At 42.5% G+C, this 140,138-nt stretch overlaps 15 protein-coding genes and 3 pseudogenes across 20 annotated transcripts; 9 read left to right on the plus strand and 9 right to left on the minus strand.

The window, feature by feature from the left end:
* Positions 14,089-18,629, minus strand: LOC8080812 (haloacid dehalogenase-like hydrolase domain-containing protein 3). Its single transcript, XM_002467796.2, has 6 exons — positions 18,124-18,629; positions 17,689-17,795; positions 15,832-15,940; positions 15,582-15,743; positions 15,190-15,363; positions 14,089-14,411 (listed from the first exon to the last, which is right to left on the minus strand). The coding sequence occupies exons 1-6, from the start codon at positions 18,409-18,411 to the stop codon at positions 14,367-14,369; spliced, it is 885 nt and encodes a 294-aa protein (XP_002467841.2). The 5' UTR covers positions 18,412-18,629; the 3' UTR covers positions 14,089-14,366.
* LOC8080813 (mitochondrial fission 1 protein A) lies at positions 21,478-24,924 on the plus strand. Its single transcript, XM_002465210.2, has 5 exons — positions 21,478-21,719; positions 22,790-22,919; positions 23,530-23,651; positions 23,800-23,863; positions 24,547-24,924. The coding sequence occupies exons 1-5, from the start codon at positions 21,627-21,629 to the stop codon at positions 24,648-24,650; spliced, it is 513 nt and encodes a 170-aa protein (XP_002465255.1). The 5' UTR covers positions 21,478-21,626; the 3' UTR covers positions 24,651-24,924.
* Positions 24,910-26,658, minus strand: LOC8082635 (annexin D3). 3 transcript variants are annotated; one of them, XM_021451793.1, is made up of 5 exons: positions 26,385-26,634; positions 25,918-26,300; positions 25,613-25,828; positions 25,422-25,511; positions 24,910-25,316 (listed from the first exon to the last, which is right to left on the minus strand). In XM_021451793.1, exons 1-5 carry the CDS (start codon positions 26,467-26,469, stop codon positions 25,113-25,115), a joined length of 978 nt encoding a protein of 325 aa, XP_021307468.1. In that variant the 5' UTR covers positions 26,470-26,634; the 3' UTR covers positions 24,910-25,112. The 3 variants fall into 3 exon arrangements, with proteins under 3 accessions (XP_021307468.1, XP_021307470.1, XP_021307471.1); XM_021451795.1 differs by having other exon boundaries at positions 24,929-25,294; positions 26,385-26,655; XM_021451796.1 differs by having other exon boundaries at positions 25,128-25,294; positions 25,387-25,511; positions 26,385-26,658.
* LOC8080814 (annexin D4) lies at positions 27,163-28,781 on the plus strand. Its single transcript, XM_002465211.2, has 4 exons — positions 27,163-27,389; positions 27,490-27,902; positions 28,023-28,247; positions 28,360-28,781. Exons 1-4 carry the CDS (start codon positions 27,191-27,193, stop codon positions 28,633-28,635), a joined length of 1,113 nt encoding a protein of 370 aa, XP_002465256.1. The 5' UTR covers positions 27,163-27,190; the 3' UTR covers positions 28,636-28,781.
* Positions 28,720-36,456, minus strand: LOC8082636 (protein DGS1, mitochondrial). Its single transcript, XM_002467798.2, has 14 exons — positions 36,110-36,456; positions 35,554-35,668; positions 35,256-35,459; positions 34,868-34,996; positions 34,627-34,791; positions 33,866-34,060; positions 32,524-32,624; positions 31,301-31,390; positions 30,532-30,604; positions 30,425-30,453; positions 30,195-30,318; positions 29,888-29,998; positions 29,399-29,499; positions 28,720-29,317 (listed from the first exon to the last, which is right to left on the minus strand). Exons 1-14 carry the CDS (start codon positions 36,364-36,366, stop codon positions 29,185-29,187), a joined length of 1,827 nt encoding a protein of 608 aa, XP_002467843.1. The 5' UTR covers positions 36,367-36,456; the 3' UTR covers positions 28,720-29,184.
* On the minus strand, positions 57,608-61,234 carry LOC8080815. Its single transcript, XM_002467799.2, has 5 exons — positions 61,039-61,234; positions 59,458-60,859; positions 58,307-59,379; positions 58,148-58,222; positions 57,608-58,061 (listed from the first exon to the last, which is right to left on the minus strand). Exons 1-2 carry the CDS (start codon positions 61,082-61,084, stop codon positions 59,874-59,876), a joined length of 1,032 nt encoding a protein of 343 aa, XP_002467844.2. The 5' UTR covers positions 61,085-61,234; the 3' UTR covers positions 57,608-58,061; positions 58,148-58,222; positions 58,307-59,379; positions 59,458-59,873.
* On the plus strand, positions 62,956-66,454 carry LOC8080816 (E3 ubiquitin-protein ligase SINAT3). Of its 2 annotated transcripts, none has more exons than XM_021460492.1 (4): positions 62,956-63,157; positions 64,050-64,276; positions 64,596-64,982; positions 65,784-66,454. In XM_021460492.1, the coding sequence occupies exons 2-4, from the start codon at positions 64,076-64,078 to the stop codon at positions 66,102-66,104; spliced, it is 909 nt and encodes a 302-aa protein (XP_021316167.1). In that variant the 5' UTR covers positions 62,956-63,157; positions 64,050-64,075; the 3' UTR covers positions 66,105-66,454. The 2 variants fall into 2 exon arrangements, with proteins under 2 accessions (XP_021316167.1, XP_002465257.1); XM_002465212.2 differs by having other exon boundaries at positions 62,957-63,157; positions 64,053-64,276.
* On the plus strand, positions 68,207-69,461 carry LOC8082638 (annotated as a pseudogene).
* LOC8082639 (uncharacterized protein At5g39865) lies at positions 69,597-71,094 on the minus strand. The gene has a single exon (XM_002467800.2). The coding sequence runs from the start codon at positions 70,780-70,782 to the stop codon at positions 70,171-70,173; it is 612 nt and encodes a 203-aa protein (XP_002467845.1). The 5' UTR covers positions 70,783-71,094; the 3' UTR covers positions 69,597-70,170.
* Positions 71,690-74,756, plus strand: LOC8080817 (50S ribosomal protein L6, chloroplastic). The gene is made up of 3 exons (XM_002465215.2): positions 71,690-71,859; positions 72,964-73,272; positions 74,281-74,756. Exons 1-3 carry the CDS (start codon positions 71,825-71,827, stop codon positions 74,615-74,617), a joined length of 681 nt encoding a protein of 226 aa, XP_002465260.1. The 5' UTR covers positions 71,690-71,824; the 3' UTR covers positions 74,618-74,756.
* Positions 75,268-79,391, plus strand: LOC8082640 (sanguinarine reductase). The gene is made up of 9 exons (XM_002465216.2): positions 75,268-75,777; positions 76,049-76,161; positions 76,292-76,345; positions 76,449-76,533; positions 76,952-77,057; positions 77,323-77,409; positions 77,492-77,589; positions 77,677-77,786; positions 79,095-79,391. Exons 1-9 carry the CDS (start codon positions 75,477-75,479, stop codon positions 79,152-79,154), a joined length of 1,014 nt encoding a protein of 337 aa, XP_002465261.1. The 5' UTR covers positions 75,268-75,476; the 3' UTR covers positions 79,155-79,391.
* Positions 79,635-80,788, plus strand: LOC8082641. The gene is made up of 2 exons (XM_021451091.1): positions 79,635-80,190; positions 80,337-80,788. Exons 1-2 carry the CDS (start codon positions 79,872-79,874, stop codon positions 80,408-80,410), a joined length of 393 nt encoding a protein of 130 aa, XP_021306766.1. The 5' UTR covers positions 79,635-79,871; the 3' UTR covers positions 80,411-80,788.
* LOC8082642 (probable diphthine methyl ester synthase) lies at positions 81,053-83,818 on the plus strand. The gene is made up of 6 exons (XM_002465218.2): positions 81,053-81,462; positions 81,575-81,699; positions 82,112-82,341; positions 82,768-82,807; positions 83,045-83,136; positions 83,346-83,818. Exons 1-6 carry the CDS (start codon positions 81,313-81,315, stop codon positions 83,528-83,530), a joined length of 822 nt encoding a protein of 273 aa, XP_002465263.1. The 5' UTR covers positions 81,053-81,312; the 3' UTR covers positions 83,531-83,818.
* On the minus strand, positions 83,906-87,376 carry LOC8082643 (protein IQ-DOMAIN 14). Of its 3 annotated transcripts, XM_021451089.1 has the most exons (6): positions 86,997-87,375; positions 86,785-86,917; positions 86,495-86,681; positions 86,040-86,366; positions 85,632-85,868; positions 83,906-85,004 (listed from the first exon to the last, which is right to left on the minus strand). In XM_021451089.1, the coding sequence occupies exons 3-6, from the start codon at positions 86,594-86,596 to the stop codon at positions 84,171-84,173; spliced, it is 1,500 nt and encodes a 499-aa protein (XP_021306764.1). In that variant the 5' UTR covers positions 86,597-86,681; positions 86,785-86,917; positions 86,997-87,375; the 3' UTR covers positions 83,906-84,170. The 3 variants fall into 3 exon arrangements, with proteins under 3 accessions (XP_021306764.1, XP_021306765.1, XP_002467846.1); XM_021451090.1 differs by lacking the exon at positions 86,785-86,917 and having other exon boundaries at positions 86,040-86,363; positions 86,997-87,376; XM_002467801.2 differs by lacking the exon at positions 86,785-86,917 and having other exon boundaries at positions 86,997-87,374.
* LOC8155720 (beta-adaptin-like protein C) lies at positions 95,306-102,675 on the plus strand. The gene is made up of 15 exons (XM_021465597.1): positions 95,306-95,606; positions 97,365-97,562; positions 97,677-97,790; positions 97,884-98,134; positions 98,281-98,416; positions 99,061-99,240; positions 99,312-99,404; positions 99,702-99,913; positions 100,044-100,107; positions 100,200-100,379; positions 100,699-100,791; positions 100,871-101,265; positions 101,380-101,569; positions 101,656-101,859; positions 102,039-102,675. Exons 1-15 carry the CDS (start codon positions 95,520-95,522, stop codon positions 102,333-102,335), a joined length of 2,694 nt encoding a protein of 897 aa, XP_021321272.1. The 5' UTR covers positions 95,306-95,519; the 3' UTR covers positions 102,336-102,675.
* LOC8155614 lies at positions 103,027-104,668 on the minus strand. Its single transcript, XM_002488951.2, has one exon. The coding sequence runs from the start codon at positions 104,199-104,201 to the stop codon at positions 103,293-103,295; it is 909 nt and encodes a 302-aa protein (XP_002488996.2). The 5' UTR covers positions 104,202-104,668; the 3' UTR covers positions 103,027-103,292.
* On the minus strand, positions 110,446-119,028 carry LOC8082644 (annotated as a pseudogene).
* LOC8082160 overlaps positions 139,788-140,138 on the minus strand; it is a 1,671-nt pseudogene continuing 1,320 nt past the window's right edge.

Raw genomic sequence — 140,138 nt, forward strand, 5'->3', positions numbered from 1 at the left:
CATTAATAAGAAATACACTACAATTCATAATACACTACAATTCAAAACACTACAATTCATAATATACTAGAATAACATACTAAAAAGTCTTTTAAGCCAAGTAATATACTAGAATAATATACTAAAATATAATACTAAAAAATAATACTAAAATAATAGTATATAAACTAATACACACTTGCACATAGAATAATGTACTAAAAAATTAATAATACTACAAAATGATACAAGAATAATATATAAGTGCATATATATACATAATAATACAAAATAATAGTATATAAACTATTCGGTATGAAATATAAGTGCATATATAATGATACAAAATAATAGTACATAATTAAGTGCATATAAAATAATAGTATATATACATAATGATACAAAATATATTAATAATATAAAATAATGATACAAGAACAAAATGATACAAGAATAATAGTATATATATATATACATACATACACACATATATATATATATATATATATCTTATATATATATAAGAGATATATATATATATATATATATAAACTGTTGGTATTCATATATATATATATATAAACTGTTGGTATTCATATATATCTATACAATTCATATATACAATTTTAGTCTATACATATAAACTGTTTTGACATTCATCCATATATATACACACGAGCGATCGATACACATGAAGAAATATACGTAGATCTGTGGAGAGCCGCTGCAGCGACGCTGGAGACGAACGGCGGCGCTGTAGATGGCGGCGGCGGCGCTGTAGACGGCGGCGGCGGCGCTGGAGACGAACGGCGGCGCTGGGAGACGAATGGGCGGCGCTGGACGACGGCGGCGCGGAGATCTCTGCTCGACGAAGACGAAGACGAAGGGAACTGCCCAGATCCAGGGCTCCTGCACACATTTATAGGGGTGGACCCTTTAGCACCGGTCCGTGGCTGGAACCGGTGCTAAAGGGTCTTTAACACCGGCTGGTAACACGAGCCGGTGTTAAAGGGTCACCCTTTAGCACCGGCTCGTGTTACCAGCCGGTGCTAAAGGGACCCTTTAGCACCGGTTCCAGCCACGGACCGGTGCTAAAGGGTCCTAGGCGGGCTCGGGCGGGGTCCTGAAATTTTCAGGACCCTTTAGCACCGGTTCCCACTATGGGCCGGTGCTAAAGGCCCATTTTTTTAGTTTAGGGTTTTTCAATTGTTTTATATATACAGTTTATATTATAAATTGTATAGTAAATTAAATATTTTGCATAATGTTTTTTAAATAGTGACATATATTGTAATTTGTTTTAATGTACACATGAAAATTTTTAAACTTAAATATCTTATTGTATTTTTATAATTTACAATGATTTTGTAAGAAATGTTTAGTATTTTGTTAATGCAAAAATATATTTTTCCAATAAATTTACAAAAACTATATCCAATGAACTGGAAATTTATTTTCACATCATATTGACGTAAAACTTTTTATTTTTGTTATTTATTACTAGGAATGCTACTTGGGTATAATTTTCATCAAATAAAAAATCATATAAAAATATATATCTTGATGAACACACCCTTTCATCAAAATATACATTTCATATATAGACCATTTTGAAGATCTTGAAGATATCTAACAACTTGGTATTCAAAATATTTTCATTTGAAGTAATTTAGTTTGTCATTTGACCAAGTTTGACCGAAACCCGTCTTGGATTTTATAGAAATGTAACTAGAATTGGCTCAAAATTATCCAAATGGAAAAATGGACAATATATAAAATATAGATTTTGATGATCTCTAACAACTTTGTATTCAAACTTTTTTCATTTCAAGTCATCAAATGGGCTATTTGACCAAGTTTGACCAAAGTCAAAGCATTGGTTTTTACAAACACACCCTTTGACCGAACCCTAGATTGTCCCAAATGGAACAGTCAAGCCGACACAACAGTGAACTTCTTCTTGACGTATGACCCTTGGTTATGATCCTGCCGTAACCATGGAGTATCCTCATTGTTTAACAGAATGCTTGGGTCTTTGTTGACTATGAAGGGCGGAATTCGATCATCCCTTTCGTAATCGCCTGACATGTCTGACTTGTCCTCAATTCCGACAATGTTTCTTTTCCCAGAAAGGACAATGTGGCGCTTTGGCTCATTGATGATTGAGTGGTCATCATTTTTTCCTCTCTTTGGTTTCGTAGACATATCTTTGACATAGAACACCTGACTCACGTCTGCAGCAAGGACGAATGGTTCGTCTTTGAACCCACTATTGTTAAGGTCCACGGTTGTCATCCCATACTCCTTGTCGACTGTTACCCCACCTCCGGTCATCTTCACCCATTGGCACCGGAACAAAGGAACTTTAAAATTAGCTGCATAGACTAGTTCCCATATGTCTTCTATGCGTCCATAATATGTTTGCCTGTTCCCATTTGGATCCGTGGCATCCACGCGTACACCACTATTTTGGTTGGTGCTCCTTTTATCTTGCCCAACTGTGTAAAATGTGTTACCATTTATCTCGTACCCTTTGTATGTGAGGACATGCCATGATGGTTGCCTGGCCAACAAATAAAGCTGCTCATCAATGTTTTCATCACCTTGACATTTTTTGCGCAACCAATCGCCAAAAGTTTCCATGTGCTGACGCATTATCCAAGCTTCATTCTTCCCGGGCCACTGGGACCGTAGGTAATCTTTGTGTACCTCAACATATGGTTCCACCAATGAGGAGTTCTGGAGAACTGTGTAGTGTGCTTTATTGAAGTAATCGTTTCCCGTACCAATATATGTTTTCTTCCCAAGTGTTCCCTTTCCGCTGAGTCTGCCCTCGTGTCGAGATTCAGGAATGCCAATTGGGTCAAGGTCTGGAATAAAGTCAACACAGAACTCTATGACCTCCTCTGTTCCGTAGCCCTTGGCAATGCTTCCTTCTGGCCGGGAACGACTATGGACATATTTCTTTAGGACACCCATGAATCTCTCGAAGGGGAACATGTTGTGTAGGAACACAGGACCGAGAATACGAATCTCTTTGACCAGATGAACTAGGAGGTGTGTCATGATATCGAAGAAGGATGGAGGGAACACCAACTCAAAGCTGACGAGACATTGAACGACATCATTCTGCAGAGTAGCTAGTTGCTCTGGATTGATTGCCTTCTGAGAAATTGCATTGAGGAATGCACATAGCTTTACGGTGGCTAGACGTACGTGTGGAGGTAGAATTCCTCTTAAAACGACCGGCAGCAATTGCGTCATTAGAACGTGACAGTCATGGGACTTCAAGTTCAGGAATTTCTTTTCTGGCACATTAATTATTCCCTTGATATTGGAGGAGAATCCAGATGGGACCTTGATGCTGCTAAGACATTCAAACATGCTTTCCTTCTCTTCTTTGCTTAGAGTGTAGCTAGCAGGGCTTAAGTAATGACGTCCATCATCTGTCTTTTCTGGATGCAGGTTGTCTCGTTCTTTCATGCGCTGCAAGTCTTGTCGTGCTTCAAGTGAATCCTTAGACTTCCCGTAGACACCCATGAATCCGAGCAAGTTCACACAAAGATTCTTTGTCAGGTGCATCACGTCGATCGCGTTGCGGACCTCTAGGACATTCCAGTAAGGTAGCTCCCAAAATATGCATTTCTTCTTCCACATGGGTACGTGTCCCTTAGCATCCTTGGGAATAGGTTCGCTGCCTCGTCCCTTTCCAAATACCACTTTTATATCCTTGACCATTTCGAGTACATCATCCCCGGTTCGATTGAGAGGTTTGGTCCGGTGGTCTGCCTTGCCTTTAAAATGCTTGCCTTTCTTTCGTACTGGGTGGTTCACAGGAAGAAACCGACGGTGGCCAAGGTACACGACCTTTCGACATTTTTTCAAAAATACACAGTCAAGGTCTTCATAACAATGTGTGCATGCATTATATCCCTTGTTTGACTGGCCTGAAAGATTACTCAGAGCTGGCCAATCATTGATTGTTACAAACAGCAATGCTCGTAGGTCAAAGTGCTCTTGTTTGTACTCATCCCACACGCGAACTCCTGGTTTGCTCCATAAAAGTTGAAGTTCCTCAACTAATGGCCTAAGGTAGACATCTATGTCATTGCCAGGTTGCTTCGGTCCTTGGATAAGCACCGGCATCATAATAAACTTCCGCTTCATGCATAGCCATGGAGGAAGGTTGTAGATACATAGAGTAACTGGCCAAGTGCTGTGACTACTGCTCTGCTCACCGAAAGGATTCATACCATCTGTACTTAAGGCGAACCGCAAGTTTCTAGCATCATTTGCAAAATCTGAGAATTCTCTGTCTATCGCTCTCCACTGGGATCCATCGGCAGGGTGTCTCAGCATATTGTCTATCTTACGGTCTTCTTTATGCCACCGCAACAACTTTGCATTGTCCTTATTTCTGAACAGACGTTTTAATCGTGGTATTATAGGAGCATACCACATAACCTTGGCTGCAATTTTCTTCCTATGACGTTCTTCACCCTCAACATCGCCAGGATCATCTCGTCTAATCTTATACCGTGATGCCTTACATACTGGACATGCATCCAAATTCTCGTATTCCTCCCCACGGTAGAGGATGCAGTCATTAGGACATGCGTGTATCTTCTGGATTTCTAATCCCAAAGGGCAGACAACCTGTTTTGCTTCATACGTAGTGGTGGGCAATTCGTTGCCTTTCGGAAGCATCTTTTTTATGATCTTCAATAACTGCCCAAATGCCTTGTCAGATGTACCATTCTTTGCCTTCCATTGCAGCAATTCTAGTGTGGTACCCAGCTTTTTTTGCCCCTCTTCAGCGGTGGGATATAGCGATTTCCTGTGGTCCTCTAGCATGCGCTCGAACTTGGCTTTCTCTTTATCACTTTCACATTCTCTTTGTGCATCACGGATGGCATCACCAAAAGCATCATCGCCCCGATCATCTTCTGCCGCCACCTCTTCTTCATTATCTCCCCCCATTGCAACATCATTGAAGCCACCGTACTGAGCAATAATATTGGCATGGTCCAATTCTTCTTCTTCTTCTTCTTCTTCTTCAGCTTCATCCATTATAATCCCGCTTTCTCCATGTTTGGTCCAACAAATATAGTTTGGTACGAAACCAGACTTTAATAAGTGTGAATGAAGAGTTCTTGAGTTAGAATATTCCGTCAAATTCTTGCACACGGCACATGGACAGCACATGAAACCGTCCCTCTTATTTGACTCGGCCACACTTAAGAAATAGTGCACGCCATTAATGAACTCTTCGGAGCGCCGATCGGCATTATACATCCAATTACGTGTTACCATCTGCATTAAAGATAACATATATATTATGAAAACCATGCACACATATAGTTTCTCATCTTATTGCACAACATGTCTAAGATACATAGTTGATTAATTTAGAAAAGCTTGGCTACAACAAATACAATCGCAACTAGCATTAAAAAAAATAAAACTAAAATGCACTTAAGCAACATAATTAGTTCGCGTCCGATCCCAACTATAATAGATAGATTATTCGCTTGATCAACTTCATTGAACTTCTTTCGTCGGCTCACTGCCTCACCACCTTCAGCCTCAACCACCTGTGCAAAAGATTTCTTAATGTGTTCAATGTATTCTTCCTCCCAGTACCAACCTGTACATCCGCCGGTACCGTCCCACTGAAATTAAAAGAGAGAATCAAAAGTTTAATTAATATCATTTAAAAAAATATGCACATATATAAGCAAATGTCTGGAAATAACTCACATTACGATCTGGACACTTGTAGAATATACGACCCTTGTTTATTCCCTCTTTCGACACTTTGTACTCCATCAAAATCTTCTGCCCACACTTGCCACAAGTAATGAGAGGGAGTTCCGGACGGTATCGCTTTTGAACCCGTTGAGAGACGGAAGACCCGGTCACGGTTGCCATCTACTATCCATACTCAATTTTAAAACAATTATAAATTCCACATTTACTAGTAAACATGTATGATACAATGGACATTATATGTAGTAATAAAAATAAATCAAGTGATATTAACAAACCAATTAATTTGAACTATCCTACTTTCTATGATCATAAAAATATACTATAATTCATTCTTGCAAAATATATTAAAACTAGGTCAACCATGAAATATGATATATATATATGGATACTAATTCATGTGAATGATTCAAAATAACAAAGTGGATTTGAGCTAAAAATGATGGGAACATCACAAGCCAAAAACAACATGAAAAAGATAAGAAAGGCTGAAGTTAGTCACCTCTAAGCGCGAAGAGACGATGACGGAGTCGAAGAAGATCAACGATGGGCGTTGGAGATGAAGAACAAATGAAGAACAAGCAAGAAGAAGCTCCAAGAACAACAATGGTGCTCTCGGTTTCAAATGGGCAGAGGGGAGGAGGGAGCCGGCCTATAAACCGGACCTTTAGCACCGGTTCAGAGCAAAAACCGGTGCTAAAGGGTTACCTTTTAGCACCGGTTTGTAACACAAACCGGTGCTAAAGGGTTTGCCTCGGCCCGGGGCTCTGGCCGGTGCTAAAGGGACCCCTTTAGCACCGGTTTGTAATACGAACCGGTGCTAAAGGGTCTCTGCCCCGACAGCACCTGTCAGTAGCCGTTGGGCAGGACCCTTTAGCACCGGTTCGTGTTACGAACCGGTGTTAAAGGGGTATTTAACCCCGGGCCGCAAAATGGCCGAGGTTTTTGGCCATTTTAGGCATCAACCAATGCCTCATTCTGTAGTAGTGCGCTAAACAACATACTCGCCGACACCCCACGATTAATGTGCAACCACACCATCCCTCATAGCTATGTTGATCCATAGCCATTCTCTTTGAAGGAGCTCAATGGGAACACGACTAAAAGTGGTAAGAAACACTCCAACCATGGCACACCGGAGACAATTGACTCCCTTTTGAGCTGAAGGTAGCACCTTCTGTAGCACATCTGATCAGTTCCATGTATCGTAATCCAGAACCGAATAAGGGGAGGAATCCTTGATGGAGGACGACCGAAGAGGTGGACTGTCCGACATAGGATTTGATGACACCACCAACAAAAAGACCAAAGGCAGTTTTTTTTTGTCCTTAAGGGCATATGCCCTTACTCTCCTATCCATTGGATTCGCTTTGATAAGTGTGTAAATACACCTCTCAAAGTAGTTTTGCAATGAGATGTGTGTTTGCACACTTCTCACAACGAATCCAATGGGTGGAAGAGTGAGGGCACATGCCCCCAAAGGCAAAATAAACTTTACCCAAAAAAACGTCCATGGAGCAGAGGCACCGAAAGCGGAGGACACTCACCAGAGCATGGTAGAAGTCGAACTCGCAATGCCAGTCATGTCCATCACCAGGCAAGCACAAGGGATGATTGTATGAAGAGGGGTGCAGGAGCAGCTCAGCCCAGGCCACAGGCGTGCCATGGCACCACTCATAAAACCACTAGCAATCATCGTAGAACGCCACCGCCGAACAATATACTCACCGACACAACCAGATTATTGTGCAACCACATCACCTCTCGTAGCTATGTCGATCCAAAGCCATTGTCAGTGATGGAGCATAGTGGCAAGGGGACGCACGCACCCGGAGAAGCAATCGCTTAATTATCTGATGAACATTTTTTTTTTGAGAGAAATTATCTGATGAACATGATCATGGCCAATTTGGCCTTGGCCGCCGCCGGCCGGGATGCATCATGCATGGGACGTATGGTGGCAGACCTAGCGAGCTAGCTAGCCTTCACAAGCATGCTGCCGCGCCGATGCACGGAGACAATGGAGTACAACAATCTACTACGTAATAAAAAGATGCTGCTAATAAAGTGTTGCTTTTCATCATTTAAAAAAAAATCTACTAGCCCTCTACAACGTTTCTAGTAAATCTTGATGCGCACGCTATACTAGCTAGAACAAGCTCTACTTTTTCGCAAGACACAATTATAAGGGGCACTCACAATGCATAAACTATTGTAGTTTCTATAGACATTACTTGTAGTGTCACCTAAGCATTTTGCTGATGTGACAAAAGAGTTATTGAAGAGAGAGAGCAAAATCATAGAAACTGAGTCTAAGTTAGAAACCATGTCTACACAAAATCCAAGATATAAAGTGATATATATAATTGGCTGAGAATGGAGAAAGAATATATGGATGTGATTGGATAAAACAATATTCTATAGAAACTATCTATTGGGACCATAGTTTCTCTATATAGTGTCTATACAAATTAATAGTTTCTAGCATTAGGAGTGCTCTAACTACTGTACCAAATTACTCCCTTCGTCCAAGAAAAGAATATAACTACGGATTGCATGTCAGCAAAAACAATTCACATTGCACCAAATTTCTAGTGAATATTGTTCACATTTACTATTTCAAAATAATTTATTATAAAATACATTTCATAGTTAATCTGATGATATTTATTTAATATCATAAATATTTATATTTTTTATTTATAATTGATCAAACTTAGGATATTAAACCATAATATTATACTTAAACTAAGAGCATACCCCGCGCGTTGATGCCGGAATTACGGATTAGTGGATTATGTAGTATGATGATGTAGACTATATTTAACGTGGACATTATAGTTGTCATGTGTGCTATTGGATTTTAATTGTATACTACGTGGTAGTGTATGAGGTTTTACTTAGTGGATTTTAATTGAATATGGTAGGGCATTGTTTAGGTGGATAGTTTGCATGCTTAGAGAAATAGTTAGTGGGGTTTAGGATTATAAGAGTTATTACATGGACATTACAGTTGTCATGTGTGCTATTGGATTTTAATTGTATACTACGTGGTAGTGCATGAGGTTTTACTTAGTGGATTTTAATTGAATATGATAGTGTATTGCTTAGATAGATAGCTTGTATGTTTAGAGAAATAGTTAGTAGGGTTTAGAATTATAAGAGTTATAGATTGTAATCTTTTCTACACGGAGAGAGTGCGACGGAATCGAACGTATCTGATTTATTTGGTGCGCTAGCTAGCTCGACCAAACCCAAAAAAAAGGGTTCATTTGCGCCTTGATCTGATGGCAGATGAAATTAAGTAGTAAGTATGTAGTCCTACTTTATAAGTAATATATAAGATAAATTCTCTGACTTATTGTGTAATCAAATTCAGCTGGCAGGAAATCACCTAATTCCAAGTAATTAATTTGTCCGCTCTCTTATTGCTTCATCCTCCGGTTGTCGATGACGCAGCATGCAAGAAGCCACGCCACCAAGTAAAAAAAACGCCAGCAGGGCAATTCGATGGACCGTATATATAGGATGTTTGCTTTGAAGCCGCCTTCTAGGCAGCATGAACATTGGGCAAAATAGGCAGCACGCCAGTCGTCTCAAACGTTTAAAATCAGATGACATAGACCTTGTTTACTTTCCAAATATTTTATATAATTTTTCAAGATTCTCTATCATATCAAATCTTACGACACATACATAAAGCATTAAATATAGATAAAAAATTAATTACACAGTTTGTCTGTAATTTGCGAGAAAACTTTTTTAAGCCTAGTTAATATATAATTGAATAATATATGTCAAATACCAACAAAAATGCTACCGTGTCTATTTTAAAAAAAAACACTAAACAAGGTCATAGAGGTTTGGCCCGGGAGCAAAGCAACTGGTGGCAATTCCAACTTTGTCCTGCCCAATGACTCCCTAAGACCCTGACGTGTAGGCTCATCGTTCGCCCCTGCCTATAGTTTTCCAAACGGGCAGCACTAGCACTACACGCCACTAGCACTACCAGGCACGACACTATCAGGCACGGTGATATTGCCGTGTCGTGCCATGTAGTGCCGCAGTGTCCAGACTCTGGCACGAGCACAACACAGATAGTGTCCTGCCGTGCCACTGGTCATGGCAGCCCAGCGGAGTAGTGTCGTGCTTTGGCACTAAAATCATATCATAACTTCAAAAGACCAGAATAAAAAGACGCAACTCATCGTTCATGATCAATGACATCGTCCTCGTTGTTTCCAGTCATACTGCAGAGGCGCGGCTCATCGTTCATGGTCATGGAGAGACCACTCCTGCTCGTCCGACATCTTGCTGTCACCGGACTCCGATCCCTCAACGGCTACCAAAACGAAAGAAGTAGGGTTAGTAACAAATCTAGGTTAGGGTTCAAGAAGAAGAAGAAGAAGAAGAAGAAGAAGAAGAAGAAGAAGACGTACAGTTAGGGTTAGGGTTAGGCTCACCTGTACGGCCAGAGCTCCAGAGACAACGGCGACGTCGTCGTCGCACAGATCCGGCACCCTGGTACCACAACGGTTTCACTCGGAGCCCCAAAGATGTCGGAGTCCGGGGAGGTGGAGACGACGAGGACAAGATGTGGAGAACGAGGATACATCGTCGATCAGGGAGGAGGAAGAGTGGTAGAGAAGGTTGTGCCGTGTGCCCATGCCAACCGCCGGAAAGCAGAAAGAAGAGAGGAGAAGAGGAGGTGGAGCTAGGGTTTCCACTAGAGATCGAAGACGGAGAGCGGCGCGAGTGAGGACTAAGGCGAGACAGAGAGAGAGAGAGCGAATGAACTAGGGTTTCCACTGCGGGCGACTGACGAGCGGCGGCCTCGTTATATACTGCTCCCACCCTCATTGTGCAGATCAACGGTGGGGAGTGGGGGGGACGTCGATCCAACGGCTCGAGCCGTGCCGACCTCGTGCCGCACGTTGAAACGGGTCGTGTCCGTGTCGTGCTGGCATCGCGGCCCAGGCATAGGCACGGGGCCGGACCGTGCTCGGCACGAGCCGTCGGTTGGCGGGCCGGGCCATTTTTGTACTGGGCTTTTTGGTGTCGTGCCTGTGTCGGCACAACGGGCTAGACCCGTTTGGAAATCTATACCCCTGCCTCCCCTATAAACAGCACCCAAAATTACATTTTTTTCGGCAGCATGGGGGTGGCAAGGAAAAAAACAGCCCAGTCCCTTCGATGCTTAGTCAGCGCAGTGGTTTGATTCTTTTTTTTTTTTGATAATTTGCAGTGGTTTAATTTGAAGCACGTGTATACACGTGGCGGAGACGATCGATCCAGTCTATATAAATACTATTATCAAGGCCGGTGGCGTGCTTAATTAGGTCGCCGCATAGTTGCGCTGTATTTTACATACATACTTACAGTATATGTCCGGATTAGTAGTTAGTACGACCAGTCAATCTCTTGTGGATCGGACGGGTAGCTACAACGAAGGCGACATATTGTTTTGGGGGTTCGGTTTGACATCGTACGTGCACTGTGTTTTGTTTTGTGGCGTCAGTCCATCATGGTGCATGCATGCTACCTCTCTATATATGGAGTATAATTAATCGCAAGAACAGCAAGCAAGGTCAAGACGTGACATATATTAATATTAATTATATATATACTCAAGTGGAACTACGTGCTCCGTATATTACACATCGTATATATAATTAAGCACACACATCGTATATATTCACCAATTAAGGTCGACGACGGTAGTTGATTCTGATGTTATCCGATCCGCCGGTCCGGTCAGCAGCTTTGCAATTTGCGTTTTTAAATCAACAGTACTTTATCAACCAAACGAACAAAACGTCATTTGGAGGGTAAATTGAATTTGGTTCCTGGTCGGGCTATAGTTATACTAGTCAGTCACGTCGTCGTCTGGGCAACGATCGGATCGATCGACAGAAACAACACAGACGCCTGCTCGTTCGGTCGATGATCAGTTCGTGCTTGTTGTACATATCGTACGTGTGACGTGTACGTAGAAAGGCAGTGATAGCTACCTTCTTTTTTTGCGCCTTTTTTTTCTAATATTTCCTAGTCTGATTTGCATGTGCGTGTGGTGGGGGTGGGGGGAAAAGAAAAACTAGGTCTTATTTAGTTCATTTTAAAATTTAAAAAAATTTCAAGATTTTCTATCACATCAAATCTTGCGGCACAATAATTATATAGTTTTTCTGTAATTTACAATATGAATCTTTTGAGCCTAATTAATCTATAGTTGCACAATAATTATCAAATACAACAAAAGTGCTATAAGGTCAAAATCTAAAAACCTTTTAATCTAAAGCAGGTATAAACAGCATGACCCGGTCGTTCCATGCTTAGTCAGCGCGGTGGTTTCATCATTTGATTGAATCACGTGTCACCGTGGTAGAGATAGAAACGATCCGGTCTATATAAATTGTTAGAGAAATTAAGGGCATGTTTGGTTCCTTCTTATTTTCTTTATTATCCATCACATCAAATATTTAGACATATACATAGAATACTAAATATAGATTATTTATAAAACAAAAAATACAGTGAGAGAATAATTTGCGAGATGAATCTTTTAAGTCTAATTAATTTATGATTTGATACTAATTTTCAAATAAAACAAAAATACTATCATGCAATTAATTTTAACACCCCAACCAAACATTCTATTTGGTGCTTAATTAGGTCGCCGGCCGGCGGCGTAGTCGTTGCGCCGTACTTTACAGCACTGTATATATCCGAGTTACTTGGTACGACCAGTCCTAGTGCTCGCAGCTCGCTACTCAATCTCTTTTGGATCGGAGCTACGACTACGACGACGACATTGATAATTAATGTGGGGGTTTCCGTTTAATTTGACATCGATCGTCGTATGTGCACGCATTGTGTTTTGTTTTGTTTCCTTGTGTTGTGTGTGTGATCGTAAATTAACCTGTTTAAATTTAGGATATAATAAAGTTTTAGAATATCACATCAGCTGTCACATCAGGTATTATATATGAGTATCCGGATAATAATAATAATAATAATAATAATAATAATAATAATAATAATAATAATAATAATAATAATAATAATAATAATAATAATAATAATAATAATAATAATAATAATAATAATAATAATAATAATAATAATAATAATAATAATAATAATAATAATAATAATAATAATAATAATAATAATAATGTAGCACCATCATGGACTTAAAAGATTTCTCTCATAAAATAGTCTGTGTACTTTAATTAGTTTTTTTTTAGACTATATTTAATACTCAATGCATGTGTTCAAAGATCCTATGGGAATATGAGATAGGGAGCAAACTTTAGGGAGAGGAAAAACAAGGCTAGACATGTCTAAAACGAAATAAAGCACCATGGAATAGTTCTAAAACAAACTCTTAGCTGTATGGGCACAAAATCTCAAAAAAGAAAAAACACTAAATGGGCACAACAAAATGGGCATTGAAGTCATAAACGACACAAACTTAATTAACAGCGTCATCATCAGGGGTAATTTCCTGGTGGTCTGATTAAACTAGTCGTCAGGTCGGCTGCGCGGCAACGATCGGATCGACACGACCCCACCTGCTCGTTCTTCGTTGCCTTGCCTCTATCACGTGGCTAATCGGTGGTACGTTGCTTGTCGTACACATCGTACGTGTACCACCGGTGTACTACTGTGTACGTAGGCAGTGGTAGCTGCTGCTGCGTCTGCCGCGCCTTTTTCCTGTATTAATTTCCTACTAGTCTGACCTGTGCTGTGCGCTCGAACAACGCACGTTGTATATGAAGCGCGAGTATATATTACTCTCGCCGGCGTCACGCGTGCGGCGTGCATATATATATTATATATGGAGCAAGCTCGTCTCGATCCGTAAGCAGGCACGTTGGATATGGAGAAATACACAAATATACGTTGCGCCGCCGGTCACTAGTAAATTGAAGCAGCACGTGCTCAGATAATTTTGTCCAACTAGGCAACAATCCGGACCCTTAATTTCATGTCCGTGGAAAATAAATTTGTCTAACTAGGAAACAATCCAATAATCCGGACCCCTCAGTTTCAGGAAAGTGTGTGGCAGGTATTCGCCTGTCAGGGCAGCAAACAAACATGCATGGATATGGCTCACACACACCACGGAGAGAGATCATCGTGCACTACTGGCCCTGTAGCCCACGAGGCCACACGAACCGAAGGGAAGGCCTGGCGAAGCCCAACATGGTGGCCCGTGAAGCACTGAATGGCTGCAAACGGGCCGAAAGAGCCCACGGTGGCCGACGAACTTTCATGTGTCATCGCACGGCCTGCTTTGCTACTCAAAGCCAACGAGAGTAACCGATACCAGTGAGCAAACAGAAACAGTTAGATTTTTTCTCCAAAAAAAAAGGGAAAAAAACAGTTAGATATCTAACAGTCCGAGACGCATAACAGATCAATAGATCATCAGGATAGGGAACGAGCAGATCTCAGGCATTAACATCATGGCCCAACGAAACCCTTATAAATTAGTCATACAGCTACAAGCCTACAAACCAGCCCGGGAATTTTTACTCTAGCAGCACAATGCACAAGGATGGGTCACTGGCTTCACGACCGCGATCCTGGAAACTGCCTCTGTCTCTGCATATTCACCATCCTCCCTTGGTCACCTCAACACCGATCCGTTCGGCGACCTGCATCAAGAAGAGCGCACCAGTGAAAAACAGAGGTCAGGATCACAGTATGGAGTCAGCGCTCACTCCCAAAGAACAAAGGCATGCCAATTCCCAAAAAATTTTGCAAAATTTTTCAGATTCTCCGTCACATCAAATCTTTAGACGCATGTATAGAGTATTAAATGTAGACGAAAATAAAAACTAATTGCACAGTTTGATCGAAATTGACGAGACGAATCTTTTGAGCCTAGTTAGTTCATGATTGGACAATATTTGTCAAATACAAACGAAATTGCTACTATTCCTATTTTGTAAAATTTTTTGGAACTAAAGTACTAAACAAGGCCCAAGAACAAAATAGGCAATGGGGGCACAAAGCTCTTGGCATGCTGTGTTGCTGCAGCTGGTCGTATCCAAACCTACAAATCTACTACTACAATGCCCAACCCCAAGAACACCAAGAAGCATCAATTTCAAGTGGTGGAGACAGGCCAAAAAATGTCCGTTCATTCTAACGTAATCGATCCATTCTGGACTATTCTTTGCACAGACGGGCTGGACCACAAACCATTTCGCCTGTGGCGCATGACAGACCTGCCGTACCTCACCAGCAATCAATGCTACCCACACAGCACACGCCAATGCAGTGCAGCGCAGCGTGCCCACAATTATCTTACTGTCACTAGTTCAATCCAATAACCGATCATGACTGTGCTCTGATGCTGGAATCTAGCTCGCTGTCAATAACCAATCATGACTGTGCTCCGATCATGGTGTCAAGAATAAATAGAAATACCTCCTTGAAGGAGCGAACATCGCTGCCCCAGAGCCAAGCATCACAGCCTGCATCTCTGGCTCCCCATATATCGTTTCTACGATCATCACCAACATGCACAGCTTCTTCAGGCTTCACACCTAAGAGCTCACAAGCCTTCAAAAATATTATTGGATTTGGCTTCTCTGCTGCAACCTGATAGCATAGGTTGGAAACAATCGCATTATGAGATGGGGGGGAAAAACCTGAATATCCACCTTTTTAAAAAGAAGCACTACATCACTAGATCACAGTAGAAGTAATAGTATATAATACAAACATGACAACTTAGAATTGCAAGTACAAGTTTCTGCAACTAAGCCATCTGTTTTTAACATAATAAGTAGAAGAAATGACAAGATATGTAAACAAACCTCTGCAGAAACTGCAACTGCATCAAACCAGTGGTCACATTTCAAGACCTGCAGAAGTGGTCGTAGACGGGTATCAAAATTGGAGACAACGGCAGTTTTAACACCAGCTTTCCTTAAAGCTTTAAATACATTTTCAGCATCAGGATCACAAAACTTCCAGGCCTAGCAAGCATAAAAAGCTTCTCATTAGTCCAGCTGAAGTCAGAGACAACAAAGAATGTTCTTCTGCTGACTACACAGTTAATCTAACCTTTTCTGTCATAAAGTACTGATAAAGTTCCTCAAAGTATTGTGCATCTGAACAGCCTGTAGAAGAAGTGACTATGTGCTGCCAAAAGGGTCTCCCATCATCCACATACCTGGTCAATGTTGGTATAGTAACTTAATCTCAAAATGAATCAATGATAATATATAGAATAGGCATTCTAGAAATAAGATACTTGAGAGAAATATCAGGAGTATAAAGTACTACAGCACAACATGGGTACAATAATAGGGAATGGGTTCGCGAAGATAACATAAACAAAAAGATTAAATAAATAGCATTATCTGAGGATGGTTTCTGTTTAAAATACAAGGATATTGCCATAAGTAATCGCAAAAGAAAAAAAAGAGCACCAGACAAAAAATGAACCTCATGTTGTCACAAATCAAGTGTGATTTGTGAAAACAACCAATCAAGTCCCTAATATCCATAGGAGTGGCTTTCGAATTGGCTTCTCAGTTCAAATTAGCATAAAAGGCAACAGCTGACAGTGGAAAGGAAACAATATGCAAGTCAATACTTTTCTAAATAATCTCATGGTTGAACAGACAAAATCGAAACAAAGATAAATCCAAATTTGTTCAAAGTGCAGCAATGACCTAAACTGGTAGCGCACTGGTTTTTTCAAATGACATCTCCTGGTATTTTGAAGAGGGCACATTTATCAACAAAACAACCTATGTACATAAGTATATATTACCAAGTATGGGGAAAAGAAAAGAACATGGAGCCAGATTAAATTGGTGTTATGGATGCACCTTTAGTGTAAAGTTCTGATCACACTATCTATTAGGGAGCACAACAAATACATGTGTTTACATGAATTATTATGAGAACATGAAAATATGGCATAGAAGTAAAGAAATATATGAAGTCAGTGATTTAGTGCACAAATAATAAACAAATCAAACCATAACTCCACTCCAATTGTAGAACATAACAATAGTAAGATTAAACAATACTGTAGTCTTGCTCTAATATGCAAGCATTGACTACACCAACTATACAATTTCTTTTGGAGCTCTAATACGAGGCGTTTTTGTAGCCGCTGCTGCTGCTTGTGGCCTCCCTCACATGTCACTGTAGAATTATTGCAGAACTGAACTAGCTGTAGCCAGCAACAGTGGCTGATAAAAGCAGCCGAACAGCCGATAGCAACTTTTGAGCATCCATAAAAGGCAAGCCTAATTATATGTCTATTGTGCCCGGAGACGTAAACATATGGAAGCCTCAAGAAGTAACATTTTGTGTGTGAAAATCGACCTTAAAATATGCAGCTTGATACTAAAATAAGCAAATAAAAAAATGACAAAGTACTGCAATAGCACGCCTCAACTAACCGTACCACTATTTTCAATCTTCCTTTTTTTCCCAATTTGTCGTCATTTGCAAATCTAGGGCTTCTAATAAGTAACAGCTGAAATGGGAGACGTTATTTATACAAGTGACAAGGGTGTCGTGTACTAGGAGTCCTTAATCCTTGGTACATATCAAGCACGTGTAAAATGTCATTTTGCGCACATGAATGGCACCATACACCAATTTTCATGCAGATTCATATGGAGTTGACAATGCAGAAACTTGGACAGAGTCAGACCAATTAAAAAGAAAAAAAGAGAAATCTCCATTGTCAGCGAGCTGAGCTCTCAGCTAATGAGCTTGCCTCAGATCACCAAACACTCTGCTGTGTCTAGCCAAAAATGATACGCAGACAGAAAACAGAAAAGTATGGCACAACAAGATCCAAGTGATTACCATCGATAAACAGATATACAGGTATCAGACCATATTTGACAAATTGTCAGTAAGTGGCACGTTTATATACATATCAGGAATGTATACCTGAGCCGTGATCCACCCCATGGTTTCTCGTATGCCCGCCGGTATCTCATCAAGATCTCATCTTCTGAGTACTTCACTCCATACTTCTCACCAATGCTCTTATACACCTAAAAACAGAGGGAGCACACAATTACTAATTCAAATAGGAACTCTTACAGACAAATCTCTGTCATAAACCACAGAACCCACATGAAGGGAGTGTAAAATTCAGACCCGACATTTCAACCCAAGCTTCAATGATGAGAAGAGAACCTATGGTGCCACCAGAGGACAGCCCGGTGAGGCAGTGACCACCCAGACTCCACATTACGGTCTGACACTAGGCCCGGAGGAGAACATCACTAACGCAGGCACGCAGCGAGCCGGTAGAAGAGAAAGAAGCGGGACAGGCCGACTGGGTGAGGAGAATGATGTCCTACGGGCAACGGTGCTGACCTGCGCGGTGGGCTGGGCGGGGACGACGAGGGTGCCGACGGCGTCGACGAGGAGGGCGCGGTGCGTGACGTCGCCGTAGATGGACTTGCGGTAGTCGTAGTACTCCCGCGCCGCCGAGAGCTCCCACCCGGCCCCGGCCCCCTCCTCCTCCTTGTCCTTTTTGCTCTCCGTCTCCGCCGCGGACGTCGTCCCCAGACGCCGCTGCGGCCACCGCCCTCCTCCCACGAGCTCCGCTGCGCGCGCCCGCGCCCGCGCCGCCGCCGAGCGCAGCGTCGCCGGCGCCGCCATTTCCGCGGCTGTGGCGGCGGTGGATGGATGGAGGTGGGGGGCCCAGTGCCAGCCGCAGGGTCGCGTCGCGGAGCTTGGCGGTTGGCGGGCACCAGGAAATGTGACGAGCAGCGGCGGCGGCGGCGGGGGGTGGAGATGTCAGATGTGGTGCGTGGCGAGGCGTGGGCGTGCGGTGCTCTTTCCGTAAATCCTGGGTGTGCGGTGTGCCTGCTGCGTGCTGCCTGGTACCAGCAGTGTGCACAGCATCGCTTGCTTTTCGTCTGGGAAAGGGTTTTCCGCAATAATGCAATGCAGCATGTACATGCTCAGCATTGCTTATCTGGACCATCCAAATGTGCTCTGAGATTCGTGCTGCTGCACTTCTCTCAACTGTGTTCGCACTTCTCCCCACTGTTTCAGCCCATCATTCTGTTTCGGCTGAACCTCTTGGGCCTTGTTTAGTTCCGAAAAATTTTGAGAAATGGACACTGTAGCACTTTCGTTTGTATTTGACAAATATTGTCCAATCATGAACTAACTAGACTCAAAAGATTCGTCTCGTCAATTTCGACCAAACTGTGCAATTAGTTTTTATTTTCGTCTATATTTAATACTCCATACATGCGTCCAAAGATTCGATGTGACGGAGAATGTGAAAATTTTTGCAAAATTTTCTGGGAAGTAAACAAGGCCTTGGATAGTTGGATTGCGTACAGAGTATGCACAAAAGAAAAATCGTTTTGATTATGGCCTTGTTTAGTTCCCAAAATTTTTAGGTTTTGGTTTTATTTGATAATTATTGTCTAATTATAGATTAACTAGGCTTAAAAGATTCATCTCGCGATTTACAGACAAACTATGTAATTAGTCTTTGTTTTCGATTACATTTAATGTCTCATGCATATGCCATAAGATTCGATGTTACGGAAAATCTTGAAAATTTTTAAGTTTTTAGAGTGAACTAAACAAGGCCTATGTCAAACATTGAGAATATAAATTTAAGTTGTTGAGTTTAGAAATATAAAAATTATATAAATAAATTTGTTTTGCAAATAATTTTATAAAAACATATATATATATATATATTATTTTTTGATAAATATTTTTATAGAAATAAGAAGTTAAAGTTAAACTTTATAAACCGTGTTATTGTCAGTACTACGTAAGATTGAATGATGACAGTAATATATGTAAATTAGCTGATAAAAAACAGTAAATTGGCTGTTCATTATCTCAAAATGCTACGTATATATTTTATTAATTAATGATCATATATTGCACTTTTATGTAGTTTCGTTTTCAGTAAAAATTTGAAACCGAGCGTCGTGTTTTTAAATGTTGTGTTAAAATTTTCATGCCAGAAATCCTTTTTACAAAAGAAGTCGAACATGTGGATAGAATAAACTTGATACTACATGGTGTATTTACTATCATAGTGTTGATTTATAACCAGAATCTCCATAGTTGAGATTAGTAACATACTAGGAGAAAACAAGGAAGCGTTGAGACACATTTTTTATGAATTATAGTTGGCATTTTGTCTTGCTTGTGGTATTCATGACCTATATAATATGGGGCATGTGTTTTCTTTGGTTTTTATCCTATTCTCAATGAAACCAACTTAGACCATTTTGCAGCCTGAAACTCTAAACATGACTCTTAGCTAGCCCCGGATGGTTGTTGTGCCCAATCCCACTCACCTCTCTCTCCACCTTCTACATCGTATATGGTTCATTGTCTATCGTCCCAAACTCAATCCTCCACCTCGTCGAGCTCCATCTCCACACATGTCGTGCTCGTGCCTCCATCTCCACCCTCGAGTGCATCGTCTGCCTCTAACTCGCCAGCCACTACCCAGGATTCACCCTCCACCTTGCCTCAACACGTCGACCGCCATCCTCTACCTTGGTTTGAACCCGCTTGCTGCCACCCTTCATCTCGCCTCCATCCCGCCGAGCTTGTCTCTCCCTCAATCTACGCGTACCTATCTCACCTCTACCCCAAAGCACGCCACCCTCCACCTAGCCAGGTGTCATCCATGGATCTGCCCCTCCATGCCTCTCCCCAAGTGCACCATCCGTCTTCATCTCGCCTCCGCCCTGGCGCACGCGATCCTCCACCTCACCCGGCGTTATCCCTGGATCCATGCCTCCATGCCCTCACCCCGAGGCCACATGTGCCACATCAAACAAAACTACGTAAGGAACTTTTTTAAATGGTTAGAAGGCATTTTGCTCGATTTTTAAAGTTAGAGAATGTATTATTTATGGTAATGGAGTTGTCAATGACTTTGGAAATTGTTTTTCTTTTCAAACTAAGCAACAAGTGTGGGGTGCTTAGAGCTTCTTTACGAGAGGTCGAGAGCTCTAGCTAGAATCTAGCATTTTCTTTTCAAACTGAACTTCTAATTATAATCTTAAAGAAGAACAATGTGACTCAATAAAAGATCCTCGATCAACTCGTAGCTCCAACTCTACAAATTTTTGTCAAGAATAACTTGTTCTAGCTCTACGAATTTGTAGAGCCGTACCAAATGGATCTCTAATTTGAAAAAACATTCAGAGTGTTTTGATTGCAGGAAAACCGCTGGCTGTAGCTTTAGTGCAGCTGAACAATTTTAATGAAATTCACTTTTTCTTTAACTCGGCGTATGATCGGGGTCCCTCTCTTCTACAGATATTTTTTTTAGCCTTGTTTAGTTCCAAATTTTTTTAGAAAACGGCTACTGTAGCATTTTCGTTGTGTGTGACAAATATTATCTAATTATAAACTAACTAGGCTTAAAAGATTCGTTTGATAAATTACAGATAAACTGTGTAATTAATTTTTATTTTTCATCTATATTAAATGCTTCATGCATTTGTCCAAAGATTCGATGTGATAGAAAATTTTGAAAAAATTTGGGTTTTTGGAAGGAGCCTTATTCCCTGCAGTGTAGGTTGTGGGACCGTGGCAAGTTACATGGCCGGCGAATGGTGATGACCGCGTTAAGTTTCGTGATTTTCGTCGCAGCAGCACTGATTCGGCGCGTGAGGTCGCTAACGGCTTCCTTTCTTTGCTTAACACCCAAGACTACTAGTACCCTCCGGGGGTCCAATCCAATCAACCACCCGATCCATTCTGCCACAGTGCCACGCCGAAAACCCCGTATAAAACACACATCGCCCTCCCACGGATCAAACCACCCTCGGAAACCCCCAAAAAAGCGTCAGGAAGAAGAGAGAGAGAGCCGCGGGATGGACGGGCCCGTCGGCAAGCTCATCGACTCGGTGGGCTCCATCTTCCGCGGCAGCGACATCCTCCCCTGGTGCGACCGCGACATCATCGCCGTAAGCCCCCTCTCGCCCCTTCTCTTGTCGCCGAGAAAACTGGCCCGATTCTGGCGGCTGCCTCCCAGGGAGAGGCCTGCTGACGAGTGCCGCCAATCCTCCCGCCTTCTTGTCGCTCCGGTGGCGGCGGCAAATTTTGGAGTGGAATGTGCGTGACGCGGGGGGGTTCGCAGTTACTACCCGGGGAATTGTGGGGACTCAGGTTCCTTGGCTCCTTGCAGTCACGCACGGCGAATTCAGTAACCCTATGATCGGATTTTTACCAATTGAATCACCTTCCATTTCACTGTGGCGCTACTGCGGCCCCTAAGCAAAACAAACCAATTATCCGGTCAAGCCATGTTTGTGTTGTGTTCCGGATTAGAACACAACAGATAACTGGAGTGGATTGGAGTTTTGGACAGGAAAAGCACAGATCAGAGGAAGAGATAGCAAGAACAGAGGTTGGACGGGAAAACAGAGTTACGTTTTCAGTTGGAGTTCTGTTTCGATGTCCTCTCCAGGACGGTTACATGGGCTTATATTGACGCCCAGACCACAGGCCAGACCGGCCCCACACCGAAACAGCTAATGACAGCTAAACACAATCACAGCCTTGCCGTATCAATCCCATTCAGCCACCAGCCTTGTTCTGTGCCGATTTCAGACGCCCAACAGTGAACCTCCTCTTCATAGATGTCTTCCTGACAGTTTGGTCACGCGCGACTACTGGTAATAACCGCCAGAGCTCAGTGTCGGCCAACCTGGGCCCTGGCCCCCCTTGGTCTGTGTAAATCTTTGAGGATCCTAGATGTACGATGTACAACAGCATGCATGTCATAACTAGTAATCACAGGAATAACACTGAAGAGCTACTAGTGTATCCGTGTCAATAAACCTGTGCTACCAACAATATAGCAGCAGCTAGAAAGTGAACCAGCCACCCAGTTACTAGGCCACATATATTAGCTTGTACTAAACATCAAGAGCTACAGTACAAGTACCCCCCCCCCCTCCCTTAAGTTTGACCCACGCTCCGCCACTGATGGTAATCATTGCCACATGTTCTTATGATCAATTCTTGTTATCAGGGTTTCGAAAGCGAGGTTCTGGAGGCTAAAAATGAAGAACAAAAGAATGAGAGCCTGATGAGGCTCTCCTGGGCACTTGTTCACTCGAGGCAGCCTGAAGACGTCAACCGGGGCATTGGGATGCTTGAAGGTGATATCCATATCCTGTTAATCTCCAACAGCATTAATACTTGGAGTTTTCTTTTATAAAAAATATGGCTTGATAAAAAATTGTAGGAGTTCCTCTTCTGTTCCTTCAAAATACACAAATATCACTCGAGAAATTTACTGAATATTTGCCCAATTTCCTGATTATTTCCACGAAGAAGTGATTGAGTTGGACCTCATGTTTTGATTAGTGATTGTTGGACCTCATCTCTTAACTAGTTTGCTTAGGAAATTAGAACTTGCCATCGTCCACATGCCATAAGGAGCGTCTTACCACATGGACTTCTGTTCAATGACTACTGTTTGACTTCCTACGCCCACTTCTCTAAAGAGAACCAGTTGACACTTTCATGAATATAGTTTTACATTGCTGAGATTGGAACCTCTAAAGTTCGGAGGAACTAGAGCACAGCATAGTTACAAAGAATGAAAACTACTCTTCTTTTCAATCTAGGCCAGCCTTGCCCTAGGTTACTAGATGTCGAACCTTTCACAATTAACTTAATTAAGTTCAATCAAGCCAATCTTATTCACTTAAATGGATTTCTTTTGTCGTAGTCCCTATGGGAGCTCATGATGTTATCTGTTGCCAGCTTCATTGGACAGGCCTAGCAGCCCAGAGCAAGCAAGGGAGAAGCTCTACTTGTTAGCTGTTGGACGTTATAGAACTGGGGATTATACAAGAAGCCGACAGCTTTTGGAAAGATGTTTAGAGGTTTGATCACCAGATGTGCTTTTTGTCGTTATTCCTTTGAGACCTTCTAGATTTGTTTTGGTCTGTGGCCTTAGTCCTGTAATGTTAACCAAGACGCCCCTGAATTTGATGCCTGCATGTTAAACAAAACATTTCATGTTTTTTTCAGATCCAACATGACTGGAGACAAGCCATGACTTTGCAAAGGCTCGTTGAAGAAAAAACCAGAAGAGGTTGGTATAATATTTATGCTTTCCATTTTCAGTGTAGGAAAATGATAAAATGGATGCCCATGGATTTTTCATCTCCCACTATAGTATCCACTATCAAGTTAGGAAAATTAATGGCCAATAGCTTATCGTGTGCTACTATAATGCCAACAAGAAAGGCCCTGTTTGTTTCCACTTATAGTCGCCATACTGCAGGGATTTTTTTTCTATTCTTGATTTTTCTAGTTCAAAGTTCTGAAGCGGTGGTGAGCAGAAGTAGAAATAATGCATTTGGTGGGATTCTTGCTTTTTTTTCACCTCGAATCCGACTATAAGCGGAAATAAACAGGGCTACATGTCTAGAAATTGTCCACGTCCTAATGTAAATATGCGATTATAAACAGAAACAAACAGGGCTGGTGGCCAGTAATTTTCCATGTCCAAATGTAAATATCAATTGTATTGATCAAGAGAGAAGTTTCACATATGTCCTCCAAATCTGGACCTCACCTCCCCAACCACTTCTGTCAGCCGTGGACCTGAAATGTAGGGATCAAGACATCATGTCTCAATAAAATTATATCTACCATGTGTCCAGGTTTCGCATATTAGAAAAGAATAATAGTGCAAACCTCTAGTCATTCCAATGCACTGTTTCTGGTTTGTCTAACTTGGGTTAACGTTACTTATTTGATGGTTAAATGCAGATGGTATGATTGGCATGGCTATCATCACAGGCGCCTTTGGAGTTGTGGGTCTCGTTGCTGGTGGTATAATTGCTGCGGCTTCTTCGTCATCCAGGAGGAGATGAGGATATCTTCTCTCTTGAAGTGAATAAGAAATCAAGACGGGCAAAAGCTTGGTGACAGATGATCATCACTTTTGTGCTTAGTGTGAAGGGGTGCTCACTTGTCTTTTCCTGTACTATGCTCGTGAGACCAACCTTGCATTGCGTCCAAACGAGAGATATATGTATTGTTAACAGTAGATCAAGTCTCAGGAACATTTCGACTGTTGTACTTTGTGTTGCTGCAGAAGATGCTGTGACTATAGTAGAATAAATAACAAAATGCATAATACTCTGATCCCTGCTCCTAGTCTCCTAGGTGAGTTCATTCATCATCGCCAATATGAAATTGCTGTACTTTTTAAGCGGAAAAAGGTATCAAATAAACACAAAAAAAGGAGAGAATGATTTGGTTTACATGAACAAGATATGGATGTGGGGGCGGATACACATTCTACACATCTTGGCCAACAAGAGCAGGTTGTTTTAATCTTCACTCCCTACCAAGGTCAGCAGAAAGTCTTTGTAATACCCAGAGGTATCGCCGACAACATCGCTGGTGACTGTGGTCTTGAACCTGACCTTGTATTCCTCTTTGATCTTGTTCATGCCGATCTCGGACCCTGAGATGATCGCCCTGGTAAGTGTGTCCTCATCCGTTCCAAATCCTAAAATGGAGTATCTAATAGCCTGATGACCACAAGTACACATACAGATATAAGATCGAGTACAGTTTGAACACTGGCAATTCAAAGCCTACCAGCAACGCTGACAATCTTTCCATCCCAAGTTTACCTCTGCAAAGTGCTTCTCCGGCGACGTCAAGCACCAGACAGCGCTTCTGAGAATCTTGGCAAACTGACTGCTGCTATGCTTGGTAATGTCCTGTCGGAGCAAGTCAACAAAGGAGTGATTTGGCTATTGCCTGGTGATGTCCTGTCGGAGCAGGGCAACAACGATCAAATGAACTGTGGCCGGTACGGTACCTCATCGACGTCGGTGCCGTGCTCTTGCTTGTACAGCTGGAACGTGGCCCGCAGCTGGTGCTTGCTCCTCGTGCTTACGATCCGTGCTACCTCGTCGCCGTGTGGCTGCCTTCTCTTCCTGATGGCTTCGGCGAGCTGTGCCGCCTCCATCCTCGCGACGTCCTCGTCGACGCGCTCCGTTTCGCAGCGGTACGACCTCACCAAGCTCACCAGCAGCTGAAGGAAGCTTTGTTAAAGGGGTGGGCTGCGCACGCGCCATGGCTGGCAGTGGGCAGCTGAGGGAGCCTATCTCGAGTTCCTCTTACCTTCCTGAGCGGATCCTGGAGCGCGGGGCAGGCGGCGACGTCCTCCTCGAGGGAGCAGCCGAAGAGGGACCGGTAAGCGCGGCGGACGGCGATGAGGTGGTCCGGCGCGGAGGCGCAGGCGACCTCGACCAGCACCCAGGCGTGCTGGTCGTCCATCATCCTCCGGTCGCCGAGCGCCTGGTTCGCCAGCCGCGCGTCCCGCTCCGCCGGGTCTATGGTCCACAGCACCATCGCGTTCCGGAAGTCCCCGGAGAGCTCGGAGCGGAGGCGGTCGAGGAGGGACTCCCTGTAGAGCCCCGCGTACGCGCGGCGTATCTCCGCGCGCTGCGCGGCCGTCCGCCGGCCCAGGACGTCGATCAGCGCCTTCTCGTCCGTGCCCCAGCCTACCTAGGCAGGAGCAGGAACCGAGTAGCGAAGCTGAGAGGCGACGATACAATGCGCGCGGCCTGGAGACGGGTGGGCGTTACCTTGCACAGCCTCCCGGAGGCTCTCGGCGTCGGCGTCGGCGGCCGCGGACGGGTCGGGGCTCGGGACGACGGCGACGGGCGCCATGTCTCCTCTTGCTACCGGGGGCGACGGGCGATGCGGAGGAAGGAAACGTGCAAATGAAACAAGAGAGCAATTAAATGGAGCGGTCGTCGGGTTGGGTAGGAATGCGACGGGAGAGCAATTAACATAAGAGCAAGTTTAAGTTTAATAATACAGCCCACTTGCTGGCTGTAAAGTTCCTTGCAGCCTTCTCCCAGCCCACCCATACAATAGTTAGTTATTCACTATTAATACATGGCCCACTTGTCTCTCTCACAAAGTTTCTTGGTTCCTGTGCCCAGACTGGCTGTAAGCTTACAGCCCGCTTCTCCTCTCTCTCCTCCACCTCAGCATTTAGCCAGCTTACAGCCCACTATAATACTTGCTCTAATGAACCAGAGGCGCGTTTCAAGATTGATGACACCTGGGGCACCACTCAATCCACAACGATCTGCTAGTAGGGCTCTCTCTCTTTTCCCAACCCGCACGAAACGCTCCCTCTGGTCGTGCCAAAGCTGGCCACCATGAATTACTACTGTACTAAATAAACGTCGTAAAACACTAAAGCTGCATTGAGTTCTTCAAGCTGTTTCGTAGTATCTGAATTGATTCTGTAGCATGCGTGTGATCTATATATGTTATCTATATATATAAACAAGCAGGCATTTGACCCGTATACCTTGACTAGTCGCGACGCGGCGAGCTTTATATAGATACATAGATAGACTTGACCCACTCGAACCCGATGCAGCAATTCCTCGCACAAACCGGCAGCAACAGCAGCGCCGCGACGTCACCGCCGGCGTCGCCGCAGCCGCAGCCGCGTCTCAGGCAGCAGCAGCAGCAGGCACCCAGGAAGGAAAGGGACCCGCAGAGCAAGGAGAAGGAGGCGCCGCCGGCCGCCATGGCCGACGAGCACCAAGACCTCACCAGGGCCTTCGCCGGTACGGTACATCATTACTATATACTACACCTGTGTTTACGTTGACCATGCGCAGACGAATGAATTTCTGGCACGATGTTGCAAAAAAAAAATGAACGAAGGTCTGGGCGGGCTGGGCGTGGACGAGACGGCGCTGGTGTCGGTGCTGGGGCGGTGGCGGCGGCAGCCGGAGAAGCGCGCTCAGTTCCGGCGCGGCTTCCTGGGCTTCTTCTCCGCGAGCGCCGGCGCCGGCGCCGGGATCGAGCGGTGCGAGGACGAGTACCTGCTGCACCTCAAGGCGGAGTTCGCCCGGTTCAAGGACGCCGCGGTGCTGTGGGCGATGCACCCGTGGGAGCGCGACGCGCGCTGGGCGCACCACGTCCTGCACAAGGCGCACCCGCCGCAGGTCCTCGTCGAGGTCGCCTGCACGCGCGCCGCCGACGACCTGCTCGGCGCCCGCCGCGCCTACCAGGCGCTCTACCACCGCTCGCTCGAGGAGGACGTCGCCTACCGCGTCAGGGACGCCAACGCCAGTGTGCGCGCGCGCTCTGCCTTCCTCCTTCGACATCGTCTCGTTCTGGGCTGGCAGTCTGGCACCTGCCCAGCAGCAGGTCTGTGAGACTGCGATGCACTAACACGTATTGCCTGCCTGCAGCTGCTGGTGGGGCTGGTGAGCGCGTACCGGTACGAGGGCGCGCGCGTGAGCGAGGACCTCGCCACCGAGGAGGCCAAGGCGCTGGCCGCCGCCGTCAGGGCCGCGCCGGCGGCGAAGCTAGTGCAGAACGAGCAGGTGGTGCGGGTGCTGGCTACAAGGAGCAAGCCCCAGCTGAGGGCCACCTTCAGGGTCTACATGGAGCTGCACGGCAAGCCACTTGAAGAGGTCGTCAAGAATGTTTACCAGTAGTAGAGTTCATCATAAATCCAAGCTCTTTTAACGCTCTGATGATGATGGTTCCTCTGTTGTTTTGCGCCTGCCTGCGACTGATCATCAGGACCTGGCCGCCGAGCCGTGCCTGCGAGAGGCCGTCAAGTGCCTGGACTCGCCGCCCAGGTACTTCAGCGAGGTGATCAGCAGGGCGTTCCGCGACGACGCGGACAGGCAGGCCAAGGCGGCGCTCACCCGCGTCGTCGTGTCCCGCGCCGACACGGACATGGAGGATATCAAGGACGCCTACGCCAGGCAGTACGGGGCCAAGCTCGCCGACGCCGTCGCCAAGAACACCCACGGCCACTATAAGGACGCGCTGCTCGCCATCATCGGCAAGTGAAAGGAAACCCGGGGTGTTGTGTGGCCGCTAGAGCCACACATGAATAATAACACATGTTCTTTCAAATGAAACAGTTCCATAAGATTGTACTGCACATCTCCTTTATTTCTGCGGAATAGAAAAAAAAGAACAGCATCTTGTTATGAAGTATGGGGGTATGGAATAGCCATTGCAAATGATAGGCTGGAACAAAGGCCAAAAGGTACAATGCTCGCACACAAATAGCCCAACCACGCAAACTATTTTGGTATAAACAGCCAATCCAAATCAACAAGGCAAACTGGCGTCCTCTTTCTATCCCCTACTACCCTGGCTGTATGCACGGAGGGCTCGGTGGATACTGTATCCACCCAATTTTTGCCCTTTCCGATGTACTTTATCCAGCTCTGATAAAATTTACAAAACATCTTTGTGTGCATGAAAGAACCATCCTTCCGACAGAGGGCCAACGAACCTTCCAGAGCCAGGTACCCGTGCCAAAATCTTTACAAGTTACCGCAGAAATGGAGTATCCAAAATGCAACACACGACGTTCAGTTGCTCGCTGCTCTAGAGACGTGGCAAACGGCTCGATGAGAATGGAAGCAAGCAGTTATACATCCACTTCAACCGTGACACGACAATCATCTTGTCTGGCGTTCCCATGTCGAGCTTTGCCAGATCAAAAATGTCTTCTCTCAAGCTGCATTGCAAACAGTTTCCTACACATCAGATCCAGAATAACCAAGAAGAGAGGTGAAAGACTTTGAGCAGAGAGACTGACCTTAACCATTCGCCTGTTTCTTTTGCGTGTGACTCAACAGCTTTGCACAGTCTATCAAGCGTGTAAAGTACTAGTCCAAACTTGCACCGTGCCTCTTCCTCCTATAAAGTAGCAAATTCAAGGAGTTATTGCATGGTCATATCATATCATCCAAGACTTTAGCCGCTTGAAATTTATTGCACGGTGCCAACTAGATTAGTAATAGACATTTTATCTACAAATCTTTGAGATACTAGTTAGGGAAAAAAGGTGTTTTTGGTAGTTTTGTATATGGTGAGAGAACAAGCTCATATATCTTGGAAAAGAAATATGTTAAACTCAAGTGCGAATAAATAATACTAGGAAAAGAAATATGTGTGACTCAAGTGCTAGAAGCATAGTAAAAGTGATCACAATTAGAAAGCCAAATAAACAATACTTGGAAAAGAAATATGTTAAACTCAAGCAAGAATGCTAGCGTGAACGAGTTTCATATATATTTGAAATTACCATTCCATTATCCCTGTAATGCTGAAACTCCATAAGCCTTCTCTCTACATCAACAAGAAGCAGCCTCCGTTGACATCGTGCAATATTACCTCTTCCCTCAGCACCATGATCCTGTGGAACGCGCAGATGTTTAGTTAGTCAAATTTACCATAATGCCTTTCTACATAAACCGTAAAGATAAATAACACCCATGGTTTGAACTCTGAAGAGAAAGATGAAATGATGCAGTAGACCTACAATTATGCAGACAGACCAGAGGAATGAAATTGTGAACATGAAAATGTTTTTTGATGGTTTATATACATACACGCTGAATCCATGTTCGCAGTAACACAAGCAGCAGAAGTGAGAGACCAAAAGCAGGCAGAGCTGCAAGAACGGCAAAGTTTATAGCATTTGCCCTAAGAATCTGATCCATCTCCAGCAGTCCCCTGTGTAAAACCACTTGAATTATCAATAACAATGAACAATAGACAAGACAAAGCATATCTTTATATAGTTTATCGAAAATTTCAGATGATGATTTGTTTAACTTACGATTCAAGATCCAGTTTAAGCTTTTGAATCTGAAATTTTCAAAATTGAAGGTCAGTGAAACACTGTTTCAATTATTGTACCCAGAAAACAGGAAACCAGGAACGAACCTGAATAAGCATAGCACGGGCTAATTCTCCACTGAAGAGGTTTTGAATTGGATGTATCAATTCCTTCTCATATCTGCACAGTGCACATATATAAATAGAAATACAATTCATGAGGTCAGTGCTACAAAGAAAACGATCAAAAGAGACTAGTGAAAATAAATGCAGTCCCATACTTCCGTCACAAAACTGGTTAATAAAATATGAACTGTATGTTCACACCTACAAAAGGAGACTACCAAACTTAAAGCAGTAGTAGTCCTTATTCATCAAACACTAGAGAAACTTGCATATCAGCCGGTTCACAAAGCAGTTGAAGTACACAAGTGACATACTAATTAGTCATACATACAATCATGCTAGTTAGTCATAGGAAGTGACATGATTAGGACTAAAATTTCACACTAACAATTCCCTGAATCATAGAAACAAGCAATTGCATACATGCTGACAAGGGTCACTGATTTACTGAAGCATCTGGCAACTAGTGGTATTATGATTCAGGTTTTTAAGATGTTAGTATGGCATACCATACAGGCATACACCATGGTTTCCTTTTGTGAACAAAGAAGAATATATTCCTTTAAAAGAGGTAGAACATTAAAGGGATGTAGTGAAAGGGGAAAATGATCTCTTAATGATGATGACATCATAAATTAAATTAAAAAAACTATAGAATATGAAATATTGCTGGCATCGAAAATCAGCTACAGCTAGTGAGACGGGTGTCAAGTTCATCAAACAGCTGTTGGTATAGTTTAGATAGATTTACCTCTTCGTGAGAGTCTCCAACATCGCCTGCACTGCTAAATCTTCTGGCAACTTCCGACCCTCTGTTTGCTCACAAAAGGCAACTAACATCCTAAACACGTAAGATGTAACTATCAGGGTTAAACAATGCAAAATATACTTTATGAGACACAATATCAAAGAGTTTCCAGACAAAAGGGGGAAAAAGTACTCCTACATCAAAGTTAAAAGTCAATATTCCCCCCTCCCCCTACATCAACGTCAATATTTAAAAAGTACTCCTACATCAAAGTTCAAAGGGGGAAAACGGATCGGATACGGACGAATATCACTGATACCATATTTGTTTTCATATTTGTGGTCGGATTCGGATCCGAATACGGATAATGTCAATCATGTCGGAGAAGATACGATTGGATGTCGACATCATAAATATACGATTTAAATATTCGGATACGGATACGGTATCGGATGTTGAATATTCGGACTCGGATACGGACAGATCTAAACCTCTCTAAACGAATTCGGTCTCGAATATGGTCGGAAAATATCCATACCGTTTTCATCCCTGTTTGACCAAATATATAAAAAAATACTAATATTTATAATACATAATTAGTATGATTAGGTACATCGTTGAATATACTTTCATAATAAACTTATTTGGGATATAAATGTTGCACATATTTTCTATAAATGTAGCCAAAGTTGAGAAAGTTTGACCTGCATGCATCCCACAACGGCTTCTATTTTGGGACAGAGGAGGAGTGTTGTGCATACAGTACTTACTAAATGTTGTTTTCTCCACTGTATTTGCTTATAGGACATGTATGTTTGGTACAATATTGAAACAATGTAAACTGATTAATTGGTATAACCCGTTGTGACATGTTAAACAAAAAGTATATATGGTATATGACTATCCTAAATTTATTTCAATTAAAACAGGTGAAGCTTAAAGTTAAGCCAAATAGATAGCAATTCACCAACATTGATGTATCTATTCATTTCTCAAAATGTTATCCTAGCCTCTTTTGGTTATGTTCCACCGGTATGCCATGCAGGTTAAAGTCAAAGCAGTTTAAGTGCTCAAGCTGTAAAAGCTGGTAACCACAGAATATGTCACTTTTGCTTTCACAGCAGGGTGAAACTGTATCTATTTGATGGTTAAGTAAAAAAGCAACCATTGGCATCAAGAAACCAGCATAATCACTAGAAATTAGAGAGATTGAAATGATGGATAACCTGCGCAATGAATCTTCAGTCAGTTGGACCTCTTGCTGTTCCATTACACCTTTATCTCTTTGCTTGAATGTCTCGAAAAGCTCATCTCTAATGGAAATGATCTAATGAGCAACAAATACAAAACAAACAGTCATGTTTTGAGCACAGTAGTAAAACTAACTTCAGAACCATTTAAACTTCAATTAGGAGTAAGGAGTTCTCAGCTGAAATAGATTAACTTGCAGCAGCAGTCTCTAAAATTTCAATGATTCACACAAACTTTGAATATATAAAAAATATTTATACCACTACAACAGCCCACAGTTTACAAAAACTCTTCGATTAAGCTTGTATGCATAAAGTCTCCTTTAAGGAACACATGGATGCGTTGGCAGGCCATCTTATACCATAGTGACAAAAGACTGCAGCTAATCTATATCTGTATCAATACCTATATATAATATTAAAACTACGGAAATTTCTTTCCACCCCTCACTCTCTCTCTCCCTAAGTCCATTTCCTACTCCCATCCCTCTTGGTCCATCACTCTCTCCCCTGTTCATCTCACTCGGTCCATATGCCATCGGTAAACAGTTTGTACAATATTAAAACTACAGAAATTTCTTTCCACCCCTCACTCTCTCTCTCTCCCCCTAAGTCCATTTCCTACTCCCATCCCTCTTGGTCCATCACTCTCTCCCCTGTTCATTTCTCACTCAGTCAATATGCCATCAGTAAACAGTTTGGAGCTATAAAACCTTTGCTGGCGTCGCACCACTCATATTGTGGCCTGGCCACCTGAGCACGCGCACATCATGACTTGGCACACATGTGGGCATGTGTCTCGCATTCCACCTTTACTAAGGTCACAACAGGTGAGCATAATAGCCATCCATTTAAGCTGAGTCAATTTCTCACACAGGATTAATCCTTTGTTGCACTTAACATTTATTATGTGCTTTGGAATTTATTTGATTTAATTGAGGTAAGGTTGGAAGATGGAACAAGCCCACTAAAATCCAACAAAGATAGCTAGCTCATTATCATTGGCATGGGTCGGTCTAAATGATCGTGCAACAAGTTGTATGTCCCATTGCAACGCACAAGCATGTTTCTCAGCACTGTAATGCTCTGCATTTGCATTTTGATATAAAATATCTCCAGTAACAGGCTAATAAGACCAAGCTGGCAAGCTTCCTCCTGTACCTCACATAACTTCTCATATATATGATGTATAAACAATCAGAAAAGCCTCTTCTGGTCTTCCCCACTAGATCATGTTATTTACTTTAGTGATGTACTACCATACTGATGAAAAAATAAAATAGAAACAATAGAAGTGTGAATTTACAAAATATCTTACTGGTTTCTCAACATGTTCATCCCAAAATCCAGCCACAGACTCCTTAGCATCTCGAACCCAATTGTCGATATCGGGACTTCCCATCAAGCTGCTATGACGTAAAAGCCACAGAGAACACACAGAGAGACCCACTGCTCCACATGTATAGGGTAACCAGTATATGGTCAATCTGTTTGGTCTTTTATGGCTTGAGAGCTACAATTATAGGGCAAATTTTCAGGTAGTTATTAATCAACACATTGATCTAAATAGATTCATAAGGAACATACATATATAAGTATAAAGCACTATAAAATTTTAAAAAAGGGAACTATAGGCTACAGCAGCCGATTTAGTGATCAAGCCAAAGTTATTTCTAGCAAGTACTACAGAATAAAACAGACATAAAAGAACAGAAAGAAAAAGTTCATAAATGGTACTGTACCAGTATTCTAATAATGAGATACAACTATACAAATTCGGCCCGGACACATCATCAGCTTATCTATGTGCTGAGTTTTGATGTTTCAACACTTGTCCAATGTGGTTGCTAGTAGCTTTTACTTTGATCCTACTACTAATTCTAATCAGCAAAGTCATTGGCTGTTGTGTACACATACATTATTTACAGGCGGACTATCAAAACTCTGTTAGTATAACTATAGATCAAATACAACGAATTGCACTCTTAACATATTTCAACAACAAAGTTCACTAGTCTTGAAGACTAGAACAAAAGAGGTTTAAATGTGTGGTTATCTTAGGAAGATAGAGATGCTTACCTGAGAGGACAGGAAACTATCCAACTTCTGAAGGTTTTGATAGACTAAACTTGTACCATCTGTTGCCAAGGCCTCTGTCCATTCTGAACTCTCTACATCGACTTCCGGCAATTTCCCAAACAGCTCATATGAATTTCCATCATGTGTAAATAGTTCATCTTGCCCCTGAAAGCATTTGGTTAAAAACAACAAAGGAGTCCATCTAAAAAGATCAGAATATATGAAACATAACATTGCATACCTCACCAGCATTTCTCAGTGATACCTCCAACTTGGAGAATGTCGTATTTAAAACAATGAACAATGTATGCAGAGATTTGTCTGAGTTTTCAGTTAATCCTTCTCTGCATCTATCAACTTCAGAATGAATCTACAGAGGAGACAAGCTAGAGATTAAATAATGTATGCGTTATATGCCAGCAACACAAAGCATTTGTCCATGATGAAAACTGTGAGTTTGATTTTTGACCAGAGTAGTACAACAGTTATGTTTGAAAGTAGCCAAAAAGTTAACATTAAAATACTAAAGATAATGTTTACTCCCCTAGACATAAGCTGAGAGAGAATTACAATTATAGGATTATTACTATGGTATAATAATTACAGTTGATAAACTGGAGTAAACAAACCTCTGCAAGAAAAGCGGCCAAGCAATGTTGCATACTTGTCAAGGCAGCAAGTTTTGTTGACACCATATCAGATGCAGAATGCAAAATGTATTGGACTGGACGTCCATTGCTTCCGGGTCTAGTGAGTGTTTGATATGTTGCATCAACAAAGGCCCTTGGACCTCTCTCAAAGATCATAAAGTACACTTTCTGAGAATTTGTTCCCTGAGCAGAAATACTCCACAGGTAAAATAGTAAATAACACAAGGAATAAAATACATCTCTTTAAATACATCAAAGGTATGTATTAAATTTATACCTCAGCTTTGGCCTGCCAAAATAGTAAGCTTTTGTGAATAGTGTGCAAATTAGTCAGGGTGTGTTGCACAACATCATCTAAGATGACAAAGGCTTTGGGCATCTCACCAGCAATCCTACAATGAATAAACAGTTCGCAAGAACTTCAAATAATACTGCTTCACAGTTATCAATGGCATTCACAAAATATTATACCATAGGTCCATAACATTAGCCACATAGTAAATAGGTCAACAAAACATTAGCTTAAGGAAAACGATGGGTTGCCTTTTGTTGCTTTTACTGAGCTGTGTCTAAACAATCTACCAAGTTCCACGAATCCCACATCTTATAATTGCCCCCAAACTGGCACAAGTTCCAGAATCTAAAATAAGGACACACGCAAAGCAAAATCCCAAACAAGCACACGAGTGACATTGTTCGAACGAAAGCTTGAAATGACACTTATTAACTGGATAACTCAACGCAAAGTTCGAATCCCAAGCACGCAGGTAGCTGCTGTACTCTAGGAACCAGCATATGACGGTCAAGCACAAGCCAATCGCAGGGAATCTCACCGAGCGGAGTGTGCGGCCGCGGGACGGAGCGGGAGAGGTAGAGCGGAGCGCCTGCGGCGGCGGGGCCGGCGGACGCCGAAGTAGCGGCGCTGGAGGTCGGAGACGGCAGCAAGGAAGCTGGAGGAGTCCGGGAGGGGAGGGAGGCGCGCGACGAGGGATCTCCATACGCGCCCGGGCGCCTCGAGCGCCGCGGCGGCGAGGCTCGACGCATCGGAGGGATCGCCGGAGCTAGGGTTCTGCGGCGGCGATGTCGCCATTGGGGTACGGGAATTCGTGTGGGCGGCACTAGTGGGTTTCGGGTTTGAAATTTTCCCTTGGGTTTAAGCTTGACATTTTGGTTTCTGATGATTCAACCGGTTGGCTGCTCTTCTTCCAGGGGCCTTTTACATATTTACCATCATAATGGTTGTCTCTCACCCGATTATCACTCTTATAATGTGCCATACATATTTACCATCTTTAAGCGATAACTCTTACATTTAGACCACATTTGCACATGTGGCAGTCCAGACCGACTGACATGGTGGTGCTGACTCAGCATGGGCAGGCGAAATGACGATGCTGCCCCAGGCCTCATTTTCTTCTAAACACAGCAGCATAAAAACCCCTCTATTGATAAAAAACACAGCAACATAAAAAAAACACAGCAGATCCTTGTGTTATGTTGCTGTCTGTGTGCAAATGAAATATGTTGCTGTGTTTTTTTTTATCAATAGAGGGGTTTTTATGCTGCTGTGTTTAGAAGAAAATGAGGCCAGGGGCAGCATCGTCATTTCGCCTGCCCATGCTGAGTCAGCACCACCATGTCAGTCGGTCTGGGCTGCCACATGTGAAATGTGGTCTAAATGTAAGAGTTATCGCTTAAAGATTGTAAATATGTATGGCACATTATAAGAGTGATAATCGGGTGAGAGGCAACCGTTATGATGGTAAATATGTAAAAGGCCCTTCTTCTAGTGGTTACAAGAGTAGCACATTAGATCTTGGGTTCCAGCTCCTGGTTCGACTCTCCTAAGAGAGTATACTCGCTTATGGCCTTGTTTAGTTCCCAAAAAATTTTACAAAATTTTTCAGATTTCTCGTCACATCGAATCTTTAGACACATGCATAAAGTACTAAATATAGACAAAAATAAAAACTAATTGCACAGTTTGGTCGGAATTGACGAGACAAATCTTTTGAGCCTAGTTAGTCCATGACTGGACAATATTTGTCAAATACAAACGAAAAAGCTACAGTGTCATTTTGCAAAATATTTTGAAACTAAACAAGGCCTCATCTAAAAAAACTGTTGTAGATATTTCATAGTCGTACTGCCCGGTAATTCAATTATTGTTTAAAACACACCTGTTTATTTAGCTGATAAACGATAATATGGTAGAAAGTTCGCTGGTTTATAGAAAAAAAAAACGCTACTAAATTGATAAGCTCAAGCGAACACGCTGTAAAGAGTACCATAGAACCATCCATAAGATCAATTTTATTGTCTAGTATATACTCTGACGTTGTTTCTCAATCCATTTCAAGTCCGGTTTATTATTATAAACTCAACTGAGAGTTAACCACTTTGTGTAGCATCAACCGTTGAAAATTTTAGACTCCTTTTATTAATAGTACGATCAAAGAAAAAAAAGGATTATTTACACATTAGTTAGCAAATATCTCTACGACCGCAACCTGCATTTGGTCTAGAATATTCTTACTATATTGTCGGTTACCTTTTGCACCGTTTTTAATAAAACAAAAGGTTATGGACAAGATACTTGTGGTTATTCTTATTGTAATAACTTTATTACTAACCTCTATAAAACACATGTTAGTCTCAATAGCTTCATTAATCACAAAAAATCTATAATCTGTAATGGAGCCTAGATACGTTCACATGTCTAAATGTATGGGCATTTTTGAAATGTGTATAAACCCTATAAATAAGCTAAGTGGTCATTCCAATATAATTATTCCTTCCACCTCTTTTATTTTCTAGGTTTAGCCAAGGGCTTAGATGCTCAGCAAGAGATAGGTTAGAGATAAGCACATTTTAGTTTTTTTCTTCACAAAAGTGGGAGGATTTTGGGAGGTAGGTTAATGTGATGTACTCCCTCTGTACTTGTATTACATGTCGTTCTAGATGACCCTTCTCATTTCATAAAGGTTGACGTTGGGCGTGTAAACACCTGCACATGGACGCGTTTGCCCCTCACCAACTTTTTGTTGGCGCATGCACAGGGCTAGCTCCGCTCGACATGCAATTAATCTCGGCCGCCCGTTGTGCTGGCGTCGAGGCACACTAATTGCTTGCAACACTCGCCTCCGGCAAAACTAAGCCCCACTCAAAAAAAAAAAGTGGCTACCAAGAATCAACACACAGCTTGCTAGAGTCAAGCCTTGATACACTAACGATCTGAGTTATGAAATTTCTTGTATGAAGTGCACCCGCACATCTATTTAATAAAGGCAAAGATGGAAAGATACGCTCTAATTAATCACTCCTTGGTAAGCACAGTTCTGTCCTAAACGTCAACTAATATGGGCAAAAGAGATGAATTCTACACGATTTTTTATAGATCAAGGAACCATGAATTTTTTGGAGTATAAGGTGAATTCATGGTTCCTTGATCTATAAAAAATCGTATAGAATTCATCTCTTTTGCCTTACCCATTTGGAAGCTTTATTGTTATTTTATTTCTAAACTTTCGCAAAGTTCTTAGCGATTTTGGAGCTCTTCTTATATCTAAGTTTTTGAGCAATCTCGGTGTGATTTTTAGGGGCTATGAACAAGGTACATGATGGGTTAGACCTAATCCCCTATAATTGCTTTTCAACATCCTTTTTTCTTTGTTCCAAGTCCCTACGTTGGTCGTTTCATTGAGATGGGTGGTTCCTATTGATTCTTGTGCTCAATTAATGACTTTTTTATAACATATTTAGGCTGTGGCTTTCACTAATTTCTTTAGAGCAACTTAAAACCATCTATTGAAAAATACTGTCAAATCCCAACTAAAAAAAACAAAGTTCATGAAGAAGGCCAAATCATTTTTGGCAAAATTTATCAGGAACACCTTCCTGTAGGCTAGGCAAACCTTTTTAAAATTTCATGGACTTTGAAATTCATTTGATTGGGTTTTATCTTTTCCCCAAAAGTTTTCAAGCTGAAAGTCTGAAACTTGCAAAACCAGGTGACCTAGTTTTGAGAATTAGGGTGACATAAAATTTATGGGTAACTCGATTTTTGCAATCTAGGTGATCCAGTTTTCACTAAAGTTTGTAATTTATGTCATTCTTTGCTTGGTTGGCTTCCATAGTTTTTTAGTCTCCTTATTGAAGTCAATAGGTTCAGTATTACTATGTGTTCTTGGCGAGAACTATAAGAGAGGCTCCATTAGATTTTAGGATGTAGCTAACATATCACTTGTCAACTTGGTGAGGTAGCTCTCATTCACCCCATTGTCTGTTCCAATCCCTAACAAAACTTTAATGAGTGTTATTTAGTTGCCAACTTTTTTATAATATGTTTAGAATCTTAGACTCTATTCGGCAGGATTTCTATTAGTTCGGGCATCCTATTATAGTGTTTGGAGCGAAGCTAAGAAGTGTAGTTTTTTTATAACTTCACTCGCTTATAGTTCACATTGAAAAGAGGAAAAAACGTTCATACATACATAAGTTACTCTAAAAGCTAGAGTTTTTTTGAGAAAAAAATTGTCCTAAACAAATCTTAATAAGAGCCTCTTTGGATGCATAAGGCTAACACTCTGTTTGGTATAGCTCTTAGGGCTCCAGTTCCTCCCAAATACATGGTGAGAGCCCTAGTTTGGTTTTGGATAATTGATGAAACCCTAGTACTAACCTCTATACTAAGTGTGTGTAGACTTAATGAGGTTGGTACATGCCAAGTGATGGAGCAAGTGATGATCATGATGATCATGGTGATGACCACAAGATGATCAAGTGCTCAATTTGGAAAAGAAGAAAGAGAAAAACAAAACCCTATGGAGATCAAGGCAAAGGTATTGCTTAGAGTTTTGGTTTTGGTGATCAAGACACCATAGAGGGTGTGATCACATGTAGGATAGATAGCCGTACTATAAAGAGGGGAATTCTTTGGCTAAGCGTTATCAAGTGCCACTAGGTGTCATTGTTCTTGTACATGCATTTAGAACCTAGTGAGCTAACTTAACTCCTTCGAAGAAAATGATTGTGAAAATGCTAACACACGTGCACACTTGTTGGTACACACGTTGTGGTGTTGGCACACTTTGAGAAGGAGGTGGAGTTTGAAGGGTAGAGAGAGGATGGGTTCCTCTCTCCCTCCCGCCGAGCTTGCGAGGCGGAATTCGACGCTTTTCGAGAAAATGAAGTGCATATTTTCTATTGCACCGGTGGGAAATTTAGAGAAGTCGCGGGAGTGTTTCTCGCTGAGACTTAATGAGCACCGGACGCTAGCTTCTGGAACACTCACCGGACGCTAGCTTCTGGAGCACCGGACGCTGAGTCTGAGCGTCCGGTGCAGACAGTGCCTGGCCCAGTTAGGGTAAGGCACCGGACGCTGGCTTGAGCGTCCGGTGGTGTGCGTCCGGTGTACGGGCGTTTTGCGACCCTCTCTACGCATGGGTCCGGTGAGCACCGGACGCTAAGGGTGCGTCCGGTGGCTTGCGTCCGGTGACCCTGCGAGTTTACGGAGCTCTCTGCGCATGAGTCCGGTGTGCCAACCTGCTAAGCGTCCGGTGCTCTGCAGGTTACCGTTAGACTCTGACACGCGGCTGACGTTGGAGCACCGGACGCTGGTGTTGAGCGTCCGGTGCCCCTTTAAGAGCGTTCGGTGACCCCGTATTTCGCCCAGTGAAAGAGCCAACGGCTCTATTTGCTTGAGGGGCTATATATACGTGTTTAGCCGGCTTAGGGCTGACACTCTTGGCATTCTAACATACTTGACATCCTTGTGAGCCTAAGCAAACACCTCCCACTCATCTCCTTCATAGATTATACATCTTTGTGAGATTGGGAGTGATTTCAAGTATATTTGCTTGAGTGATTGCATCTAGTGGCACTTGGGGATCGTTCTAGCTGCGGTTTTCTTGTTACTCTTGGTGGTTGCCGCCACCTAGACGGCTTGGAGCAGCGGAGGAGGATTGGCACGAGTTGGTGATTGTTCGTGGCCATCTCCCGGTGATTGTGAGGGGTCTTGTACCTTCCCCGGCGGAGAGCCGAAAGGTAACTTGTCACACCCGGATGTAAAAGAGCATTCGGGTGCCAAATCACATGTGCGCCAGGATCTCGAATTCACACACATGGACCGACATCATCAATGGTACAAAACACAGTGTTCAAACGAATTACATAAATGAGAGTAAAAGTACCCTTATTACAAGCCAAATGTTTATCAAAGTGCGGAGGGGAAACATAAACTAAACTGTTCCATAAATAAAGGGAAAACTAAACGCCGACGTAGCAGGACCACCTTGCCACAGGAAGGTCGACGGCAGAACCACACGAGCCTAACAACCAGGAGACTCAGGGTAATCCTCAGGGAAATCACAATCGTACTCCTGATCGTCCGAGCAACCTTTAATGATTATAGCAAGGGTGAGCTCATGTCGAACTCAGCAAGCACAGACGGAAAGTAATGACATGCAAGGCTTAAAACAAGGTAAAGCTGATTTGGTTTGACTGCTGTAGCATTTTAGTTGATCACTTTTAATTATGACAAATGCTAGAACAACCTATTACTAAATATGAGTAGCATAAACCCAACCCTTAATTAGTGTAAGTAGTAATTAGCATCTTTTAAAAGACTATCCTAATTATCATAGTAATCCAGGGATTAACCCCAATTATTAACACAGGATAGCAATCCTGCCAACACGGAATAGCCATTCCGCCAAAACACGAGGTAGCAACCTCGCCAAGTTCCATCTCCAAGTATCCAGTGAATCCAATTTGCTCATCAAGTGAGGGTCTGGGCCGCTCGTGACCGTGAGCACGGCTGATATATCAGTTTTACACTCTGCAGAGGTGTGCACGTTCACTCCAAGTCGTGATTCCCATTTGCCCGGGGTCGCGACTCCCCAAAACACTTCCAAGGTGAGCAGGCAGGGTCTCACTACGAGACCTTTCACAGGGTCCAACTAATAGGATGCCACTCGCAAGTTTTTGCCGGGGCGCTCGGCAGTCGATACCCATAGCCATGGCGTACCGATCAACCGACAACTTAATATTCATTACCCAAGTTACTTCCTCACGCCTACCCGGAAAGTAACACCCTACTAGTGGAGGTCCTGCTAATTAGTCAAGCCAGAGCCATATAGCTTGGAGCTGCACTGTAAGTCCCAGGGGGCCGCTCCCTGACTAAGTCCTTACGGAGAGCAGAGACGGGTACGCCCGGCAATCCGGACCACCAACGGTACCCGCTCCCCCTGTCACCACCATCATCACGATGCTCATAAGCATCCAACATCTCCATCACCGCAGTGACCAAAGATTCAGCACAGTTTAAGCATCAAGTTGAGTAGAGACTAATTCTTGTTTAGACATGTGTATAAGATGAGTAGAGCAGCTAAGCAGACCTAGTATAGCCTAGTCTACCCAACTACATAACCCCAGGTGAGCAAGGAATAATAAGTAAAGCTAGTCATGTCCTTAGTGTTTGCATTCATTGGACACATGCATATAAAGTAAATGACATTAATGAGTAGGTTCAAAATGATCAAACGGTGTCTGCACTTGCCTTGATCGAAGTCGGGTTGCTCGAACTCAGCGGGATCCTGTACCTCTTCCTTCACGAACGTCTCGTTGGCTAAACGCGACAATCATCAATCATAGGAACAATACATGCAAGCAAACAAACTTAATCAGAAACAGTACACCAAAGCATGCGAAAGCATAAAGCAACTGCACTACTGTATTCTACTCGATGAAACGAAACCATAACGACCAGAATCACCTAAATCGGAGTTACGACGCAAAAGTTATGGCTAAAACAAGTTAAATGGCATTTCTGTAGATAAACTGAACTATTTTTCGTAATTAAAACTAATTAAAACTGAATTAAAACTCATTTTGGATTAAATACATAAATACCAACGGGTGCAGGGGCTAAACTGTAAAAGCAGGGGCATATTTTAAATGAAACTATAACTGATTTGGATCGCGGGTTAAATTCGAAGAAACGCGAGGGCCTTTTCGCAAAAAGGCCAGGGGGCGCGCGGGACCGTGGCCGGCCTGGCCACGTGGCAGCTCGCGGCTGGCCCGGTCCATGGCGGCGCTGTGGACCGGGGGGGGTGTGGCGGTCCACCGGTCCACCGTGGACCGGGGCCGGGGCGCGGGGCGGTGCTGGCTGCGTGGACCGAGTCCACGTGGACCGGCCGCACGGGGTGCAGTGTCGCGGTCCACCGTGGACCGCGCGCGGGGGCAGGCGAGCGGCGGGGCTGGGCGGCCGGCCGGCCGCGGCGGTGCGCCATTGGCGCGGCCGGGAGCTCGACGGGACGCCGATTTGCGGCGCGGGGAGGCACGCGGACACCGCGGGCGAGCTGCGCGCGGGGCAGCGGGGCCGGTGCGCGCGACGGCGGCGGCTGGGCGTGGCCGGAGGGTGCGGGCCACGCGGCGGCGCTTATGCGGCGGCGGCGGCTAACTCCGGTGAGGCCAAATGCGCGGCAGAGAGGGGGAAGAGGCCCGCCGAGTGCGCGAACGCGTTCGTCGCGTGAAGGCGGAGCTCGGGGGATGCTCACCTCGGGGCGAACAGAGGCGGCGGGCGAGTTCGACGGCGGCGAGATCGCGGCGACTTCGGCGGCGGCGCTGCGAGCTCGGATTTGCGGCTAGGGTTTAGAGAGGGGGCGCGGACGGGTGGCGGCGGCCTTTAAATAGGCGGGGGCGATCATTGGGATGCGTGCGCACGGAAGCCGAGCGACGGCGCGGAAGTCGGAGCGGTCGTTGCGGTCCGTTTCCGATTCGGCCGGAGGTAGGGGACGACCCTGACGGGTGGGCCCCACCCGTCAGTGGCAGCGGGCGGCTGGGCCGCTGCTGGGCGCTGCGGTTGCTGCGCGGCTGGGCCGCGGGTGGGCCGCGCGGGGAGAGGGGCGCGGGGAGCGGGTGCTGGGCTGGGGAGAAGCCGGCCCAGAGAGGCGTGGGTTTCTGTTTTTTTTTTTTTTTTTTTTTTTAAACAGATTTCTCCTATTTAATTATTGCTCCAAAATTTAAATAAAGGCACAAACAAACAAATAAATAAAATCAAGCAAAAATTATACTGCAGCATGAATGCAAACTCAAACATGTTTCTACCTTATATTTAATTTTATTTAATTTTGTAAATTATTTAATAATTCCCAAAAATTCAAATTGAGCCAAAATTAAATCAAATTTAAACTAAATTTGAAATCCAAAAATTTGGAGTGTTATAAACCTACCCCCCTTAAAAGAATCTCGTCCTCGAGATTAGGATGAACCAGGGAATAACTGAGGGTATTTGGATATTAGATCATCTTCTCTTTCCCAGGTTGCTTCTTCCTCGGAATGGTGTTTCCATTGTACTTTACACATCCTGATAGTCTTACTCCTGGTAATTCTCTCTGCTGTGTCCAGAACTTTGATAGGACTCTCTTCATAAGTTAGATCCCCCTGTAAATCCAGTTCCTCTAGTGGCAACTGTTCCTCAGGCACTCTCAAACATTTCTTGAATTGGGAGACATGGAAGACATTGTGCACATTGGATAGGCTGGCAGGCAATTCAAGCTCATAAGCCACTTCTCCTTTTCTTTCCAAGATCTTGAAAGGACCAACATATCTTGGAGCTAGCTTTCCCTTGACATTGAATCTCTTTAGACCTCTCATCGGAGACACTTTCAGGTATACATAATCACCTGCCTGAAATACAAGTTCCCTTCGTCTCACATCAGCATAACTCTTCTGTCTAGACTGAGCTGCCTTCAGAGTTTGTCGGATGAACTGAACTCTTTCTTCGGCTATTCTCAATGAATCAGGGCCGAACACTTGCCTTTCACCAGTCTGGTTCCAGAACAATGGAGTCCTACACTTCCTTCCATACAAGGCTTCAAAAGGAGTCATCTTAAGACTAGTCTGATAACTGTTGTTATAGGAGAACTCAGCGTAGGGCAAATTAGCATCCCAACTATCCCCATACTGTAAAGCACAAGACCTGAGCATATCCTCTACTATCTGGTTGACTCTCTCTGTCTGACCATCGGACTGAGGGTGATAAGCAGTACTGAATCTGAGCTCGGTTCCCAAAGCATCATGTAGCTTCTCCCAAAACTTTGATGTAAACTGTGTACCTCTATCAGACACAATCCTCTTAGGAACTCCATGCAAACACACAATCCGTTCCATATACTTTTCTGCTAACTGATCTCCACGGTAGTTAGTTCTGACCGGTATGAAATGAGCTACCTTGGTCAATCGATCTACTACAACCCATATTGAGTCATAACCTCGTTGAGTTTTCGGCAATCCCACTATGAAGTCCATGCTGATCTCATCCCACTTCCACTCAGGTATCTTCAACGGTTGCAACAACCCTGCTGGCCTCTGATGTTCCGCTTTCACTCTCTGACAGGTGTCACACAATGCCACATATTCACCAATATCTTTCTTCATACCAGGCCACCAATAGCTTTGCTTCAAGTCCTGATACATCTTAGTACCTCCTGGATGAATAGAGTAAGCAGATTCATGGCATTCCTTCAGTATCACATCCTTGATTCTCTGAATATTAGGCACACACAATCGGTCCTTGTGCCAAACAATCCCTCCTTGATCAACTTTGAATCCAGGTGCTCTACCTTCCTCTATTAGCTTAAGTATCTTTTTGATTTCTTCATCCTCTTTCTGACTTTTTCTGATCTCTTGCTCAAGAGTTGGTTCTATGTCCATGGAAGTACCTTGGGTATTAGCAACAAACCCCAAATTGAGATACTCAATTTCTGCCAGTAGTTCTACCGGTAACTCTGTGGCCTCCAACATATTCACTTGACTCTTTCTACTCAGAGCATCAGCAACTACATTAGCCTTGCCAGGGTGGTAATGAATCTCCAGTTCATAGTCCTTGATCAATTCTAACCATCTTCTCTGTCTCAGATTCAAGTCATTCTGAGTGAAGATGTATTTCAGACTCTTGTGATCCGTGTAGATATCACACTTATGACCCAGAATATAGTGTCTCCAGATCTTCAGTGAATGGACCACAGCTGCTAACTCAAGATCATGAGTTGGATAATTCACCTCGTGTTTCTTCAACTGTCTTGATGCATAGGCAATCACCTTTCCCTCTTGCATCAGTACACATCCCAAACCTTGCTTGGAAGCATCACAATAGATAGAAAAGCTTTTAGTCACATCTGGCAAAGTCAAAATTGGTGCAGTAGTCAACCTCTTCTTCAATTCCTCAAAACTAGCCTGACACGGTTCATTCCACTTGAATGGCTTACCCTTCTCTAACAAAGCGGTCATGGGCTTGGCAATACTGGAAAACCCTTCGATGAATCTCCGATAGTAACCAGCCATTCCAAGAAAGCTTCTGATCTCTCCAACAGTCTGTGGTGGACTCCACTTAAGAACATCTGCCACATTCTTCGGACTAACAGCAACTCCACCATTTGAAATGACATGACCAAGAAAAGACACTTCCTTCAACCAGAAGTCACACTTACTCAACTTGGCATAGAGCTGATGTTCCCTCAATTTCTGCAACACAAGTCTCAGGTGTTCCTCATGTTCTTCCTCAGTCTTGGAGTAGATCAAGATATCATCAATAAAGACTACCACAAACTTATCCAAATACTCCATAAAAACTTTATTCATCAGATACATGAAGTAAGCTGGAGCATTAGTCAATCCAAAAGACATAACTGTATATTCATAAAGTCCATATCTGGTGGTGAAAGCAGTCTTTGGAATATCACTGGGTTTAATCCTCAACTGGTGATAACCTGACCTCAGATCTATCTTGGAAAACACACAAGCTCCTTTCAACTGGTCAAACAAGTCCTCTATTCTAGGCAAAGGGTATTTATTCTTAATTGTGACCTCATTCAAAGATCTATAGTCTACACACATCCTCTGTGTCCCATCCTTCTTCTCTACAAAGATAACTGGAGCTCCCCAAGGTGAGGAACTAGGACGGATATACCCCTTAGACTGTAACTCCCTTAGTTGTTTCTTAAGTTCTTCTAACTCATTAACAGCCATTCTATAAGGTCTCTTAGATATGGGTGCAGTTCCAGGTAATAAATCAATAACAAATTCAATCTCACGTTCAGGTGGCATACCTGGCAAATCCTCTGGGAACACATCAGGGAACTCTTTCACAACTCGAATGTCTTCTACTGACCCACTGCTCACATGGTAAACTGTTCCTTCACTGCTAGGTGACATAGAAACTCTGACCTCAATTCTGTTCCCACTAGGTGCTGTTAGAGCCACGGTCTTCTCAGCACACTGAATAGTACCCTTAAACTTGGACAACCATCTCATTCCCAATATCATATCTAAATCTTCTGAACCCAATACAATAGGATTGACAGGAAAATCTACCCCCCTTATTTTAATGCTCATTCCCGGACACAAAGTATTAGTATGCATCTTTCCCCCAGGTGATTTAACTAGCATGGTGTTTTGCATGGTACAGGTGGCTATACTATGTTTCTCAACAAACTGTGCACTTATAAAAGTATGTGATGCTCCAGTATAAAACAAAACAGTAGCTGGGCAAGAGTTGACAAGAAACATACCAACTACCACATCTGGAGCCTCCTCAGCAGTTTCCAGCTTCACATGATTCACCCTTCCATTGTTGTTGTTATTCTTCTGCCTCTGGGGGCACGCATTCGCGTAGTGTCCAAGCTGACCACACTTGAAGCAGGTATTCCCAGTGGGGGCGGGGTTGACATTGGGCTTCATTGGGACAGTGTTGGAGTTCTGGCGAGAGCCTGATGGTGCTGGGGCATTCTGGCGAGGCGCCTGACTAGCGGGGCGCTGCACTTGGTTGTTGTTGTAGCGCTGGCTCGTCTGCTGACTCTGGTTGCTGTACCTGACATTCTGTTGCTGTCCTTGGATACCAGACTGATATGCAGGGCGAGACTGAGGGCCCTGCTGATTGTTGTAACGAGGACGACTGGCACCAGCCTGCTGCTGGGAGGAGTTATACTTCCTCTTCTTGTCCTCCATCTTACGGCGCTTGCTCTCAAGCACCAATGCCCTGTCCACCATCTCCTGGAAACTGGCATACTTGACATTTGACATCATGTAGGACAGACCATCATTCAAACCTTCCAGGAAGTGGTCTTGCTTGTCTTCATCATTCTCCACTTCATTGGGGCAATATCGCGACAACTGAGTGAACTTGTCACGATACTCACAAACTGTCATGGAGCCCTGCTTCAGAGACAAAAACTCCTTCTTCTTCAGCTTCACCAATCCAGCAGGCACATGATGAGTCTTGAAGGCGACCTTGAACTCATCCCAAGTGATAGTATCCGGGTCCTGATGTGCAAAGCAGTATGAATCCCACCAGTCCTGTGCGGCTCCCTGAAGCTGCCCAGAGCCATACAGAACCTTCTCCCTGTCATTGCACTGAGCAATGACCAGCTGCTTCTCCACTGCCTTAAGCCAATCCTCAGCTTGCATAGGCTCAGCTGAGTGGGAGAAGAACGGTGGGCGTCCCTTCATGAATTCTCCACGCTTGTCCCTAGGTGGGGCAAACGCGTTGTTACCTCCTTGATGTTGGTTCTGATTCTGGTTTTGGTTCTGCTGCATGTGGTTCATAATATGAGCCATCCCTTGCATCAGTTGAGTCTGCATAGTCATCAACTGCTCTATGGTCATGGGCTGATTCCCAGGAGGAGGAGGGTTGGCATTAGTCCCGCTCTGATCATTGTTGTTGTTGTTGGACTGCCCATTGTTTCCTCCATTGGTGTTGCTCCTGGTGTGGACAGGCATCTGATGTATAGAAATAATATAATTAAATCAGATGCAGTTCATATGTGTAAACCTGAGCTGTAATGTAAACTGCAATGTGAAAATCTTTCCTCACAGTATGAACCAGCTGATAGTCACTTTCCTTTCTCAGTTGATAAACATAGTACTCACAACAGAGGTACTAGATACTGAACTGATCATGATAAAGTAAGACTGATAAGATAAAGCGATTATGAAATATGATAAAGCACAAATAAAGGAGACCGATGATAACCCAAACTAACTCAATTAAACTTAATACTTAATCTTATTCTTGATGCGTTGTGGACATAACCCACAACTCATCGCACTCATTACAAAGAACCAAACCACAACATTAACACAATAATAAATCAAGTTCTCACACAGACCAAGCAAAGCACACTAAGCAAACCACTAAGCAATAGACTCGCATAACTAAGATCGTGCTAACGTTCTAAGCGTGGCACTATTTATTACTAAGCTGGGAATAGCTCCTATTCTATAGTAGTACGAGCGCTGGCATCCCCATAGGCTGGATCTTCACGAGGCGGAGAGAAAGCAGGCCACTTAGGTGAAGGCGGTGGCACTCCAGTGATCTGAGCCTCCAGCTGTGCTATCCTCTTCCTGGCGTCGTTCAGCTCCTTCCTGACTTGCTTCAGCTCCACTAGTGAACTGTTGAGCTCAGTGTTAGTGACCGCCACCAGCTTGACAGTCCTGCGCACGCGGGGGTCTTGCTCATCAGTGGTGGAAGCAATAGTCATCGCCAACTCTCCACGGCGACGGCGAGGGTAGTAGCGACGCTCATCCTGGCTGATCTCCTCGAAGAAGTGATCACGGTATGCGTAGAAAGCCTGGCGAGCAGCATCATTAATGCCCGCCATCTGGGTAGACCTCTCAGCCACAGCCTCATGTATGGACATGATCCTCAGTGCCCTCAACGTCGGGTTAGGCCTGCCGACGTGTGCCCAGACCTTCCAGTACGCTGGGTAGTCTGGGTGACTCCAGTGCTCACTGCGGTACTCTACTGAGAACATGCCATGTCCCAGCTGCTGGTCAAGGAGACGCTTCAGCTCGCTGTGGAAGAAACACTCTCCACCATCCCTGGTGCAGACTGTCACAATCCACCCATCATCAGCAGCAAAAAGTCCATCTTGACCTCCAGGTCCTCCAGGTCCTCCGGGGGCATCTTCATCATCATCATCCTCATCATCATCATCCATGTCATCATCACCGAAGGGATCATCTCCTCCAGGTGCCCAGCAAGACGCCCTTCCATGCACCACCAGAGCTTGAGGTGGTTGCTGTCCTTCATAGGGTTCCGCGTCTTGGAGGTTAGCACCGTCATCAAGATGCTGGTTAGGCTGGAACACGATGTTATCCACGCGACCAGTCAACGAGAACTCCACAGCTTGAACGGGGCGGAAACGAATAACGCTCTTGCGGCAGGTCAGGTGGCGAGTCATCTACTTATGCATAAGATCATAGACATGCAGGAAACGGTTAATAGATCATGACAATGATGGATAAATGAATAACATAAATGAAGGTAAAAGTGTATGTGTAACGAGGATGAACCAAGATTATACAATGGATGGACAATATGAACTTTGGTGGTATTTATGGTAAGATATAAAAGCAAGTAATGAAGGTATAAAGTGAAAACAAGGTAATGAAATTTATTGTCAAGGCAGAAATAAAACATAACTCAAGTAATAAATGAAAAACAAGGAACAAGAAGGTAATATGAGTAGAATGATAATAAATGACAAGGTATAAAAGAAAGGTTCAAATAACAAGTAGTAAAAGTTGAAACAAGAATATAAATGCAATATGAGAAATAGAAAGCAATAAATGATAACAAGGTAATAAATGCAAGAAATAAGTGAATAAACTGAACTGTTAGTAAAAGTAAGTAGATAAGGCTAAGAGATAAAGTCTAATGAGACAGGTTAGTAAGGTAGTTAATAGATCCAATGGTGTATTCCACCCAAAAGGGACAATCTAAACGGCTGTTTCTAACTAGGCTGCGTGATCCTACGGTCAACACGGCTCTGATACCACTTCTGTCACACCCGGATGTAAAAGAGCATTCGGGTGCCAAATCACATGTGCGCCAGGATCTCGAATTCACACACATGGACCGACATCATCAATGGTACAAAACACAGTGTTCAAACGAATTACATAAATGAGAGTAAAAGTACCCTTATTACAAGCCAAATGTTTATCAAAGTGCGGAGGGGAAACATAAACTAAACTGTTCCATAAATAAAGGGAAAACTAAACGCCGACGTAGCAGGACCACCTTGCCACAGGAAGGTCGACGGCAGAACCACACGAGCCTAACAACCAGGAGACTCAGGGTAATCCTCAGGGAAATCACAATCGTACTCCTGATCGTCCGAGCAACCTTTAATGATTATAGCAAGGGTGAGCTCATGTCGAACTCAGCAAGCACAGACGGAAAGTAATGACATGCAAGGCTTAAAACAAGGTAAAGCTGATTTGGTTTGACTGCTGTAGCATTTTAGTTGATCACTTTTAATTATGACAAATGCTAGAACAACCTATTACTAAATATGAGTAGCATAAACCCAACCCTTAATTAGTGTAAGTAGTAATTAGCATCTTTTAAAAGACTATCCTAATTATCATAGTAATCCAGGGATTAACCCCAATTATTAACACAGGATAGCAATCCTGCCAACACGGAATAGCCATTCCGCCAAAACACGAGGTAGCAACCTCGCCAAGTTCCATCTCCAAGTATCCAGTGAATCCAATTTGCTCATCAAGTGAGGGTCTGGGCCGCTCGTGACCGTGAGCACGGCTGATATATCAGTTTTACACTCTGCAGAGGTGTGCACGTTCACTCCAAGTCGTGATTCCCATTTGCCCGGGGTCGCGACTCCCCAAAACACTTCCAAGGTGAGCAGGCAGGGTCTCACTACGAGACCTTTCACAGGGTCCAACTAATAGGATGCCACTCGCAAGTTTTTGCCGGGGCGCTCGGCAGTCGATACCCATAGCCATGGCGTACCGATCAACCGACAACTTAATATTCATTACCCAAGTTACTTCCTCACGCCTACCCGGAAAGTAACACCCTACTAGTGGAGGTCCTGCTAATTAGTCAAGCCAGAGCCATATAGCTTGGAGCTGCACTGTAAGTCCCAGGGGGCCGCTCCCTGACTAAGTCCTTACGGAGAGCAGAGACGGGTACGCCCGGCAATCCGGACCACCAACGGTACCCGCTCCCCCTGTCACCACCATCATCACGATGCTCATAAGCATCCAACATCTCCATCACCGCAGTGACCAAAGATTCAGCACAGTTTAAGCATCAAGTTGAGTAGAGACTAATTCTTGTTTAGACATGTGTATAAGATGAGTAGAGCAGCTAAGCAGACCTAGTATAGCCTAGTCTACCCAACTACATAACCCCAGGTGAGCAAGGAATAATAAGTAAAGCTAGTCATGTCCTTAGTGTTTGCATTCATTGGACACATGCATATAAAGTAAATGACATTAATGAGTAGGTTCAAAATGATCAAACGGTGTCTGCACTTGCCTTGATCGAAGTCGGGTTGCTCGAACTCAGCGGGATCCTGTACCTCTTCCTTCACGAACGTCTCGTTGGCTAAACGCGACAATCATCAATCATAGGAACAATACATGCAAGCAAACAAACTTAATCAGAAACAGTACACCAAAGCATGCGAAAGCATAAAGCAACTGCACTACTGTATTCTACTCGATGAAACGAAACCATAACGACCAGAATCACCTAAATCGGAGTTACGACGCAAAAGTTATGGCTAAAACAAGTTAAATGGCATTTCTGTAGATAAACTGAACTATTTTTCGTAATTAAAACTAATTAAAACTGAATTAAAACTCATTTTGGATTAAATACATAAATACCAACGGGTGCAGGGGCTAAACTGTAAAAGCAGGGGCATATTTTAAATGAAACTATAACTGATTTGGATCGCGGGTTAAATTCGAAGAAACGCGAGGGCCTTTTCGCAAAAAGGCCAGGGGGCGCGCGGGACCGTGGCCGGCCTGGCCACGTGGCAGCTCGCGGCTGGCCCGGTCCATGGCGGCGCTGTGGACCGGGGGGGGGGGTGTGGCGGTCCACCGGTCCACCGTGGACCGGGGCCGGGGCGCGGGGCGGTGCTGGCTGCGTGGACCGAGTCCACGTGGACCGGCCGCACGGGGTGCAGTGTCGCGGTCCACCGTGGACCGCGCGCGGGGGCAAGCGAGCGGCGGGGCTGGGCGGCCGGCCGGCCGCGGCGGTGCGCCATTGGCGCGGCCGGGAGCTCGACGGGACGCCGATTTGCGGCGCGGGGAGGCACGCGGACACCGCGGGCGAGCTGCGCGCGGGGCAGCGGGGCCGGTGCGCGCGACGGCGGCGGCTGGGCGTGGCCGGAGGGTGCGGGCCACGCGGCGGCGCTTATGCGGCGGCGGCGGCTAACTCCGGTGAGGCCAAATGCGCGGCAGAGAGGGGGAAGAGGCCCGCCGAGTGCGCGAACGCGTTCGTCGCGTGAAGGCGGAGCTCGGGGGATGCTCACCTCGGGGCGAACAGAGGCGGCGGGCGAGTTCGACGGCGGCGAGATCGCGGCGACTTCGGCGGCGGCGCTGCGAGCTCGGATTTGCGGCTAGGGTTTAGAGAGGGGGCGCGGACGGGTGGCGGCGGCCTTTAAATAGGCGGGGGCGATCATTGGGATGCGTGCGCACGGAAGCCGAGCGACGGCGCGGAAGTCGGAGCGGCCGTTGCGGTCCGTTTCCGATTCGGCCGGAGGTAGGGGACGACCCTGACGGGTGGGCCCCACCCGTCAGTGGCAGCGGGCGGCTGGGCCGCTGCTGGGCGCTGCGGTTGCTGCGCGGCTGGGCCGCGGGTGGGCCGCGCGGGGAGAGGGGCGCGGGGAGCGGCTGCTGGGCTGGGGAGAAGCCGGCCCAGAGAGGCGTGGGTTTCTGTTTTTTTTTTTTTTTTTTTTTTTAAACAGATTTCTCCTATTTAATTATTGCTCCAAAATTTAAATAAAGGCACAAACAAACAAATAAATAAAATCAAGCAAAAATTATACTGCAGCATGAATGCAAACTCAAACATGTTTCTACCTTATATTTAATTTTATTTAATTTTGTAAATTATTTAATAATTCCCAAAAATTCAAATTGAGCCAAAATTAAATCAAATTTAAACTAAATTTGAAATCCAAAAATTTGGAGTGTTATATAACTCTAGTGGATTGCTCGTGTCATTGAGTTACCTCACTTGTGGGTAGGTTCTTGTGGTGTCCTAGTGAGGACGAGGTTCGTGCTACACCTCTTAGCCACCGAACCACCAAGTGTTGGTCGACACAACGGGGACGTAGCGTGCCGGCAAGCACGTGAACCTCGGGAGAAAAATCAGTGTCTCAATTGTGTTTGATTGGCATTCTCCCGGTGCTTGATTGTTTATATTGGTGATTGGTTCATCCCCTCTTCGCGGCGGTATAAAGTTCAAACCATCTCCTTACATTCCCGCAAACTAGAGTAGCTTACTTACTTGTATAGAAACTTTAGGTAGCTTTCTAATGTAAGTAGTGACATAGCTCTTGTATGCCTAGTGATTATATCAACTAGAATTGTTGGATAGGTGGCTTGCAAACACCCCTTTAGAGCTAGTGCAAAAAGCTTCGCTTTGTTATTTACTAACCTCTTGCTCTAATGAGTTTGTAGATTTTTTTTAAATAGGCTATTCACCCCCCTCTAGCCATATTAGGACCTTTCACATGGCGCTATTTGTTTACCACTGTAGGAGGGAGGCGTTTTGATTTCTGAGATGAAAATAAACTAAGGCCTTATTTAGTTCCAAAATATTTTACAAAATCAACACTGTAGCTCTTTCGTTTGTATTTAACAAATATTATCCAATCATAGACTAACTAGGCTCAAAAGATTCGTCTCGTCAATTCCGACCAAACTGTGCAATTAGTTTTTATTTTTGTCTATATTTAATACTTCATGCATGTGTCTAAAGATTTGATGTGACGGAGAATCTGAAAAATTTTGCAAAATTTTTTGGGAACTAAACAAGGCCTAAAAAAGAGGAGTTGCCAGGCTCCGTGCTACAATATTGCTACAATACTCAAGAATAGTGGTATTACGAATCTACGTGCATCTATTGGGGTCAGCTGACCCCGATGACTTGCTAGAAATTCACTCAAAGCTCTTTAATCTACCTGCAAAGTATTCTTCAAATAAAAAATCACCATATGTTTGACCCCATTATTTAGTCTTTGACCCCAGTAACAAAATATCCTGGATTCGCCCCCTGGTGGTATCGCTAGAGTTCCTAGAAGTTGTGCCAAACAACCGCTAATTATTCGCCAGCTATTTTTAGTCTTAACCCATTCAAACAGGAGACTAATATGTATACTACCTTTTATTAATAAACTTTTAACCGGTTGTTAGCTAACTACTCGCACTTAACAATATTAGCTAATTTGAACTATCTTTTAATCTTAACTTGTAATTAATCCTTTTTTAGATTTAGTAGTTAGTCCTACCTGATCAAATAGTCTCTTGACATCGTCAACATTTGCATACTTTTTTTTCTTGGTAAACACATCGTTTGATTACTTTTTTTAGGTGACAGCCCTTCTTTCCATTAACATTTGGCCGAAGCCAGGAACACAATTTGATCATAGACACATGCTGGAGATACATGCCATGTTTTCGAACAATGCGACACTGACACTTCTTTTGCTAGAGAATGCATTACCTTATTACAAAGTCTAGTAACAAAAAAACATAAAGGACTGAAAGCAAGGCTAAGGCCTTGTTTAGATTCAAAAGGTTTTGAATTTTGACACTATAATATTTTGTTTTTATTTGACAAACATTATTCAATCATGGAGTCACTAGACTTAAAAAATTCGTCTCGCAATTTACAGGTAAACTGTGTAATTAGTTTTTGTTTTCATCTTCTATATTTAATGTTCTATGTATATGTCGTAAGATTTGATGTGACGGAAAATTTTGAAAAGTTTTTGGTTTTTGGAATGAACTAAACAAGGCCTAAGTTCAGCAATCTCCTTCAACGTTGAATCACGAATTGATCTTTGTGAGTCTCTTTTGTTCGACAGTTGCATCGGTTGTAGGCAATCAGTCTCTAATGCTACTTTGTGCACTCCTGGTTGGCTGGCAAAAACCATTGAGTGCCACGCCAGTCTCAGTGGGGGTTTCATCAGTATGTCATGCACATTTATTAGAGCGCCATGTCATCAAAACTGTACTTTTTGCATGAAACGAAGAGAAAAGAGAAGTAGTTTCACCATGGCTCCGCGGCGTTGTTTCCCACACGCGGTGAAATGCGATGAAATCCCCACTGAGGGCCAGATCGTTTCACCATCTTGCATGTGATCCAATCATTTTGCAGCAATTAAATGCTTTGCTTTGCCTTGGAAACAATAAAGTGAAATGCTTTATTGCTGGAGTTATTTCATAGATGGTTTTATTTTAATCTTGATGACGTGTTGGTATGTGAAACCGTACAATAATACTATTCATTGAGACTGGCCTAAGGGCACTCACAATGCAGACTCTATCATAGAGTCTAAAGTTATTTATTACCTCGAACAATGTGGACTTAGAGTCTAAATAAGACTTGGAGTCTTATTTTTTCTACCTCTTTCTTCAATAAATATGCTGCTACATCAACAAAACACCATAAATAATATGTAATTAATTATTTTGGACTCTATAATAGTCTTGCATTGCGACTACCCTAACAATACTAGTCACCGGCTCACTAATCGGGGGCAATCGTCTTGGCGTCGGCGACGTGTTTTAGACCGTTGACGATTGACGAGAAGGACAATAGGCAAGCTACAACACATATAAACAAGAGTAAAGTACAGTGGCGGTCCTTAAACTTGCGTGGGTGTGTCAAGCCGGTCCCTAAACTTGCAAAACGAGCGTTTAAGTGCCTAATCTCCGTTCAGGTGTCATTCCAGTCCAATCGGGCGCCAGCGCGTGGGGTGCTTATGCAATAACCCCCCTGTGCTTAAGTAAGAGCCATAGTCAGAGTTCCTCCATCGATGCCGTACAATTCCCCACCGCCGCCGCGTCCCTTGCCACTGAGCCCGCCTGCAGAGTCACTCCATCAGCGCACACGTCACCGTGCCCTCCGCCGGCACGCGCGTCACCGTGCCCTCCGCCGGCGCGCACGTCAGCGTGCTGTCCGCTGGCGTTGTCATTGCCGGAGACGCGGGCTGGCCTAGGTGGTGCAGCAGTGGCCCAAGCGGCCTCACCTCGTCTCCACGCTCCAGGTCATCTCCATGGTCGTACACGCTGGCCATGCTCTAGGTCATCTCCAAGCTCATCCATGCCGGCCTCACATGTTAGGCAAGAACAGATAAAGATACAACAGCTATCTTTGGAGATGAACAAATGAGCTCCAGTCTTTGTAATGACTACGGAAAATCAAGAGTAAATCAACTTAATGTAATTCTTACTGCTGTACTGAATGATTTCAGAGTTACAGGCTATGGCAATGCATATTGGGCTGAAATTGAGTTCATTAACTAGAATGACATGTTCTGATGCTCACAAGCATAAAGTTCTGATGTTAACTGGGCACTTATCTTACATAATTCAGACTTGCAAAAGATGAAAGCAACTGAGCACTTGCTTACATAATTTAGACCAGTCATATTTATACACAAAATAACCATTCCTAGGACAGTGAACTAATTAGGGAATGGCTTGCTAATTGACTCCAGCAGTTCCATCTTCTCCCTTATCTCTACCATCAATGTTCAACTTCTTGTTTGCTCCAGTTCTGACCCTCTTTGGTGCAGATGTGGACGCCTTCCTCTTCTTTGCCGCGGCTGCCTTCCCAGCCTTTGTGCAAGTGGTAAGTGCAGTAGGCCTTTGCACAGGTTGGTTTGTCATGATGAACTCATTATCTGGTAGTGGACCAAAAGCAGTAGAAACTCTTGATGTCTGAGTTTCCTGAAGCCAAAAATAATTGTTTTACATTAGATAAGTGGTTGCAACATGATTTTTTTTTGTTTACAAAAAAAGTTAAGGCCTTGTACCTGTGATAACATTTGATCCAGCAAGGTTATTGTGCTGGCATCTGTGTTTAGCACCTCTACTTCTTGGGTGAAGAACTGTATAAAACAACACATGAGCTATAAAAGATGTAGTTACTGATCAAAGTATTATAAGTCAATACATATGTTGTTTCAGTTGACCTGGTTTACTGGCTGGTCCAGCTGATCTTCTTCAGTCTGTTGAACCTCTGGAATTAGTGTAGTAGCTTCCTCAGCAGCCTCCTCAGCCTCTCTTTGTAACTGTGCTTGTGTATTTGCAACAAGTTTTTTAGATTCTAAAGATGTGAGACCCATTTTCTTGAGTTTGCAACCTCCACTGTTGTGGTTAGCCTCTGAGCAGTGGGAACAATGTATTGTCACTCCATGCTTGGAGAATTTTGGCCCATTTTTCCCTTGTACCTCGTGTGGTTGTTTCTTTCTAGTCTTAGGTGGCCTGCCTGACTTTTTTTCATACACTGGAGGTGACACAAGTGGACCATTGACATGCTCCCATTCACTTTTGTCCCTACATGGCCATATACTAAATCCATAAGCTTTCTTAAATGTTTCAACAGAATAGCATTCTGGGAGCACACTCTCTGGCTGGATCCTTTCATGCCTCAAACAAGCAATTGCATGGCAGCAAGGGATTCCAGTTAGCTGCCACCTTCTGCAGTCACAGGTCTTAGCAAATATGTCAACAATGTTAGTGTACTCTCTAATCTGTACTTGAAACACTCCATGACCAGCAGGCAAAGGATAGCATAAGTTGGCAAATTCAGCATTCCTAGTGACTTTGGCTCTAATCTTAGGACAGAAGTTTCCTACAAACCTTTCTGCTTCCTTTTGCTTGTTGTATGTCTTGTCATGAGTTGTGTTCTAATACTCTCAAACATGTTGAGTATAGGTAGCTCTCTTGCTTCTAAGTTATACTTATTGAATACCTCACAATTATTGTTAAGCAATATGTCACACTTAGGGAACTCTGAGAAATAAGCTCGTACCCATGTCTTCGGTTCCATCTTTTCCAACCATTTGTGACCATCTACACTCAAGGCTTTCATCCTTTCCATGTTTCTGTTGAACTGCTGAACAGAAGAGGACCTTGCACACGCCCATAGTTGGTTCTTTAGAACTTCACCTTTGAACTTTTCTTGAAAATTAGAGTGCAAGTGTCTGACACAAAACCTATGTTCTGAGTCAGGGAATACCTTTTTCACGGCTGGAATAAGTCCCTGCAGAGAAATAAGCATCAGTTAGTTAACAAAATACCACAGTAAAGACAAGAGAAATTTAAATGGCAGGTGGGTTACCTTCTGCTTATCTGTCATTATGGTCCAAGGGTATGTGTTATCTATCCCAAGCTCAGATTTTAATGTCTCCAAGAACCATTCCTAGGTCACAAATGATTCCACCTCGACCACAGCCATTGCTATTGGGAAAATGCAATCATTAGGGTCCATTCCAACAGCTGTCAACAGTTGGCCTCCATATTTTGTCTTGATATGACAACCATCAAGACAGATGAGGGGTCTACACCCAGCCAAAAAACCCCTTTTGCATGCATCTAAAGCCATGAAGCAAGTACTAAATAGGTTTCCTGCTAAGTTCAGATACATTGAGCTCCCAGGGTTGCTCCTCCTGGTCTCTTGTGCATAATCCCAAAGATATTCATACTGCTTGATCTCATCACCATGGATAACTTTCATGATCAGTCTTCTTGCTCTAGCTACCTTGCTCTAGATTTCACTCTGCTATCCCAAGATACATACATATTCCAAGGGCAACCATCAGCACAATGAGCCCTTATTCTTTTCTTATCATTCCTAGGAAGTTTGATTTCCACTCTATTCCTAAGAGAGTACTCTGTAATTGCTTCTCTCACAGACTGCACTGAAGGGAAGACAAGCCCAACAGAGAAAGCTGGGTTGTTCATGTCCTCTTCACTCCAAGAATTGAATCTCAATCTCCCTTCTCCTTCACCATCAGATTTAGGAAGATCCAGGTTTTCATCCTCTGTGTCTACATCATCATATATTGGTGTAGGTACACTAATCTCAATAGCCTTTAGCTGGCTGTCCTTGGCCTTCTTGTTTTTCCCTTTAACTTGTGGCAAATTTATTTCAACAGCATCCTCTAAAAGATCTTCATCCCCATCACTAATCTCATAGTCAGTATCACAAAAATCTTGTTGTTCATCCCCACCAGCATCATAAGATGCTTTGCTAGAGCCAACTTGGTCTACTCTGCCTTTCTTCAGATCAGTATAGAACACAGGTAACTTCTCTCTTGGGTTCTTGTCAACATACACAACTTTATGCGGACTCAGAACCTTTGGTAGCTCATTAGCAGGATTGCCAACTATGTCATCCCAGTCCTCATTGTTTATACTGTCTGATTCATCAGCATACACAACCAAATTTTTGACCTTGTGCACTACACTGATCATTGCAAGAGCATCACTATCTGATTTAATCAACCTGAGTCCTTCTGGAAAATTCATCCCTGGTAGCAACCAATGAAACTTGATGTTTGCCACACTCTGATAACCAAGTTCCTGTAGAAAATCCTTGAACCAGACTGCAGACCATATATCGGACTCGATCCAGTCAAACCAGTGAACTTTCTCATCAACATAAGATCGCAGATTACCAAACCCAACAAAGAAACCCCCATGATGCAACTCAATCGTGAATGAATCCCTATCTGCAGGACCTACATCAGTACAACGATGAATCAGACTAGTACAGTACGTACACAAATCCTTGGAAATCCTAACAAATCACACCAAATTGACAATCCACCAAACAAAATTGATTCTTTCGTCTACACGAATCAACAAAACGCAGAAGGGTATCCACAACTCTAGACATTGATTGCGAGGATGAACTCACCGTACTGCAGCGGTGCGTCTGCTTTCCCTCGCAATCGCGGCGGCATCCACCCACCGTCGATGACTCCGCCGCAACCGATTTTTTGGCCACCGCCCACCGTCGATGACTCCGCCGCAGCCGAATCGTCTTCGCCGCCGCCGCAGAAACGAACAGTCGGACGAGTAGCGGACGAGTCGCGAAGCTCTCGTGTGTAGGATGAGGCCCGCAGGGGGTTAATGCAAATCCATATTGCTTAAACAGATCACAGGGGGGTTATTGCATAAGCACCCCACGCGCTGGCGCCCGATTGGACTGGAATGACACCTGAACGGAGATTAGGCACTTAAACGCTCGTTTTGCAAGTTTAGGGACCGGCTTGACACACCCATGCAAGTTTAAGGACCGCCACTGTACTTTACTCTATAAACAAACAAGGATCACGATACAAAACAAGTCAAAGCCCTACCCTATACTCTACTCTCGGCTACTCTTCAAAGGGGTCAAATTGATTGATTGATTGGAAACCAAAGCCTTGTTTAGTTCACCTCAAAAACCAAAAAGTTTTCAAAATTCTCCATCACATCGAATTTTGCGGCACATGCATGAAGTATTAAATATAGACGAAAACAAAAACTAATTATACAGTTTAGGTGTAAATCGCGAAACGAATTTTTGATCCTAGTTAGTTTAGAATTGGATAATATTTGTCACAAATAAACGAAAGTGCTAGATCCTAGTTAGTTTAGAATTGGATAATATTTGTCACAAATAAACGAAAGTGCTACAATACCGAAATCCGAAATCTTTTCGCAACTAAACAAGGCCCAAAGTTGAAGCCCGTTGCGGAAGAATTGATTCAGCTGGTGGCCTGGTGGCAGCGAGGGCCGCGTCTATGTAACTGTTTGGGCGTGGTGAAACGTGCTTTTCAAGTTAAGAGTTCTATGTGTTTGCTTTTGAGTAATCTTGAAAGGAGTCGTTGTCGTTCAGCTGGCATCCCCAACATGAAACATCAGCCATGTTAAGCTTCCAATAAAATCAGGCAATATCTTTTATCTTAAAAAAAATTGATCGATTGCTTTGAGATTATTGTATTGCTCTTTTTTCTCTTGTGCACATGAGTAGTAGTAATAAACTTTTAACAATCGTAAATAAATATAATAAAGTTAATAGTAACCAAGTTTATAGAACACATTATCAATGGTTACCATATAAAAAGGTAAATTATAAAAGTATATTTCATTTAATAACACTCTAGATATTGTTTTTATAAGCTTAGTTAATTTTAGAATGATTTTGCTTAAAACAACTAAAAGTCCTTATATTTTAGTACCAGTGTTAAACTAGAATGGTGTTGTTTAAAATAACTAAAATTTCTCATCATATGTTTTAGTAAGAGAAGGATGAAGTACACCTACGAGAAACTCACTATATTTTTTTTATTTTATTTAAGAAAAGAAAGTGTTCAAGGATCATTTATTTTAGGAAAGTAATTAGTTTCCTTCATACGCAGTCCTTTTGTTTATGGCATTTGTTTTATACGCTTACATGTACTCCGTATACCTACAAGTCTACAACTCTACAAGGCTGCCTTCTTTAGTTTCAATCAAAATCTAAAAACTTTTTAAGGTTTTTCATCACATCGAATCTTGCGGCACATATATGAAACATTAAATATAAATAAAAAATAACTAATTATATAGTTTATCTGTAATTTTATGAGACGAATCTTCTAAGTGTAGTTAATTTATAATTATTTAATAATTGTCAAATACAAATAAAAGTGATATAGTGTCAAATTAAAAAAATCTAAACAAGGCGTTTTTTTGGAATGAATGGAAGGACGAGTCCCGAGGACCGGAGGAGGATCCAAACAAACGGCTCCCGGAACGAAAAAGCTTCACGACTTTCACGAGAAAAGAGCAAGAAAACAAAAACACGACCAGACCGGACCGCAGAGGGGGACAGCCGGGGTCAGTCATTCCCAGGGAGAGAGAGGAGGCATTTCATTCGAAATCTCTCGCCTCCCCCTCGGCTCCTCCACCTCACCTCGCCGCCAGCCGCCGGTGCCGCAGCCCGCACCGGGCAAGATCAGGGCGGCGGAGCCTGCCCATTTCGCACCCCGCTGATCCGCTCCGCCGAGGTACAGCCTGCTCCAAGTCTTTGCCGCTTCATTTTCCGTGGGGAGTTTTTCACGGTTTCTTTTCTTTTCCGAGTGAAAGATTGGGGTTTTCTTCGGGAGGGAGGGCGGGGAGAGGTTCTAGGAGTTGCCGAAGCGATTCTGCTCGCTCGATTCAAATGCGGGCGACCTGATGGTAGCGCTAGCGCCGGGGTTTAAGTTCGTGCTTTGTGGGTTGGTTGCCAGGATTTGAGCAGTTTTTGTTTTTTTGGGTTAGTTTCTCGATCTGATGCGATTTCGTGACGCGTTGATGCGCTTCTTTATTCCGTGATGCGTGGATGCGCTTCTTTCTTGGGTAAATCTCGTTGCCTTTGCTTGTTTAGCCCATGTAGGGTTCTTGACGTTTTGTTTAATTCGCTGAAGGCACGGAAACTTCAAGCGCAGAAACGAATGAAAAGTTCAGCACAGACTGACAACATATCCTCGCTATCAATGTGTATAGATTTTTCTCCTTGTGAAAGACATGCTAATGAAAGCTTGATATAAGCCTGCCTGAAAACTTTGAACAAGTCCATGATATAACTACCTGAAAACTTTGAATAAGTCATTGAGACTCGAGAGATATTTGTTGCGTAAGTAGGACGACCTGTCTGGTCAAGCACTTGAAAGCATCACCTGAGGCCCTAGTGACCATGTGCTCCATCTATTTCAAAATCGGAAAATAGTATCCATTCATATCACAACACTGTGCTGAAACTGTAAAATTGTGCTTATACGCAAGAGATGGTAAGGCAATGGTTTGTGTTAGCAGTATCGGTAGCAGGATGCACACGCTACTGCCTTTACTGAGTGTCTCTCTCCTGTCCCTTTATTAAATCACATGGTATAAATGAAGATATTCGTCCTTTTTTCATAGCAGGACTACAAAATTCCAAGATCCTGATGATGGCCACAACTGCTTATATTGATGATTCCTGTTCGGAGGTTATTGATCCCCCAAAGACTGAGGTACTGGATGTTGTTGAGCTCCCTGGTGACCATACTCAGCACCCACCAAAACCAAATGTGGTGGTGTCTAGCAGTGTGCGTGAACTTCTGGAATGTCCAGTCTGCTTGAGTGCCATGTATCCTCCTATTCATCAGGTGCACATTCACATGGATCCATCACATGTTTATATCTATTCTTGTATTAATAAATTTACCTGTTCAAATGTAGTCGATTGGATGACAATTATGGGTTACTGGTTTAAGAGTTCCCCTTTGAGTATCATGAACTGCTATCACCATTTTAGTCTGACCTTTAATCTATAGTGTTTAGAAACCTTAACTTTTACTCTTTTTTTCCTTGTTGATTAGCATGGTGCAAAATAGCAATATGTTCTGCTTTTATATCTTTTACATTTATATTCAACTATTAAAATCTTATTTCGTACGATAGTAATGCCATCTTTTGTCTATGCAGTGCTCTAATGGTCATACCTTGTGTTCTGGATGCAAACCAAGGGTTCATAATCGTTGTCCAACTTGTAGGCATGAACTGGGTAATATAAGGTGCCTTGCTCTCGAGAAGGTGGCTGCATCTCTTGAAGTTCCATGCAAGTACCAGAGCTTTGGGTGCTCAGGCATTTATCCTTACTACAGCAAGCTGAAGCATGAGTCACAGTGCCAATATAGGCCTTATAGTTGTCCATATGCTGGATCTGAATGCACAGTTGTTGGTGACATTCCATATTTGGTAAATCACTTGAAAGATGACCACAAAGTTGACATGCACAATGGCTGTACCTTCAACCATCGCTATGTAAAGCCAAACCCTCATGAAGTTGAGAATGCCACCTGGATGCTTACGGTACTGCACACTAACATCGACATGTTGCTTAAAAGTTTCTGTTGTTTTTTTACTGTGGTTTGTTTATGCGAAGATAGAAGTTCATGTCTTAGAAACTTTTGTATACTTGTCAAATATTGACGTAATGTGTGTTTATCAACTTCCATCTATTTGTAGCACATATACAATGAAGATGCTGACCATGGTACACGCTTGTTGGACCAAAAAAAAAGTGCTGATCATAATACACACTTAAAAATGAATTATAGGGAGAGACATCCACTCTTACATTTTAGTTGTTTTTTACAGTTTGCTTCTGCAAAGATAGAAGTTCATTTTTCTATCATGTCTCAGAAACTTTTGCATATTTGTCAAATATTGACATAGTGTGTGTTTATAGACTTCCACCTTTTTGTCGCACATATTCAATGAAAATGCTGACCACGGCACACACTGGTTGGACTGAATTAGGTGATGATCATGATACACACTTAAAACACGACTAGAGGGAGAGATGTCCACCCTCATTTTGAATAGGTAGAAGGTGAGAATAGAACCCTGGTTGACAACCCTCACTATCCAATTAATCTCGAGAGATTCTCACTTATTCAACTGGAAATATTTTTTTTCTTATACAAACATACTGCATATATGTATCCATCTTCATCCGTTTTCAATGAAAAGGTCATGCTGTTTTAAGGCGCAAGCGCATTACATTTCAGATTGCTTCTTGAGTTGCTACCTTTTCTCACTGTTTTAAGTGCAATGAAGAAACACTGCTATAAAAATTGCTTCATGATCTGCTACAATTATCTTGTGCAGGTTTTCAGCTGCTTTGGCCAGTACTTTTGTCTACACTTTGAAGCCTTTCAGTTGGGCATGTCACCTGTCTACATCGCCTTCCTGAGGTTCATGGGAGATGACGCAGAAGCAAAGAACTACAGCTACAGCCTGGAGGTAGGGGGCACTGGGCGCAAGATGATCTGGCAAGGGGTGCCCCGGAGCATCAGAGACAGCCACCGGAAGGTCCGGGATAGCTACGACGGGCTCATCATCCAGAGGAACATGGCCCTGTTCTTCTCGGGCGGTGACAGGAAGGAGCTCAAGCTGCGCGTCACTGGGAGAATCTGGAAGGAACAATAAGATGATGGTCAGCTAATACATCTCTTCTGCTCCACTGCTGCCAGAGCCTTTTTGCCATGCGTAGGAATCGACAACTCTGTGATTCATTCCTTTTTTCAGCTCTTCTGGCTTGCTATTGCCTCTTGAGTCTTGGCTCTTGCAAGGTGCTGGTGGATGTAGATCGTGTAGGGAGGTTGGTGGTTGCTACTGATGCAGAGTTCGTAGAGATTTCCTCTATTTTATTTGAACTGTCTCGGAGTCGCCATTGTGTGGTATAGGAGAATCTAGTGGCAACTCATAACTCAAGATTGAACTGGTTTATGCATGAGAAGTTAATGTATGGTGAAAATGCTACAAAGAATGCTTGTGGAGTTTGACGGCGGTGTCGCAGCACTCATCATTGTGGTGGTCTGGTAGATGTGGCCTCAGGACTCGCCGCTTTCGCTCGGAGTTTGTCGCCGCCACCGATCCGCATTCGCTCGGAGTGATGGTACGTGGGCAGAGGTGTGGCGGAGAGGCAGAGGGGCGCGGGCGACGGAGCATGAAATGTTGAGAGGTACGGGTGATTCTAGAATGAAATGAGATCTGTCAAAACCTACTATTTGGAGACTGCAATATTCCGATGAGAATACGATTCTAACACCCCCCTAACTTCTAGTGGGAGAATGGGGTAGAAGATCCAGTTAGGATCTAAGTATTTAGATGTCATTATCATCTTTCTTAGCAGATTTAAACAGGGCTTCGCTTTTCAGCTTCCAATAAGTACCTCTACGGGCATACTCCCTTCGTAGAGGATTTAGAAGTCGTTCCCTTCGTAGAGAATTTAGAAGTCGTTTAGACAGCAACACGGTCTTCAAAACATAACTTTGACCTCTTATTTTTGTAAAAAATATTTAGAAAAATGATATATGTATATATTTATAAAAATATTTTTCAAGACAAATCCATTCATATTATTTTCACATTTGCAAACTCATCAATTTAAAAGTTATTAATGATTTATATTCCCAATGTTTGACTCAAATCTTGTCCAAAACGACTTCTAAATTCTATGTGGAGAGAGTATTTGGATACCATGAGCTAATTACTGGCTAGCTATTTTTTTTCTCAAATTAGCTCTAGTGTATTTAAATAGGAGAGCTATTTTTTCAGCTAAATTTTTAACTAGTTAACCAACTAGCTAGTTAAGCACAATTAATTTAGGCTAAAATTAGCCTAATTAGTAACTAGGTGATGAAGCACCATTAGAACAGCTCGTGGACTTCATTTTCAGTGCTCAATCAGGAGTATCCTCTGGAGGACTAGGAAATGGTGATGCTACAAATCAGGCAAAGACTGAATTACTGTATGGTGTGATGGAAAATACAAATCAGGCAAATACTGAATTACTGTATGCTGTGATAGAAAAAAAAAATTACTTAGCTTGCTTTCGATGGGCTTTACCGAGGAAGAGGTATCATCAGCTATTGACCAGAGAGCAACTGTTCAGGAGGTGGCTGACTCAATTTTGGCAAGGCGTAGCATTGAGCAGAAAGATTGAATCTGACTTTTTAGGCGAGGCAGAGACTGATTATTCTTCATACAAGCCCTCATACTATGCTGTAAGCTATTATGACGATGACAACAACAATACATGGGTTAAAAGGGCTAAGCATATATTTATAGATGACACAGGGGCCTCCAGTAGTCAACCTAGCAAGCCATGGACTATGGGTCACTGTGCAGGGACAAGTCATATGCCTAAGGTAGAACTTGAGGTAAGCACATCAGGCCACCGTGCAAATATACAAGGTGACGTTGCTAAACCCCCATTTTTCTTGTATGGAAATGTGGTAGAGATCCCAAAAGACACATGACATCAACTCAAACAGGTCTTATACAATGTGGAGCCTGAGTTTGGGAACAATCAGTCCTTCTGCACTCTAAGGCCTTGTTTAGTTCAAACAAAAAACTAAAAACTTTTCAAGATTCCCCGTCACATTAAATCTTACGACACATGCATGAAGCACTAAATATAGATGAAAACAAAAACTAATTGCATAGTTTGTCTGTAAATCACGAGATTAATCTTTTAAGCCTAATTAGTCCATAATTAAATAATATTTGTCGAATAAAAACAAAAATGCTACAGTAACAAAATCCGAAATCTTTTCAGAACTAAACAAGGCCTAACTCGAAAGAAAGGTTACATTCACAGTCTTCCAGTGGAGAAAACACATGTCGTGGTTCCAAAGTCTTCAACGACTATTGAAGAATCACTTCCACTCACCAGACGGTGGTGGCCCTGATGGGATACAAGGAAACATATCAATGTTGTTACTACAGAGGTTGCAGGGATTGGGCAGACATGTGAAAGATTGGGGAGTATGGTTAGAGAGTTGAGTGCTTTCACAAGCAAGACAAATGCAGATTATACACTAACGTAGGATTTCAAACCTTATTTGGTTGGCCGGGACAAGTTAGGCCCTTTGGAACCTCGTCAAGTGGAAAGGATACTAGGCTATCCACATAACCACACAAATCTGTTTGAATTAAACCAACCTGATAGATTCACTGCCATGAAATATGCATTTCAGACTGATACATTGTCATATTTTTTTATCAGTCCTGAAAGGCATGTATCCAGATGGAATAAGAGTGCTATCCATCTATAGTGGCACTAGAGGTGCAGAACACTGAATAAGAGTGCTATCCATTTATAGTGGCACTGGAGGTGCAGAAGTAACACTTCATCTGCTAGGCATTCCTTTGAAATGTGTAATACATGTTGAGGAATCTGAGGTGAATAGGAAAATTCTACGAAGGTGGTTGTTGAAAACTGAACAAACTAGAGTGCTAAGGCAGCACGTGGGAATCTGGAAGCTCAAAACACATGTGATTGAAGACTTTGAAAGGATTTGGTGGTTTTGATTTGATTATCAGTGGGAATTATACACCTCGCAAAGGTGCTACTACAGTACAATGGGCATGGATTCCAACCATTTCTATGAGTATACCCGTGTTGCTAAAAGAGTAAGGACTGCAGTTGGACTCAGTTGATGAGTCCATCTTTGATGAGGATCGCACATCTTCATAAAACTAGCCTGTAGGAGGATGTAGAATCATCTGATCTGTAAATGTAGGATGCTACAAGTAAACTTTGACAAGAGGATGGTAGAAGTAAACAAGTCTTGGGACTTGATTATTGCAAGGAATTGACTTGTCCAAAAAAAAAAACAAATCACAACACTAGGGTCCTCCAAGACAAGCGTAGTATTTGAAGACTCTGTGGTTGATGAACTACAAGATCATCATTCATTCATCATGTGTAGAAGATAATGTGTTCCAACTAAGCTCTGAGTAAGAAAAATGCAAAATCATATGCACATTATTTACATGAAAAAAAAGGTGCACACATGTTTCAGAGCACAACAAATGCTTACCGTCTAGTAGATACTACCTAGGAGCCCAGCAAACATCTTTTTTTTATTATTAAAAAAAGGCAAAATAGGAGGAGATATGAAACGAACCATGTTTAGCACACAATCTCCATTACTTATATTGATCAAACCCACGCCGGTTATGAATGTACAATATACATTTTTTAATACAAGCACAAATATACATGAGAAGCCATATTGTGAGTGTCTCCCTGCAGATTTCACAACTATAGGGCCAGATCACAAGATTTACAACATACAACAGGCTAGAATCGAGGAAGGCTCCATCTTTTGTTGCCTCTGTGTAGTACAACCTCTAAATCTCTAACCCTTTGGCTTTGGGCCTTCTTCCATGACATGAAGGTTTATCAATACACATTTGTATACATGAAGTACTATGAGATGGCACCTTAACCGCCAGGCACTATCAATAGTACTCCAGATGTGACAACTTCAAGGCCAAGAACCCATTCACTATTCTTTCAAAACACTGATGGCATACCCAATATATACCCCATTCTCCAACTGTGTGCACAATATACAGGAGCCCAAGAACACATGGAAGGCTCCTTCCCTCTCTCCACTACCTCTAATCAAGCAATCCTTAAGTTCTTGTATATACTACTATTAACAATTTAGCATGAAAAGTGTATATGCCAAACAAGCTATCAAGAACAGCAATTGGGGCAGCGTACCAAGCCGTTCTCATTGCACTCTATGCAGCGGCGGGGTCGCCCCTCTTCCTCCACGAACACCTTGCGCGAGCCGTCGCAGGCGGGGCAGGGCGCGAACCGGAACCCACCGCAGGCACCGCAGACGAAGGCGGGGTCCTGCCCGGGTGCGCCCTCGAGGATGCGGCGGAGCTCGCCGGACTCGTGCAGCCGGCGGACCTCGTCGGCGCCGCCGACGAGCACGCCCCCGACCAGGAGCTGCGGGAGCGAGAACCCGCGGCCCCGGGCGGCGAGGACCCCCTGGAGCTCCCGCCGGAGCGCGGCGTCCATGGAGACGTCGCGCTCGTCCACGGCGACGCGGAGCCCCCGCAGCGCGGCGCGCACCGCGCAGCAGTCCGCAAACGTGCGGCGCACGCCGCGGAGCGACGTCGTGTAGAGGACCACCGACTGCGGGCGCTGCGGCGGGGTGGGCGCCGGGGACGGTGGAGGCGGCAGGTGGCGCCCCTGGTACGGGTGGTGGTGGTGGTAGGTCAGCGATCGGGACAAGTGCCGGGGCTTCTTGTTCTTGGGGCACGCACTGCCCGGTGCACCGCCGCTGACGTCGTCCATCACCCCCGGCCGCCTGGGAGCCGCGGCCGGTGAAGGGTGTTGTTTAGGGTTCGGAGCTCCGACGAGAGGCGGGGCGATTGGGGAATGAGAGGAAGGCGGCCGGTTTGGTGCTTGGGTCCAGTCCAGTCCAGTCCTCTCCTCTCTGGTGGTTTGTGAGTTGGGTTTGTTGCTTATTGGTGATGATGGCGATGAAGCTTTGTGCTAACGATATTGTTGCCAGCTCCCTTTAATAATGTTCGAATAAGAAATGGACTGGCTTTCTCTTGTTTGGTTCAATTAAATTTGTATGACATCACTATCTATGGTTGATTAATCTTTACTTCATCTCTAGAAATGTTCGTCCAGTGCTTGTTCATACTCCAATAATGCTATTGATTTTGTTCCTTTTACACTATTTTTTTTAAATCTAAGTTTATCAAGAAATCAAGCTATTTGTGATGTTCTATGTTCGAAATAACTGGAAATACTTGTCTAATCATTGCACACCAGTTATATACCAATAAATAAGAAAAGAATAAATATTATAAATTGAATTTGGCCGAAGTTCATAAGTTCCGTTGAAGTAGCGAGGCCAACATGTAGTCATCTACATATTTTAGTTTCTTCTGAACTTTGAGAAATTTTCGAAAGCCATATATAAGCCTCCTTTTTTCATGCAACCATGAAGGATTGTTTAGTTGATGAAAATTTTTACATAGTGTCTTCTATAACACTTTTATTTGTATTTATTAGATAAGTATTGTTTAAATTAATTAGGCTCAAAAGATTCATCTCACAAATTATAGATGAATTAATTAGCCAACAGTATTTTTAATGTGACGAAGAGTATTGAAAAACTTTGTAAAATTTTTGGACCGAGGCCCGAACAGTGTACTCTTTGTGGGGTCTGGACCGAGGCCCTGAGCCCATTGGCCAGACGGCTGGGCTTCACTGACCTCCCCTCAAGCGGATAACAGAACCGGTGAGTGCAAGCTCCGGAGCGTCAGGATAAGAAAAGAGCGCGGCGGCAGGCAGCTCCTCCTGCGGCTGCGAGCGCCCGTCCATGGCGTCCCTCTCCCCTTCCCTCCACCTCCCCTGGTACGCTACGCTCCCTCTCTTCCTGCGCACCCCCTCTGCTTTTCTCTCAATCCCCTCACCTAAGTCGCTGCGATTTTCTTCTCTGCCAACCTTTGCTGAGGGCTGAGGCGCACCAAGTGCGGAATGCCTCGTGTTTCCAAGAGCCCGGCGTTTTCTTGGTTACTGTCTCGCTGCTCCGCCGTCAAATCAAAATTCCGTTAAATGCAGCCATCAATCTTCCTGTATTCCAGTAACCGTAGGAAGCCGCAGGCAGTCAAGGCACATTTGGGCCTTGTTTAGTTTCCAGAAAATTTTGCAAAATTTTTCAGATCCCCCGTCACATCGAATCTTTATACACATACATGAAGTATTAAATATAGACAAAAATAAAAACTAATTGCACAGTTTGGTCGAAATTGACGAGACGAATCTTTTGAGCCTAGTCCATGATTGGACAATATTTATCAAATACAAACGAAAAAGCTACCGTGTCGATTTTGCAGAATATTTTGGAACTAAACAAGGCCTTGTTCACACCAAATCTAGCTTGGGTTTGGCAATACTGTATCTCAGCTAGTCAAATAGGATACCAATTTGGATGCGTTTAGTTCTCTGTCTTACAGAAACGACGCCTGGTAGTTCAGGTCGCCTATAGCTTGGTTGTAGGACCTCGTTTTACTTGCAGGGGGTAGCTGACTGATAATCTGCCAGCTATATGTTTTTATCCACCTGATATCTGAGGCCCTGTAAACTCACAAAACATGTTATGGTATTAATGATAAGTTGCCCCTCTTGGCACTGTTCTACGGTGTAACCTCATGACCGTGATACCATACCTTGGGTTTGTAGTTACAAGGTTCAAAATGTGAAGGCACCATTTAGTAACCAGTTTTGATATTTGGTAGCTTTTGCTGTTTTGTCTTTCGAAGTTTAGACTTTAGACCCCATCAGCCTATATTCTAGTTGGCAGCAAATGTTGCGCTCAGCATCCATGTTTTTATCCATTTTGGTGTAATAAACCATTTGGAGCAAATTTATGCATTATTGTTTATTAGGAAGGCTTGTTTTTCTTCTGTTCAATATGAAGATTTTATTGGAGCTCTTACTTTCTCTGAAATAAACCAGCAATTCAAGAACTGGTTTCCTTGGAAAGACACATGGGATTCGTCCTCGTGTTCTCCCTGCTGGAAGAGTCGGATTTGTCAGAACAGTAGTGGAATGCAAGGAATCTAGAATTGGAAAGCAACCCATCGAAGTCCCATCAAATGTTACTCTCACATTAGAGGAGCAATTTGTCAAAGCTAAGGGTCCGCTTGGGGAGTTATCTCTAAGCTTTCCAGGTGATGTGAAGATTGTGAAAGAAGAATCTGGTATGCTGAGAGTTTATAAGACTGCAGAGACCAAGAGGGCAAACCAGATGCATGGACTTTTCAGGTAAACACCAATTGGAAACGACAATATGAGTTTGCCCATATTGTGTTTTACTGATCTACTTCTCGTAATGTGATCCCCTGTTTCACTACATTTGTTCCTTGTTTTATATATCTATCCTGGTGTTCCAAAAGTTAGATGTCAACTTCTGTACTCTCTGCTCTTGTCAAAACTCTTATATTTGTGCTATCACTTTGTACAGTTAAGAGCAGTATTGATTCCATGGGTACTTTGAATAAGCTGTATCACACTTGCTATTTTCATATGCGAGTACATAAACTGTCCTATGATCCTACTATCTCTTACAACTACAAGGATTCAGATTCTAGATAGCATTATTCTGATTCCTGTATTTATTTTCTTCTGACTCTTATCTCACCAATGACCAATAAATATGATGGCTTTGCTTTGTTCTAGACCTGAGAAACAACATTTTCTGCTTTTAATGTTAAAAAAATCCACCAATCAATCTGCATTGGAATAATATAGCCACAGTTCTAGGACTGACAGATTTGCAAAATGAATACCTATCTTCTTGCATTTACCATTCTCTGTTCGGTATTGGTAGGTACCAAGGAAATAGGCTATGCTATTGCTCTCTTTTGGTGTCCAGAAACTGTAAAATATATCTTATCTATAACAAACATCATCGAGTGTCTGTATCACTTCCGCTATGATTTATTGTGGTACTATTTGGACCCACCTTGGTTAAGAGACACACATGCTAGTATTTTATGCACAACCAAGGTGTGAAAATTTACCATATTCTCCATCTATCACTAGCTATGTTTTTTTCTTCATGCTTCAGGTAATCCTTTGCTATTTCACTCACAGTATGTACATTTTCTTTGCTTATTAAGGATCAATGGTCTTTCTATTCTTTACTGAATAATCTTTTATTTGTTCCGATTATAGCTTGGTTAGAGAAATCAGACTATGGTTCTTTTTAATCCTGTCTCACCTGTCCTCCATGTCTTCTTCTAAATACCCTGGTTCAAATATTCAATGCAGAACACTGACAGACAACATCATCGTTGGTGTGTCCAAAGGATTCGATAAGAAGCTTCAGTTAGTGGGTGTCGGGTATCGTGCAGCGGTGGAGGGCAACGATCTCGTGATGAACCTGGGATTCTCCCACCCTGTTCGGATGGCCATTCCTGAAGGCCTGGCGGTCAAGGTGGAAGAGAACACGAGGATCACCGTGAGTGGCTACGACAAGAGCGCGATCGGTCAGTTTGCTGCCACTATCAAGAAGTGGAGGCCACCTGAGCCATACAAGGGAAAGGGTATCAGATATATGGATGAGGTTGTCAGAAGGAAGGAAGGAAAAGCTGGGAAGAAGAAATAGAAAGTGTTTGTTATTTTTGGCCCGTTTCATACTTCATTTCATTTTTCCCACTGTAATGATCTTCGTCTGCTAAGGCTGAACCTAAGAAAAATCTTGTTCTGTGCTGATCATGGCTTATAGATGTACACTTTGAGCATCCCATGGTTTCATTGTCTTTCAAGGTCTTTATTCTGCTCCATTGAAGGGTGGAAACAAAGAACAGAAGCACTGGGCCTTAGCCTGTATGAGACCCAGATCAATGTGCAAGTCACAAGTGTATGCAAAGCAGGATATGTTCTTATTATAGCATGATGATACTTGTAAAATGCCATGGACATGATTTGACCAGAGGCTGTTCCACAAGTTCTGGCAAGAAGGGCCGACAGAACCCCCAAAAGAAGAAGAAGAAGAAGAAGATCACTGTGACAGGTTATGAGCGAGCCTCGTCTCTAAACATCCTTGATTGGAGAATCACTAGTATGTTGTATTCATCACCAAAGGCCAAATCTTCGTTTTTGATTAGGATGCTCTGGCAAACTTTGGGGAGGCATTTCCAGATTTTGCTAGCCGAGGAATTCAGTATTTTACTTTACTTTTTTTTTGGACAACAATATTTTACTGGAGGTGTGCCTAGACGCCTAGTTCCGAGCCGAAGGCGCGCGTCTCGGGCCACTCACCCGCACGGGGCCCCACCGGGCGGGGCGGCGCCTGGCCGGGCTGCCGCCAAGTGGCCACCGTCACCGTCTCGCGCCCCCGTCCACGCCCCGCCTCGCCTTCCCTTCCGATATCTCTTCGTCTCGCCGCCGCCGCGCGCGCACTCTCGTGTCCCAGCAGTCCGTCCAATCCCTGGCTTCACTACCACTTGTCTCTTGGCTCCGCGATGGCGGTGGGTTGCTTCAACCCCGTGCTCTCGCCGCTCGTTCCTTCGCCGCCGGGTAGGCGCGTCCGAGCGGCGCTGCGGTCTCAGTCTCACCAGCCGACCGCGGTCTCCCTCCGGCTGCTCCCGTGCGGCGTGGCAGCTGGTCGTGGCACGCGGCGGCTCGTGGCGGCGGCGGCGGCAGAGTCGCAGGCCGTGCAGGAGCAGCCGGCGCGGACGGAAGAGTCCGGTGAGGCCGGCGGGGCGGGTGCCGCCGAGGCGTCCTCCAAGCTCGTTCTGGTCGTTGGCGGAACCGGCGGCGTTGGTGAGATACATCCCCTGCCCTCCGTCCGTTCTAGCATTGCTTAGCATTTTCCCTTTCGGAAGTAAGATTCCGTGGCGAATTTCAGCTCCTAGACAGTAAAGCACATTTGTCTTTGAATTTGACAATATCTTAGCGCCAATTACTGTGTTTGAAACATGCGAGATACATATCTCCAAAACTTGTGTTGTTGTGTCCTGCAACAGCACTTCTTAGCGTTGCTTACTAGATCAGTTGGCAAGATATTGACAGAGTAGTGAGTACATCCTTTCAGGGCAGTTGGTTGTAGCATCGTTGCTAAGCAGGAACATCAAGTCAAGATTGCTCCTAAGAGATCCAGAAAAGGCATCGTCCCTATTTGGCAAGCAGGATGACAGTGTACTGCAGGTACATCTGGATATTCAGCATTCCATCTCCCGAACCCCACCCCACCCCACCCCAGTTGTCTCCAAGAAATGAAATACAATTATCATGCCTGTAGTGACTCCTGCTTATTTGAGTTTATCTGTCATGTCAGGTTTACAAAGCGGACACAAGAAACTCTAACGATTTGGATCCACAAATGTTTGAGGTTGGTCCCTTCTGTTTATCTGAATTCATACAGTTTATCTATCTGTGGGCTATCTATTTCTTCAATGATTGAATAAATCAAAATATAGGGGTCTCTTTTCTAGGGAGTTACGCATGTGATATGTTGTACTGGAACTACAGCATTTCCATCTAAACGCTGGGATGGAGATAATACTCCAGAACGTGTAGGTATGTACTGCCTGATATTCTGCAATTGAAGTTAAACTTTCACCCAAGATATCAGTCAATGTTAAAAAGAACATGCACTTCAAATTCCCTTATTTAAATAATCCAGACAAACGATCTTTGTGCAAGGATAATCTTGATGGAGCATAGGACCTCTCAATTCCAGAATGTACCAAATAAAATGCTGAAATTTAGCTGTGACAGAGGCATAATGAGTTATTTATCGGTTTGAGCTCTAAACATCCTTTTATGTGTTCATTATGTACATTCTTCTGGTCAAATCATGCGCACCTGTATGCTTAGTCATTTTAAGTCCATGCGTATCGGTGACTATAGCTATCCATGTTTGTCACATATACAAGCTAACAGTGACAGTTATGGTTGAGACAGTGTCTGATCACACACATATTTTTTGTGACAGATTGGGATGGCATCAGAAATCTTGTAAGTGCCTTGCCACAGACAATCAAGAGACTGGTTCTTGTGTCATCTGTTGGTGTTACAAAATACAATGAGATACCATGGAGGTATATACCTTATGTATGATTCTGAAGAGGAATTTCGGTATAGTATGATAGTAATGCTAAAGGCTACACTTTTAAAACAATATGCAAGACATGTTTTACATGTAAATCCTAGTTTTGTAAACAGCTTATATTAGCTAATTTAACAATTAACTTCCTGTCAGGCAGTATCCTTGCCTTTCACCTTGATATTTGTATTTACCACTGAGTTTTATGTTACCATAACTTTAACCTTGGTCCTTGAGCAATTATGCTATGTATTTTTCAGCATCATGAATCTCTTTGGTGTGCTCAAGTACAAGAAGATGGGAGAAGACTTCGTCCGCAATTCAGGGATACCATTCACCATTATCAGGTATTCAGGTTTGTTTACAGAAAGGTGTTTAAGAAGGGACATCGTGGATATATTATTCTGACATGATACAAGCTGTTTGCAGGCCTGGAAGATTGACAGATGGGCCCTACACTTCGTATGATCTTAATACACTTCTTAAAGCTACAGCTGGAGAGCGTCGAGCAGTAGTCATAGGCAAAGGTTATTTCTTTTGTTCACATGCATATCATGAACCTTTTGTTTTGATAAGATCTTTGCTTCTTCTAACACTTCCTCATATCCTACTAGGTGACAAGCTTGTGGGGGAAGTTAGCAGACTTGTGGTGGCAGAAGCTTGTATCCAAGCTTTAGATATTGAATCCACTGAAGGACAAATATATGAGATTAATTCAGTGAAGGTACTCATTTTTTCTAGAATGGGTACAATTAGTTATTGGCAATTAGCTAATTATCATCAGGGCTCAATCAAGATAAAAATTCACAATCCCTTTTTATTTTCTCGAACACACAAGCAGTGGCGGAGCCACGTTAAGGCCATAGTGGGCCATGGCCCCTCCTTCCTCCAGAAGTAGTGGTAGCACACTATATGTTTCCTGTATTCTCGGATGGCTGCTGCATTATGCATGCAAGCAACTCCACAACTCATCGATGCTGCAGTTCCATGTAGCACTTCTGTAGGCTTTCTATGCACAACAAGCGGATGCAGCCTAATCACGAGTTCCAACTTGTTACCGATCACTGGTACAGTACCACATGGCCTTTCTTGCATGCATGCAATGCCGCTGCTGCTTTCTATATTATCTTATCTTTTCTTCTCGCGACTTAGCCATGCTAGAGCCTAGGTGTGAAAATTAATTGATCTAAAGGAAGTGGAAGACTTTGCTACTGCGCACCCCCCCCCTCCCCCCACCCCCCCCCCCCCCCCCCTCGTGTTGTCAGGATCCGCTATTTAATTAATAGAGGAAATAAGTTGTTAGCATATAGGCCCTAACTGCCTTATGATTACAACATGTGCCACTAACAAACTGAGAAAGACGAAGTCCCAACAAACCAAAAACCTATTCTGGCGGCAGAAACAACTGTAGTTCCCTTCATCCCTTGCCCCTGCTGCCTGCTGTACACCAGTGATCCTTCATTAAGCACATCTTGCAACACTTTTTTGGTTCCGGACTCTGGAGATACAGCATTGGATTATTGAAGGCACAACCTTCTGGTGCTTACACAACTCCCAAGCAACCAATTGGACCGGCTGTTGAAGTCTTCTGCGATGTCTTTATCCAGCCTTTTTAGACCACCATACCACGAGCTACAGAGGAGATATGTTTATGTGGCATCACTGCTTGGAGTCTGACCCTAGAGTGTAACTTTTTAGGCAGCTAAAGTATTCAACCTGTGGCTTAATCACAAGCCCTGGTACCAAACCGCTTAGCTCTCAGGCTTATGGCATGGTGTTTTTTAATCGTTACCTGCATTCTTCCCTTTTGAAACTTTAAATTTTGCTTACCTTCAAATTAAAATAGACACGTGATGCTTCGCATCTCGTCATTGCATGCATTATTGTGACTTATGGCATAAATATGGGTGCTGACACAAGCTAGAGTTGCATATCAAGATGGAACTACTTAAGCGTGCATTTTTGCTTATTTTCTGGTTATCTAAGTGAAATCTGTGTATATTCTACTGATATAGACACAATATAAATTCAGGGTGAAGGACCAGGGACTGACCCAGAGAAATGGGAGGAGCTATTCAGATCTGTTCAATGAGACTAGTGTCATTCTGCCAAGCTTAGTGACATAATGTACATCATAATGTAATGTAATCCATAGAGACAGCATAATCCAATAGTCATTGAACAGTAGCAATCATGTACAGAGATTTAGGTACCACTTGCGAAAAAGAATGTTTGGTTTGTGTACATAATATGAGCATTCTGATATTGCAATTACCTCCGGAAAGTGGTATATTTGTTTGAAAGTAAATGTTCGCCATCTGAAAGTAAATGTTCTCCATCCTTATCCACTTTCAGACTTTATTTTCTTTTTTTCTCGGAATGCATTCATACTTGGATTTTTCATTTCAATATATGTATATTTCCTTTTTCAAATATGTAAAATTCAATCAGAAATTTGTGCCGAATAATTTAAATTCGGTTATCCTTATTCCTAGAATGGAAAGAAGATGGTGGAAACTAGACGAAGCGCCGACCGCGTGGAGACCAAGCCTCTTCTTTTTTTTTTTTTTTGGTTCCATCGGTTTCGGATCGGGTCACTGGGTCAGTATCTGTATCGCATTCAGCCTTCAGGCGCCATCTTTTCAACCTAGATTTTCTGGCGGCGAGCAGCCGTTGAAATTGAAACTGTCACATGTGTTCCCACCAGCTAGCTTGCTAGCGCGGAGTAGCGAGCTCGCCGGCCGACGCGAACGCGATGCTGTAGGGCTCGGCCTCGGCGACGAGCGCGGCGTCACGGTGCGGGGGCTCGATGCCGTCCGCCGCTGCGCCAGGGTCTACATGGAGGCCTACACCGCCCTCCTCGTCCTCGGCCCCGACCCTCCTTCCAGGCTCGACAGTCTCGTGCGTGCGTTTTCGATCAGGACTGCCCACCGCCTGTTCGCTCAAAATCCTGCCTGGGCTGGCCTGGCCGCAGGCCGTCGCTCACGCACTCCCCCGGGAAGGAGATCACGGTCGCGGACAGGGAGATGGTAGAGGAGGTGCGAGGCGACCAGCAGGCCTCTGGCGACCAGGTTCTGTTCTGCGCGAGGCCGCCGGCGCCGACGTCGCCTTCCTGGCCACCCGTTCGGGTAAAGGATCACTTAATTTGCTTTGCGAACGACGAGGTGGCTGTCTGATTAATGTCATGGACTTCATTTCAGCACCCATACATTTTTTGAGAAAATTGTGTTTTGTTCTGTGAGTTGACTTTATCATCAATTCTCTTTGTGTTCAGTTCCGATGAGCCTTTCAGGATGGCAGCACACACTGATCTGGTTGTTCGAGCCAAGCGGATGGGGATACAAGTGAGGCCTTGTTTGTATGTTGTTGGATTCACTTCGATCAATGTGTGTTGGTGTGTGTTGGGGTGGAATTTAGTTCAAGTTCCACTCAAATCCACCTCAAGGATTGATGTGAATTCAACTATATTCAAATAAGACCTGGGGCCTGTGGGTTGCAACGGTATCACCCCGTTCTGTACCGATACATTACAGACGTGACTTTTTTTTGCCAGGCCATCCGTGAAATCAGACGTCACCAGCCATTCAGGACTCTTTTGCGCAAAAAAAAAAGTCCTGCTAAATGGCTGATAGATTTTGGCTGATAAACTCAAGCGAACATGACTCTTTTTCGGAAAAAAAATCCTACTCTGTTTTGATTCACAGAGGAATTTCTCCAGCCAAGAATTGTTAATCTATCTTCATGCTTGGAAGTCTGTTTTCTTCAGTTAATCAGTTGGAACTTCTTCCTGTATGTCTGAATCTTCTTCTCCATGTCAGGGACTTCTTCTTTTTTTGATAAATCCATGATGGTGTCTGGCGAAGTGGAATGTTGAAAGCTCGTCAGAAAACGGCGCTCATCTGAGTAATTCGATGGCCGCCGGAGTGGCATGTTTATATCCCCTCCCAGCCTTCCGTGAGCCGTTGGATCAAAACCCAACGGCTGGAATTCGAATGCGTTAGGGCTATGAAAACATGCGAGGCTGACTAGGCAGACAAACCCCACCCCAAGCACGCGAGCCCGACTCCCCCAGAGAAAGACGGCTGCAAACGCCGCCGGCGACGAACCCAGGCGGCCGGGGTGCCTAGCTCGCCGGTTCTTTACGCCTTCTCCTCCCAATTCCTTGGGATCAACGCCCTACAAGTACACGGCGAGGCTTGCCCCCCTTCGGCTGCCACTCCGTCCGTCCTACTCTGCCCGCCGCCGGCGCCATGCTGTACATCGTGGGCCTCGGCCTCGGCGACGAGCGCGACATCACGGTGCGGGGGCTCGACGCCGTCCGCAGCTGCTCCAAGATATACATGGAGGCATACACTTCCCTCCTCTCCCTCGGCCTCGACCCGGCCGCGCTTGCCAACCTGGTGCGTCTTCCTGCTCCTGTCCGCCCACCACCTGTTCGAGCAAATGCTCGCGTGGCTCGTTCAGAGCTGTTGCTCATAGGCGTCTTCGCTTTGTCGTGTTTTGCGCGTCCAGGAGAAGCTGTACGGGAAGGAGATAACGGTCGCCGATCGAGAGATGGTGGAGGAGCGCGTCGACCAGGTGCTAAGCGAGGCTGCCGACACTGACGTCGCCTTCCTTGTTGTTGGCGACCCGTTCGGGTAATGATTGTTTACCCTTTTCCCCGTTTTTGAGTTAGCTGCGTGAAGGTGTCTGTAGATGGCATAAGTTCCGGGCATGCGTGATGGAACTCAGTGTGCTGTTAATTGTGCTTTGATTGACCATTGGTATGGCATTATTTTGCATTCTCAGTTACATGCCACTGGCCATGATCCTGCAGATGTCTCTGGGCTGGGTCTTACAATTGTTGGTTTTGCTATGTTACTTGGGGCTATGTTTTTCATGTCACACACAATGTCTCTGTGCGATAAGTAATGTGTACAAATTTACCATTTTGCATGCAGATTGGAGTCACGGAATTAATCCCAAGTGTGATATACAGACACTTTCAGGGTTGTATTTAGCTTTGTGAGTTGAATTTATTCTCTGTTTGTCATTGGATGACATTTTCAGGGCAACTACACATACTGATCTGGTTGTTCGTGCCAAGAAAATGGGGGTAGAGGTGAAGGTGATCCACAACGCATCTGTCATGAATGCAATTGGAGTTTGTGGGCTGCAACTTTACCGCTATGGAGAGACTATCTCAATACCATTTTTCACAGACGAATGGAGACCAGATAGTTTCTATGAGAAGATTCAGAACAATCGCAAGCTTGGGCTGCACACACTTTGCCTGCTTGGTTCGTGATTCTTGCTCGACCTTTTAGCATTGTCTTTTTTCTTCGTTATCAAGGAATTGGCAAGTGATCATTAATTTATTGCCATAGGTAACGTGTCTTGTAGTTAAACCATTGTACATGATATACTAAAATTAACTAGACACTGATTATTGCAAGCAAATATAATGAATGTTCAAACTATTAGACTGCCACAGAGTTAAGATATAGTTTTGTTCAGTCCCTAATCTATGTTATTTGAAGCCAAGATCTTTCTCATTGAGTCATTGTGTTCATTTCCACTTTTAAATGAAATGCTTTAACCAAAGCACATTGTTTTTCTTTTTGTTTTACCATGTTCCTTGTTTTACCATGTTCCTATTACTACTGAGTTCTTGGTTTGGTCCTATCATCATCAAGATAGCTGATTTAGTGTATTATTCTATGCAGATATCCGTGTTAAGGAGCCAACATGGGAATCTTTAGCCAGGTAAATTAGCATCCTTTGATGTCTTCAAAATTCTGATTTTAAATACCTTGCAGTGCAAAATCGCAACATCTGGTAATTAGTTTGACACTGAAAATGGCCTGTTACTAACATTCCTTTTCTTTCAAGACTTGCACCTGCTTAGTTTCAGTTTGATGCAAGCAGCTCTCAGTAGCTGTGCTTTATATTTACATTGTATAGTTGATGATAGATCCATCTTTTGCCTATATATTTATGCAGAGGAAAGAAAGTCTATGAACCACCAAGATTCATGACTGTAAACACTGCAATAAGTCAGCTTTTTGAGGTGGAGGAAGCGCGTGGGGGATCTGGTAGACTATCTGAACTTCTCTGCCTTTCTTTGAAAAATCATTTTGTGCTTATTGAAGTTAGGACAGTCTTTGTTCGTTTAAAAAAAAAAATCTTGAATCTTGCTCTCTACTATAGATATTGCTAGGTTTTCCTTCATTGTTCCAAGTGCTTCATATATCAACCATCTAGTCTTACTGTGATATCAGATTTAAAGATCATTTTCTTCCAGCATATGGCAGGGATACATTGTGCATAGGAGTGGCGCGACTTGGAAGTGATGATCAGAAGATCGTTGCTGGGCCTATGGAGAAGCTACTAGATGTTGATTTTGGCCCACCCCTTCACTGCCTGATCATAGTGGGAGAGACTCATCCTTTGGAAGAAGAGATGCTAGAGTTTTACATGATCAAGTAGACACACACCCTACACTTTGTAAAAGTTCTTGTCATGTGACTTTTCACATCTTGTATCGACTTAAGGTAATATTTAGACTTTTTAAGGGAATATTTAGACATTTTTTCCCCTTGGTAGGCAATGGTATTGAGGCTTAGTGCAGTATGCAATTGGGTGTGTGTTCGCTGGTTTGAAAAGTCATGGCTCAAAATATTACTTGCTGATTTATTATGAGAGAAAAACATTGGCAGAAAACACTCCTTGTGCAAAACAAATCTGTGGTAAAATGTACCAGTAGTTTACATGTCCGAACGTTGTTTGAAATCTGCATCCATGTAACGATCAGTTTGAAAAGGAACGTTTTTTGTAAGATAAACGGTGATGCAAGATGCAACATTTCGAGAATAGTAGCTGTTGTTGCGCCATGCCATGATTAAGAATAGTCATGATTCATATAATTTGTCCTTACATCATGGATTCATGGTGCGCTATCACCTACATTTGCGATTCAAGTTCCATTGTCTTGCATCCAAACATTTGAACCCTTCTGGTAAGAAAGCTGAACAAACAAAAGAATTGTATCTTCACAAGGAGGAACCACCGATGGACGGCATTGTTGATGTTGGGTGTTGCATCGCATCACATCACAAGAGCAAAAGACTCAGCGGACCGGGGTGTAGTGCTCCATCTGCAGCTGGTGCAGCGCTGCCTCCGAGCCGAAGCTGTGGTGTCCAGGCGACCTCCTCGAGCGCGACCTCACGGGCGTCATGGGGCTCTTGGCCACCACCCGCGGCGACCGCTGCGCGACGGGCGGCCTGGTGGACCTGGCGAAGCCCACGTCGCTGGCGATGGAGGGGATGGGCGACATGGACGGGATCGGCGAGAGCAGTCGGTCGGCGAACGGGAAGCAGTGCTCCGAGTAGGCGTCGAAGGCGCCGGCGGTGGAGCGCTCCTTGGGCGTGCTCATGGACCTGAACTTGGCCTTGGCAGACGCCGTGGAGGCCATGTACCCCGGGAACGGCGCCGGCGCCGGCGAGCACGCCCCCACCCCCGCCGCCGCCGCCGCGTCGTCGTAGTAGCCGTCACCCCTCCCCGGCGTGCGCCTCGGGCGGGCGAACGACCGGCGCGCCGAGCAGCCGAACCGGTCGACGACATCGTCGCCCTTGGCGCTGGCGCCGCCACCGGCGGCGGCGGCGGCGGTGCTGGTGTAGGGGGACTGGTGCGCGACGGGGACGTCCTTGTCGAAGGGCGGCTGCGAGCCGACCCACTCCTCCAGCCAGCTCCAGCGCTGGTTCAGCGCGTCGGCCTCGTCCCTGGACATGGAGACGGAGGGCGGCCGCCGGAGGCCCAGGCCCAGCTTCTCGTTGTGCAGGGAGGCGTACTGCAGCGCGCGCACGCGCTTGAGCGCGGCCTCCTCCTTGCTCCGAGTCATGGCGCTCATCTCTTCCTTGGACAAGATGCTGCTGTCCCACCCCTTGTTCGCCTGCTGCTGCTCCTGCACGGAAATCATCACTCAGTCAGTCACAAAGTACATTCTTTACCCCGCCGAGCAGCCAGCACCGGCGTGCAGTTGCAGTAACCGTAACCGGGCAGGCACGGCGGCCGAAATCCACCGTGCTCAGCGGTGCCGGGCTGTGATTGATAGTACACGTGAAACGCTGCCGTCATGCCTGCCGTGGAATGGAGGGGGGCTGTGATTGATAGTTGAACTGTTGGATAAACCCTACGTGTCCATCTGGAATCTGGTTCGCCTACACGACTACAAGATCCCCGCGCGGTCCACACCACGTCCCCATAATAGCCATAGCAGCCGGGGACTGACTGGCACGGTCATGCTCATGCAGCAGCAGCAGCACTGCACCTGCACAGCACGGCTGGAACCTACTCCGGACGCATCGAAACAAACAGGACAGTGGACAGGCAAGTCGCGCGCGGGGGCACCCCCCGCGTCGCCAACGCCAAGGACGAATGGAATCACCGCAGCGCACATCACACGCGCGCCATGTGCCGGACGACGCCCGCCAGCCTTTTTACCCGGTCACCCACATGCCGAGCATGTGCGGCGCCAATCATTTCGCGTGTTCCGCTCGTCCGTGCCGTGTTGTAGGCGAGTGTGACTCACGTGGACGGCGGCGGCGGCGGCAAAGAGCTCCCTGCCGCGCCGCAGCAGCTGGGCGTCGTCGTCGGCCGCCTGGTGGTGCTGGTCGACGCCGACGGCCCTGGACCGGTGCCGGGCCTGGATCCTCATGAGCGACTCGAGGCCGCGCAGTGTGGCCGCCGTCTGCCGCCGCACCGCCTGCCCGCGGATCAGCGCCTGCAGCCGCACCAGGCCCTTGAGCGCCCGCAGCGCCCGCCGAGCCTGCGTTTTCCGGCAGAGTCACCAGGGTCAGTTAGTCAGCGACATGAATGTTGCCGAAAAGGATGGCGAAATGGTGCAATTCGCATACATTTCACAAACAAACAACGCATCAATTTATTTGTTAAAACAAGAACAAAAAAAATCTGCATTTTTGGATGACCGACGACGTACCAGGTATCCGCGGTAAGCCGACTGGATGGCGACGGCGGCGCGCTCGTGCTCCTGCTCCTGCACCTGCACCTGCCGGGGCACGTGCGCCACACCCGGCGGCTGGCCGGTGAGGCGGACCACGTGGGCGGCGGCGTGCGCGGCGGCGACAGCGGCCTCGGCAGCCGCCGCGGTGGCGAGGGCGACAGCCACGGCGTGCTTGCTCTGCTCGTCCTCCGCCTGCCTGATCTGGTCCGCGGGCGCGCCCGCCGTCGCCGGCGCCGGCGCCGGGAGCGCGAACGACTGCTGCGCCCGCAGCTTACCCGGCAGCCACCGCTTGCTCTTCGCCTTCTGCGCAAAAAGCAAGAACCGATTCATCCGCCGTTTTGCCATGGACAGCGATGGACAAACAGAGAAAATGAGGGGGGAAAAAAGATGGCAGAGGCTAACGAGATCGCGGACAGGAGGCGTGATCGAACCTTGTCTGCTGGTTTGGGCGTCTGCTTGGGGTCGGATGAGGAGGTGAAGAGCCGCCTGATGCGCTCGAACCAGCTCCTCCTCTTCCTCTTCTCCTTGTCCATGTCGCCGACCGAGCGAGGGAGCGAGCGACACCGGCTGCTGCACTGCACTACACTCTAGGCTGCCGCTCCACTGAGGGACCAATATCTGAATCAAATAAAACACAGCGTCATCCGCATTGCCAGAAATGCAGAGGGAAAAGAACAAAAAAAAAAAACAGGGAATCAAATCAACAGGTGGTGGTTCACACCACACGTCTGAGATCCACGGAAATATGGACTGAAAGTGTGGCGGTGGCGGTGGCGGGACGGCACTTCGCCGGAGACGCAATCCACTGCCCGCGTCCACGCAAGCCAAGAAATGATCCAAAAGGGATTTCCGTTCTTTGTAGAAACAAAAACAAAAAAAAAAGATGAGGAGGGAGAAGGGTTGACAGGAAGAAGCCGAAAATCCATGGAATACCTGTTGTCTGGGGCTCTTGGGGGGGATCCAAGAGCGAGCCTTGTCGCGCTCTCGCTCCTCGCGGGCGCTAGGTGGACAGCCTGAGGACACGGAGGGGAGCGAGAGCCGAGAGCGACGCTCGTATGGTGTCTCGCTCACGCTCGCCGAGCGGAGACCGACAGGCTCCCGTGGGAGGAGGAAGCCAGCAGATGATGCTGCTGGCTCTCGCTCCCCATCTGACGGCTCGGACCAGACGAGACAGAGGACTGAGGACCACGGCCGCGTCCTGTTTATATATGAGGAGGATGATGAGGACTTGAGGAGCCGGAGGAGGAGGAGGAGCCGTCGAGATGAGGCAACGCGCGAGACGGACGCCCGCCGCCCTTGGCCTTCCGCAATGTCTGCAGCCGCGCGCTTGTTCAGTGGGCGGCCCCCGCCCGCCGTATAGGGAAAGAATACGAGAATACAGGTGCATTAATGACCAGCCAATAGCAGTCGTCGTTGTAATAAATATAAATTGAATTTTTATTGATGATCGGCGATTTCAAGGGGCGCTTCGAATTCCAGTAAATGCAAAAGGTTTTTTTTTCCGACAGGTGACGTCACCCTATCTTTCTTTTTGAAACAGTCGCTCTATCTTTTTACCACAGGTGACGTCACCCTAACTCTTGCCTCTTGGCCAAGGCCAACGCATGCAGGGAGCATTGCATCGGTAGTAGAAAACAAACAGCGGCCCGCTAGCAGTAGTAGAGGAATAATTTAATTAATAAAAGGAATAAATAAGGGAAAGCAGGCGAAAAAGGGCTGGGGCTACAGGACACGGCGAATGCAGCGCAGTGCCTGAAAGTCGTTCCGTTGCGTTGCAGGCGCACTGGCGCCGCTGCATGGCAGATCCGATCAAAAGCCGGGGAAACACAAGGCACTGGCTCTCGCTTTTCCTGAGTGCATGCCGTGCACATGTCGCTCGACGCTCCTCACAAATACGGAGTACGGTATACGTACATCTACACGGTTGGAAATGCTACGAGTAGTGGGAATGTTAGGATGGAGCGTCGATCCGCAGCCAGACTGCGAGAACAAGCAAGGAAAAACATGCAGGCAGGAGTCGACATGGGTTCTTTCTTTTCTTTTCAGGCAGGGGGCACCTCAGGCCTTGTTTAGTTCGCAAAAACTACCAAAAAATTTTAAGATTCTTCGTCACATCGAATCTTAGGACACATGCATAAAGCATTAAATATAGATAAAAATAAAAAATAATTACACAGTTTACATGTAAATCGCGAGAAGAATCTTTTGATCTTAGTTAGTCTATGATTGGAGAATATTTGGCACAAACAAACGAAAATGCTACAGTACCCGAAGCCAAATTTTTTTGCAAACTGAACCAGGCCTCAATAAAAAGGAGGGCGGGCATCCGCTCCAGGATGTCCAGGAAAAGTGCCCATTTGACTCGCTTTCCCGCGCGCCATGCCGCATCAGCAGGCGGCCGGGCAAGCAATAATGGCATCAACCATGTGGCAGGCAAATGGCCATGCTCCTACACTCAGGCCTTGTTTAGTTCTCATTTTTTTTATTTTAAGATACTGTAGTATTTTTATTTTTATTTAATAAACATTATCTAATTATAAACTAACTAGACTTAAAAGATTTATTTCACGATTTATAGATAAACTGTGTAATTAATTTTTATTTTCATCTATATTTAATGTTCTATGCATTTACAGCAAGATTCGATGTAACGGAAAATCTTAAAAAAATTAGTTTTTGAAGTAAGGCTTTGTTTAGTTTCCAAAAAATTTTGCAAAATTTTTCAGATTCTCCGTCACATCGAATCTTTAGACACATGCATGGCGTATTGAATATAAACAAAAATAAAAATTAATTGCACAGTTTGGTCAGAATTGATGAGACGAATCTTTTGAGCCTAGTTAGTCTATAATTGGAAAATATTTGTCAAATACAAATAAAAGTGCTACAGTGTCGATTTCCTAAAATTTTTTGTAACTAAACAAGGCCTAAACTTCAGCACAGCAGGCAAGAGAACCAGGGCACAGGGAAATGAAATGAAATCGTCAGATGACCACAGCACAGCCCTTGATCCTTTCACTCCCTATTCTTGCACTGACAAAGCTTAACTGGTCGGCCACAGGCTTCCTCGACCACCTAATAACTTACTAGGGCCTTGTTTAGTTCTAAAATTTTTTGCAAAATAGGAATAGTAGCATTTTCGTTTGTATTTGACAAATATTGTCCAATTATAGACTAACTAGGCTCAAAAGATTCGTCTCGTCAATTCCGACTAAACTGTGCAATTAGTTTTAATTTTTATCTATATTTAATACTTTATACATACGTCTAAAGATTCGATGTGACGGGGAATCTGAAAAATTTTGCAAAATTTTTCAGGAACTAAACAAGGCCCAGCTAAGAGCAACCACAATGTATATGAACCAACTAGTCTATATATATGGGACCTATGTATCTAGTTGGCACAATAGTCATTTTAGTCCTTCAACTATTACTCGAGGCTCAATTTCATCCCTAAATTTTTAAAACGGTCATTTTAGTCCTCAAACTTTAGTTTTAGGCTCAGTTTTAGCCTACAACTATGAAGATCATTGTTTCAGTCCCTAAATTTTGTATTTTGGGCTCAATTTTATCCTAAACTATCAAAGTGCATTTAACTTTTTATTTTCAACTCAATTTTATTTATTCAAAAATAAAACATTATATTTTAAGTATAATTTCATCCATAAACATCCTTTTCTTCTCTGTTCACAACTTTGACATACAAGGCCACTGCACTTGTGAGATGTGGCCATGTGGGTGGGAAATCGGCATGTGGGTGCCTCCCACAAACATCCTCACATGTTGCAGACCAGTCACCCAGACCCTGCTGCTCTCTGTGGCCACCTGTTTTTCAGAGGCTAGAGACTTTTGGGGTCCCTGCCAAAGATTCTAGCACGTACCGGTCAACAGTGCAGTGAACTGAGGCCTTGTTTAGTTCGCAAAAATTTTCAAGATTTCCCGTCACATCGAATCTTTGGTCGCATACATAGAGCTTTAAATATAGACAAAAATAAAAACTAATTGCACATGAATCTTTTAAGCCTAGTTACTCCATGATTGAACAATGTTTGTCAAATAAAAACGAAAGTGCTACAGTAGCCAAAAATCTAAATTTTTGCCAACTAAACAAGGCCTGAAGAAGCGTGGAGTTGATCCGAAGTGAGGATGGGTCTGCCTCCAAGACCCAATGCCAAACTCTACTTGGGCCTTGTTTAGTTCCAAAAAAAACAAAAAAATTTCAAGATTCTCTATCATATCCAATCTTGCAACACATGCATGAAGCACTAAAATATAAATAAAAATAAAAAAATAATTGTACAATTTGCCTGTAAATCGCGAGATGAATCTTTAAGTCTAGTTACTTTATGATTGAACAATATTTGTCAAATAAAAACGAAATTACTACAGTAACGAAATAAAAAAAATCGCAACTAAATAAGGATAAGGCCTTGACGGAAATTCTTGTAAACTCCCTCTCGAGATCTTAAGCTCACCCCCATCTGGCCATTTGTTATTGCTGTACGAGTACGGCAGTGTCTCGGGACAACGAGAAGAATGATGCTAGCAAGTGGAAGAAACCCAAGTGGTGCTTTACTATGACTCATAATCCAAACAGACCGGCTTGTGAAGCAGATTTTAACAATCTCTAGAGTCTGACAATCCCACAATCCTTCTCTTGTTTAGATTCAAAAATTTTTGGGTTTTTGACACTGTGGTATTTTCGTTTTTATTTGACAAACATTGTCCAATCATAGAGTAACTAGGCTTAAAAAATTCGTCTCGTGATTTACAGGCACACTGTGCAATTAGTTTTTGTTTTCATCTATATATATTACTTCATGTATGTGTCGTAAAATTTGATGTGACGAAAAATTTTTAAAAGTTTTTGGTTTTTGGTGGGAACTAAACAAGGCCTCAATTTATCCACAGCCTCTTCATGAACACTCTCTGAAAGTCTGAGGCAGTAACATGCTCAGCTTTCCATCGATGAGGCATCGTACTTGTGTGTCAGGTGAGAATGGCATCTGTGATAATGGGAATGGCACTCTATACAGTCAGCGAACAGCATCCTGTTGTCATACCTCAAATACAAACAAGAGTTATATATTTTCATTTTAATTTCAGATTCAAGATAAATCCACACGCACCTCAGAAATGGGCTTTCAAGGAAATTAGAAACAACCCATATGCCAAAGAATGCTTTTGTGCCTTCATAGAGTTTCAGAACACACCAACTTCTCGTATGCAAGGCCTTGTTTAGTTCATCCCAAAAACTAAAAAATTTTCAAGATTCTCCGTCACATCAAATCTTAGAGCACATGCATGAATCATTAGATATAGATAAAAAAAATTAATTACATAGTTTACCTATAAATCACAAGATGAATCTTTTGAGCCTAGTTAGTCCATGATTGGATAATATTTGTCAAATAAAAACGAAAATACTACAATGCCGAAATCCGAATTTTTCTGGGAACTAAACAAGGCCCAAATGAATGCAAAGAGACGATCTCAACTCGGGGATGGCAGCGGGTAGAGTAAGGCCTTGTTTAGTCCGTGAAGAGAAAATTTTCGCGACACTGTAGCACTTTCGTTTGTTTGTGGTAACTATTGTCCAACTATGGATTAACTAGGCTCAAAGATTCATCTTGTCAATTTCGACCAAACTGTGCAATTAGTTTTTATTTTCGTCTACATCTAATACTCCATACATGCGTCTAAAGATTTGATGTGACGGGAAATCTTGAAAAAATTTGGATTTTTGGTGGAAGTAAACAAAACTAATCCTTACTTTTATATGGATTAACTGCTAACTGTTAGCCAGAGCGAAGGGATCTAAACAGAGCCTTAGAGCACTACTGCCATAGTTTCTATAGACATTAATTGCAGTGCCACCTAAGCATTTTGCTGATGTGGCAAGATAGTTATTGAAGAGAGAGAGTAAAAATCATAGAAACTGGGTCTAAGTTAGGGCACTCACAATGCAAGACTCTATCACAGAGTCCAAGACAATTAATTACATATTATTTATGGTATTTTTGCTGATGTGGCAGCATATTTATTGAAGAAACTATACACGTTTTCCAATGGTAGAAACTATACACGTTTTCTATAACAACCACGTCAGCGAGAAATCATCTATAGAAACCACCTCATCCATTGGAAGTGTCTATGTGTAATAAATGTTGCTTTTTTCTTTCTTTCCCAACTTATCTTCTTCCTCTTGAGTCTTGACTAGCGTCTCTTCTTCCTCCTCACATAGCACCATATCCAGAGCACGTAAAAGTATCTCAGAAAGTTGCACATCCAAAGCAGGTGAGAGAGAGGGTAGGAGGCCACCGGAGGCTAGCAAGGGAAGGGCCCAGACCAGCAGCCGTGGCAAGCTTGTTTGCCCCGTCCATGCTTCCATGCGGACGAGGAGAGCGTGATCTGCACGGCTTGAGCCGACACCGGCGGACCACTGCGCAAGCAGCCTTGGCAGCCAGTCAGCCACGAGCGCGCAACGCCGGTGAGAGCTCACGGTAGCCGACGAGCGTCGGTAGCGGCGGCGGGCCAGCGAGCACGCGTACCAACGGCGCAATAGAGCGCACGCGACGGCCTGCGAACGTGTATCCAGCAGAGCGAGCGAGCGCATGCATGCGGCAGCCGGCGAGCATGTGCAGCTGCGACGTGGGCGAGCGCACCGATAGTTGATAGAAACGACCCGTTTCCTCTCAACGGGAAAATCGCCGTTTCTTCATGCCTCGGTATGAGAGAAGACGTCGTTTCCTGAGTAAGAAACGGTTTCCTCTGTTTTCTATCTCTTTCCTCGTTAATTTGGCTGCCATGTCAGCGTTTTGCTTAGTTAGCATCTCATTTAATATAGATAGAAACTATAATTAATTCTCTATTGGGACTGCCCTAAGTAAATGTAATATTGTAATAAATAAATAAATAAATAAATAATGCTGCTTGCTTGTGTGCACGAGGAAATAATGCTGCTTGTGTCTGCTGCCCGGTGTGCACGAAGACGACGTGGGCCGGCCCAACAAACGGACAATCGGGAATCGTCGAATGGGTCCAGTATTGGGCGAAAAAGCAAAGGATATAATTTTCATTGTATAAATACAGAAAATATATAAGTGACGTTATGTACATCCATTTGACTATTATGTATTTCGTTATAAAAAGTAATCCTATTTGAAAACACGACTACAGTCTACTTCCAGGAGGCTACATTCTAAGGTAAGTCTAATCATATCATTTCTTTTCATATATCTAAACTCAATAGTTTGAATTATGGCAACCCAAAACGTCAGTTATCCATGACTATAGGGGGGTATCATTCATAACTAGAAAACCAATACACCATGGAAACAGTTTTGAAAGCAGATATAAATATATAATTTCTGAACACTGAACATACAACATTATCTTTTTCTAAAAAAACATAAAACATTATAAAATCTGCAAAGATTGACCTTTATAAGAAAAATATTTATTTATTTTTAATAGTGTTTTTTAATCACAATCAAGCACTCATATACATGGACACATGCTCATTTGTATAAATACATGTACGTACCTTTCCTATAAATACTTCTAAAAGATTGAGTCGACATATCTCGAGATTGAAAAAACCACAGTAACTCGTGGTTCTCAAAGGCATCACGCCTAGCACACTACCATTGGAAAATAGCTTCATTAAAATTTTAAAAAGATAAAATAAAAATGCGAGCTAAGGAACCTAGCAAGCTTAGCTATGCTCGGTTTGTAAATGCGAGCTAAGGAACCTAACTAGTTGATAGGTTTTTGATATAATCATAACAAGCTCAAATATTCTTAATTTACTTAGTCCCATGGATGCTCTTGAAGTTAAATTTAATTACAGCTAGGTAAACAACCTGGCTCGAGCTCAATTGGGACAACTTAGCGAGACTACCAGTTATAAACACTATAAGGACATCCCCAACAGGCTTAAGGGACGTTTTGGTTGGAGTTGTTAAAGTTTAACGAATATTGTAGTATTTTCGTTTATTTAATAATTAGTGTCCAATCATGGACTAATTAGGCTTAAAAGATTCGTCTCACAAATTACTCTCTAGCTGTTTTTTTAGCTTCGTAAATAGTATATATTTAATACTCTACGTATATGTCCAAACATTCGATGTGACGGACGGTAAACGTCTCGCCACCAACCACAGCCTTGAAATCTCTAAGGCCTTGTTTACTTCCACCTAAAATCAAAAATTTTTCAAGATTCTCTGTCACATCGAATCTTTAGACGCATGCATGAAGTTTTAAATATAAACGAAAATAAAAACTAATTGCACAGTTTAGTCGAAATTTACGAGACGAATCTTTTGAGCCTAGTTAGTCCATGATTGAACAATAATTACCACAAACAAATGAAAGTGCTACAGTGTCGCGAAAAGATTTTAGGAAGGAACTAAACAAGGCCTAACTCGGAAGCGTAGGTAGCCAATCAGTAGAAGTTTGTTTGGATACCAAAACCTAGGCCTTGTTTAGTTCCCCAAAAATTTTGTAAAATTTTTTAAATTCCTCGTCACATCGAATCTTTAGACGTATGCATGGAGTATTAAATATAGATGAAAATAAAAACTAATTGCACAGTTTGGTCGGAATTGACGAGACGAATCTTTTGATCTAGTTAGTCCATAATTGGACAATATTTGTCAATACAAACGAAAATGCTACTATTCCTATTTTGCAAAATTTTGAAGTAAACAAGGCCCTAATAGTCCTCGACCAAAGTATAACACAACAAATTGCACTAAACATTTTAATATATTTTCATTCAAAATAGCTACCCATTTCAAATTTCAATACACGATTGCCTTGGTTTGATCGCATTTCTTTTACTTACAACACATTGTCCAAAATAAACAAATCATGGTAAAAAGCTGAAAATAAAAGAAATCATGAAAAAACGATGTTAGTTCAAACAAGGAACTGAAAAACCACGTTTGTATCTAATTATATTTTTATGAATATTTTGAACAAAAATACCATATTTGCATGCTGACTAATTATTCTTCTAAATTTTTTATTTTTTAAGCTCTAATACATTTTTCATATATAGAAATGTAGGGTCCTGTTTCATGTAAATTTCTTTTGAAAGTCATATGTGATTTCATGAAAAATTCTTTTTGAAAGTCATTGTAGCTATTATATCACGTGAAAGTTAAAAAGTCAGGGGAGAAAAGAAGTCTTGAAAATGATTTAGCGGCACGGCAGCAGCCGATCAGATCTCCACCGTCCTTCGTCGTCGACGACCCTTCTCTCGATCTCTCAAATCGACAAAATCCCCGAACTCCTTTCCAGCCTTTCCTCTCCCCAACCACCGCCACCGCGCGCGAGATCACGAGCCTCCACGCCGTGACCACCACCGGCGCCGCTGCGGCGTCCGGAGCAGGCGGCGAGCGAGCGTCGTGCACGGGGATACGGTAGGCTCGGCTCGCCGGGGCGGACGAGATGAGCGGGCACGACTCCAAGTACTTCTCCACCACCAAGAAGGGGGAGATCCCCGAGCTCAAGGAGGAGCTCAACTCCCAGTACAAGGTCCTCCGCCCTCACTTGCTTTACCTTGTTCTCCTCCTGTGCCCTGCCGCGCCCGCCGATTGGTTGCTGCGCGTGGATCCAGATCCGGGCTCGACGTTGTTGGGGGCTCCAGGCGCGTCTACTCCTAGATCTGCGGGTCTCGGTTGCTTTTCTCGTGGGGTTTGGTCGTGTTGTGGGATGGATTTTGCGCCTGAAGTGCACATTTCGGTGTTATGTTGGTTACGAATGTTCTGGAATCTGCAGAATTCAGTGCTGGATCGGGGTGTTTAAGCTGCGTTAGACCTGTTCGGACTGAAACGGGTCTCAGCATACGAATGGATTGGACTCTGGTCCTTCTGAAACTTGACTCTGAGGACCAGTAGGGATAGCTTTGAATCATCTAATTCTTTCATCCTATGCTAAAATGAATTAACAGGGGGGTTAAGCTGTTGACTATTGATCAATTCCTTTCAATTAGTGTAGAAGTTGCGAAATGCATGCTTAGTGAATTCAGTGCAGTTCATTACCTCTGCCATGTTCAGATATATTATTTTTATCCCCACATATACATGATCAGCAGACACATTTATATAGTAATATGTTCTAATTGCTTCCAATATATTCTCATGTTGTAAACTGTGAATGCTGTAGAACTGAACCTTTTGGCTCAGTGTTTTTTTAGTTATTATCTATATGTTAGTGTGCTTAGTTGTGGTCTATGTTACACGGATACTCCAAGAGGGGTGACGTATCCGTATCCGATACTCGTCGGATACGCGGATACGGATACTCGGATACACTATTTTAGTGCATTTTTTTTTTGAGAAAGTGTGTATCCGCGTATCCGATACGTATTGTATCCGATGCTCGTACCTGTACTCGTGTAACGTAGGTTGTGGTCATGTGAAACATTGACACAGTAAGGTGGTGTAGTTTTATCTGACCACTTTTTCATGTTGAAGAATGTACATGCTTCACCTTTTTTCTTTGTTTTTTAACTTTATTGAACTAGGAGCATACCCCACGCGTTGCTGCGGGAATTGCGGATTAGTGGATTGTGTAGTATGATGATGTGGACTATACTTATTTGTCTTGCTGACGTGGACATTACAGTTGTCATGTGTGCTATTGGATTTTAATTGTATATGTGGTAGTGCATTGCATGTTGAGATAAATAGTTATTGGTTTTACTTAGTGGATTTTAATGGAATATGGTAGTGCATTGCTTAGGTGGATAGCTTGCATGCTTAGAGAAATAGTTAGTGGGGTTTAGGATTATAAGAGTTATAGATTATAGATAGATTATAGATTATAGATAGATTTAAGATCCCCTTTATATGCTGTGGTGATGGCAAAAAGTTATGTCCCTGACTCCCTGTTTATGTACTTGTCATTTTTGTCTACATATCTTAGTGTTTCACATATGCTATAAATGATGTATATATCTAAAAGAAACATTGAAAACACAAGCAAGAGAGAGGCCACACAACACACTGTCTCTGTCATAAGATTAGTTGGTTTATGATAAATCATAAAATTCATGTTTCCAATTTATGTACACTTAGGCTGTATTGTTGTGATTGAAATTTAGGTGGGAGAAGTGTACTATGTAATGTGGTAGTTGGACCATGTACACTTTTGGTCAAATTAAGTATGTAATTGTGGCGATGTTAAAATTATAGTTGCTTCTGCAAAAGGAAAGCAATTTAGAACTATTACTTACATTTCTGCATTTCCAGTTTTCCTGATATCTGGCCTTTTCCGAAATGTGGCTTGCAGGACAAGAGAAAAGATGCTGTCAAGAAAGTGATTGCTGCTATGACTGTAGGAAAAGATGTCTCATCATTGTTCACTGATGTTGTGAACTGCATGCAGACTGAGAACTTGGAGCTCAAGAAACTAGTATATTTGTATCTCATCAACTATGCTAAAAGTCAACCTGATCTTGCCATTCTTGCTGTGAACACATTTGTTAAGGTAAGAAAGTCTAGCCATACTTGCAATTAACATTTGTGCAGGAAAAGAAGATTACTGTATGCAAAATATAGGACCTATAGATATCATATAATCAGAGACATGACACTTGTGCAGGATTCGCAAGACCCAAACCCATTGATTCGTGCTTTGGCTGTTAGGACAATGGGTTGTATCCGTGTGGACAAAATCACAGAATATCTCTGTGATCCACTTCAAAGATGCCTCAAGGTCTTTCTTCGTTCTTCTAGAACATTGTTGAATCAAGCTGATCCCTCTTCCATCTAATGATCCAATGACATTATATGTAAATTGTTCCCTCAGGATGACGATCCGTATGTACGGAAGACTGCAGCTATTTGCGTTGCTAAACTTTATGATATAAATGCTGAGCTAGTAGAGGATAGAGGATTTCTGGAGGCCCTGAAGGACTTGATATCTGACAATAATCCTATGGTTGTTGCAAATGCTGTTGCTGCACTGGCAGAGATTCAAGATAGTAGTGTTCGGCCAATCTTTGAAATCACCAGCCATACACTGTCAAAGCTTCTGACAGCTCTGAATGAGTGCACAGAGTACGCCACACTCCTTGGCTATATATATATATATATATATATATATATATATATATATATATATATATATATATATATATATATATATATGAATATCTTGGTAATTTACCTAAATCAAACCCTTTGACATTTTATTAATTATGCAGGTGGGGTCAAGTCTTCATTTTGGATTCTTTGTCAAGATACAAAGCAGCAGATGCCAGGGAAGCTGAAAACATAGTGGAACGAGTTACACCCCGTCTCCAACATGCAAATTGTGCGGTTGTTCTTTCTGCTGTCAAGGTACATTATTGTCTGATTCGCATCTACCGGAATATCATATAGTTTAGGCTCTGTGCAGTTTTGTTTATGTGCTTGTTCAGTAACTGCAACTTACTATGACTACTGGACTAGCGAGGTCTATATTGATGAACTTCTCAGTCCTCATGAGTCATCACTGCATTGTAGCGTGGACTGTAGGCTTGTTTCTTGGTTTGATATTATTTCATATCATGATGAACTATTTGAACCAATGGACCCTTGCCATGGATTTATTTTTTGTTTCTTGACCTTTCAAGTGAATAGGACTACTGGTAAAGTGTCATTATACTATTTTTTTTTTCTATAAGAACTGTCATTAGACAAGTTGATGTCATGTACTCCCATTCCAAATTTGAAGATGTTTTGACTTTTCTAGATACATTGCTTTTACTATGTATATGTCTAGATACGTAGTAAAAGAAAGCAATGTATCTAGAAAAGCCAAAATGTCTTATAATTTGGAACGGAGAGAGTAGCTACTAACAAAGCACCATTTTCTTCTTTTTTCTTCAATTTTTTGAAATGCTTTTGTTGACTCTTTCTTTTTGAAATCTTAGCCTATTTGTTATTCTGTTCTGTATCAAATGGGAGATTTTATTAATATTTTCTTTTCTGTGTGATTTTAGATAATCCTTCTACAAATGGAGCTCATTACGAGCACGGATGTAGTCAGGAATCTCTGTAAGAAAATGGCTCCCCCTCTTGTGACTCTCTTGTCAGCAGAACCTGAAATTCAGTATGTAGCCTTGAGGAACATTAATCTGATCGTTCAAAAGAGGCCTACAATACTCGCTCATGAGATTAAGGTGACATTTTTTAGCTCTTATTCATCAATCATATCAGTGTTCCACTAACTGACTAGTGCATTTGTCTATAGGTTTTCTTTTGCAAGTACAATGACCCTATATATGTTAAGATGGAAAAACTGGAGATTATGATAAAGCTGGCCTCAGATCGAAATATAGATCAGGTACAGAATCAAATATTTTTGTTGTATGCTACTGTTGTAGCTCATGTTTGATTGAAGTCAAAGATCATTTTCAGCTACAGTTTTAGTTTATTATTTTTATTTGTGACCTCATACAATAGAGAAGTACAGAAATTGACAAGTGAGCATTCCAGGGACAGTGTTTCAATACATAGACTTTGAAATTCAATTGCTAAATCTGTCGAACATGTTTATATTATGAGATACTTAAGAGTTCTGTTGGTACCGCCGGTACCAGGTGACTTCTCTCTGTTCCAGTGTTGACAGAGCTTCTTGTAGGTCCTCTTGGAATTCAAGGAGTATGCCACAGAGGTTGATGTTGACTTTGTGCGGAAAGCTGTTCGTGCGATTGGGAGATGTGCCATTAAATTGGAGAGAGCTGCTGAAAGGTGCATCAGCGTTTTGCTTGAGCTGATTAAGATAAAAGTTAATTATGTTGTTCAGGAAGCTATAATTGTTATCAAAGACATCTTCAGACGCTACCCAAACACGTGAGTTGCTTCTGCATTAATTAGTTGTTTATTTTGGAACTATCAAACTATAAGAACTCCCTTTCTGTTCTGCACAAGAAATGGTGTGTGTGTATATAATAACTGTTTTGTTCTTACTGAATTTTTACAGGTATGAGTCTATCATCGCTACACTTTGTGAAAGTCTGGACACTTTAGATGAACCAGAGGCTAAGGTCTTAGTCAATGCACACATCTTAGTAATTTATTGTATTTTGTTAGGATACTTATTTTATTTTTGTCCACTTACGTGTCTTAATTTCTCTAGGCATCCATGATTTGGATAATTGGAGAATATGCTGAAAGAATTGATAATGCTGATGAACTTCTTGAGAGCTTCTTGGAAACGTTCCCTGAAGAACCAGCATTAGTTCAACTGCAGCTGCTAACCGCTACTGTTAAATTGTTCCTTAAGAAGCCAACTGAGGGGCCGCAACAGATGATACAGGTTGCTATTCAGATGCTTGTTTACTTATCTTTGCAATGTTGTTTAGACTTTAGAGATCATTGAGTGCATGGCAGCTTTCCACTTGGTTCAAAACTTCAAGGTGTCTGAATATTTACTTATTTGGTATCATGGGCTCTCAGCTTTGCATGGATGACATGTTGATGTCTTGAGAGCACTGTTAATAATGGTGATTGTTGTTGCAAGTAGTTGCTTCCTCCTATAATTCCTTGCTTCTAAATGTTGGTTCATCCTCAATATTATGATCAGCAATCTTGTTCAATGCCAGTTCACTGCTAATTTGCTTAACTATTGCCTGTAGGCTGTTCTCAATAATGCAACAGTTGAAACAGATAATCCTGATTTGAGGGACAGAGCTTACATATACTGGCGACTTCTGTCCACTGATCCTGAGGTATTGCATGTCTGAACTTTTCAACTGATGATTTGTCAAATATCCACCCAACTAGTGAGCTATGTTTGGCTTTCCGCAGGCTGCAAAAGATGTTGTTTTGGCGGAGAAACCTGTGATCAGTGATGACTCCAACCAGCTTGACTCATCACTTCTTGATGAGCTACTAGCAAACATTTCTACCCTTTCATCAGTTTATCATAAGCCCCCAGAATCATTTGTCAGCCGTGTTAAGGCAGCTCCTAGGGCTGATGACGAGGAGTTTGCTGATACAGCTGAAACAGGGTATTCAGAGTCCCCATCCCAGGGAGTTGATGGTGCATCACCTTCGTCTAGTGCTGGTACTTCTTCTAATGTACCCGTGAAACAGCCGGCAGCTGGATCCCCACCTCCAGCTGCAATGCCAGACCTTTTAGGTGATCTGATGGGTATGGACAATGCTATTGTCCCTGTTGATGAACCTGCAGCTCCTTCCGGGTAAGCAAAGTTTTAATGTTTTCTTTTTCCTGATTTCTACCCTGGCACTTATCAATTTCGTGTATTGTGTACAAGTAATTGACCATATTGATATCTCATTCTTTACTTTCACAGCCCTCCTCTACCTGTCTTACTGCCGTCGACTACAGGCCAAGGGCTGCAGATTAGTGCACAACTAACGCGGCGTGATGGCCAGATATACTATGATATATCTTTCGAGAATGGCACCCAGGGTGTCCTAGATGGATTTATGATTCAGTTTAACAAGAACACGTTTGGTCTTGCTGCTGGTGAAGCACTTCAGGTTCCACAGTGATTATATTCAATAAGTTACACCAACTTTTTCGTTCAAAATTCATGGACTGAGCTTGATGTTTTTCTGTGATTAAGGTTACTCCACTGCAACCAGGCCAATCAACAAGGACACTTCTACAGATGACCCCGTTCCAGAATATCAGCCCTGGTGCACCAAACTCGCTGTTACAGGTCGCTGTGAAAAATAATCAGCAGCCAGTGTGGTACTTCAATGACAAAATTCCACTGCATGTTTTCTTTGGTGAAGATGGAAAAATGGAGCGAGCTGGTTTTCTTGAGGTAAAAAGTGCAATCATGTTTGGTGTTTTCCCTGTTTCTTTTTCTTGTTTGGGCAGTGAAGGCGAGTGATTGTGCATTGCTTACAGTACTAGTTGATTTGAGTCACTCAACAGTTGATTCAAGTCACCCATGTTTGGTTTTTTTCATATGAAGTTTGAAGTGATTTTATCTGACTGCAGGCCTGGAAATCTTTACCTGATGACAATGAATTTACAAAAGAATTCCCAGGCTCTATCATCAGCAGCATAGATGCTACTGTTGAGCGCCTTGCAGCATCAAATGTGTTCTTTATAGCCAAGCGGAAAAATGCAAACATGGATGTTCTGTATCTGTCTGCGAAGATGCCCCGTGGAATCCCTTTCCTTATAGAAGTTACAGCTTCGGTTGGTGTTCCTGGTGTGAAATGTGCAGTCAAAACTCCAAATAGGGAGATGGTTCCTCTCTTCTTTGAAGCTATGGAGGCTCTTACCAAGTGAGGACAAAGTTAATGGATCGGTGGTTCTACAAAAATTCATCAGTCGATGAGCTGCTATAGGTGTTTGGACGCGGCATCTTTTTTCACGGAAGCTGGTGTGGATTGTAGTGTTTTTGTATTAGATTACAGTATTTAAACTGCTAGTATCCTGGTTCCAAAGTTTTTCGCCAGAAATACTGGAGATGTTCTTGTCTCGCATAATTTGTACATCTTACCTTGTTGGACCTGGAAATTTTCATCTTGTTATGCATAGCGTATGAAATATGACTAGTTTTCTACATGGCTAATGTAACAGATACAATATCGTTTCGCTTCACCCGAGAACTTACTGCTGCCTTTTAGTCTACTAAGTCGTGTCCAATGTATTTCTTGCTGACTACTACCCGTGACTGAGTACTGCCGGCCTGCCGCCTTTAAATTTTTAGTATTTGTGGGGAAAGAGCCAATGTGTTTTTCCGTGAATGTAACAAACACAACTATTTTACATGTGTAACTAAGACCTTGTTTAGATCCAAAATCTTCTTAAGATTTTGCTTCCGTAGTACTTTTTTTTGTATTTGATAATTATTGTCCAAAACTATCGATTAATTAGACTTTTTTGTTTTTATCAATATTTAATGTTTTATGCATATGTTTAAAAATTTGATGTGACAGAGAATCTTGTAAATTTTTAAAGACATCTAAACAAGGCCTAAAGATAGAACTTTTGACTTGAACATATGAACATATATTTTCGATGGAGGTAAACGATTTTGTTGCTGGGCAGACAAGTTCACTGCATACTTTGGAGATGCATCATTGAACTTGACACTGTTTGTTAAAAAAAGGCCGACCCGAATATTATGAAAACCGATGAGGGGGAAGAAAAAATAGCTCCCATGCAAACCCGTCGCTGCGAAGCTGAAGAAACCCATAGACAACGCTGCCGCTGCTTGTGTCGCCGTGCGAGCGTGCATCCCTACCATCCCGTGCGCATCCGAGCCGGCATCCCTCTTGGCGACGTTGGCTGCTGCCTCCTCGCCGTCGCCGTCGCCGTCGCCGACCGCAACCCCTGGTCGAGCATCACGGCGCGCGTGACACGAGACACCGGCGCGCCAGCGTCCAGCGCCCGCTGGTACGCGTCGTCGCCCTCCACGTCCCCACCGCGGAACGCGAGGCGCACGAGGCGCTGTACGTCCCGCGACGTCAGCTCGTGTTGGTCCGCGATCTCGGGGCCGTCGGCGCGCGCCTCGAACCCCGACAGTAGCAGCGTCCCGTCGCTCGGCCCGCCGTCCCGCGCGAGGGCGCCGCCGTACGGCCGCGCCGAGAACTGGGCGCCGGTGCCGTCTTCGTCGTCGCTGATGAGGGCGGGGGCGGCCGCGTCCTGGTCAAGCCGGCAGTCGCCGTCGCCGCCGTCGGACCAGCAGCCGCGCTCCCAGGACTCCTCGTCGAGCTCCAGGTCGCTCCCCGTCTCCTCCTCGGGCTCGAGCGAGTCGACGAACTCGACGCAGAGGCGGAACTCGACGCCGCCGAGCTGAGCCCACTCCTCCGCGTACCTTGCCCGGACGCGCGCGGCCGCCTCCCTTGCCGCCGGTGCGACCTCCGGTCTCAGCGTCGGGTGGTCGAGCCTGGCCATCAGGTCCTCGAACGCGCGGTCGACCGCCGCCGCCGCCGCGGCGCACAGCAGCTCGCCGACGGGGACGCGGCACGCCACGTCCTCCATCGTGTCGACCTCGTCGTCGTGGCCTCCCGCGCCGCCGCAGCGGTACCTCTGCTCGACGATGAGCCGGAAAGTGGCCGCTGCCTCTGACGCGGCCGCCGGGATTATGGTCAGGGATACCGTCTTGTCGTCTTGCGCGAGCAGCACAAGCTTCTCCACCGCCATCATGTCGTCGTTGCTCGCGACAGCTTAGCAGAAATTATTATAGACGACTGCCATCCGATACGACGATCCGAATTCGGTTCAAATTTTCTCTTCCACCTCCAGTCGGATTGCTCTCCGGCCAATCCGGTCCCAACTCCCAACCGAATCCGATTTGAATATCTGCTGGTAATGTTTATGGCTTGCCCCCGGCTGCGATCCGGTTGGAGATTTGGGTTCTTTAGGACTGTCAGATCGAATGTTTGTATCGTGTTATTTGCGTCTGGTTGCTTTGCCGACTTTAGTTCAGGCAGTGATCCTACCATTGCCAGTACTGTTAGGAAAAAAAATTAGAGGGTTTGTTTGGATATGCATGTATTTCTCTCAATTCATATGTATTAAAGTGGATTTAAATTAAATTCTATTTCAATACTTTGGTTTGATATACATACATGTGTATGTATCCAAACAAGACCTTAAGAGGGGCCATCTGGTCTGATTGTCTCTGCAGACTCAAAACCTCTAGTCGGATTGTCTGAGACTCATTGATCGTGACGGTTGAGTGCACTCACCAGTCACCACAGCGGACGGCACTTGATGGCAGCCAAGCTAGTGAAAGGTAAATATATAGTCTGTTTGGCCGGTCTTCTTCTGGCTCCGACTCCGTACTACGGGTAGTCGAGGAGTTGGAGTCGGAGCAAGATGAGAAAAAAAGAAATTATGTCTACTCCCTATAAGCCTGTCCAAACGGCTCTTAAATATCGCACTTTTTACCGGTGAATGCTGATGATGTGGCGCTCTTCAATGCAGCTACAACTGTCACCCTTCGAGATGGAAGGAAGGCCTCCTTCTGGCACTCTCTAGTTGGATCGAAGGGAGAGCACCGGCCAGTCTGTGGCCGCGGCTGTACGCCCACAGCAGAAAAAAGAATAGGACAGTCAGAGAAGTATTGTTGAAATGAAGATGGGTGAGTGATATTGCACACAATCTGAATCAGGATCTGCTAAAGGAATATTTTGAGTTCTGGATGGCTATCGACCGTGTCAGGCCAGCTCTAGACGAGGCAGGTGAAGACATGATTATCTAGGGCCTTGAAAGTTCATGTCAATACTCCAGCAAATCAGCATACATGGTTCAGTTTGCTGGCCAAGTCAAATCCCCTTTCCCAGCCTTAATCTGGAAAGCCTGGGCACCGCCAAAGTGCAAATTCTTTTTATGGTTGCTGCTAAAAAACAGACTATGGACCTCAGCACGCCTGCAACAGCGTCATTGGAAGAATAACTACTTCTGCGCACTATGTGAAAGAAACCTTGAGATAGCACACCACTTATTCTTTGAATTTCCCTACTCTCGACTAGTTTGGCAAGCTGTATCTTCCTGGAGTTCATGTCCTCGAGGACTGTTTCAGCCAAACCTTGACAACAGGGGAGAAGAAGGCGCATACCTTGGCAATCCTAACTCTATGGAGCATTTGGAATCGACGAAATGCAGTTGTTTTCAGGGAAGATCGAAAGACGACAACTTCACTAGTTGTGGAGATTACGGACATGGCTCGCCAATGGTCGTTGGCAGGATGCAAAGCTCTTAGGCCTCTTATGGTTGCACATGTAACTAGTGAGTAATTAGCTAAGAACCAAAGCCCCATGCGGTCTAGGCTGCGCTGGAGAGCGCTGCTCGCGCTTGTAACCCGATGTTTCCTGCTTCTCCTCTTATTATTAATCAAAGCCGGTAAAACCGGATCTTTCAAAAAAAAATATATCGCACTTTCCTTTCCGCGACAAGCTTCAAATACCATCGAAACTCCTATCAAAGCATGTGTGTCTAATAAGTGTGTCTCTGGGTTGTTCTTTATAGACTAATAACAAGCTTAGAGTGATATATTCTATTGTTGGATCGAAAGCCAGACATTATGGCATTACTACAAAATTGATTTCTACGGACATTTTTTTTAATTATTTAACAGAGGCGACTCAAATATAGATTATAGAGCCGTCACTAAAAATGGTTTCTCGAAATGAGTCGTCTCTAAAATTAGATTTGTAAAAGTGGCTAGCATTTTCAGTCATCTCTACAAATGCCCCTATCTTTATGGGCAAATTTAGACCCACTAGTCTCTATAAATAGATTTTTAGAGGTGGCTGGATCTTAAAGCCGTCTCTAAAAGTCTCTAAAAGTCGTTTTTTGAAATTATATAGTGGCACAACTTATGTTAGCATGGTCTTGCTCATCTTGCCTCTCCCATCAAAGAAACCAAGCATCCCCATATATATAGCAGTAACATGCCACATATTGCAACTCTTTTTTTTAGGAAAAAAAACAATGACAAAGTTCGGCCTTTTAATTAAGTATACGAGTACAAACATAGGTGTACATTGTAACTCTCCATTCATTTGTGCTATAGTCGTACAACTTAATAGAGCACTATAAAACCAAATGAGAGTTACAATGTGTGATAGAGTACGTGGTGGTAATAATGGTTGGACACCTTATAGTAGTGCATGTGTGCCACCAACGTCGGTCCTAGAATTTTGAAGGCCCTCTAGCAAATTCATCACGACGACCCCTCAAAACTATAAAATCTTATAACAATATAAGGTAATTTTATTTGTAAAGGGAAAGCAAATCCAATCATATAGATAAACTGCTTTTCTTGTATTTTTTATTTTCTTTTCACGGTCCCTGACAAATGTTTCTTAGGGAACATTTTAAAATTCTAAGACTTGACCTAAATTGCAAGAAAAATATGACTATACAAGTACAAAGTACTAGACAAAAATTGAACAAGAAAAATACCTAGTGCCTAGACAATTGGAACATGAACAAATTCGAAATCAAAACTAAGATTCACAAATAAAAAAAGGTAGAAGAAAATAATCAAGATCACATGTCGTAGTCCTTGTCGAGCCTTGCCAGCTGGTCGCCGCTGTCGTTTGGATTTTGGAAGACTAGAACTCGGGCGCAGAGGTTTTGGTATTATCCACTACAGCTGGTGATCGCGTGGTGAACTGCTGATCATATCGCCGATGCTACTGTATCTCTCCTGGTGGTCTCGTTGTCTCACCAGAAGTCCAGAAGTCGCGACTCGTGATCGCTATATGCGGTAGCGCGTATACATGCATTGGTGTCTCGGCTTCTTGGCTCACAACTTTTTTGCTGATAGACCGCTGCATCGTATATATACATATACTAATAAACAAAAGCTATAGCTAAAGGGTATATGATATTATATACTTAGGCTTGGGCCCCCATTCCGCAAGGGTCCTCAGTGGTCGCACCTCCTGCCCTCCTCTTAGGCATGGCACAATTTGGGATGTCATTGTATGGGCACCTATTAATATTTTCTGGAGCAACTGATTAACCTGACATATATAGCATTATTTTAGTCCATTTGTCGTCCAAAATTATGTGCCATATAAGATTTTCTAGTTCTCTTTTCATTCGTGCAGTGGCATATATATGCATCATAAACCCTATAATGTTTGGCGCAGCATTTATTTTTACGCACTAGCTAGCTGGTGCAACGGTTGACTCGATCGGATGGACAGTTAATTCCGGCGAAGTTACAGTGATATATATATATATATATATATATATATATGAAACTCCATTTTACACCTACGTGTAGTTACACACACCGGTAAGACAGTCTCGCCTCTAAATGGCTGATGACGGCGTTCACGTACATGAATCTGGCCTATCGGGTGTCCTACCACACTCCATACCCGTTAACTAGCGTGGAAATCCTGAACGAGCTGCAGGCCCTCCGCTCTTCCGTTTTCCCCCATGCCGCTGAGGAGTTCCGTGCTGGAGTTCAGGCCCCCGGAGACCATGCTCCTCCCCCTGCCGATTCGGCCACAGAGTGCAAGCTTTGCCCCGACGAGCACGAATTGGTCGCCACAGCCAACATTCTCCCTACAGACCAGTTCCCTATCTCGCCCCACCTCTCGACATCCACTATCGTCCCAATTCGGCCAGATCCACATCGGAGTCCAAGCTCCACCCCGACGAGCATGAAGCGTTCGCCAGAGTCAAGATCCTCCCCCGCCGAGCAGTTCCCCAACTCGCCCCACCGCTCAAGATCCACTTCTCTGCTCTCATGCGTTCAGTCAATAGCTAACAGGTATGAGTTCATACCTCCTCTTGAAATCTGAATCAAGATGACGAGTGACGAATCTAATCTCCGTTCGTATATGCAATTGGATCAAGAGAGTATACGTGCATGGCTGCATCTGATTGGTCATGTTATTTTCTTCTTCTTTTCAGGCAGATATCTCTTTCTAGATACCACACATGCAGCGATTATGGATCTAGCATTACATTTCTGTTGGCCAAATTTATATTTCTCATGTATGCATATGTATGTCTGCATACTCCCGGCCTCTTGCCTTCTAATTCTAACCATGTATATAGATATACTACCAGGAAATATACTACCAGAATCAATAATCAAGAATTAAGAGTATGCTTAGATACTGTTTTTAAATATGAGTATGTTTAGATACCTTTCCAGATCAGTGTATGTTTGCATACTTTTGTTCATCATAGGATCATTTGATACTTTTCATATTACTGTACAACTTATAATATTTTTTCTGATAGGTTTGGAATCATGATTTTTATGAAGGGTTCAAATATACGAGGGATGAGTATGGCACAGTAAAGTAGCAAGTTAGTTTATAGCTGAAGCTATCCTTGTAGGGACTGCATATATATTCAGTTTAGAAACTTTTGTCAGCATGTAGTAGATGCAGTAGAATTACATATCAGTTTGTATATACATTATAGAGTTACTACAATCAACTAATTAATGGACCCGTCTCATGAAATCAGAAGCCAGTATATATATATATAGCAAAGGGAGTATATACTTTTACTCCCTTGTAAAAAGATGTACAAATACTCATCAGAATTATATACACCATATAATCTACTAGCTCGTCAAAAGTATGCACGCATACTAGCATACTATTTTTTCTCCTCAATCCTCATTTAGTTAGTGTTAGACACTTATTTTAATGTGCATGTACTGATACTCGTCAAAAAGTATATGTCTATAGGTGTAAGAAAGTATGTCCGCGTACTATTTTAAATTTATACTCCTAAAACGCTATATATACTCTATAATCAAATTTCATGTGTATATAAATCTACTCGCAAATACATGTATACAAATATACTCATTTCATTTATTGAAATATGTGTCCATACTTTATTAACGGAAAGTATATACCAGTACGTACGCTCGGGAGCAGCTCACGGAAACCCGTCAGTGGAGCTAACGGGCAGTACGCCCGACGTTTCGGTTCATGTTAGATACGTCCGCGAGACTCACTAGCACTCCCGTCCGTACTTAGGAGTAGTTACTCGTACGTGTAAATAAAACGGGTCCTATATATATATAAGTGCTATTGTACACTCTAGGTGTAGAATACTATTCTACACCAAATTGTATACTGAACAAAATTCAGTATTGTTCAGTATTTATGTTTTAGTATTTTTGTTCAGTATTTTATGGTCTTACGTGTAATAGTAAGTGAAACTGAACGCGGTTCAGTAGTACTTAATATTTTTTCTGCTCAGTTTTGACTTACGGTGGGTGTAGAATAGCGCTACCGTATATATATATATATATATATATATATATATAAAGGTCTGTTTGTTCAGACTCCAAACTCCACGCTATAGTAACCGAAAAGCCGAAGCCGGAGCAAAACAAAGAGAGAAAAACTGTTTGGATGAACAGTCTCAAGAACGGTGTGCTAGTTAGAGGATCCGATGCTTATGTTGACTTTTCAGCTCTAATTTTTTTTACAGGGGAAAACCCTGTATTCATAGAAGGCAAAAATTTCAACTCTAGTTGAACACTTATCGGGTGCATCCTCATTTTTTTTTTCTTTGACTCAACTGTGAGTTTTAATTCTATAGTGCTTGCAATTCCTTTACCAACAGATCATCCAATCCTTGCGTTTTCTTTTGCCCTTCTCTGTTCGACTTGTTTTTCTATAAGATATATCTTTGTGCCATTTTCTCGCTAATTTGCACCCGATAGTGTATGGTGCTCAATGAAAACATGGATTGAACTATTTTTTTTGGTCTTAACATATGCCTCATATTTTTTTTAGCAACCAAAGCTAGCATGCCAAAATAATCTAGCTCTAGTATGATATCAACACAACACAATAAATGGAGATACATAAGAACAAACACAACACAATATAGATTCCCATGTTTACCAAGGTTTGTAAATTACATACATCTCACACAAAATATAGATGACGTGGTAAGCAATCCATAGAAATAATAAAAAAAATATATATTCGTTTTACTTATGAAAACATATAGCGCATATGCATGAAGCCAGGCTGAAAGATTATATTATTTGAAGTGTGCATCACTCTCAAGACATGATTTTTTTTTGCAGTCGTACTCCCACTATCTAGTAGAGGGGAATATGCTTGACGAATAGGCTTTCCAACGTTTCCTTGAGTTCCTCGCTGTTTGTATAACGATCAATCTTGTCGTGGAAAAATACTATCATGCTCATTGCAAAGTTGGTGACTCGTTGCACAACCGGAAGTAGAGCATGATTCTCAATGAGTGCTTGATTTAGTGTTTTCCATGCATCCTCAACAAAGGACTCAATCTTGTCCAGGGCAACCTCGCTTGTGACATTTTGCTCCTTCATGTAGCACTCTACGGTGGTGACTACATCTGTTTTGTTCTTTCCTCTCTGTGAAATTAAAAGCACGCATGAAGCAAATTAGCTGAAATTAAAGTGTTGTAATTGATCTGAGGCTCCGTAAGGGACGACTGGGGCTACATCCGTTTTGTTCTTTCCTCTGAGTTTTTAAAGATCAAGTAAGTTGAAGATCCTACGTGAAATAAATCTAGAACTCAGAGTTAGTTTGGGTAATTAGGTGTTCTCGTAATTAGTCTAGAAGATCCTACGTGAAATAAATCCAGCAGAAAATGCTATCAACCCTGATATGACATTATATTAAACACAGCTAGACCTTGCCCCAAATTAAGTTAAGGAATTAGTCAGTGGGAGGGTGTGGATGTATACAGTAGTATACCTGATCATGTAAGTTGAGTCATCTTGAACTTGAATTTAAGAGGCCTATTTCTTATTTGCAATGCCACCTAGTTCCTCTACAATGGTTAGTTTTTATACTTTGACCCACAATCAACTCTATATTTTTAGATGTCAGACATGATTGTTTCAATACCGGAGTGTTGCCCCTTTCCAAGGAACGTATATGGGTCGCCAAAAATTCTGCCTCCCTTCCCATTGGCGTTGATGTATTGTCATATATAAGGTGTTGTTTGGTTCGTAATGCAAATGTAAATAAAATTAGTTCAAATCGTCTCTCTTGCTGCAACGTCTGCAGAACTAATGTATTTACGTTTGCGTTACCAACATGACAACCAAACAACTCGTAAACTCTCTAGCTAATAATGTCTTAATAGATGTATGAAAGAGAGACAAGCTCCTTTAATCTGTCTTTCCATATTGTTTCAAGATACCCCTATGGCCTCTCACCCTATTTTTAACTTTTAATTTATAATATCCAATAGATTAAATTAAGGCCCTTCGTTCCACCTTTAAATATGAATTAACTTTTAGTGTATAAAACAAATACCTTAAAATCTGCCATGTCGTCCATGAAGCGTGTCACCAATGCACATGCTCTTATGACATCATTATCGCTACCAATGACCCACTCGAATACCTCCTTGGTTGCTACATCACCCATGCCTACAAGTAGCCCAACACATAGAAGTTGAATACCCGCCGATATAGTGGATACGTTCACATGATCATTGAAGCTTGGTATGTTACCCTGGTGGCACCACTCCACTTCTTGGAGAAAACTTTTGGATATAAGCTGGAACTAGATGCACCGGAAAAAGGAAACAATGTTAACATTTACGAGAAGAATCATATAGGTGTCATGATAACTTGAATCTCGACAAAAAATGAGCTATACACTGTTTCCACCTCGAAAATATCTTGTTAGATGCAACTTCATAGTTGACATTTTCATTGAAACCATTTATGATCATAATGTACTATTTGAAGTTTTCATATTTTGTGAAATGTCCAAACAAACTAGGATGGATAAACAACCAAAACCAAAGCTGTAGGTCTTGATAAGATGTGCAACTTTGCAATTGATCATTTTTTCATTTCAAACCATCTATGGTCCTAATATCATGTTTGAACTTTTCACAATTTCAAAATCAAATTTTTCAAATAATATTGAATGAAAAAAATGACTAGAATTAAAGTTACTCATCTCGACTAGATCTAAAACATTCTAGTTTATTTTTTCATTTGAATTCATCTAGGATCTCAAATATCTATTTCAAAAATCTACGAGTGAATACCAGGGGAACTTTTATGGCTTTCTACCCTTAAGTCACAACTGACTTTGGGGTGGAGTGGTCACTGGAGGTACGAGGTCGTGGGTTAAACCCTCACCCCCACGTGCACAAAAAGTTATGTGACTTATAACTTGCCAACCGGTGGTGATGACCACGATGATGGTTACGAATCGTTGGTTACGAAGACTGTATAGTAGTGAAACATCTCAAATTCACATCCTCATCAGTGCTACAGTGAACTAGCTAATTGTTGAGCAATTCCCTTCAAGATAGGTTTACATAATAAGGTTTACAATCTCTGCAAAGCTATAAAAAGGAAGACAACGAGTAGAGTCATTAGATAAAAGAGGATATGCTACTTTTTAGTACATACCGCTTTCTTGGCGTAAGCATTGCGGTACTTCTCATATGGTTCTAACTCATCATCAAATACTGTGAAGTTCTTTATCACCTTGAGATAAAATTTCTTTATGTCCTCAGGCAGAAGAGAAATATCGCCCTCATCCCACCTACATTTATGCCAATCATTTAGGTTACCACGGTAGCTATATAGTATATTTTTTCATTAACAAAATGATCATCAACTCACACCGAACACCATCTTCTCTCTCTAGCTCTCTTCTCTCAATTCGCAAAAAAACCAAACACCATCTTATCCTTATGGGATGCTTACTTTTTCTTTTTTAAGCAAAGGCTAAGGAAAAGAGAAATAAATACCTTTCAATAGCCTCGCTGAGCTCCCGACACTCCTCCAAAGTAGCATGATCATCATAAGTGTCATCTAACAAAGATGTTAGCATGAACAACTTGACAAGGATCATCCGTGCACGTGCATGCTCTTCCTCATAACAGACACGATAAGCCCAAAAGTAACACTCAACAATCCGATCCCTCCCGTATTCTAGTCCAATGTCTTGAGAAAGATCCTTCCACCACCTAGTACAAAATTAGGTATGTATAGTTATCAGTCTAGAATCATTTGATATAAAGTATTTGGGAGGAGTTGTAGTATAATCTCATAAATTAGTACAATCATTCATAGTGGCCATAGAATAGTTATATATATGCATATTAAAAACCTAATAACAAATTAAATTGCTTTTTTGGACACATCGTTGCAACTTTCAAACCTCAGTGATATATTTGAATATTTGTGTTCATGCAATTGTGTGTGAAGGAGTCCAAGATGTCACTTATATATATACACAATGTCGAAAACACTTACTGAGTAATTATATTGTCTTTAGTTCATTTTGGTGAAGATGCTGCAGGAGGTTAAAATCTAGCTTGGCAAGCTCCAATATGGCACGGTTGCACTTTGGGTCGACACTATATTCTGGGATATAAGATACAGCTTCTAGCCTCTTCAAGGTCCTTGGTAACGGTATTTTAAGGAACGGCCAACTTGTTCTGCTAAAGGGGACTTGAGACCACTTTGTATCAATTCCAGATGCCGCCTTGCAAATAGGAGTGCTTCCTCAAGTACCTCCTCATTATGATTTAAAAGGTTAGCTGCATTGTATAAACTTAACAAGCCCTTTGCGTCGTTAGTTATGTCATTGGTAAAACTCCCATCTTCTTGTTTGAACTTATCGAATTTACCTACAATGTAAATGTAAGATAACTATTTTGTAAGAAGTACTTAATTAAGTATTCATGTAATATCAGATAAGACTATTAAGATCACCTGCAGAAACCCAAAACCCGTGCTGCCTTAGCAGGCGAAAATGAAGGGAAACCTCATGAAGACTTGAGCTACTGAATTCAGCTCCTTGAATGTTGTTTAAGGTTGTGTCTATCTGTTCCTTAAAGTGATGATCTATTCCCAGATGTTGGAGTACATCTACTAGGTTCATTTTCTCCACGGGATCCTTGCAAGCCTAAAAAAGACAAATCACCTCCCCTTTCAATTCCATGACTCTCTCCGTCATCTTTTTGTCTGAAATCTGTATAGTTGAGAGCGGAGACAAGACAACAGCTCACATGTTATATAGATTTATGTGAAAATAGGTACATAGAAAAAATAAAATACTCACCCTGTTCTAGTAGTATCAGAGTATATAATAAAGTTCCAAGACCTATGTACCTCAAGTAAGGTTTTATTAGTTATGCTAGTACTGGAAAATAATAGTGTTGCAAGGAAATGGGAAGGACATATATTAGTATATATGTTGGTCCAATGATCCAATATAACAATCACTCTGAAATGTCAATGAGAAATTGACATGCATGATATTTGTTTGAAGGTTCCACTGAGCAATGCATTACAGAGAAATGACAGTGGATAGATTGGTCAACATGTGGCCCATGCTATATATGATTTTTGTGGTTTCGGTGATTAAAGTGGCAACATGATCAGTTGGACTAACATATTTGATTAGATGTGATTTTAGAGGCTTATTTATATTAGGTCTCACATGGATGCAAGGGAACAAGCAAAGTTTTTTTTTTTTTTTGGGGGGGGGGGGGGGAATCAAAACAGATAAAACAAAGAAAATAACATCGAGTGGTCATACGCCTAGATTGTGAATAAAGCGGCCGGACAATTAATTGTGTTAGCACCAGAAATGAATCTTGCGACAGTTGTATTAGCACTAGAAAATTAGGGTAATTACAGGGCTGAAAAAATTCAACGGACTAGACAATTTGGTCATAAAAAATCATGTGCACTAGACGATCAATGAAGTCTGACTTTTCAGGATGTGCTGAAATTGATACTTTCTTAAAGTCTTTCTTAGCTTCAAATTGAACATAGATTTTAGAATCCTCAGAGCATTTTCATAAGATTTCTTTGGACTATAAGGTCATCAAAATTGGAGGTCAATGCAAGGAGTTACGGCCAAAATGCACAATTATAGCCATGTTGAACGTAGGATGATCTGGTGAATATATGACGGTCCGGCGCATGCAAGTTTTCAACATATATAGGACCATCTAATATATACAATAATATTGTAACACCGCAAACTGATAAATAGTTGGTTAGCAGTTTTAATGAGTGGCAAAAAAAAAAAATTTACTAGTTGCTCTGATGGAAGATTAGAGACAGTAGAAGCATAGATCTCATTAGCGTTGAAAACGAATGGAATTTTCCCCATTGCGAACCGCTCGTTTTTCCACATTTGACCTGTCTGTTTTCGTATTTTCAGAAAAATCCAGAAATGGTACAGAACGTGGGAAGAAGGTTTTCCCGTTCGGAACGGAAACGGGAAAGGTGTTTTTCTGCCAATATTATCGGAACTCCGATGTGAGCATGGGCGCGACCTAATCCGACGCGGGCAAGAGCAACGCCAGCGACTCGAGTCCTGCATGGCTCCCTTCTCTCCATGCCAAATTTGATAGAGGGTGGCTGGATCCGGCGAGCTGCAGCTTCGGCAGGGGGCCTGGATCCGGCGCCAACGGTTTCGACGGCCTAAATTCGATGTCGACGGCTCCATATAGATCCAGTGAAAGCGGCCAGATCTGGTGTAGCAGTAGCAGTGGCGACGCACCCGCAGGCCGCAGACCGGCAATGGTAGTATTGGGCTTGGCGAGCCATCGATGGACTCAGCAGGCTCGTCAATGGGCTTTTCCTTTTTTTTTATGATCGATTAACGGAGACGGATAAAGCAATCGCCTCTGTACTTTTGTATTAATCATGACCTTTTAATGGAGGTGGTTGCAATGTCTGTCTCCATTAATCAAAAAGTCTACCTCCAAAATTTGTTTTGTAGTAGTGAAGCACACAATTTAAGATAAGTATTATTATTAGTTATTTCCCTTTGTCTTGAAAGCTTCATTTCCTAGAGTTGTGTTAAATAAAACTTTTTAAACTTTGGCTGAATTTCTAGAAAAAACGGTAAGACTTATAGTTTAGTGCAATTAGATTTATTATAGAATATATTTTAATAAAATACTTATTTTATGTCACAGATATTGATGCTCTTTTCTATAAAATTGGTCAAACTTAAAAAAAAATGACTAGCACGGATTCTAAGAATTGAAACGTTCAGAAATAGAGTGAGTAGATATATTAAATGATAACTAATGCTCATGTTTTTTTTAAGATTACAACCCGTGCGAGAGCACATGTTATGGACTAGTAGTTCAAAATTGGAATGCAAATACCGTTATAACAACATAATGTGTGATAGATTTCCCAACCAATTGTCACAATTAGGCATTGTTTTTTTTTAACTTAGCAATTTGTTCCTTTATCTCATATAGGTGTCATCCAAAATTGTTCTGAATCTCCTGGTTTCTTTTGAGCTTGGCCTAAAGGCTGTTTTTAAAGATAATTTATTTCAAGCATTCCTTGCCACATCTAGAGAGCTAGTATATAAAACTAATAAGTTACTATCTTGCAAACCCGACGAGAGATGCATATTAACTGCTCTCATTTTAGTATTACACACTTGGCTTTTATACTACTTCTCGTATTAGATATCTACGACGTTTCTTGGCCTGATTTGTTGGGTCTATATCCACGTGAAACGCACGCGTAGATACATGTGCATGAGCACTGTCACTTTTCTTATTTAGACCAGTCTCAATAAAGTTTCTTTAGTGGAAAGTTTTATGACGTTGTTTCCAACACTGTCATGTCATGTGAAATAAAATAAAACTCGGATGAAACACCCACTCTCAATGGAGAGTTTCATTTTATAGTTTTATAGACATTTAATTTCAAGACTCATAGAGAGTTTGTAATCGTGTCAAGAGAGTTTCATCTAGATAAAACTCATTTCTTTGCTCTCTTCTTAAATATACCGCCATGTCATTATGTGGCAACCTATTTAATGCAAATAAAACTCACATAAAATTCCCGTTAAGACTAGCCTTATGAAACTCTTCTGTACTGTTTTTAAAATATTTATGTGTTGAAAATTGGATCATGAAACCTCCGTTAAGAATTACGTTTGTATTCCTAAATCGCAATCCGTCCAAAGAACGGTCTCTCTCCTCGTGGTCCATGGGGAAGATAGCTAGCTAGGCTTCAATCGTGTCCCTCTTAGGTGCCGTTTGGTTGAAGAAAAGGAACGGCAACAGGAAGTAAATGGATAATTGACGGTCAAGGGAATGTGGACCATATGTCGAGCATCTCCAAGGGTTTTGTATTTGAGGTTTGTATTTGAGTAATTTGCCAAAAAGCTTCAAAAGAGGTATTTAATGGTTTTGCATTTGGAGTTTGCAATTTGGGCAACTTGGCAAATGAGGGAGCAAACTTGGCAAAAATGCCAAGTTGTGGATGGCTTTGCAAATCCAATCGCGTGAGCAAAGTCACGCGCGAGGAAAGCGCGTGCGCCTGGAGACCTTCTATTTTTATCATTTGCCAAATCTAAATGTCAATTCCCTTGGAGATGACCTATTTTTATCCTTTGCATTTTGTTATAGGAGTTTGCAAATAACAACAAATGCTAAGTCAATTTGCCAAAGCCTTTGGAGATTACGTAATTTTTTTGGTTGAGGTCTTGTTTAGTTTCATCCAAAATCAAAAAAAATTTTAGATTCTCTATTACATCGAATCTTGCGGCATATGTATAGAATATTAAATATAAGTAAAAATAACTAATTATACAATTTATTTGTAATTTATAAAATAAATCTTTTAAGTCTAGTTAGTTTATAATTAGATAATAATTATTAAATACAAATAAAAGTGCTACAGTAAAAAAAAAACATTCTAGACTAAAGAAGGCCTGAGTAACGGTTCATTGCTGGAATCTTTAATCGTTCAAATCGAGCGGCAATGAGTTTGTGAAAGCGCGGCTTCTTTGCGGCTTTGCCCCAGCAACCGGTTATGTTACACATTTAGCCAACTAAAATTATTTTTGTTATTTTTAGGTGATTAAAGAGACTAAAATTACCAAATAGACCCTAAATTAAACAAACAAAAAGTAACATAACTGGTTGTTGGCACTGAGGCTCACCCCGCAAAGTCACCGAACCAAACAACTCGTAAATTCTTACAATTGTATAAGCAAACAGTCAACTCATATTGCATGTTTCATTCAACATGTTGAATTTGTATATCACATAATAATTATATATGCAATAGTATCATATAATTATAAATTTGGAACTATGTGTACTATATTGTGAATGGAATTATGCATAGGGAAAAAAGTGTAGTTGCAGTAAAAGAAAGATGATACGAGAACATGCCTGCAATGGTTCTGGGATATAATTGATAAAGAAATACCCCCACAGAGTCTTGGGTGCCATGGGTATCCGTTGTTAGGCTGCTGCACAACTTGAGTCTTCAGTTCCTACGGACGTGGTCTTCAGCGCACCTTTATAATTTTGCCGAGCTCTCAGTAGCATGAGCTTGTAACCCAAGTGGGGTTATGTGTGAGCATTAGCCATTAGAATGCATATATTTATAGGTGGTTGTATAAAGCACTCCGGGCCGGTGGGGTGGGGCAAAGGCCCGAAAAGGAAGGAAGCGGTTCTTCGTTCGTTTTAAAATAACTATCGTTCTCATTTCCTAAATATAATTTTAATTAAATATATATATTAAAAAATATTAATATTTATGTTACATAATTAGTATTGTTAGAAAAATTTTTGAATCTAGTTTTTTAATAAATTTATTTAGAGATACAAATATTGCACGTATTTTCTACAAATCGAGTTAAACTTTCGACACAGAAACGGAAAACGACACTTAATTTGAGATGGAGGGAGTATGTAATACCATTTGATATATATAGTCTAAAAATCTAAGGACCTACTCCCTCCGTTCTAAATGATAAGTCATCATTCTAACTTTCTTGAAGAGTCAAAGTATTTTAAGTTTGACCAAATTTTATTGGCTCATAGATTATTCTCCGATCTATTATTTTAGTCACTACAAGTTGAGATTGTGATTTGTGAGTGCTTATTTTATACAAAGAGCACCCAAGTTTTATTTTTGGCTCTAGGACCTAGAAAACTCATGACCGGGGCTAAGACTGCTAATGCCTAAGGCTTTGTTTAGCTGCACTTTAATCCACTCCAATCTATTTGTATTAGGTGTGACTAGATTGAAAAACTAATTAATTTTCCACCTTAATCTACCTCAATACATGTGGATTATGATAGATTTAAGTACAATTAAACAAGGCCTAATAAGGCAATTTTCAGTGGACAATTTCATAATGTTGTTTCTAAGAATGCCACTTTAAGTGTATAAGAATGCCACGTTAAATATAATATAATAAAATATAGATGAAATAACTACACTCAATACATAGGCCTTGTTTAGTTCACCCTGAAAACCAAAAAGTTTTCAAGATTCTTCGTCACACCGAATCTTGTGGCACATGCATAAAACATTAAATATAGACAAAAACAAAAACTAATTACACAGTTTAGCTGGAAATCACGAGACGAATCTTTTGATCTTAGTTAGTCCATGATTGGATAATATTTGTCACAAACAAACGAAAATGCTACAGTACCGAAAACTTTTCACTTTTCAAAAGTAAACAAGGCCATAGTTTCATTCTATTGACATTTATGCTCTTTTTTAATAAATTCAGTTCATATTAAAAACTTTGATTTAGACAACTCTAGATGATGATTTATTTAGGTATGAAGGGAATATCTCACAGAGTTAGAACCGACGATAATTGTCACACCCAGTTTTAAAGAACAAAACCAGGCTAGCTATATGTGTACCCAGGAAGTCCACACATACAACAACAGAAAGGAATAGTATCAGAAACAATGTTACATAACGGAAATATACTTATAATTAACACTTACATCAGAGTATCGCGGAACGGTAACTAATCTTCAGGCTCAATCTTCACAGGAACGGTTGACTGGGGGTAACATATGCCTAGCACTTCTTGCATCTTGTATCCTGAGAACATCCTTCATGACTCCACCCTTCTAATCAACTCTTTCTAGTGGACTGGAGTGGTGGGAAATAGCAAGAGTGAGCACATATCGTACTCAACAAGTATAACCAGGGGTTCATGAGGCTCAAATAGCTGACACTGGTTTGACTGCAATTAGCTTTTAATAGTGGATAACATATTCATAATTAAATAGCAAATGTCAAGGTAGCATAAATAATCCATTAATCACATGATCAAGTGTAAGCATAATTAATCTCATAGCATAAACGATAATCAAATGAACATAACAACTTAACAAGCTCATCGTCGTCGCAGCAAGAACCCCCAAGGCCGCTCTTAACCGTGAGCACGGCTAGTATACTAGTTTTAACACTCTGCAGAGGTTGTACATCTTTACCCATGAGTCATGATTTACTCTTTCGTCCGAGGTAGCTAATCTCTTATCCCCCTTCCTAGGGAGGTCGGTAGGGATCACTATGAAGCCTTTCAAAAGTTCGTCTAACATGTTAGGGCCGCAAGGTTTCCTTTGCGAGCAGATATAGATACCCCCCTTCCGAATGGCACAATGACGCGCAGCCTATACACATAGGGACAGGGGCTCGCACTATACCCGTGTCGGTTCAGCCCCTCCGCCCATTCGGGTAACCTCTAACAAGCTAGAAAAGGTCTTCATACTGAGCTAAAGCCAGAGCCATTATAGCCCTCATGGTTGCACTGTTGTCCCGGTGATCACTTATAGACAAGATCTCATATAGTTATTTGTCATCTTTTGACGTTCATTGCATAGCTATTAATCATCTTACAAGATCATGGATTATATCAAGCACTAGCACATCTACACCAAATGCATATCAAGTAGGTAGCAAGGAATCCAGGTAACAATCATCTATGATTTTGCTAAGGTCGACAAGGTGAAAGCATGCATATGATATATATGTGTATTTATAAGTGAATAGGTAACAAGGATGATCCCAAGTTATACTTGCCTTAAATACTTTCTCAATTCTCACACCATCAGCTTTTGGTCATCCTCTTCTAATCTTCAGCGTCCACAAACAGTTCTTGTCTATTCGTATCAAGCACCACACATAGACAAACATACAAGCAACAAGTAGAACACTAAGAACAATACACCATACAAGATAAAAGAGCGTACTAAAGAACTATCATTATAAAGAAACGACTACCGGGATTATATTGCAATAGAAAGAAAAAGAACTGCGTGCTTATTTATTCTAATTATGGAAAACAAAGTGAAAAGTTCTAATTCATATTAGTCAACTTATATTCAATTTAGCAGCCAAATTAAACTATATATTTATAAATATTGACAATTAATTTAATTAAGTTAAACTTTAACTCGGTAAAAGAAAGAGACATGTGAGAACTTCTAAACATATTTTATGTGACATGGTTTAGGCTAAGAAAATTTCAAGTTCAAAAATATATTTATTTAGGTAGTTGATATATTAACATTTATTTATTTACATATGTAAAACCGAAGTGAATGACCTATGTTAATTTTTAATCAAAAACTAGCTTAATTACACATTAATCAAATTAATATCTAATTACGACACATAATCATGTGACAACTAAATTAAAGCACTCACGTTTCAAAGTTTACCTAAGCAGATCATATCGCAAATGGCATTAATGTTGGTATTAATTATATTAACATTCTTTATTAAGTCTAAACTTATATACCTAAATCACTTTTAATTGATAAGACATTGAATAAATATTAATTATATTACATCTAGATTGACTTTATATGAATCATGCTTCAACTAGGCAAACTACAATTTAATAAATACATAACATATTTAATTAAGTTTATAAGCAATTATAGAAAGATTAAAGAGAAAACTAATTTACTTTTAATTAATTAAAAAAAACACTCAACAAACATTAATCCAATTAATTATATTAACAAGCATAGGACATAGAAAACAATGTTGCTAACATATCGCTTATGTCGGCATGATCGCAAAGCAACAGACATGAAAGAATTATAACGCTAGATTGGTTTTGATTATAAAGCTTACTACATAAATATTAATCAAGTTGCTTTTAAATCAATAAATTTATAATTGAGTTACACGATAAATGTTTGTACTACTGCGTAGAGTACAACGATACCAAAGCAACACAACTCGAGCTACTTGAATCGGACGTAAAATGAATGACCGGCGGAGATTAAATGAGCAGTGGCAAAACCGTAAATATGATCATCTTCTACCTTTATCCTCACCTTCACGAACGTGATTCATGGAGGTGCTGCTGCTACTTGCACGTTGGTTGGGGAGGGGGCTCAGACATGGCCAGCCTGTGGCGCAACAGCTGCACGGCGGCGCTCTGGGACTGCCCGCGGGGTCCTTCGCGGGGCTGGCTGGGCCTGCACGGCTACCAGCCGAAGGGCGCACAGCAGCTGCAGCAGTGGCAATCCTGCTCGCGCCAAGAAACTGCTAGGCGCGGGGCCGAGGACTCGGGGCGGCTGCATAGCTCCGGTTGCAAGCGCAGGGTCGCCGGTTTTTGCATTCGGTTAGAAGAAGACGAGGATGGCACGCGTTGAGCCCGGGCATGCCGGAACAGAGACGATCACGAACAGGGCAGTGCGGCCACGCTCGCTAAGGAATCTGCGGCGGCGGAACGGTGGTCACCATAGCGGCGGCTCCAGCGATTCATAAGCAAGCTAGGGCACGAGCGATATGATATAGGGGATAGGTTGGGCCTGGCGTAGACGGCTTGGACACAGGCTGTTATTTGGGCTGCAAGCTGATCTGCAAAGACTTGAAGCAGCCTGATGACATAGGCATATGAGTTACGCTAGAAGTCAGTGGTGCTTCCTGGCTATGCCATAGAAAACTAACAACAATGGATGATCGATGACGATGAATTTTTTTAGAGCATCATTTAAGAATTATATTTTGCTCTAGGATAAATGGAAAAAAATATTTGCAAATAAATCTAGAAAACTTCTAGAGAGGATAAAAGGGATGGATTGATGGAATATAAACTTAAAGTAATGATTTAGAGTAGAATAAAGGGATATGGAAAACTCCAAATAAAAAGATTAAGAACAAGAAAGAGGAGACTTGATTATAGAAAAAGATAGAGGCCCGCCGGATACAAACACAACGACTTACTAAACATGGCAAATTTTATCCAAATATCAAAATATTTATTTTTGTTAATGTTTTCTACGCACAGCCCAAAATTAAAAATTTTGGGGTGTGACAATAATGACCATATTTCAACCATTATCTTTTTTTAGCAGTGGGATAACAGTACGTAGGTGAACTCCATTTTTCATGATAACGTACGCATGGGTCAGGCTCAAGCCTCAAGCTGTCTGTGCCGTCTCTGCTGTCTCTCTCGTTACAAATATTTGACGTTTTGAAGTTGTCCTAGTTTAATTACTTTATTTACTTTCAATACATATTACCTTTTGTGTTATTGTATGTATAATGACTTGAGTTTGAAGTTTTTGAAAATGCACTACTTTTTTGTCTTCAAAAATAGTTTCATAAAAATGGATATTTGATGTATTTGATAAACCAATCTCTATCTCCACAAATTATGTGTGCAGTGCATCAAGAAGCTTGGGCTTGGAGTTTTAGGCTTCCGAATGTGTAGTCGGATACGCATTGACTAATTGGTCGCGCACATAGACTCCTGCTGAGATTTTCTTCTCAATTTTGCAAGTTCTTGTATAGGAAAAGAAAAAGATGTGATTCAAAAAATGCATATATATCAGAAACCTTGGAGGATATATACATACTACATGCCAATTCCCGGTCCTAACCTCCCCCCTCCACACCACCCCCCCCCCCCCACACACATGTACGTAGGCCAGTCTCAATGCATAGTTTCATAACACAGTTACCAAGACTATAAACTAGGTAATCGAGCCACAGGAGTTTCATGGGGATGAAACTCCTCTCTCATCTGATGAAACTCCTTCATTTAATGACCATGCCAAGTCAGCAATTTTGCTTATGTGGCACCCTATTTAATGTGCATGACATTCTCATGAAACATGCATTGAGACTGGCCTAATGGATGAGTTCATTTATGATGTAGACAAATAGTACTCTAAGGATCTATTTGGCACAGCTCATAACAACTTTATAAGTTGTTGTGAGCTATTTTTTTATCAAACATATTTTTTTTAAAACAGCTTCATGGGTGAAATATTTTACTTCTCCTCTCACAAAGACATGAGTTGGGATGAAGCTGAAAAAAGTAGCTTATTCTAGCTCTCTCCATATTTCTTCCTTTCATCCATGCATGAGAAGATGTTGGTGAAGCCATTTTGCCGAACAATTTTTCAAAACAGCTCAGCTTTACCTAAAAAGTTGTTTATAAAGCTATTTTTTAAAAAAACAATTTTACTAGTGAAACTTGCCAAACAGATCCTAACACTTCGTAATGTGTTGCCAACAAACAAGACCGAAGTTTGATTTGGATATGGGGACGAGTGCACAGAAGTTTGCTCAGATATGGACTCTGCACAGTTTGGATATGGATGACTGCACAGAAGTCATCGTTGCCATGCATAACTGGTGGTGGTGGATATTATAGTACATCGATATCGATTGATTTCACTGGCTCTTAAATTAGCACTCCTGTCGTGTCGCGTGTTGGAGTGTGGCCGGCTAGGACCGAGGTTTAGCTATACCTGGACTTTTCATAGCCATGACTTGATGAAGAGCAAATCTTGCGATAAGCTGTACCTGATCCAATCACTGCAACAGCCGATATGATGTTGAAAATATTACACATTTCTATCATTAAATAAATCGACTCAGATAATAGAGCATATCATTCAATAACATAGTACACACAAAAAACAATAGTAAAGCCTAATTACTTCATGTTGGACAATATTTGTTAAATAAAAATGAAAGTGCTACAGTGTTAAAATCTAAAAACTTTTTTAAAGCCTTATTTAGTTTCAAAAAGTAAAAAGTTTTTGATACTGTAGCACTTTCGTTTGTTTTCAATCATGGACTAACTAGGATCAAAAGATTCGTCTCGTGATTTACAGCTAAACTGTGTAATTAGTTTTTGTTTTCGTCTATATTTAATGTTTCATGCATGTGACGCAAGATTCGATGTGACGGGGAATCTTGAAAACTTTTTAATTTTCAGAGTGAACTAAACAAGGGCCTAAATCTATTACTCCATCGGTACAGTTGTTGATGTAGTAGTCGTCGGACTCAGCTAGTCAGCTGATGTGGTGTAGCAACTTGTTCACGCAGCACAGTTACATGACAAGACGTACGACAATTTGTAGGGTGATAGCTTGCAGATAAAGTCACCAAGCATGGCTGGTTAAATTAAGCGATGTTGTTGACAACGATCTCTAGCGATCGGAGGCGCCCGACCGCGCGCTCGAAGCAGTTCGCGATGAAGACGACGATACGCGGCACCGGCGGTCTGATTTGAACCGAAGGCAACACATGGTGATTAAGGATTAAGACAAACAAAAGACGAGATCCCATTTAGTGGTGGAACCGGCGAGTTTAATTAAGGGGGTCAAACAAATATGACGATATTTTTTAGTGTGATAAAATAAACATAATTATATGTTTGAAGAATTTTTTAAAAACTATTTCTTACCAAAATCATCATATTTGAAAAAAAGGTGAAATTAATATATCTTGTACTATAAATATTAATATTTACGTAGATATTTAAAGAAATAACTAGACTTGGGGGTGGGGGGAGGCACTGCCCCTGCTAGCCTCTAGTTCCGCCATTGATCCCACTGCACTTCCTCGGGCATCTACACAGATCGGTAGCCAGTTCGTGACGAACTTGGCGTAGATTTCTTAGGTCCTGCATGGTCTGGGGAGTTAAACTTTAACTCTCATCATATTGAATGTTTTGACACATGTGTGGAGTACTAAATATAGACTATTTACGAAACTAAAAACACAACTAAAGAGTAATTTGCAAGACGAATCTTTTAAGCCTATTTAGCCCATAACTAGATAATAATTGCCAAATCTATACCTATAAAGAGCAAAAATTTCAGTCAAAGTTTTCTGTCTGTCAATCCGTGTCCGTCCTGAATTCGCGTCCCTCCTGAACTCCGTCCGTGGCTTCAACGTGGGTGGAAGAGAAAGAAAATAGAAATTTTTGTAAGGTTCCTAATGCAAAATCTTCTATATATATATATATATATATCAGAAACTCATTTAAAATAAAGAAAGTACAGGGACCAAGGTGCAAAATGTTTATCCCCTATCTGTGTACTCATGGGGAGTGTTCGCTTGGATTTTTTTTTAGCTTCGACTGATTGTGGCAAAAAAGGCTAACACATTGCTTCTATTGGAACGATTGAAAACGACGAAAACTTACCAAAATAAGTGCCTTGACATCCGTATGTGTAGTAATTTATAGAAAAAAAAATCAAAAATTACAAAATAAATTTTGTTCGGCTCCACATATGTAGATCCATGTAGTAAACAAAAAATATCACAAATTTTAGTATATTTTTTGCTGCAGATGCTTGCCTGTGCTTTTTAGTGTAAAATTGAAAATATAGTTATCTTGCTCCAATTATTATGAAAATTTTATAGTAGCCTATTTTAATGTGATGCTTAATTTGTGGGAAAAATTTTAGCACCATTCCTGCATATCTCACCGATTTACTAATTTACCTAGATTTATGCTTGCTAAATAGTTTACAATCAATTTAAGTATGTAAAAAAAATGCTTCCACTACCTTTGCACGATGTGTTGTTATGTCATATGAACACTTCATAAGCCTATGTGTTCCTAATCTACTTGCATTTAACTAATATATATTGTATTTCATAGGAATCCTAATCTAAATAAAAAAATAAAGCTAGCAACAAACTTCTTATATTTTAATATAATACTAGGGTATATTAAGAGATAATATTAGAGTAAGATAAGGTTTGCCTAATTTTTATTTTTAATATTATATAAATATGTCTCCAAGCTACATATTATTATAAATATTAACTATCAAAATAAGTTATGGGCTTTAAATTTTATAAAAAGGATAAATATAAATAGATATGTAATGTTATATCATCACTTTGCCATTTGATGTTTTTCTTCCGTTGCAACGCACGGACATATTTGCTAGTAAAACAAAAATACTACTATCTATTAAACTTTAATAGTCTCAACCAAACACCTCCTTAGATAAGAGGCCTAGTCGAAGCAGTTCGCGATGAAGATGATGATAGGTGGCATCATCGTCAGACTTGAACTCAAGACAGGTCATGGTGTTTAAGGGTATTTAATTTGGTTACCACCGCCTAAATATTAGTCTCTATCTCACATCGACTACATTAAACATATTTGAACACTATTTAGAATTCGAAAACTAATTATCTAATTGCACAAATTTAGATTAATTTACGAGACGAATCTATTAAACCTAATTATAGTCTATGATTTGGCAATATAGTGCTACAGTAAACATGTATTAATATTGTATTAATTAGGCACGAATTAGTCACAGCCTATTAGTATCCGAATAACTGATGTGACAATAAATATGATACCTCCTAAATTTTAGTTGCCGAATCAAACACACTAAAACAAATGAATGTACGAGATCGATTAAGAATGTCGATTCGACCGGCTATATACTCACCGTTGTCCTATGTGCAATGCCTATGATAGGGATCCATGGAAGTACGGGGTGGGAAAGTCACTAGCGAAGCGGCGCTGCCTGCCAATAACAGATGGATGACCCAATTACTGTAGAAAATGACGGTGAGGACGGAACGCGATCAGAGACGAAGATGAGCCGTGCAGCGCATGTATAACGGCTGGTTTTGCGGTATAAACACAAGAGACGCAAGTCCCTTTATTTTGTCGATGCCGCACTCTGCTGCCCTCTTCGCCGGTGTTGGGCCTTGTCTTCCCTCGCCGGACGAAGCGTCCGTCCCTGCAAAAGAGTGGTTTCCAGTCTAGTGAGACTTTTGTCAATGCGTGAGGGGTTAGATCGAGCATCTATTTGAAAAAAAAAAAAATCTTACATGCACGTCATATTATTAGAAAGGCCCCGTTTGTTTTCCTCTTATTATAAACTTTAGTCTCTATCACATTAAATGTTTGGATACACAATGAAGTATTGAATAAGCCTATTTGCAAAACTAAAAATACAACTAGAGAATAACGATTTTTAAGTCTAATAGTCCATAATTAGACATTAATTACTATAGTTATAAATATACCACAATACCTATTAAACTTTGTTCCTCCAACTAAATATCCCCTAAATTTATTTGAGTCCTATAGGTTTAAAGTTTTAATCAGACGATCAATTCACCTCCTTCTAGGTGGACCTTACCATTGCCATGAAAGGTCGTCCAGGAGCGTGTCATTCTGGAGTCTAAAACCCCCCTAATAAGGGCTAAAGAAATCAATCAATGTGTATCTATTAGGGCATTCCCAATATAGAAACCACTATAGTTTCTATAAACATTAATTGTAGTGTTACCTAAGTGTTTTGCTAAGGTGGCAATATAGTAGAGAGAGTAAAACTCATAGAAACCGAATCTAAGTTAGAAACTATATCTACATGAGAATCACGACATGAAAGAATGTGATTAGTAGAGAATGGAGAGAGAATGCATGTGATTGGATAAAAATTTGTTCTGTAGAAACTATTATTAAAACTATAGTTTTTATATATAATATCTATGAAAATTAATAGGTTTAGAAACTATATATAGTTTTTAGCACTGGAATTACCTTTATCCATATATGCCAGCTAGTGCTATGATATTAAGTCCTTGACCGACCTTATGAGTCTAGACACTCCAATGCGACAATAGTGTTAACACCAATAAAACCAATCAATTTACTTACATCAATCATCATTCCCAACGATGACATTTAGAAGACCAATTCATCGCCCTCCTGGCTATAGGCCTTGTTTAGTTCTTCTTCTTTTTTTTGCAAAAAAAAACACTGTAGAATTTTTGTTTGTATTCGACAAATATTGTCTAATTATAGACTAACTAGACTCAAAAGATTTGTCTCGTAAATTATAGGCAAACTGTGCAATAATAATAATAATAATATTATTATTATTATTATTATTATTTAATGCTATATATATATATATATGCACCGCAAGATTCGATGTGACAGCTGCTTTTCAAATCATGAACCTCAACATGATGCCCTCAACCTTTCCTTCGCTGCATCATTGGAGCACAGCACTTCCAAAAACCATCAATCATTTGGCTCATGATCTGCCGTATACTACTGTTGTTTAGAATCAAATCAAATCAAATAAAGCCCTACCGTTCAAACGATCCGAATGAATGATACATGAGGACTAATCAACCTGGCCCACAGTGGCACTACCTAGGAGCCTGTACACACATCATCAATGAACTCATCACTTATGTATGATGAGAAAACTAGAATAGCCGAGGAGGCACGCTCGCTGTGGATTATGACTTGGTCGTCTCCTATGGAGCCATGATAGTCCAGATAATCTCTAGAAAGACGCTATCTTCTGATTTGTGTATAATTATAAGTCTAGTTATGCATTACTATAGTTATACTCAGATAAGAGACATGGTCTTCTAATTTGTGTGTAGTTGGTCTAATTATGTATTACTACAACTAAACTCAGACGAGAGACTAAAAGAACTAGAAAAGCCAATGATTCTTATTTCACAGACGCGAACATGAGATGAACGAGACCTGTCTGCCTTTAGGACTTTCCAGCTGTCAATTGAATTTGGAGTTACTTCATTCTTCACAAATCCTCATTTTACCCTACCTTGTCTAGAGAACTGGTCTCATTCATCTCGTATTTGCGTCCCATGAAATATGAATCATTGGTTTTTCTGGTTTTTTTAGTCTTTCATCCGAGTATAACCGTAGTAATACATAACTAGACCTACAACTACACACAAATCAGAAGACCGTGTCTCTTATCTGAGTAACAACTATACACAGAAGACATCATCCTTCTAGAGATTGTATGGAATCCTCCTAATATCGTATAAAGAGAGGAACATAGTTTTATACTAAAGGAGTCTGAACACCAACTTGAAGTATGCAGCTATACTTTTGAAAAGAAAGTGTGTATACATACTACAAGAGATTATGTATGTTTTTTTAGGAGTATGTGTAAACCTTTACAAGGGAGTAAAAAAGTATATACTTCCTACGATGTGCACATATATAGTCACCTCCAATTTCGTGAGCCTGGTCCATTTACAAGAGTGAGCTAGCATTCTCTAGTTGATTGTAGTAATAATTCCATCTATAATTGTCGCTTGTCCCATCAATAATACTGTACAGGCAAACTGATATATATGCAACTCTTTGCTGCATCAATGTAACACCCGATTTTAAGAACAAAATCAGATATGCACCATATGTGAGTTTTAGAAGACAAGCCTCACATATAGCTACAAATAAGGGGTAATATCAAAGGACAACGCATAAGTTATATAGCGTAGATAATAAATTAGAAACAACCTTGGGCAGCAAACACGGAAGAGAACTCCAAACTTCGGGTGTTAACCTCACTCTACAGAATCCAACTGACTGGTTGATCACAAGCCTAAAACTTCTCCTGAGGTGTGGGGGAGATAGCAAGAGTGAGTCCATGACGAACTCCGCAAGTATAACAACTAGATTGTATATATCCCACAATCTCATGATCAATGTGACATAAATAATATAGAGCATTAAACAATAATCAATGAGTTTCTTAACACAAGATTCATCACCCTTAATGTAAGAGTTCCCAAGGCCGCTCGTGACCGTGAGCACGGCTAGTATACCAGCTTTTAACACTCTGCAGAGGTTGTACATCTTTACCCATGAGTCATGATTTACCCTTTCGCCTGAGGTGATCAGCCTCGTAACCCACTACCAAGGTAGGTCGGCAGGGATCACTATGAAGTCTTTCAAAGGTTCGTCTAACAAGTTAGGGCCGCTTGGTTTCGTTAGTCAGTCCGTGTGATTCTACCACTCGCAGGGAATCCACGGTCTGCTATCCCCCATTTGCGCCACACGGGTAACCTCTAACAAGCTAGAAAAATTACTCATACTTGACTAAAGCCAGAGCCATTATAGCCCTCATGGTTGCACTTTCATCCCGGTTATCACTTACGAATAAATCCTCAAGTTGCTAAAAAGTCATTATTATCATTTGTTGCTTTATATCGATCTAGTCACAAGATCATGGTCATAGAATTAAAACCCAAATGCTATACTTGCCTTGATCCAATTGCTCCTGCTGGTCTTGCTGATTTTACTTGCTTCCACGGCTCTGATCTTGACCACCGAAGTAAAACTCACCGTCTACTCTCGATCATCGATCATCAACACACAAACAATCGGAGACAGACATACACGAAGCAAACAAGATTACAATTAGAACAGTACACCAGCAGTAAATAAATGTAAATACAAGTTTTCCAAAATCATCTACACGCTGCTACGATCACGTCAACGAGAAATTCACGGAAAACGGAGTTACGACGCGAAATCTACGCATTAAACGGGACTGCAAAGACTATCTACGTATTTATCTACGAAACCTAACAGTGGTGAACCTAGACAACAATGGTACCAACGTAAAGCTTATGAAATTATGAAACTAACGCAACTTGAACGGATCGAAACGGAGCTAAAACGGAGAAGATACGAATTTTTTTTAAGATTTTATATAGAAAAGTATTTAATTAAATAGGGTCACAAAATTTAAAAAGTTTCAAACTGAGTAAATAATATTATTAAAATGTAGAGCTCATGATTTCGAATCTAACACAATTTGAATGGGTCAAATCGGAGTTAAAATAAATATTTTATGAGCAAAACAGTTTCAGTGGCAAAATTGTAAATACCAGAAAACGTATTTTCAACACAACCGACAGACTTTACGTTTTTCAAAAATAGAAAGCGCCTTTTGTGAGTGTGCTTTGGACTGTGGGTTCGATATTCAAACAGTCGAGGGGCTCTTTAATAAAATCGACACCGAAAGGTTATCTTCTAATCCTGAGCGCTGATCTTGAATCGGACGGCTGAGAAGGGTTGGGGAGGTTCTGGCCGGCCGGCGGCGAGTCCAGACGGCGGCGCCATGGCCGGACTTGCGTTCTCCTCACCGGAGTTAGGAGATCCGGTGATTTCGGGCATGATTCAAGAAACTAATCACACCGGGAGCAAGAGGAGGGCAAGGTGATCTCGTTCTCGTTCTCGGCCTCGGCGTGGCCGGGGAGAGCTCGCCGGAGCTCGCGGGGAACGGCACTAAGGGCCCCGAAACGGCGCAAGAAGAGTACGGGGAGAAAGAGGGGAAGAATGCGATGCTCACCACGGCGAAAACGGAGGCACTGGCGGCTCAATTCGCTCGGGCGACGCGCGGCCGGATGGAGATGCTCCGACGGCGATTCTCGGCGCTTGCGCACTGCGAGCGGGAGCGGGGAAAAGAAAATGGGAGCAGCAGGGGGGGTGGCTCGGCTCACGCGCATCCAAAAGGAGCGAGGCGCGGGGGAGGAAGAGAGGGGGGGGGAAACGTGGGAGCGTGGGGGGGTCGGCCGGTTCCATCCATGCAAAGGGAGAGGGAGGGGGCAGTTGCTGGGGGTGGGAGGAGGAGCTGACAAGCGGGCCCCGCTTGTCGGAGAGAGAGAGAAAGGGAAGGGGTAGCCGGCTGGGCCTTGGCCCAGGAAGAAAGAAAGGGGCGCGAGGTTGGGCCCTGCAGGCCGAAAACGAGTGGGGGGAAAATAGGGGGAGAGAGGTTTTCTTTTCTTTTTTTTTTTCTTTTTTTTCCCTTTTTCAAACCAATTTTCAAATACCTTTTCAAATTGAATTTTTTAACAAATTTGACATTTTGTTTTTAAAACAATCATCACCATAAAAATGCACCAACATGTATGCATCAAAAATTTTCTAAACTTATATTAAATTTTTAATTCTCCAAATTTATTTATTTTTCCTATATTTTGATGCTCACAAAATTGACTATAAAATCAAATTCATCTATTTAAAAACAAACAAATTTTAGGGTGTTACAATTCTACCCCCCTTAAAAATGAATCTCGTCCTCGAGATTCGAAAGAGGCTCAGATCCTTTGAGAGAAATAGGAAAATATCTTGATAATCCTTTCAACTTCACAACTTGCATACCAAATGTAAACACTTATACCTCAAGGTCACATCTCGTGAACAACATTTCCATTGAATGACTATTATTCATAGTTGACCGAAGTCCTTCTTGACTACTAATCCTCTTAGCTTACAACTCCAAGAGACATAGAAACTTAATATGCATTTGCTTCATCAGGTAGGAGTGGACCACCGTGATACTCAATTCTTTTTCCTCACGGTGCTGTTAAGAGCATTTTGTACTGGGTACCATGGATCACTCCTTTGTGTGCACACAACCATCCATTACCAAGGACCAAGGGAAGACCAAGTGACTCTAGCACAATGAGGTTTGCAGTGAAGTTTTCCTTGTTTATGACGAGATTGATATTTGAACACACCTGATTTGTTTGTATTTCTCCCACTGGGGTTTGAACTAACAAAGGCTTCCTCGTTGGGCACTTCACCCTCTCGATTGTCTTTACGAGGTCGGTGGAAATGAAAGAATGCGAAGCACTCGGGTCAAACAGAGCAAAAACTAACACTGAGTCCACTTGAATATATCCACCCACCACTTTGGTAGCTCCAAGAATGTTATGCCTATCCACGTTGCTCAGTCTTCCATTGATATAGTCTCGTTGCACCCTACATCCACGAGCAGGCTTCTTACGGCTTTTCCTTTTTCTCTTTCGCCGTTGTGAATTCTGATTTGATTCACTTCCAACTTGCTCTTGAGTATTATTATTTTGATAGCACTCAGTTTCATCATACTCATAACATTCTTCAAAGGCAGGATCATCATTCTGTTCCCACGTATCAGTAAGAGGCATCATATAGGACTCCTGTTCCATGGGATACTACACTCCCTGTCATCAAGTGACCAACGTCAATGACACGAGAAGGAGAGATGATCATATTCATAGAATATCTCACGAGACAACTCTCACTTCAAGATAAGTTGAAAATGCATCAACCCATGATATCAAGGTTCTACCCCCCTTAAGAAACGTCAACTAGGAGGCACAAGGAAGGTAGCTTGCACTTTTTCTTGACAAGTTATTTTGCACTGAGACCTTTTGACATCCCAAGAAACTTATGTGCAAGGAAGAAACAAATATCCTGATTTTCCTCGCGATATGAAAATTACTAGTGCAGTAAAATAGACATAACTCTTGTTCTGTTAACCCAATAGGGCCATAGCTTATACCGTTAGAAAGATTAGAAAATTTTCTACAACCTTTCTGTAGAACACTTTTCCAAATTCTATAGTTATGTTTGTCCAAAACAGTAGGCAACCAAAACTGGTCCAGGTTCTTGACAGCACATCTGTATCGTCTTGTGATTTTTTGTAACTTCCAAACCATAATAGCTATGGGGGTGATTCTTGCGGTCAGAGAAAGATCTTGAAGTCCACTCTCATCCAGAATTTTATCATGATTTTTATTCATCCAAGATCAGAGACATAAGCCGATAAAGATGAGATACTCTAGAAAGGCACGATAAGGTAACAAGAGAAAAACCAAAACCCAACTATTTATGTCATTAATCCTTATGCCTTAGACATATAAACTAAATGAAATTGTGAAGAAACTCACAAGATCTTTACACTCATTACAAAGATCCAAAGCAAACATAAACATAAAGACAATTCAACCAAGCAGTAAAGTTTCACAAGGCACACAAACTTGACTTTCGCTGCTACCGTTTTTATTACACAAGGGCACAAACTCCTATATCTTAAACTCAGTGTGGCTTCTTTCATGATACTACTGTTGGTTCTTCTGTGGACAAGACTTTACATAGTGTCCTTCCTGTCGGCAGTGATAACACTTTTTCTTAGCTGGATCCTTCGTGATATGATTTTCCACTGAGGTGTTGCTCGGTGTGTTATCAGTTTGCTGACTCTGAAGGTTTGTCTCTGGTTGGCTAGCTTTCTTCCTAACTTGGTTGATCCTTCGAGGTTGATACTCTTTATAAGTGATGGTCCATCCATCTATGCATACCTCATGAGCAGTGGGGTTAGCTTGAGAAGTTTCTTCATCTCCAAGGTTTGGATTTTCATGGCCAGAGTTCAAAGCTAAATGTGACAACATAGGATTTGAATGTTGTTCACTTCCCAATGCTGGATCTAGTGATTTTGCCTTCCTCTTCTTATCCTCATTAGTCCCACAATTTGGTTTTACCTTAGCTTCCTTTTTAAATGACCTATTCCGACGACAAGGAAGACCATAATGCCTACAACAATGGCATTGATCATGATATCCTGATGTATTACTACCAGCACCTCCATGGGTTCTTATATTTTTCCAAGCTTCTGCTACTTGTCTCTTCACTGGTCCTGAGATGCACTGTTGAGAGTTCCCAATCTGAGTCATTCCTTCCACTACTTGCTTTCGCATGGCTAGAAGCTTCTCTTTGTCGAATGCTTTTACGAGTGGCATTTCTGAGTCCTTTTGTTCATTCATGCCAAAGGTCTCCTTGTTATGAACCATCTAAATAGACAAGGTGGATGGACTTAGAATAGAGACAAAGTTTTATAATAGAATAGGGTAGAGGTAAGCATAATTTTTAGCAATTATCAAGGTTAAGGTGAAAGCAAGAAGTAAGCAGAGATAGAAGCATCCTAAAACGTCCGGTTCTAACTAGGCTTGCGTCCTACAGTCAGCATTGCTTTGATACCACTTTGTAACACCCGATTTTAAGAACAAAATCAGATATGCACCATATGTGAGTTTTAGAAGACAAGCCTCACATATAGCTACAAATAAGGGGTAATATCAAAGGACAACGCATAAGTTATATAGCGTAGATAATAAATTAGAAACAACCTTGGGCAGCAAACACGGAAGAGAACTCCAAACTTCGGGTGTTAACCTCACTCTACAGAATCCAACTGACTGGTTGATCACAAGCCTAAAACTTCTCCTGAGGTGTGGGGGAGATAGCAAGAGTGAGTCCATGACGAACTCCGCAAGTATAACAACTAGATTGTATATATCCCACAATCTCATGATCAATGTGACATAAATAATATAGAGCATTAAACAATAATCAATGAGTTTCTTAACACAAGATTCATCACCCTTAATGTAAGAGTTCCCAAGGCCGCTCGTGACCGTGAGCACGGCTAGTATACCAGCTTTTAACACTCTGCAGAGGTTGTACATCTTTACCCATGAGTCATGATTTACCCTTTCGCCTGAGGTGATCAGCCTCGTAACCCACTACCAAGGTAGGTCGGCAGGGATCACTATGAAGTCTTTCAAAGGTTCGTCTAACAAGTTAGGGCCGCTTGGTTTCGTTAGTCAGTCCGTGTGATTCTACCACTCGCAGGGAATCCACGGTCTGCTATCCCCCATTTGCGCCACACGGGTAACCTCTAACAAGCTAGAAAAATTACTCATACTTGACTAAAGCCAGAGCCATTATAGCCCTCATGGTTGCACTTTCATCCCGGTTATCACTTACGAATAAATCCTCAAGTTGCTAAAAAGTCATTATTATCATTTGTTGCTTTATATCGATCTAGTCACAAGATCATGGTCATAGAATTAAAACCCAAATGCTATACTTGCCTTGATCCAATTGCTCCTGCTGGTCTTGCTGATTTTACTTGCTTCCACGGCTCTGATCTTGACCACCGAAGTAAAACTCACCGTCTACTCTCGATCATCGATCATCAACACACAAACAATCGGAGACAGACATACACGAAGCAAACAAGATTACAATTAGAACAGTACACCAGCAGTAAATAAATGTAAATACAAGTTTTCCAAAATCATCTACACGCTGCTACGATCACGTCAACGAGAAATTCACGGAAAACGGAGTTACGACGCGAAATCTACGCATTAAACGGGACTGCAAAGACTATCTACGTATTTATCTACGAAACCTAACAGTGGTGAACCTAGACAACAATGGTACCAACGTAAAGCTTATGAAATTATGAAACTAACGCAACTTGAACGGATCGAAACGGAGCTAAAACGGAGAAGATACGAATTTTTTTTAAGATTTTATATAGAAAAGTATTTAATTAAATAGGGTCACAAAATTTAAAAAGTTTCAAACTGAGTAAATAATATTATTAAAATGTAGAGCTCATGATTTCGAATCTAACACAATTTGAATGGGTCAAATCGGAGTTAAAATAAATATTTTATGAGCAAAACAGTTTCAGTGGCAAAATTGTAAATACCAGAAAACGTATTTTCAACACAACCGACAGACTTTACGTTTTTCAAAAATAGAAAGCGCCTTTTGTGAGTGTGCTTTGGACTGTGGGTTCGATATTCAAACAGTCGAGGGGCTCTTTAATAAAATCGACACCGAAAGGTTATCTTCTAATCCTGAGCGCTGATCTTGAATCGGACGGCTGAGAAGGGTTGGGGAGGTTCTGGCCGGCCGGCGGCGAGTCCAGACGGCGGCACCATGGCCGGACTTGCGTTCTCCTCACCGGAGTTAGGAGATCCGGTGATTTCGGGCATGATTCAAGAAACTAATCACACCGGGAGCAAGAGGAGGGCAAGGTGATCTCGTTCTCGTTCTCGGCCTCGGCGTGGCCGGGGAGAGCTCGCCGGAGCTCGCGGGGAACGGCACTAAGGGCCCCGAAACGGCGCAAGAAGAGTACGGGGAGAAAGAGGGGAAGAATGCGATGCTCACCACGGCGAAAACGGAGGCACTGGCGGCTCAATTCGCTCGGGCGACGCGCGGCCGGATGGAGATGCTCCGACGGCGATTCTCGGCGCTTGCGCACTGCGAGCGGGAGCGGGGAAAAGAAAATGGGAGCAGCAGGGGGGGTGGCTCGGCTCACGCGCATCCAAAAGGAGCGAGGCGCGGGGGAGGAAGAGAGGGGGGGGGAAACGTGGGAGCGTGGGGGGGTCGGCCGGTTCCATCCATGCAAAGGGAGAGGGAGGGGGCAGTTGCTGGGGGTGGGAGGAGGAGCTGACAAGCGGGCCCCGCTTGTCGGAGAGAGAGAGAAAGGGAAGGGGTAGCCGGCTGGGCCTTGGCCCAGGAAGAAAGAAAGGGGCGCGAGGTTGGGCCCTGCAGGCCGAAAACGAGTGGGGGAAAATAGGGGGAGAGAGGTTTTCTTTTCTTTTTTTTTTCTTTTTTTTTCCCTTTTTCAAACCAATTTTCAAATACCTTTTCAAATTGAATTTTTTAATAAATTTGACATTTTGTTTTTAAAACAATCATCACCATAAAAATGCACCAACATGTATGCATCAAAATTTTTCTAAACTTATATTAAATTTTTAATTCTCCAAATTTATTTATTTTTCCTATATTTTGATGCTCACAAAATTGACTATAAAATCAAATTCATCTATTTAAAAACAAACAAATTTTAGGGTGTTACAATCAACACTCAACAGGCTAACAAAAGTTATTTAAACTAAACATATAATTGCAGTCACTACGAGCTATAGCTTCAGCCATAAACTCTGAATTTGCTACTTCACTGTATCATATACTCATCCTTCACATAGCCGAGCCCTTCTTGAACATCATGATTCCGAACCAATCAGAAAAAATGTTGTCAGATGTCCAAGAAAAAAAATAAAGATGTGTCATGTATACCTCTTATGCAGGCATTTCTATTACATAAACCTACATCTAAATTGTTATAAGTCTTAAATTGTCAAAACCCGACAGTGACATTTTCATATTGTTGCTAGATCAAGCCATGAATAGACAGTGATATATCATTGTCACGTTATAGCCCGAGTCAGCATTGATACCACACTTATCACTTTCGGTTTGTGGCATGATCCGATAACGATAATAGGTGCCTTCACTGCCGGGGTAAATAACTTCTTCTAAATTTTCTGAATCCTAGGCTTAGAATAAATCAGCGGTGAAAGGCAATCACTGTCGGGTCCATCATACATGTATGAGGTGTTACGGTACAGGTATAAGAGAGTGAAGGACAGCACATACACGCTGATCTATATTTTGACATTGTATATAAATATAGTTATTATACATACTATATTTATGGTACACATAATCGATATTTGAATATATTATCATAATAAACTTATTAATTTGGAGATATAAATACTGCTAACATATATACTTTTCTACAAATCTACTAAAACTTAAGAAAGTTTAACTCACACGAATTTCATAACGATATTAATTAAAAAGGCACGCAGAGAGGGAGTAGGTTTTAATTAGGAGCACAAAACATATGGTTCAACATCGTCGTACGTACTCCCAGAGCAGACAGATTCTTCAGATGACAGCGGGCAGATCGAGAAGCGTGGCTGAGTCATGGTCATGGCCCATGGTACAAGTGAGCAGGGAGCTTGGGCTCAGGCACGGCCTCGAGCGGGACCGCTCGCGGAATGGACATCCCGAATTTCTCCTCCATGCTCAGGTCGTCCACACCCACGCCGTCGGGGAGCCTCCATGCGAAGGCGTGGAGAAGGTTTGCCAGCGTCAACTGCACCATCTTCATCCCGAGGCCGAGGCCCGGGCACATGCGGCGGCCGGACCCGAACGGCAGGAACTCCAAGTCGTGGCCCTTGACGTCCACTGTGCTCCCCACGAAGCGCTCCGGCCGGAACTCCTCCGCCGCGTCGCCCCACACAGCCGGGTCACGGGCAATGGCCCAGACGTTGACGAA

Source organism: Sorghum bicolor, chromosome 1 (assembly GCF_000003195.3).
Source record: "Sorghum bicolor cultivar BTx623 chromosome 1, Sorghum_bicolor_NCBIv3, whole genome shotgun sequence".
NCBI lineage: Eukaryota > Viridiplantae > Streptophyta > Magnoliopsida > Poales > Poaceae > Sorghum > Sorghum bicolor.

What these genes read in the sequence shown, in the direction of transcription:
- LOC8082636 (XM_002467798.2), bottom strand. Translation starts at nt 36,366, where the DNA reads ATGGCGACATCGCCGCCGCAGAACCCTAGCTCCGGCGATCCCTCCGAT. An exon ending in GCGGCCGCACACTCCGCTCG is followed by an intron (nt 35,669 to 36,109) that starts GTGAGATTCCCT and finishes TATTCATTGTAG; the next exon opens with GATTGCTGGTGAGATGCCCA. An exon ending in ACTGAAGATTCATTGCGCAG is followed by an intron (nt 31,391 to 32,523) that starts GTTATCCATCAT and finishes TTACGTGTTTAG; the next exon opens with GATGTTAGTTGCCTTTTGTG.
- LOC8080812 (XM_002467796.2), bottom strand. Translation starts at nt 18,411, where the DNA reads ATGGCGGCGCCGGCGACGCTGCGCTCGGCGGCGGCGCGGGCGCGGGCG. An exon ending in AGTACTTTATGACAGAAAAG is followed by an intron (nt 15,744 to 15,831) that starts GTTAGATTAACT and finishes TATGCTTGCTAG; the next exon opens with GCCTGGAAGTTTTGTGATCC. An exon ending in ATGTTCGCTCCTTCAAGGAG is followed by an intron (nt 14,412 to 15,189) that starts GTATTTCTATTT and finishes TTCTTGATGCAG; the next exon opens with GTCGCCGAACGGATCGGTGT.
- LOC8080815 (XM_002467799.2), bottom strand. Translation starts at nt 61,084, where the DNA reads ATGCCGCCGCGATTGCGAGGGAAAGCAGACGCACCGCTGCAGTACG. An exon ending in AGACGCACCGCTGCAGTACG is followed by an intron (nt 60,860 to 61,038) that starts GTGAGTTCATCC and finishes GTACTGATGTAG; the next exon opens with GTCCTGCAGATAGGGATTCA.
- LOC8082641 (XM_021451091.1), top strand. Translation starts at nt 79,872, where the DNA reads ATGCCGTCCGCCGCTGCGCCAGGGTCTACATGGAGGCCTACACCGCCC. An exon ending in CTTCCTGGCCACCCGTTCGG is followed by an intron (nt 80,191 to 80,336) that starts GTAAAGGATCAC and finishes CTTTGTGTTCAG; the next exon opens with TTCCGATGAGCCTTTCAGGA.
- LOC8082640 (XM_002465216.2), top strand. Translation starts at nt 75,477, where the DNA reads ATGGCGGTGGGTTGCTTCAACCCCGTGCTCTCGCCGCTCGTTCCTTCG. An exon ending in TGGCGGAACCGGCGGCGTTG is followed by an intron (nt 75,778 to 76,048) that starts GTGAGATACATC and finishes ACATCCTTTCAG; the next exon opens with GGCAGTTGGTTGTAGCATCG. An exon ending in ATGAGATTAATTCAGTGAAG is followed by an intron (nt 77,787 to 79,094) that starts GTACTCATTTTT and finishes ATATAAATTCAG; the next exon opens with GGTGAAGGACCAGGGACTGA.
- LOC8155614 (XM_002488951.2), bottom strand. Translation starts at nt 104,201, where the DNA reads ATGATGGCGGTGGAGAAGCTTGTGCTGCTCGCGCAAGACGACAAGACG.
- LOC8080816 (XM_021460492.1), top strand. Translation starts at nt 64,076, where the DNA reads ATGATGGCCACAACTGCTTATATTGATGATTCCTGTTCGGAGGTTATT. An exon ending in TGTATCCTCCTATTCATCAG is followed by an intron (nt 64,277 to 64,595) that starts GTGCACATTCAC and finishes TTGTCTATGCAG; the next exon opens with TGCTCTAATGGTCATACCTT. An exon ending in ATGCCACCTGGATGCTTACG is followed by an intron (nt 64,983 to 65,783) that starts GTACTGCACACT and finishes TATCTTGTGCAG; the next exon opens with GTTTTCAGCTGCTTTGGCCA.
- LOC8080813 (XM_002465210.2), top strand. Translation starts at nt 21,627, where the DNA reads ATGGACGGGCCCGTCGGCAAGCTCATCGACTCGGTGGGCTCCATCTTC. An exon ending in GCGACCGCGACATCATCGCC is followed by an intron (nt 21,720 to 22,789) that starts GTAAGCCCCCTC and finishes TCTTGTTATCAG; the next exon opens with GGTTTCGAAAGCGAGGTTCT. An exon ending in TTTTGGAAAGATGTTTAGAG is followed by an intron (nt 23,652 to 23,799) that starts GTTTGATCACCA and finishes TGTTTTTTTCAG; the next exon opens with ATCCAACATGACTGGAGACA.
- LOC8080814 (XM_002465211.2), top strand. Translation starts at nt 27,191, where the DNA reads ATGCAGCAATTCCTCGCACAAACCGGCAGCAACAGCAGCGCCGCGACG. An exon ending in CCTCACCAGGGCCTTCGCCG is followed by an intron (nt 27,390 to 27,489) that starts GTACGGTACATC and finishes AAATGAACGAAG; the next exon opens with GTCTGGGCGGGCTGGGCGTG. An exon ending in ACGGCAAGCCACTTGAAGAG is followed by an intron (nt 28,248 to 28,359) that starts GTCGTCAAGAAT and finishes ACTGATCATCAG; the next exon opens with GACCTGGCCGCCGAGCCGTG.
- LOC8082635 (XM_021451793.1), bottom strand. Translation starts at nt 26,469, where the DNA reads ATGGCGCCCGTCGCCGTCGTCCCGAGCCCCGACCCGTCCGCGGCCGCC. An exon ending in TCCAGGATCCGCTCAGGAAG is followed by an intron (nt 25,829 to 25,917) that starts GTAAGAGGAACT and finishes AGCTTCCTTCAG; the next exon opens with CTGCTGGTGAGCTTGGTGAG. An exon ending in CGGAGAAGCACTTTGCAGAG is followed by an intron (nt 25,317 to 25,421) that starts GTAAACTTGGGA and finishes TGTGGTCATCAG; the next exon opens with GCTATTAGATACTCCATTTT.
- LOC8082643 (XM_021451089.1), bottom strand. Translation starts at nt 86,596, where the DNA reads ATGGACAAGGAGAAGAGGAAGAGGAGGAGCTGGTTCGAGCGCATCAGG. An exon ending in CGCCCAAACCAGCAGACAAG is followed by an intron (nt 86,367 to 86,494) that starts GTTCGATCACGC and finishes CTTTTTGCGCAG; the next exon opens with AAGGCGAAGAGCAAGCGGTG. An exon ending in CGGCTTACCGCGGATACCTG is followed by an intron (nt 85,869 to 86,039) that starts GTACGTCGTCGG and finishes CGGAAAACGCAG; the next exon opens with GCTCGGCGGGCGCTGCGGGC.
- LOC8082639 (XM_002467800.2), bottom strand. Translation starts at nt 70,782, where the DNA reads ATGGACGACGTCAGCGGCGGTGCACCGGGCAGTGCGTGCCCCAAGAAC.
- LOC8082642 (XM_002465218.2), top strand. Translation starts at nt 81,313, where the DNA reads ATGCTGTACATCGTGGGCCTCGGCCTCGGCGACGAGCGCGACATCACG. An exon ending in CGGCCGCGCTTGCCAACCTG is followed by an intron (nt 81,463 to 81,574) that starts GTGCGTCTTCCT and finishes TTGCGCGTCCAG; the next exon opens with GAGAAGCTGTACGGGAAGGA. An exon ending in GTTGTTGGCGACCCGTTCGG is followed by an intron (nt 81,700 to 82,111) that starts GTAATGATTGTT and finishes TGACATTTTCAG; the next exon opens with GGCAACTACACATACTGATC.
- LOC8080817 (XM_002465215.2), top strand. Translation starts at nt 71,825, where the DNA reads ATGGCGTCCCTCTCCCCTTCCCTCCACCTCCCCTG. An exon ending in CCTTCCCTCCACCTCCCCTG is followed by an intron (nt 71,860 to 72,963) that starts GTACGCTACGCT and finishes GAAATAAACCAG; the next exon opens with CAATTCAAGAACTGGTTTCC. An exon ending in CAGATGCATGGACTTTTCAG is followed by an intron (nt 73,273 to 74,280) that starts GTAAACACCAAT and finishes TATTCAATGCAG; the next exon opens with AACACTGACAGACAACATCA.
- LOC8155720 (XM_021465597.1), top strand. Translation starts at nt 95,520, where the DNA reads ATGAGCGGGCACGACTCCAAGTACTTCTCCACCACCAAGAAGGGGGAG. An exon ending in CTGTGAACACATTTGTTAAG is followed by an intron (nt 97,563 to 97,676) that starts GTAAGAAAGTCT and finishes ACACTTGTGCAG; the next exon opens with GATTCGCAAGACCCAAACCC. An exon ending in TTCAGACGCTACCCAAACAC is followed by an intron (nt 99,914 to 100,043) that starts GTGAGTTGCTTC and finishes GAATTTTTACAG; the next exon opens with GTATGAGTCTATCATCGCTA.